This window comes from Acinonyx jubatus, chromosome E4 (assembly GCF_027475565.1).
Source record: "Acinonyx jubatus isolate Ajub_Pintada_27869175 chromosome E4, VMU_Ajub_asm_v1.0, whole genome shotgun sequence".
NCBI classification, from domain to species: domain Eukaryota; kingdom Metazoa; phylum Chordata; class Mammalia; order Carnivora; family Felidae; genus Acinonyx; species Acinonyx jubatus.
In genome coordinates this window covers 67,196,733-67,337,602 of record NC_069395.1, presented here as the reverse complement: position 1 = coordinate 67,337,602, position 140,870 = coordinate 67,196,733, and the positions used below count along the sequence as shown (strand labels likewise).

Here is a 140,870-nt window from a genome sequence, read left to right as displayed (position 1 = left end):
TTTTTTAGTTTATCTTTTTTATTTTGAGAGAGAGAGACAGACAGCGCAAGCAGGGGAGGGGTAGAGAGAGAGGGAGAGAGAACCCCCGCAGGCTCCTTACTGTCAGCGTAGAGCCCGATGTGGGGCTCGAACCCACAAACCGTGACCTGAGCTGAAACCAAGAGTCGGATGCTTCACCAGCTGAGCCCCCACAGGCGCCCGGGATTTAAGAATTTTAGATCTTCGGTCTGCCTAGAGATGTCACCTTGATTCTACAAACGAACGATCATTGAAAATACCACCGTTGGAACACCCGAGCAGCAAGTCCGCGCGGGCTCAGAACAGAGGTTCCTTCTGCGTTGAAGTCTTCGAGAGGAGCCGTAACTGACTCCGGAAAAGCAAACCTGGAAAAAGCCAGCGGTCAGACCAGCGTGACCGTGCCCACGTCTTCTACTGCAACGGCGTCCCTTACGGCCTCCACGATCGCACGTCGTCACCACACACGGCGCCTCCGCCCGAGCCTCCAAAGTCTCGCGCGGACCTGGCCTTTTCTACGGCGTCGTGACAGAGGCCGGTGCTCTCGCTCACGGGCACGTCCAGGCTGGTTCCTGCCGACTGAGCGGCGGCGGGTGCGGGTGCCGTGCTGGCGGGTCCTCGTCAACGGGCACAAGAGGAGAAGGCCGCGTGGGGGCCCAAGCCCCACGGTGCGGTCCAGCGAATGTCAGGACGGCCAGCAAGCACCAGGAGAGGTGAGGGTGGGTGCTCCCCTCCCTTGAGGGAGCACAGCCCCGCCATCCATCGCCTCGATTTCACACCTGTGGGGGAGCCCTGCTGGCCGAGGCCGCCAGCCTGTGGTGTGGACGGCGACCCCGGGCGACGAGGACCTCGTTCCTTCATCCCAGGTTAGCTGTCTGAAGCTTCATGTCCTCGTGTCCTCTGCTCCGTCAGCACATTAGCCGTTGCAACTATTAACAGTCGTTGGGGCTTGAGGGCTGCTGCTGAGCTTGTTCTGGAAAGGGACCGTGTCGGCAGGTGACCCTCAAATGTGGTGGCTGAGGACAGTTAAACGAGGGGACATGCAAAGGTGTGGGTGGGGGAGGGCCTAACGGGCGGTGAGGGGTGAGTCCCACCACAGGGTGACAGAGGGTGCCGGGACAGGCAGGGCGGGGGCGGTGCCCACGAGGTGCCTGCGTGCCAGGACCTGGGCCTGCCATGGACGCGCGTGGCCACCGTCACCTTCAGAGCGGCAGGGGGCGGGGGGCACGTTTCCGATCGTCTGCTTCATCTATCCTCGGATGCCTGTTGGCCTCTCCCGACCAGAAGCTGGAGGCCAGGGAGGCCACGGCCACCATCTGCGAGGCTGGCCTCCCTGGATGCAGAGTGAGGTCCCGGGACACGGGGCGTGGGCAGTGTGTGCGGCTGGGGCCTGTGCAGCGAGGGCCAGCAGTTGGCAGCCTGCCCCAGCCACCTCTGGTCTGGCTGTCCCGGGTGTGCCCGGTTGGGACAGCCCCCTTTCAAGCCTGTTTGCATTTTGATGGCACTTTTTTTTAGGTGGGAAGTGGATGTTTCTTAATGCCAAGTTGTCATGTAGGTTCTCTGATGGCTCAAGGGTGAGGGGGCAGAGACGGAGGGAGGGCCACCTAAAATTAGGACAAGTCATGGGGGAAGGGCTGCCAGCGGAGAATACTGACTCGGGTAGAGGCGAGGATCACCGGCCACATGTGAGCTGGGTGCCACGCGGCGGAGAGGACAAGCTGCAGAAGGTTCCGGAACGATGACGCAGACTCAGCCCTGAGACAGAGGGGCCAGGGGTTTCTGAGTGTGTGAATCAGAGGGAGCAAAATAGCGTCCTCCTTGTGGGCTGGTGGGGCAGCGTAAGTGCGTCCACGCGCGGAGAAGCACTCGTTGGCCAAAGCGCTGTGTCGATATGCGGCAGCTGCCGGGCCTTCAGGGAGACACCTGGCCAACGTCAGTGGACCCAGTGGGCTGTGAGCCACCGCCTGCTCACAGTCAGCGTCGCCCCCAACACACGACTCCATTCCCTCCACCGGCAGCACGGGACCCGGGGCAGGAAGGGCAGATTGAAGAATAGGAATCGGACGCACCGATCGAGGGGGAAAGGGTGCAACCTGGGCTTTGCCAAACTGCCGACTTTGTTCAGTGCTGGAACTGTCCCCTGAGAGTCTCACGGACCTGGTAGTTTTCTGCCGAGAGGAGGCGTGTGTCCTGAATATTCATGAGCAGGTGTGTGGGGGAGGGCCAGGGCCTTGAACCACCCCCAAGGCCAGGTCCGGTTTGATCGTTCCACTCTGGTTTTAGCCAAGACAGGTAGCAAATTCAAAGAGCTTTGGTTCGGGGGGATTGTCTTTCCTTTTTTTTTAAATTAAAAAAAATTTTTTTTAAGTGTATTTATTTATTTTGAGAGACAGAGCACGCAGGAGGGACAGAGAGAGAGAGAGAATCCCAAGCAGGCTCCGCACTGTCAGCACAGAGCCCGATGCGGGGTTTGAAGTCAGGAACCGTGAGATTGTGACCTGCGCGGAAATCAAGAGGTGGGTGTTCAATCGACTGAGCCCCCCGGCGCCTCTGGTTTGGGGGTATTTTCAAACCCCATGACCCCGTTTCCCTTCGTGAGCGCTGGGAACATTCCTCTGGCTCTCGCTGTATCTTGGGCCGTGTCTTCTCTGTGATTGTTCCCGGTCCCCTCTCTGCTTACGGCTTAACTTCACAACTTAAATGCAGCTTTCCTCCAAGTTCTATCTTCCCATCTTTTATCTTCTTTTCCAGGCTCCCTTCCTGCAGGGTCTGAGCTATGACCGTTTTTCTGACGCTTTCCTGGATGTCCTCATGCACATCTCTCATCAGTGACGAAAACTGGCCGCATTGAAACAACACCCACTTTCCACCTCGCTGCTCCGTTTGCCGTGTTTACCTACGTGGCTGCTGGGGGCCCCTACCCTGGCCAGATGCCCCGCCAGCTTCCAGCCCTTGCCCTCCATTCTCTCTGGACTCCGGTGCCTCTCGACGTCCGAATGATCGATTGCCAGCCCTGTGCTTTCTTCCTGTGAACCTCTCATCCCAGGGCCGTGGCTCTGCTCTAACTTCCACCCTGATTAACTCTACTCTGGGTATTTCAGGAGCTTCTGGGTGGGTCAGGTTTCCAGCCCATTTTCCCCGTTGTCACGCGGGTGTTCTTCTATGACACGGGTCAGATAGTGTCTGGTTCAAGCCCTGGTTGTGGCCTCAGGCCCTGGAGGATGTGGCCCCGACCTGCCTTTCCGGCCCCCTCGCCCACCGCGTCTGTCTCCTCCAGCTCCCCGCGCCGCCCCACCTGCCTTTCCTGCCTCCATGTCCTTGCTCTGCCGTCTGAGGGACCCTCCTCGCTTCCACTCAGAGCCTCCTCCCCTGGAAGCTTTCCCTCCGCCACCTGGTTGGAAGGCGTCGGTCCCCGCTTTGCCCTTCCGCATGGTTTTGCTTCCTCTTCTCCTAGGGAACCTCTTTCCTGTCTGCTTTGTATTATAGCCACTCGCTTTGTCTCCAGATCGGGAGCTGCGGGAGGAGGGCCACGGAATCTTCCTCACTTCTGTGGTCCCGTGGCTCCATCCACGGGACCGTGCGTGAAGCCCGGTGGGTTCTCCTCACCTGTCAGCTGGTGCACGACCACTGCCGAAGTCACACGCTGTGGGTAATCGTGGCCTTCAAGGCTGGCCTTGAAGATCGCAGCTTCAGAACCCCTGCCCTCTCGTCGCCGGGGACAGAGGCGCAGAAGAAGAAAATCCGGTTCCTGGAGGCGCAGTGCAAATGCAGCTGTGTTTCCGTTCCACGTGGCTCCCGTGGCTTTTGTCTCATGGCCTCGACTTGAAATTTCCTTTGGAAGCTTGAAATGCAACCCAAACCGTTCCTTCCATGTCGCTTGGTAATATGGCTCTCTGAGCCCTTAGCTCCCGCTCGGGCATGTGCCCCGAGAAAAAGGAACAGTGCTGCCGAATGGGGCTAATTCCACTCTACCGGCCCTGCAGGTGTCGTCGTGAGGAGGCCTTTAACCGGGGCACTTGTAGACTCTCCGATATGTCAACAAGCTAAGCGTTGCGTTCATTTAAAACATGTGAATAAATGCAGCTGCATCTGGCCGTACGAACAATCAAAGGGAGACTGCGGTGCTAAACCAGGTGAGAAGAGGCTCTAAATCGAGAGAGACACCCAGCTTCGAGGATAATTTAAGGAGTATTAATAAATATATGTAGAAAACTCAGGCAGCAGAATTCATACCTCCAGCTTGTCTTTTTGTCGCCCTGCGAGCCAGCAAAACTCGTAACGACAGCTTTAGAACAACAAAGAGAGAACTGGCAGGTTACCGGAACCAATTAAGTGGCGAGAAAGGAAGTCACATGCGTTCGACACGCATGTTGGAATTCTCCACTACTATACTTAAAATAATTATATAACTTCGTATGTCTCATGAGAATTTTTTTTTATTAAGAGTTAAGCTGTGTTCAGCTTCCAAAACCTGCGTTTCCAGCAGTCACCTTGGAAGTGTTTGTTTGAAGGCCTAACACACTTTCTCCTAAAAATACATGGGGCGCCTGGGTGGCGCAGTCGGTTGAGCCTCCGACTTCAGCTCGGGTCACGATCTCGCGGTCCGTGAGTTCGAGCCCCGCGTCGGGCTCTGGGCGGACGGCTCGGAGCCTGGAGTCTGTTTCCAATTCTGTGTCTCCCTCTCTCTCTCTGCCCCTCCCCCATTTATGCTCTGTCTCTCTCTGTCTCAAAAATAAATAAACGTTAAAAATAAATAAATAAATAAAATAAAAATACAACTGGGTGCCCAGGCTGGCCCACTAACACCATTTAAACTTATAATATTGGGGCGCCTGGGTGGCTCAGTCGGTTGAGCATCCGACTTAGGCTCAGGTCACGATCTCACGGCTTGTGAGTTCGAGCCCCGCGTCGGGCTCTGTGCTGACAGCTCGGAACCTGGAACCTGCTTCAGATTCTGTGTTTCCCTCTCTCTCTGCCCCTCCCCCCCTCACACTCTGTCTCTTTCAAAAATAAATAAACATTGAAAAATTAAAAAAAATAAATTAAAAACTGATAGTATCAGTCGGTGCCAGGTTGTATGTCTGCAAGAAAAATTTGTAGCAAAATCCTTCTCCGTTGCAACATTAGCATTTAGGTAAGTGATTTAATCTGTCATCCCTGAAACTGATTATGGAAGGTTTTCATTTTTACTAAACAGTGACACCTATGGGGACATAGGGCTAGTTAAGGAAGGATGATGGTATAGATCGGTGCTGGCGGTCCGCAGGGAAATGTGTGTCCTTAGACATTCCGGGAGGTGATGGGATCTTCAGGACATGAGACCTGGCTTCCTAGTGTCAGGCCTACCTTCCTCCTCGAGAGGGCGTGTCGCTGGCACTATTGTGCACTAACCACGCTGGGCTCGCTTTTCCTCGGCTCGCACATGGAAGAAACTGGAGGACTGGGGCGCCTGGGTGGCTCAGTTGGTTAAGCGGCCGACTTCGGCTCAGGTCATGATCTCGTGGTCCGTGAGTTCGAGCCCCGTGTCGGGCTCTGTGCTGACAGCTCAGAGCCTGGAGCCCGTTTCAGATTCTGTGGCTCCCTCTCTCTGACCCTCCCTTGTTCATGCTCTGTCTCTCCCTGTCTCAAAAATAAGTAAATGTTAAAAAATAAAAATAAAAAATAAAAAAAAAAAGAAGAACCTGGAGGACAGAGGGAGTTTCCCTGAGGGAATTGAGGACAAGTTGCACGAGAGGAAAGCGGGAGACGAGGCTCTTGAATAGGGTGCGTGTGCGTACGAGAAATAAATTTGCCTGATTGGGAAAATGGGGCTGAGTCAGCAAAACCGCCCCATTTCCCCTTCAAGGAGAAGCAGCCGTTCATCAGATTTGAGCGTCTGGGCCGTGAGCAGGCGGGGCCGTGGCCTCTTGACCTCGGGAAGAAGCAGAAAGGACGCGGCGAGGAACTGACTGTTCTTTATGGGACGTTCTTCATAACTCGGTGCCTACTGTTCTCCCTCATACACAACTTTGGCTTTCACGATGGTGATTTGTTTCTCTTCCATCCTCCATGCAGAGGGAACATCCGTATCCTGTCTCGACACTGTTTGTCTCTCTCCGTCTCCACCACCGTCACCTCTGATCCAGCCTGGTGCCACCATGCAGACGAAACTTCCGTCACACCTGTCTCCAGCCAAAGGTTTGGTGGTTTCCCGTCTCGTTGTAGGCGGGAGCTTTGTGCCGAGCGTTCGAGGCCCCCGCCGCATTCTAGGCTCCTATTTCTAGGCCATAGGAGCCTAGGAAGATGTGCCACGCTTAGGGCTCTTGTTGGAAAAGTACAGAAGCCATTCCCGGTGAACCTGGGCAGAAACACGTTGTTGCGAGGGCATTTTGTAGCTCCCAGAATGACCGGGAAGGCTACGGAACCAGGCTTGGACATGGACAGGACCAAGGGCACTAGGTGTCTGCCCGGGGGCCATCTTGTGGGAACGCCACCATAGATGCCTGCTGTCCACCCCTCCACATAGCAGCTGCGATCGACGATCTTTGTAAAACTTAACTCTGACTGGGAAACTCTCCTGCTGTTACGTCGTCAGGAATTTCTTTGGTCTCTGTCCCAGGTTCCTAGCGTGGAGCTGCTAAAACCCACCGGATTTCCCAAGTGATAGAGAGCCACTGTTTCGTGGTGGTTCTTGGCGGCTTATGCTGACGAGATAGCCCACCCCAGAAACACCAAGCCTGCGGTCAGTCGGGCCGTGAGCACGTGGTGCCAGCCTGCCCTCGGGGGAGGAGAGGCTGTTGAAGGTGCAGTCCAGGGGCGCCTGGGTGGCTCAGTCAGTTGACCGTCCGACTTCGGCTCAGGTCACGATCTCGTGCTCCGTGAGTTCGAGCCCCGCATCGGGCTCTGGGGCTGACGGCTCAGAGCCTGGAGCCTGTTTCGGATTCTGTGTCTCCCCCTCTCTGACCCTCCCCGTTCATGCTCTGTCTCTCTCTGTCTCAAAAATAAATAAACGTTAAAAAAATTAAAAAAAAAAAAAAAAAGGTGCAGTCCAACCTCGTGGCCCATGATTCAGCCCGCCAGTCTCTCCGTGGTGACCAAACCCCACAGATACTCTGGGCACTGAGGCCGGAGGGAGCTGCCCCGGTTGGTGACACACCCTGGGTCCCTGGAGGTCCCCGGGGGAGGATATGGAGGCTCTGCCTTTGGGCCTCCCCTAGACCTGGCTTTATGTGTCTCTCTATCTGGCCAGTCCTGATTCGAATCCAGCTCTAACCACAGGCACCGCGCTTCCCTGGGGGCTGTGAGTCACCCTAGTGAGGAGGCCATAGCAACCCCTGCATTTTTAGCCACTTGGTCAGACGTGTGGGCGGCCTCAGGACCCTGAGCTCATAGCTGGCATTGAAGCAGTGACTGCCTTCTTGGGGGCTGTGCCCTTGAACCAGGGGGCTCTGCGCTGACTCTGGGTGGTCAGTGTCAGAACCCCAGGAAACCGCCTGCTTTTCGCCTTCAACTGGATTTTATTAAACCAGAAGAAAATGAGTTCTCATCCTGGCTGGGCCAGACGTGACCCCGCTGTCTCTCCGGCACCACGTCCCTCTGAGCTCCTCCTCGTTTGCCAGGCTCCAGACACGCCGGCCTTTCCCCGTCCCTCACGCTCGCCATGCTGGCTCCCTTTCTGGGCCTCGCACCTGCCGTTCCCTCTGTCTGGAATGCCTTTCCTCAGATCTGTGCCTGGACCTTCCTGGGGCTGGAAGGGCCATTGGTCCTGTGTGCCACGTGTGTCCTGTGCACCTCCAGACTCACAACCTAGAGGCGAGCTGGGTTGCTTGCTTGGTTATAGATCACAGGACAGGACTCAAAAGAGACGCGGTGGGTCTGTTACTGATAATTCTGCAGTCTGCCCCATCAGGTGTGAGGTCTGACCTCTAGTAGGTGGCTCTGGGGCTGTGAGAGACAAGAGGTTCTCTTTCACGGTCGCCGAAGCTTTATGGGTCTCGAGCCTTGCAGCCGCTAGCGTCCCTAACGGTGACCCATCCAGACGCCCATGTTTGAGTCTGGTTGTGGGGCTGTGTCAGGAGCTGAGCGTTAGTGCTGTCGGGGAGCAAAAGTTCCTCTAGGGTTTTAAACAGAGGCAATTTAATGCAGGAATTTGGTAATGGAGGTCTCGCAAGAGTGGCCGAGCAGAAAGGGGAAGGCGAACGACTCAAAGACCGGCTGCTTTAGGAAGCCCGGCCGCCTCCGGGGGCTGGATGCACAGAAGAGAGCGTGGTGTTGCCCTGAGCCCACGGCCGCCACAGCAGCAGCGACCGCATCTCCCTGCCTCCCACTTCCCACCTCCCCGTGCAGAACCCACTGGCAAGGGAGTCTGGGAAACGCAGTGTTCAATCTTCCAGCCCTGGGGTGGGGAGGGGGCGGAACTGTGGGCACTGCCCTTTCCCCCCCTTCCCCCCAGGCAAGCCTTCCCTGCCCTCCCAGACCAGAGCAGATCACACTGCGCTCCCTCTTAGAACTTTCTGGACCTAGACCCTCACAGATCTTCCCGCAGCTTGTTCCAGGTATTACGTTTATATGCACACACAACGTGCACGTATATGTATACACTACACATGTATTTATATCAGTTTCTGTTTTCCCTGCTAGAAGTTTCTAGAAGGCAGGGCCTGGGTGGGTTTTGCTCTTCGGTGTCCGCGGCACCTGCACAGAGCGGACACTCACAAACGTTTGTGGAACGAACGTGGAGCTGCGAGCATCCCACTTACTTCACCAGGCCTCGCCTCTGGTCTGGACTCAGGTGCCTTTCCCCTAACTCTCAGGAAACCTTGGGGTCAGCAGAAGCCTTAGCTCTGACAAATAAATGTGTTTGAGTCCGTGACACTGTCTCATTGTCTGCCGGTGATCCTCACGGGGCATCTTTCCTAAAGAGATGGTGATGGGGCACGTTTGACGCAGGGCTCTGGATGGAGACATGTTTTTTTAGCAACAAGGACTGTGACAATCATAAGCCAGAACTAAGACATTCAGCCCCTTAACTGGACCATTGAAGGATAATCGATGACCACAGGATGGGTGAGTACCCAGGGGCTACCTGTGTTCACACTTTTGAGGTTGTCTCCATACTGGAGGCCGAATGAACAAAAGGATGTCAAAATTCAAAACAGTGATATTTCCTAACAATTGGAGATATTTCAGCTTCTCTGGCAATTCGATAAATGACCAGGGAGGAACAGAGAGGGCCCCCGACTCTGAATTGGTCTGGAAACAGTGCCGGAGTTTTCAATGTGAAGAAATTCTCTTTTTGCCCTTCTCTTTCCTCGGCTTTGCCTGGTAACTACACCATAAATATCCCAAAGGAGGCAGTGCTGAGAGTGACATAGACACCTGTCACCCACCGGGCTCCAGGGCCTGGAGGGCAGAGCGTCTCGTCTCCTCTGGCCCCTCTGACTGATGTTGATACTGACCGAAGTGTATTAGAACTTACATTAGTGTTTCATGGTCATAATGTATTTGGTTAATGATTGTTCATTTTAGTTGTCACTTTACAGATTTATCATTAATTGCTGAGAAGTCAGAAGTCCCCAAAGAATTGCTTTTCCTTTCCCTGTTATTTGTATAGTGTTCTTATTAAAGGAAAACTTTTGGTTAGGAAATGTCAATGTTTCTCAGCTATTTCTCAGGCTAACCAGGTGGGGTTCTGGAGAACTCCTCCCCTCCCAGCAGCTGTCTACCTACGCACCGTCCATTCACCAAACCTGTATTGGACACCTGTATTGATCACCCTCCACCCAACTGGCAGCGAGATGCCCGTCCCTGATGCGGCGAGCATGGGTTGCCCCTGGCATGCTCTACTGATGCAGCCATCCCAACTTTTGCTGGGGCCAACTGGAATGCAACACCAGTGGGAATGAATGCACTGGCCACGGTGGTATGTCAGGCATTTGCCAATTTAGGAGGAAGCAGTAATTTAGAAGCTAGAACTGGAAGGTCATAGACAGGGGCAATCGGTGCATTGAAGAAAGATAGTCAAGGCTAATGGTAATCAATCACCAAATAAGGCCAAATGGGAAGGCTGTGCCAAATGGCCCAAGACATATGGAAGAGTACAAGTGTCTCTGAGAGGGTTGAACTGTCATTCTGTCAAGCCTGCTATGCCGAGGTCATGGCCCTGAGTTGGGAAGAATAGAATCCTGAGACCACAGTGGGGACATCTAGGTCAGTAAAATCTTGAATCTCTAGATCCCTCTGAACCTTCTGGGCCCACAGAAGTGATGTGTTTCTCACTGTTAAAGGCTAGCCCTCCCTCTTTTTTAAGATGATGCCACCAGGCCAATAAGTAGGGTTGAGCCCTTCCATAGCCTGGCTGGAGAAGTGATGGGCCTGTGAAGGGAGGAAAGGGACCATAGTCTGAGGCAGCTCCAAGACCTCGACACCATGCTCTGGCACAAGCTGGGAGAGTATATGTGGGGGAGGATCCTGAGGGTTCTGGATCAGTGCACATGGGAAAGGATGCTGCGGGTTCTAGATCAGTTCATGGGGGGGGATCCTGAGGGTTCTAGACCAGTGTATGTGGGGGAAGATTCTGAGAGAGGGTGCGGGACTGGATCAGTAGATCCTGAGGATCCTGAGGGTTCCAGATCCGTGTAGATCCTGAGGATCCTGAGGGTTCCAGATCCGTGTACATGGGGGGAGGATTCTGAGGGTTCTAGACCAGTGTATGTGGGGAAAGATTCTGAGAGAGGGTGCTGGACTGGATCAGTAGATCCTGAGGATCCTGAGGGTTCCAGATCCGTGTAGATCCTGAGGATCCTGAGGGTTCCAGATCCGTGTACATGGGGGGAGGATTCTGAGGGTTCTGGATCAGTGTATGTGGGGGAAGATTCTGAGGGCTCTGGGATTGTAGATCAGTGTATGTGGGAAAGCGTTCTGAGGATTCTAGATCAGGAGAGGACGTAAAGTTGGATGATGGAAGCATATCAATATGGGACTACGCTTTCATGATACAGGATTTAATATCCTTGCAAAGATCCTGGGAGATGGTGCTAATATACTGCAAAGATGGCTCTTAGAAGCCTGGAAAAAAACAATGGTTCATGCTAACGGAGGTAGAAATGTCAAATGCTGTGGCAGTGAAAGAAGGAATCATAAGTCTCAGAGAAGTGGGTATGCTAGAGTGGAAATCTTATCTAAAGGTTTTCCGGAAAGCTCACCAATGACTGTGTTTGGTGGTCAGGTCTGACAACACTCTGTTTTCCAAAGTAATAAGGTACATGCTGGAGAAAGGAGCCCCAGCATCCTTGGGAAGCTCAGCGGTGACTCCTCTACAGGCCAGGGCTGCTCTCGGGAGACACTGTGACAGAACCAGGTTCTCTTACAGAAGTGGAAATTAGATTCCCCAAAGAATTAAGGCCAGGTGGTGGCACATATGTGTCAGAAGCAAAATGGAGCATGATTATTATTATAGCGAGAGGCAAGGTCAGAGTGATAGCCATAGGACCAGGCTCTCGGGGACCTATGGGGATGGTCAGAACACGGTCAGAACACGGTATCCCTAGGGGCCGTGAGGGATAAGTGCCATGGGTATTGCTCAGATATGCACTCAAAACTTTTGCAAGGCAAAACTCCATCAAGGATGGAGGACCAGGAGGCTGAGGGCAAATGTCACAATTTAAAAAGTAATAATTTTTTAGGGGCGCCTGGGTGGCGCAGCTGGTTAAGCGTCCGACTTCAGCCAGGTCACGATCTCGCGGTCCGTGAGTTCGAGCCCCGCGTCGGGCTCTGGGCTGATGGCTCAGAGCCTGGAGCCTGTTTCCGATTCTGTGTCTCCCTCTCTCTCTGCCCCTCCCCCGTTCATGCTCTGTCTCTCTCTGTCCCAAAAATAAATAAACGTTGAAAAAAAAAATTTAAAAAGTAATAATTTTTTGACTACTTTCCAGACACGAGACAGTTTTCAGACCCAAAACCGACTACAGAAGTGGCCAAGTCTCCATGGTCTCTGCCATAGAAGGACCCCACAGCTCCACGGCAAGGGGGTATGATAACCATTCCCCCCATCCCTATTGTCATTTACTTGGGTAGCTGGGTTTACTGACGAAAAGGGAATGTTCTGACATTTCAGTGAACGCTCTATATGGGGTCAGAGTTGAAATCGATTTCCAAAGTGTTATCAGGGCTTTCTGTAAGATTAGGGAGGCAAATGGAAGCCAGGTAATAAATGTCATCCTGGATTCGGTATGGTTTACAGCATCTACGACAGAAATGCACCAATCAACCAATTAGGCAGAATGGCTTGACCAGTGATGTAGGCTAGCCTCTCTCACTGGTCACTCTGGTGCTAGTGAGACAGCTGCATGGATGGAGTAGTCTTGTTGGCGGGGGAGGCTACGTGGACACAGCAGTGGGGACTCTGACTCGACAAGGCTGCTACATACACTGCTGCTGCTGAACGCCCATCTTCTGGTAATAGGGATCAGTGCTAAGCTCCCGATATGTCATCATCTCTTGAGAAGACGGACCAACCACTTGGTGTCAAGTTGATCGCACTAAACCTGTTCCCCTTGGAAGGCAGAGTGATTCATCTTACCTGCAGTAGACATGTATTACAGGTATGAGTTTGTCTTTCCTGACTTTAGGGTCTCAGCCAGCACCGCCAACTGAGGGACTCAGTGTTTGACCCACCAACATGGGATCCCATGTAACATCTCAGTGCGTCAAGTAACCTATGGAACAGCACACGAGATGGAACAGTGGGGATGTGATTATGGGGTCCACTTGACCCATCACACTCTCCATCACTCAGAAGGTGCCGGACAGAGGGAGAAATGGAGTCCTCTTTTGAAGGCAAAACTGAGGCATCAGATTGGAGACGGTGCCCTGAGGGGTGGGACGCCTTCTCCAGAAGGCGGCATACACCTTAAAGGAATAGCCATTGTATGTCATGTCTCTAGTAGGTACCATGTATTATATGGGCCTGGACACCAAGGAGTGAAGGCAGGACTGGCTCCACCTTCCATCACTTTCCAAGATGTACTGTTTAAACCATTTGCAGATAATGTGATTATAAATACAGTTGGCTTTAAATCTATCATCTTGTCTTCTGTTTGCTCCATCTGTGTTTTATCCCTCCTTTCCTCTTTTTTCTGCATTTTTGGAGACCAACTGAGTACTATTTATGATTCCATTCTATTTACTTTGTTGGCTTATTGGCTTTAACACTTGGTCTTTTATTTTAGTGTTTGCTTTTGGGTTATAGTCTACATCTTCAACTTGTCACAGGTAATATCATGCCAGTCAGATATCACAAACAACTTATAATAGTATATTTCCAACCTGCCCTCATCCTTTGTGTGATCTTGTTGTTACATATTTTATTTGTATATGTGCTATAAACATCAGAATACATTATTACTATTGCTTTAAATAGCTCGCTCATAAAAAGATTTAAATAATAAGTAGAACATTTTATATTTACTGTGGGAAGCAGGATTCACACAAGGTCTCCAGGAGTCATGCCCTAGTGCACATTATGCTTTGTAATATTCTCTTCCCCTTGAGTGTGGGTGAGGTTTGTGAATATGATGAGATCTCTCTGTGATGAGGTTACTAATGAGTTGGCCTTGAGTTAACCAAGACAGATTATCCTGGTAGGTCTAACCTAATCAGGCGAGCCCTTTGAAAGACGGTTTGGAGGTCAGAGGCTCAAAGTGGGAAGTGCGGGAGATTTTCCTGCTGACCTGGAAAGGGCATACAACCATGTCGTGAATTGTCTGTGGAGGGGCCACAGGGCCAGGACCCACGGGCAGCCGCTTGGAGCTGCAAGCGATCTTCAGCTGACAGCCAGAAAGAAAAAGGGACTTCAGGTTTACAACCTTGATTTTAGTCTAGTGAGACCATGAGTAGAGGACCCTGCTAACCTGAACCCAGACTCCTGACATATGGGAGCTGTGAGATAATAAATAGGTGTTGTTTTAAGCCACTAAATTTGTGGTAACTTGTTATGTGACAAGAGACAAGCAGTACATTTACCTGCATGGTTACCACGCTGGTTCTTTTCATTCTGCTGTGTAGATATACACCTCCACCTGTTATAGTTTTCCTTCTGCCTGAAGGACTTCCTTTAACATTTCTTGAGGGGTTTGCTGATGATGAATTCATTCACATCCCTGAGATAGAATCGAAGGGTCTGACCAGTTTTGTGCTGTTGACTTTGGGGCTTACCCTAGGGGGATGAATTTGTCAACCTTTGTAGGTATGCATAAGTCTTTATTTCATGCTCATTTTTGGAAATGTATTTTGGTTGGGTATAGAAGTCAGGGTTAATGTGTTTTCCGGTACTGAAAACGTTTTGCTCCACTGTCTTCTAGCTTCTGTTGTTTCCAGAGAGAAGTCTGCTGCCATTCTCTCTTCTGATGTGTGTTGTGTGTTTTCCTCCTCTGGCTGCTTTTAAGACTTTATCACTGGTTATGAGCCAGTGATGTATTGTTGATGTATCTGTGTAGTTTTCTTTATGTTTCGTCTGCTTGGTGTTCATTGGGTTTCTTGCATCTGTGGGGTTTATAAAGTTTTAAACAAATTGGGGAAAATTTCTTTAGGGGTGCCTGGGTGGCTCAGTCGGTTGAGATCCAACTTTGGCTCAGGTCATGATCTCACAGTTCATGAGTTCGAGCCTCGCGTCGGGCTCTGTGCTGACAGCTCGGAGCCTGGAGCCTGCTTTGGATTCTGTGTCTCCCTCTCTCTCTGCCCCTCCCCTGCTTGTGCTCTGTCTCTCTCTCAAAAATAAATAAACATTAACAAATAAAATAAAATAAAATAAAATAAAATAAAATAAAATACTTTTTCTGTGCCTTGCTCTCCTCTCTTTTTGGATTCCAATTGTTTGGCTGCTCGAAGTTATAGTACAGGTACTATTGCTATGTATTTATGTTCACAAATCTTTTCCTCTGCAATTTCTACCTACTGTAAGTCCATCCAGGATACTTTTAATCTTAGACATTGTAGTTTTCATTTATAGACCTTCAGTTAGAATCTTTTTAATATCTTCTGTATTTGTACTTAATATATGCAATATTTCTGCTAGCTTTTTCATCATATGAAATACAGTTAGAACAACTGTTTTTCTAGCCATGCCCACGAATTCTATCATTTTTGTGATTACTGGATCAGTTTCAGTTGATAGATTTTTTTTCTCCATGTTATAGATTATATTTTCCTCCTTTCTGCATACCCTGTATTTTTTGATCGGATGCCAGACAGTTAATTTTACCTTGTTTGGTCCTGGGTGCTCTTGTATTTCCTCTAAATATTATTGAACTTCATTTGGGGATGTACTTAAGTTACTAGTTTGATATGTTTCCATCTTGTTTTTAATATTTGTTAGGTGAGAGCAGAGCAGCAGTTAATCTGTGGATAACTTCCCCCAAGTACTGGCACAGACCTTCTGTATATTCTGCTGAGTTTCTGTGAATTATGAGAGTTGTCACTCTGCCTAGTAAGAAAAGGAACTCTTTCTGTCATTGTGAAACCCCCAGGAATTGTTCTTTCTAAGACTTTCTTGTGATTCTTTCCCCAGCCTTAGTTTCCTCACACGTACAAGCTGGTCAGCATTTGGCTGACAAATAGAGGAGGAATTTCTGTAGATCTCTTAAGTTCTTTCTGTGAACAGCTCTCTCTTCTTTGGTACTTTGTCCTGGGAACACTAGCTGTCTTGGCCCTCCTGTGTTCCCGTATCTGTGTCCTCAATTCAGGGAGACCACGGGGCTCTGCCTGGGTCCCCCTTCCTCCTCTCTGACCCATGGCCTAGAAACTCTCTCAAGACAGTAAGGGGGCCAATGTCGGACTCACGTTTGTTTGTGTTCTGCCTCTCAGAGATCACCATCCTTCATTGCTGCCTTCCATCCTGTGTCTTGAAAACCATAGTTTTATATATAGTTTGTCTGTTTTCTTAGTTGGTTCAAGCAGGAGGTAAATCTGGGCTCTGTTTCTCCATTTTACCTAGAAGTCAGCCTATAGTTTCCATTTTTTCTTTAATGTTTATTTTGTTTTATTTTTAAGAGAGAGAGAGAGAGAGAGAGAGGCAGAGAGAGGGAGACACAGAATCCAAAGCAGGCTCGGACTCCGAGCCATTAGCACAGACCCTGAGCCATTAGCACAGACCCTGTTGTGGGGCTCGAACTCATAGACCAGGAGATCATGACCTGAGCCGAAGTCAGATGCTTAACCCACTGAGCCACCCAGGCACCCCTCATTTTTTCTTTAAATAATATATTAAACTTACATTTCCTAATACATCAATTTTCATAAATAAATCCGTGTCTTGACTCTCCCTGTGAATTGTGGAAAGAAATACAACAGCACCTCCCTTTTCAATCTCCTGGTTTTGGCAAGATGTGAAAATTTCCCCCAATATATTATCATCAAATTATTATTATTATAAAACTGATTTAACTCTTCTTCCACGATTTATAATGATTTTATCATGTATGGTAACTGTAGTTACTACTTATTAGGATTTATTGCTATGTTTAACTGAATTCAAATCACCATTAGTTTTTTTTTTTTTTTAATACCTTGGCTTCTCCACGCATGAATTCATTATTTCAATTCTTCTTTTCATTGTGGAGTCCACTGTTGAAGGCAGAGTGCTTGTGCTGTGCACCTTGGTGACTTTGCATTGATTTGTAATCTCAGCTTTCTTAGGCTCACCCAGAATGGACCAGTCTCTCCAGGGAGGGTTCGTTTTGTCCAATTTCACAAGCGATTTGTAAGGAATATAATATGCTATGTTGTTCCTTTATAACGAAAAATGAAAAGACCAAGATACTTGTGTTCTTTGGTCAGTGTATTGTGTCTCAGTAGGAAACTTACGCAGCAGGTCAAAGTGCAAAGCTTCTGTGCACCTTTCATAGCAAGGTGGTTGTGGGGAGTGAATTGTACCTCTTTTTTTTTTTTTTACTATTTTTTAAAACTCAAGTACAATTCACATACAGTGTTATATTACTTTCAGGGGTACAAAATACTGATTCAATAATTATTTTTTTAAAAAATGTTTTATTTAGGGGTGCCTGGGTGGGTCAGCCGGTTAAGTGTCTGACTTTGGCTCAGGTCATGATCTCGCAGTTTGTGAGTTTGAGCCCTCCATCGGGCTCTGTGCTGACAGCTGGGAGCCCAGGGCCTGCTTCAGATTCTGTGTCTCCCTCTCTCTGCCCCTCCCCTGCTTGTGCTCTCTCTCTGTCTCAAAAATAAAATTTAAAAAAACATTTTAAAAATTAAATTTTTTGGAATATTTTTATTTATTTATTTTGAGTGAGAGAGCGAGAGAGCGAGCATGAGTGGCGGGAAGGGCAGAGGGAGAGGGAGAGAGAGAATCCCAAGCAGGCTTCATGCTCAACGTGGAGCCCAAAGTGGGGCTTGATCTCACATGACCACGAGATCATGACCTGAGCCGAAGTCACGAGTCAGACGCTTAGCTTACCAAGCCCCTCAGGCACCCGTGATTCACCAATTCTATACATCACCCGATGCTCATCCAGATAAGTGTACTCTTAATCCCTTTCACCTATTTCACCCACCTGTCCTCTTCCCCTCCCCTCTGGTGACCATCAATTGTCTGTATTTAAGACTCTGGGTTTTTGTCTCTTTTTTTCTTTGTTTTATTTCTTAATTCCACATATGAGTGAAATCATATGGTATCTGTCTTCCTCTGACTGACTTATTTCACTTAGCATTGTACCGTCTAGCTCCATCCACCTTGTCGCAGATGGCAAGATTTAAATCTTTTTCGTGGCTGAATAATATTCCATTGTGTATACGTACCACATCTTCTTTATGCATTCATCACTTGATGGACATTTGGTTTGCTTCCGTCATTTGGCTATTGTAAATAATGCCACAGTAAACATAGGGACATACATATCTTTTTGGATTGGCGTTTTCATATTCTCTAGGTAAGTACCCAGTAGTGGAATTACTGGATCGTATGGTAATTCTATTTTTAATTTGGGGGGGGGGACCTCTATGCTGTTCTCTAAGACGGCTGCACCCATTTGCATTCTCACCAATCGTGCACGAGGGTTTCTTTTTCTCCACTCCTCGCTGACACTCGTTATTATACTTTAAAAATATTTGAAGACCTCAGGGTCAGAACACCCACCCGCAAGGTGGAGACGTCCCTACTGTGCGCACTCCGGATCTGTGGACAGAGTCGTCTCTGTTTGCAGGTATCTTGAGTGGATGTTTGGCAGCAGCCGCCCCCAACTGCCGTTGATTCTGTCTATGTGCTAACGGGATCCCTACTGCGCCTGCATCATCTTCTCTGCCTCATCTTTGGGTCTCTGACAATGCAGCAGGAATTTGCTCAATTATCCAGTGTTTGGCCCTGGAAATGCTTTATCTTTAAGGTAATTTTTGTACATGTAGGATCTTTTGGGGGAACTTTGCAGGTGCCTCTCTGATGGTGATCTTTTCCTTCTCTGAATGCCTACCTGTCACTCATTATTCGTTCCTGCCTCATTCTGCTTGTCCCCTTTTCTAACATTGGTCCTATCACATCTGACTGTCAGTATCTTGAGGGAGGTCCTTTGTGTATTTGCATACATTACTATTTAGCTCAACGTCTTATACAGAGAAGATGTTCAATAGATACTTGTCAGGTGGAATACAAAGATTCCCTGGCCTCCTTCTTTTCTTTGGCACCTGAATGCCCAGTTCTAGACTCATGTCCCATGTGTCTTTTTAAAAAAGGAGATTTAGGGGAGCCTTGGTGGCTCAGTCGGTTGAGTGTCTGGCTTTCGGTTTCGGCTCAGGTCATGATCCCACAGTTTCATGAGTTCGAGCCCCATGTAGGGCTCTGTGTTGGTGGTGTGGAGCCTGCTTGGGGTTTTTTCTCTCTCTCTCTCTGTTCCTCCCCCACCTTGTGCTGTCTCTGTCTCTCTCAAAATAAAGAAAGAAACATTTTTTAAAAAGGAGATTTGGGGACACCTGGGTGGCTTGGCCGGTTAAGCATCTGACTCTTGATCTCGGCTTAGGTCATGATCTCATGGTTCGTGAGATCGAGCCCTGCATCCGGCTCTGTGCTGACAGCTCAGATCCTGGAACCTGCTTGGATCCTCTCTCCCCTTCTCTCTCTGTCCCTCTCCCACTCATTCATGCTCTCTCTCTCTCTTTCTCAAAATAAATAATAAAAGTAAAAAACTTAAAAAAAAAAGAGATTTGGGGGGTGACTGGCTGGCTCAGTTGGTGGAGCATGTAACTTTTGATCTTGGGGTTGTGAGTTCGAGCCCCACATTAGGCATGGAGCCTGCTTTTAAAAACTTAGAAATAGGGACACCTAGGTGGCTCAGTCAGTTAAGCATCCGACTTTGCCTCAGGTCATGATCTTGTAGTTCATGAGTTCAAGCCCCACATTGGGCTCTGTGCTGACAGCTTGGAGCTCAGAGCCCAGAGCCTGCTTCAGATTCTGTGTCTCCCTCTTTCTCTGCCCCTCCCCCACTCATGCTCTGTCTCTGTCTCTCTCTCTCTCTTTCAAGAAATAAACATTTAAAAAAGTTTTTTTAAACTTAAAAATAGGGGCACCTGGGTGGCTCAGTCGGTTAAGTGTCCAACTTCGGCTCAGATCATGATCTCATTGTTGCTGAGTTCGAGCCCCACGTCGGGCTCTGTGCTGACAGCTCTGAGCCTGGAGCCTGCTTCAGATTCTGTGTCTCCCTCTCTCTCTGCCTCTCCCCTGCTCGCTCTCTGCCTCTCTCTCTCTCAAAAATAAACATTAAAGTTTTTTTTTAAATAAAAAACCTTGAATATAAAAAAGGAGATTTGGAAACTGATTTGAATCTGCTCAATATTACGAGGCATGGTTGACCCAAGGGCGGAGACTCATGAGTGGTGGGGGGAAGGGAGCTGTTCAAGAAGGAAAATACGTATTAAAACGCCATGGCAAGTGTATTGAGCATAAAGTTGCAGCGTCCCGAGTGGACTAAGTATGATCACTGCTCACAGCGTGCCCAAGCAGCTTTACTGGGTTATTGAGCATTCGAAACGAAGCGTCTCCGACCACAGGACTGGTGTATCTCAGCTCCAGCTTCTTGGGGGAGAGGGGGTAACAGCTTCTATTAGGGATCTAATCATTGTCGCTCACGGTCCTGTATGTGCTTAGAGAAACTCAAACAATTCAGCGGGGGGAGGCCCGGACCACATGTGGCACAGAGACCGTGGTCCGGCAGTCGGCAGTGAGGTTTGGCGTCAGGAGTGTTAGCAGCAGGGGACATTGGGGTGTGGACAGTCATCTCCATCGTCCACATCAGCGCTGGCCCTTCTCCAGGGCTCTGTCCAGGGGCGATCCCCTCCTGACGGCTGCTTCCTGGGCTTGTAGCCCTAAGCCCACTGAACCGTGGCCGCCTGGCCGCTTGTTTGTCTCTCCCAGGGGCTGTACCGTGTCCTCTGCAGCTTCGAGTACGGTGCTCAGTGCGCCGTGGTGGTGAGTGAGCCTTCGAGGCGCGTCTGCAGGAGGGGCCGTGGGGTTAGCAGAGGGGTGGGCGGGGTTGCGATCCTGGCCGACCTGCCACCCAGGTGTCACACACGCACCTGGACTGCCGGGGACCTGGAGTGCAGACCGCCTGAGCGTGGCGTCATCTCACGCGCTCAGTCAGACACACGTGCGAAGGTGCACTTGCTCCACGGGGACTCTCGTGGGCTCGCGTGGCCCATCTGGCCAGCTGGGCATCTAGCCGGTTGGCGGGTTTCCTGCCTTCGTCGCCTGGTGTTGGCGCTCAGCCTGTAGGAGGCACATCGGGTGTCTTCTCCTCTGGCAAGAATCCCTTTCTGTTCACCTCCACAAGCACATCTGGGTTGTGGCACCCCCAGGGGGGCGTGGACGTGTGAGTTCAGCTTGAGGTTCAGGCGACGCAGCTGATTCAGCCACCGAATTTTGCTCTTTTTACACCGGGGGCATCTCCACGGGGTACTGGTGCCCCCCACTCCCCATTGGTCCCCTACCACAGCCCCCACACAACATCTCCCCTGTCGGAGGTGGGGCTCCGAAAACACCTGTGTACCCCTCAGCCTGTTTCCTACAGATTTATACCCAAACATGTACCGAAGTGGAGTCTGGGTTTCTTTCACATAGGAGTTCACACTACAAATTTTTTGATGGTACGTTTTCTTCCCTTCCTTCTTTCCTTCCTTCTTTTCTCCACCCTTTCTCCCTTCCCTTCCCTTCGCCTTCCCTCTTCCCTTCCCTTCCCTTCCCTTCCCTTCCCTTCCCTTCCCTTCCTTTCCCTTCCCTCCTCTTCCCTCCTCCCTTCCCTTCCCTTCCCTTCCCTCCCCTTCCCTCCCCTTCCCTCCCTTTTCTCCTCCCTTCCCTTCCCTAGCCTTCCCTCCCCTTCCCTTCCCTTCCCTCCTCTTCCCTCCTCCCTTCCCTTCCCTCCTCTTCCCTCCTCCCTTCCCTTCCCTCCCTTCCTTCCTCCCGTCCCCTCCCTTCCCTTCCCTTCCCCTCCCTTCCCTCCCTTCCTTTCTGCCTTCCCCTCCCTTCCCTCTCTTCCCTCTTCCCTTCCTTTCCCTTCCTTTCCCTTCCTTTCCCTTCCTTTCCCTTCCTTTCCCTTCCCTTCCCTTCCCTTCCCTTCCCTTCCCTTCCCTTCTTCCCTTCCCCTCTCTTCCCTCCCTCCCTTCCTCCCTCCATCCTTTTCTCCCTCTTCCTCCCTTCCTTTCCCTCCTAACAAACAAAATGGACGCTTATAAAGAATTACCTTGACCTTTTAAGGGCCTATAAAACACCAAGTTGGCATTCAAGTAATTGATTCCTCTGTAGGAAATATCTATTTGCTGCAGATCAACCACTCGGTTGTTGATTAATTAATCATGTAGTTTTGCAAAAATTCTCCTTTTTATCTCTACAGGCATAAATAATCCGCCACGGGGAGGCTGGAAACTATTTGAGAGCCAACAGCGTGAGGGGCTCCATTGGGAGAATCATGTCTGTGCTCCAGATTTCTAGCTCTCTGCTCAGCTCCCACCTGGGGTCTGCCTGAGTGACATGCCCTCGCCTTGTCCCGAGAACCCTGGTCGAAGAAGCGTCTCTGTCTGCTCTGGCACTCACTCACTTTGGAAAGATGTGATAATGATTGTGGGTTCGCGTTCCCACAGCGGAGCCACATTTCCACGAGCAACACACTCAGTCGACACTTACTATGTGCCGGGCACGGTTATGAGCACTTTACATGTATTAGCTCCGTTAATTCTCCCAACCTTTTGAAGTGGGTCCTTATTGGGCTCCCGATGTTACACGTGAGGAAAATGAGACTCAGAGAGGTTGATCCACTTGCCTTAGGACGCACAGTGAGGTCCGGGAGCAATGGTTTGCACTGGGGCAGTCTGACTGTGGGCCCTACACTCACGATCACAGAGGCGTGACCTCCAAATGCAGTTAGGATTTATTTGTTTACTTATCTTGAAGAATTCTGAGGTTGGTTTTTATATAAAATCATGCTATCGAAATTTCTTTCTTTTCATAGTTCAAAAGCATCTTTATTCAAGGAACTTACATCGTTAAAGTATCAGAGAAATCCACAACCAAATATAATAAACTGTTAGCTCTTTGAAAGTAGTCACCCATTTTATTTTTCTTTTGTTATTCAGGATCCCAATAGATGGTCTGGATGCATTTAATTATGCATTCAACAACCATGAATTTGTGACTATTATATGCTATTCCAGGGCTTGGAGATAAATAAATATCACAGTTCCCTTTTTATGATGAGCTACGTAGAAAAAGCTGTGGGACAATGTAGGATAGTCCCTTTGTCTAACCTGGTGAATGACAAAAGATTTCCCAGAAGAGAGGATTCCTGAGCTGAGCTTTGAAAGGGGGTAGGAATATGGGATGCACAGGAGAGGGAAAAGTCAAGGGTCAAGGGAAGAAATAGTGCTTAGAGAAGGAAAAGAGGTAAGAGAAGAGGAATGCCTTGGAGGTTAGGATGATGTCACACAATAACATGATAAATAAAATATTCTCAAACAACATTGCATTGCCTTTTTCTTTTGGTAGCCCATACCTTTCTTTTTATCTATCATCTATGTATCTATCTATCTATCTATCTATCATCTACCTATTTTAATTCACATCCAAATTAGTTAGCATGTCGTGCAACAATGATTTCAGGAGTAGATTCCTTAAGTCCCTTGCCCATTTAGCCCATCCTCCTCCCACAGCCCCTCCAGCAACCCTCTGTTTGTTCTCTATATTTAAGAGTCTCTTCTGTTTTGTCCCTCCTCCTGTTTTTATATTGTTTTTGTTTCCCTTCCCTTATGTTCATCTGTTTTGTCTCTTAAAGTCCTCATACGAGTGAAGTCATATGATTTTTGTCTTTCTCTGACTGACTAATTTCACTTAGCGTAATACCCTCCAGTTCCATCCACATAGTTGCAGATGGCGAGATTTCATTCTTTGTGATTGCCGAGTAATACTCCATTGTAAATATACATACCACATCTTCTTTATCCACTCATCCATCGATGGCCATTTGGGCTCTTTCCATACTTTGGCTATTGTCCATAGTGCTGCTATAAACATGGGGGTGCATGTGTCCCTTCAAAACAGCACACCTGTATCCCTTGGATAAATACCTTAGTAGTGCAATTGCTGGGTCATAGGGTAGTTCTATTTTTAGTTTTTTGAGGAACCTCCACACTGTTTTCCAGAGTGGCTGCACCAGTTTGCATTCCCACCAGCAGTGCAAAAGAGATCTTCTCTTTCCGCATCCTCGCCAACATCTGTTGTTGCCTGAGTTGTTCATGTGAGCCATTCTGACAGGTGTGAGGTGGTATCTCATTGTGGTTTTGATCTATATTTCCCTGATGGTGACTCATGTTGAGCATTTTTTCATGTGTCGGTTGGCCATCAGGATGTCTTCTTTGGAGAAGTGTCTATTCATGTCTTTTGCCCATTTCTTCACTGGATTATTTGTTTTTTGGGTGTTGAGTTTGATAAGTTCTTTATAAATTTTGGATACTAACCCTTTATCTGATATGTCATTTGCAAATATCTTCTCCCATTCTGTCAGTTGCGTTTTAGTTTTGCTAGTTGTTTCCTTCTCTGTGAAGATGCTTTTTATTTTGATGAGGTCCCAATAGTTCATTTTTGCTTTTGTTTCCCTTGCTTCTGGAGACGTGTTGAGTAAGAAGTTGCTGTGGCCCAGATCAAAGAGATTTTTGCCTGCTTTCTCCTTGAGGATTTTGATGGCATCCTGTCTTGGTTTAGGTCTTTCATCCATTTTGAGTTTATTTTTGTGTCTGGTGTAAGAAAGTGTCCAGCTTCATTTTTCTGCATGTCGCTGTCCAGTTTTCCCAGCACCATTTGCTGAAGAGACGGTCTTTATTCCATTGGATATTCTTTCCTGCTTTGTCAAAGATTAGTTGGCCATATGTTTGTGGGTCCATTTCTGGGTTCTCTATTCTGTTCCATTGATCTGAGTGTTTGTTCTTGTGCCAGTACCATACTGTCTTGATGATTACAGCTTTGGGATACATCTTGAAGTCTGGGATTGTGATGCCTCCTGCTTTGGTTTTCTTTTTCAAGATCGCTTTGGCTATTCGGGGTCTTTTCTGGTTCCATACAAATTTTAGGATTGTTTGTTCTAGCTCTGTGAAGAATGCTGGTGTTATTTTGATAGGGAGCTATCGAAATTTCAAATAATGGATAGGACTGTTCAGAAGAGTCATCACTAAGAAAGCTGGACTGTTTGGTATCAGTTAGTTCCCTGGGTTCCCTAGACCCTTGGATAGAAAAGCCTCCAAAAAATCTTTTTTTAGGTCTACTTTTTTTTTTTTAATTTAAATTTCAGTAAGTTAACAAACAATGGAGTACTCGTTTCAGAAGTAGAACCCGGTGGTTCATCATCTACATATGACACCCAGTGCTTGTCCCAACAAGTGCCCTCCTTAGTACCTATCCCCCATCTAGCCCACCCCCCCACCTCCCTCCAGCTGCCCTCAGCTTGTTCTTTGTCATTAGGAGTCTCTTGTGGTTTGTTTCCCTCTCTCTCTCTCTCTTTTCCCTCCCATATGTTCATCTGTTTTGTTTCCTAAATTCCACATGTGAGTGAAGTCATATGGTAATTGTCTTTCTCTGACTGACTTGTTTGACTTAACATAATACCCTCTACTTCCATCCACATCATTGCAAATGGCAGAATTCCATCCTTTTTGTTGACTGAGTAGTATTCCATTGTATCTGTACACCAAGTCTTCTTTCCCCACTCACCCATTGATGGAAATGTGGGTTCTTTCCATATTTTGGCTATTGTTGGTAGTGCTGCTATAAACATGGGGGTGCATGCGCCCCTTTGAATCTGTAGTTTTGCATCCTTTGGGTAAATACCCAATAGTGCCATTGCTGGCTTCTAGGGTAGTTCTACCGTCAGCTTCTTTTTTAATGTTTATTTATTTATTTTGAGGTGGGGGAAGGGGCAGGGAGGGAGGGAGAGAGAGAGGGAGAGAATCCCAAGCAGTTTATGTGCTGTCAACTCGGAGCCTGACTTGGGGCTCAATCTCACAAATCATGAGATCACGACCCAAGCTGAAATCAAGATTTGGACACTTAACCAGCTGAGCCACCCAGGCGCCCCTATTTTTAGTTTCTTGAGGAACCTCCATTTTCTAGAGTGGCTGCACCAGTTTGCATTCCCACCAACAGGAGGGAAGACGGTACTCCTTTCTCCACATCCTCACCAATACCTGCTGTTTGCTGAGTTGTTAATGTTAGTCATTCCAACAGGTGTGAGCTGGTATCTCATCGTGGTTTGGATCTGTATTTCCCTGATGATGGGTGATGTTGAACATCTTTTCATGTGTCGGTTGGCCATCTGGATGTCTTCTTTGGAGAAATGGCTATTCGTGTCTTTTGCCCGTTTCTTCACTGGGTTATTTGTTTTTTGGGTGTGGAGTTTGGTAAGTTCTTTATAGATTTTGGATGCTAACCCTTTATCCGATACGTCGTTTGCAAATATCTTCTCCCATTCCGTCGGTTGCCTTTTAGTTTTGCTGATTGTTTCCTTCTCCGTGCAGAAGCTTTTTATTTTGATGAGGTCCCAATAGTTCATTTTTGCTTTTGTTTCCCTTGCCTTCGGCGATATGCCGCGGCTATAATTACGATTTAATGGAGACCAACAACATTTCCGTCATGGTGCAAAGAATTGGATTTATTGATGGCTTTGATGGCCCTTCTTGGTGGATTCAGGACGACACTGGCCAGGCCTGTTTAAAGACCTGACGAAGTCTTTCTGAGGCCTAGTCCTACAACATTAAGAAAAAATAAAATGCTACATTAAATATACATTTTTGCTATAAATACTTGGAAGATGTCCTGAAAGTAATTTGCCTTTGAAGTAATCTGGCTGTGAACAATTTGCTTAATTCATGATTGGCTGCGATGTCTGATTCACACTTGGAATTCTTGTGGTTGTTTCCAAATGTAATGACATTGTTATGAATATTAATTGAGCAAATGAGGTTGACATAATATTATTACATCTCGCAGACGTATAACGAAACGTTTAGCGATTGTGGTTTGCAATGTTCTTTTCAGAGTTTTGAGCCAATAGTTTCCCTTCCTCAGTGTTGAACCTTCTCTTGCCCTTGGATGGACTCTGGGCGCCGCTCCTCGTCTGCTCGTCCCCTGCCGCCGACCCTGAGCCGGGAGGCCTCGAGGCTGACCCCACGGTGGGTTGGCTGCCGGGCCCCTCCTCCAGCTGCTGGGGGGGTCACAGGGACTCCGCCAGGGCTGATGAGCAAGGGTGGCTGGTGCCCCATGGTGGACACAGCACATGACGTCTTTACCACATACTCCTTCTCTCTCTCTTGTCATTTTCTGCCCGAGGGCGCGGGGTATCGGCTCTCTGTCCGGGGCCCTGAAGGGAGAGGCGGGCATGCCCAGCGGCCTGGTTTCCTGTCCTGCATCACCTGCCCTTGACTTTGGGATGGTGCCTGCCTGCCTCAGCATGCGCTCTCCCAGGTGGTGGGGAAGAGGCCTGGCTCTGGGATTCGGACCCACGGAGGACGTCATGCCAGCACCGACCCCTCCTGGGCGACCCTGGGCTAGTGCTCACCCTCTCCAGGCATCCGTGTGGACGGCACTGTCCACGCTGGCTGGCTCTGCACTGGACCTGGCAGCCGGTTCACCCTGCCGGACCTCCACGCAGCGGGTCCCCCGAGTGGTTTGCCACTCGCTGCCTCTCCGTTCCCGCTTCCCGGTGTCTGTGCCACACGGCCGCTCTCCAGAGTGACCCTCCTGGGCAGGGTTTAACATGGCTCCTGGTGGTGGCCCTTCTCCCTCTCGTGGGTCCTGCACCCTTCCCGCTGCTTTCAGAGGGGATGGGCCTTATGTCCCAGGCAGCGCCCCTCACAGGCTTGGAGAGAGAGGATGTACTGTCAGCCTCCCAGCTTTCAAGGACCCTCACCCCTGGTTCCCCCCAAGAGACCTCGTCACAGGACAGTCTGTACTCCAGTGAGGGGCAGTCGAGGGTCAGGAGTCCTCGCCGGCTCCCGACTGTGTGCCTCGGGAGCTGTCCACGGGGCGTGTTCATACCCACTTTGGTGTCCCAGCACTGTGACACCTCTGTCCCCCACCATCCTAGTGCTTCCCCGACCGCCCGTGGAAGGCGTATCACTATCTCTGTTCTGCAGAGAAGGAAGGAGACTTGGAATTCACGGTCACACCGCGAAGGGGTGAGGACGGGCACGCCCCGTGGACAGCCCCGTGGCTCCCAGGTGTGAGGTCCCCGCGGGCTGGGCCACAGCCGTCTGACGGCTGGGCGCCGGGAGGAGGCCTCACGCACCTGCTGGCTGTCTCGTGCCTGCTGGCCTCTCTCTGCTCGTGAGGACAGTCCCTTCTTCCGGGAGGCCGGGCAGGGCTTCCCGACACAGTGGCCTGGGGTCCCAGGACACAAAATCTGCAGAGCCCTTGAGGTCCGGGCTCCGAAGCTCCGGTGTCACAATCGCCACATTTATTGGCCAAAACACGTCACAAGGCCCATGCGGATTACGAGCTGGCCTGCTTTTTACTGACCTCGTGCTGGCTGGCAAGGCTGCACGAGGTGCTGCTCCCGCTGGAACCAACCGCTGTCCCAAGCAGCCCCTGGTGGGAGTGGTGACGAAGTCGCAGGAGGGGGGTACCTGCCCAGGGCTGGGCGGGATTACAGTGGCGCACGTGGGCCAGCAGCCGGGGGTGGGGGGGCGGGGGGGACGAGAGAGATGGAGAAATGAGGCTGTGGGCCAAGGACGGCCCGTCCTGCCTCACGGTCCACGCACACCCCGTGCCGTGACTTCTGCACGACGACCCAGTCATTTCCAGCTGTTCAAGTCAGTTAGTTCTATCGCCGTGAGCTAGCAAAATCCTAATAAATGTTAACATTTGCATGTTGTTTTCATTAAGAAATAAATGTCATCGAAGGACAAAGGGGCTTGAAGGTACCCTGTGATTGCCAGAGGACTGACACCTGGGTGCGGCCGGCTGCCAGGCATCCCCCAGGAGGAGGTGGCCCCGGGGCCGGGACCAGAGGCGTGTCCCCCAGACTCTGTGCTGCTGGGCGGCCAGCTCTGCTTCCAAGGACGTTTCTACTGATGATATTTCCTATTTCCTCCTTTTGTTTAAGAAAGAGAGGGTTGGCGACGCTTCATCCTATCAGGACATTAACTTGCGGTTGGTCCTAACGCCCCACCTTCTGGCAGAATCTTCACCTCCTACCCGTCAGACAACGTGTGCAAGTTCAGAGGCAGGGGCCAGGTGTGTCTGCACGGCAGGCCTGGCGTGGAGGCTGGAGGCCAGGTGCAGAGGCTGGAGGCCAGGTGCTGGCTGACACAAAGCGGGGGCGGGGTGGGCCCGGGACGTGCACTGACCCGGGGGGCGCACCGGGATTGCGACTCGCTGGAGGAGGTCACGGAGAGGACGCGGCCGCTAGTCAAGCCAAGAGCTGGCCTGGACAGTGGGGGGCTCCTGGCCCCTCGCCTGTCCTCAGGTGCCCCTTCCACTCACCGTTCCCGCAGTGGAGGCTCGGGAGACCAAGGTGGTGTTGGAAGCACCTGGAGGGTTTACGTGGCTGAACCCAGTTAAGGCCACTGCACAAACCTTTAAGAAGTGGCAAGCAGGTGCGCGGGGATCCAGGCGATCTCGCTGTACCTCGCGTGACCCCGCCACCACCCCTACACAGTGTCTACGTCTTTCCTCCGTCCCTCCCCATCCTCGTGCTCAGGGGTGACAGATAAATTGTATCAGCATCACAGAAGGGGACGCAGGCACGGTGTGAAGCGGGGAGGCCCACGTCCGTGAGAAGGAGAGACAATCGTGGCCGGGTTGACAGAAGGACGAGAATACCGGACATTTCACACGGGGGTGCGTGTGCACGAGTGTGTTTTGTGAACACAGGCAGGGTAGTCAGAAGAGAATTGGGTGGAGGGAAGAGAGGGCGGAAGGCGTGTTGGAATCACAGGGGTCCCAGAGAATTCGATTGGCCACCACCCTCTAGGATTGGCCGCCACCCTCTTGGTTGGTCGGTCCTGCGGCTGCGAGGCTCCAGATGGTGACGGTGTGGACTCATGTCCGGGAGGGAACTAGACTCTGAGGTTCCTCTCCAAGCGAGGGTTGGACAGATGGTTCAAGGGAGTTTCTAACTTTATACTGTTGGGTACCAGGTTTCAAACTAAATTTGGCCAACAGCTTTTCTGTTGGCCCTGGACTGAGAATAGCCTCTCATGTCCCAGCCATCTGGTCTCTCCTGGTCTCTCCTGCCGGGTGGCGTCTCCTGATATCTTCCCATGGAGAGGACAGAATTTCAGACGAAATCTATATGGTGAATGACGTTTTTCCAACCGGTGATCCCCCAGTGGGATTCTGGAGAGGCATAGGTCCCCACACTAAAGGGGTCTGTGGGGTGTGGGTCGTGTTTATGTTTGATCTGATGGAGTGGGCTCCCGGGGAGAGCCACGTTGGGGTGGGCCCTCGATGGGAGAGTCCCTGCAAGAGTTTCTGGATCTCTGGTTTCTGGAAGCTTCCTTTTCTGAACAAGCAGGCTCCGGTGCCGCCCCTCCATCATCTAGCCTCTGTGGGTATGTATAAACACCTGCTACCTGCGGGTCCAAACTGGTGGAAGGAACAGTCACTGCTGGTTTGGAACGTGTCTGGTTTTCTAAGACAACGCAACTAGTTAGGTCTAACCATTATCATTTAAAAAATGTTTTTTTAACGTTTTATTTTTCGAAGGACAGAGAGACAGAGCGTGAGTGGGGGAGGGGCAGAGAGCGGGAGGGAGATGTGAGCACAGAGCCCGACTCGGGGCTCAAACCCACAAACCGAGATCGTGAAGTCAGACACTTAACCGACTGAGCCACCCAGGCGCCTCTTAACCGTTATTTTAAAAGAAAGAATCCGGTATTATGTCCGCCAGGACTGTCTGTGCACCAAAGACCGGTACCCGGGTTTGTGGAGACCTCAAGACAGATCGCACGCTGAGCTTTCTCCCCCTCGAACCCTCAACCCCTACCTCTGGCAACCGGCATTTTTATCCCGGTGAGGTCAGGTCAAAAGGAACGTCGAGGGCTGGTTGAAAGAGGGTCAGTCACAAAATGAGCCCACGTGACCCGAGGGGCGGAACAGAAGTGGAGGGAGGTGTCACCACTTGGTCAGCTCTGGGAAGTCTGGGGGCTCTGGCCCCCACCTCCCGCACCTCGCCCTCTCTGTCCCACGTCGCAAATGCCCCCAGCTGATCTGATTCATCAGTTTCTCAGTGACAACAAGCAGGCCGCTACAGAACAGGTACTTAGGCCAAATAAACTTTGCGAGGCTCAGAGGCCCCCGTTCGTCTGTACGGGGGGTGGGGGCGGGGTGCCCCTACAAGTAGGGGACCTAAAGGTGCCTGTGGGGGGGGGGCTCACTGCAAATGTTTTCTTCTTGCAAACATTGCAGGCAAGGCTTGTAACGGTGGTTTAGGTTTCTTCTGTCCGGCGGTGCACCTCGGGTCGCTGTCCTGGCCCAGCCACACCTCTCGCCCGCACGTGCCTGCAGTCAGGCATGTTCTCGTCGCAAAAGTGCGAAGCACGGTAGAAAATCGAGGTAGGGTTTGTGAGCGCTGACGCTCCCTTCTCAGGGGAGAAGACTGCACATTTCCTGGGCTTGTCCGGCAGGCCTTCAGCCCTGGGGAGCTTGGACCTGCACCCCTGTTTGCTCCAGGCCCTTTGGTCTGCGTGGCTGCCTTGTGCCCTGTGCAGGCTCCCTGCCCTTGGCCGGTTGGGGGCTTTCTCCCCTGGCTTCCTGGGCCTGCCCCACACCTCTGCGTCAGGCCACTGGCCACTCCTCTGTGGTTTGTTTCTGTGTCCCTCCTGGATGCCGCTTCCCTGAAGTCCGTCCCGGCGAAGGGATAGAACTTTGTATGTGTTAGTTGCTTGGACGTTTTTCTTTTTTTTTTTAATTTTTTTTTCAACGTTTATTTATTTTTTGGGGGACAGAGAGAGACAGAGCATGAACGGAGGAGGGGCAGAGAGAGAGGGAGACACAGAATCGGAAGCAGGCTCCAGGCTCTGAGCCATCAGCCCAGAGCCCGACGCGGGGCTCGAACTCCCGGACCGCGAGATCGTGAGCTGGCTGAAGTCGGACGCTTAACCGACTGCGCCACCCAGGCGCCCCAACTTGGACGTTTTTCCAATTGCGTCGTGGTCATGAAAGAAAACTGTGGGGAGAAGATCAGTGTCAGAGCCTTTACTTATGAAAATGTCAACACGGCCCGCAACTCCCCTTGGTTTGACAGGTGTTTTCAGACTGACTCAGAGAGTCACAACATTTGGGCTAGAAGGTGATTGAAAAGCGGGCACCGAGCAGGGGGTTCTCTTCGGTCCTTTCCTGTCCGTTACGGAGCCCGAGCTGACTCTGACCGCTGGCCGAGACAGGTGCAGCTGGCAGGCAACCAGGCCGCCACGATTTCATTTCTCCCCCCATCGGACCTCCGCTTCTCTCATCCTGGCCTCACGAAGGAGACCTTTCTAGTCAGAACCGTGGCCGGGGGAGGGGGGCTGAAACACCTGCGGGCGGTTATTTGTAGTAACATGGGCACAATGGCCAGGCTGGGGGGTGGTAAGAGCCGGGGACGAGTGGGGAAGCCTTGCTCTCCATGACTCTGAGCAGACCCTGTGTGTTCCCCCATCTACCAGCCGATTGGGGTTGTAAGGAAGCCACCGTTTGGTGTGAACTCAAGTTTGTTCTCAAGTACGTACAGCGAGAGAAGAAGGGGAGGACGAGGCGCCCAGCACACGCCAGCCCTGCGCTCCGCGTCACGCACTTATCACGTCACTTAACCTTTTCATTAAATACTAGTAGCCTCCAAAGGACACTCGTGAGGCGTGTGCAATGTACGACGGATGGTGGGAGTGCGCACCTGTGTGCGGCTTCCTGTTGAAACCCTCCTCCCCCCACCGCTTCTCCGGGAGCCTCCTTCCAGACACAGCCCTTCTCCTGAATGTGTTTATGATTCGCTTTCCTTTTATTTATTGATTGATTTTTTTTTTTTTTTGCTTTCTTTCACTTTTACCTTCTCCCTTTTCTTTCTATCCCCAAACAATCTCCTTTGTCGTTTTTGCGTGTTTCTGGACTTCGTCAACGCGGAATCGTGCTGTATGTATTTTCTGCAACTTTCCTTTTCCACGGAAGTGTTCGATTGTGAGACCCATCCGTGCTGTCGGCTGGACGTCTGGACTGCCTCCCACTGCTTTCGTGCACATGGACAGGAGGTCCAGGGCGTTACCTTGGACACCGGACCACAGGCACTCGCGTCTCCACACGCGCGGGTGATTCCAGGTGGCTCTCCAGGTGCTCGTCCCATTTATACTCCTGCCAGCACCGTGCAAGCGTCCGGTGGTTTTTCTCCATCATGGCCAACGCTTGATTTTTGTCAGACCTTTTACCTCTTACCAGTCCCTTGGTGTGAAACGGTGCCTTGCTGTGGCTTAATTTTGCTTTCGCTGATTATACTTGGGGTTGAACGTATTTCATTTGGACATAGCTGTCTGTATTTCTTCTTATGCAGAGAGCTAGTTCAAGTCCTTTGCTAACCATTTTCTATTGGGATGTGTTTTTTTTTTTTTTCTTCTAGACTTCTCTCAGCACAGCCCCCGAGCCTCATGTCCTCTGCCCAGTTTTGAATTGGGCTGTTTGTTTTGTTGTTGTTGAGTTGGAAGGGTTCTTTACATGTTCTATTTTTAATCCCTTATCAGATATGTGATTTGCAAATATGTTCTCCCACTTAATGGGTTTTGTTTCACTCTCCTGTAGTGTCTGTTGATGGGCAATAGTCTTTAATTTCGATGAAGTCCTGTTTATTTTTACTTTTGTTGCCTGTGTCTTGGGTGTGATATCCAAGAAATCACTGTAGTCATGAAGACTGTCCTCTGCATTTTCTTCCAGCTCTGTAGTTAGAAAACATTTTTTTTAACATTTATTCATTTTTGAGAAACAGAGCACAAGTGGGGGTGGGGCAGAGAGAGGGGGAGACACAGAATCCGAAGCAGGCTCCAGGCTCCGAGCTGTCAGCACAGAGCCCAACACGGGGCTCAAACTCGTGATCCGTGAGACAGTAACCTGAGCCGAAGCCAGATGCTCAACTGACTGAGCCACCCAGGTGCCCCTAAATTCTGTAGTTTTAACACTTACATTTAGCTCTTTGATCTTTTTGGATTAATTTTTATATATGATGTAAGGTAAAGGTCCAAATTCCTTCTTTTGCATGTGGATATCCACTTTTTCCAGAACCTTCTGTTGACAAGATTGTTTTCTCTCCATGGAATGCTCTTGGCACCCTCGTTGAAAATCAATTGACCGTTATTCCAGGGCTTGACCTCACCACATGTCTCCTTCGTGTTTCTGTTGGTTTTGAGGGAACAGATACTCGTGAGTGTGTTTAGTCTGCGACCTGAATTGGAGCCCTAAGATTTCTGGAAATAAAAGAGGCATCGTCGTGGGGAAAGCCCTGGAAGTCCGCCCGTGGGTAGGAAGGAGCCCCACTGGACTTTAGCGAAGGAAAAGTTATTACAGGTGGAAATCATGAGCAAAGAATGCATCGTTTGGGGCAAGGGCGCCTTCCTGAGGGGGATGGAAGAGGTCCGCTGGGCGGGTGGCCCCCTGGTGCGGGCAGGCTATTCCACCATGACTCATTCGAGTTGCTGGGGCTGGGCAAGCAGACACTTTACAGAGCAAAGGCATTAGAAAAACATTCTCAAGTTTCTGTTGCAGGGAGGCACATGCAATCCCCATAAATACCGCACATCTAATTTGTCCTTAAATCTCAGAATAACGGGAGATTCACAGACAGCATTATACCTGGTGTTATATCAGACAGCGAGGTTCTGCTTGATCTGGAACAAATTGGATGTAAGTCTGGTCTGTGCGCTAGAAGAAAATTAACTGGTTCTATCACAAACCCTTAATGCCAGAGCAGACAACGGAAAGGCAGAGAAAGAGTGCCGACGTAGACCCTTCCTTCTGTCATGGAGCAAAGGGCGGTAAAAATATCCACCTTGCCGTCATCAGGACGGCAGAACTTGAATGTGATGAACAAGCATCGTTATCATTTGACACGGTATTTTGGCTCCACGATTCAGCATTGTGAGCCTTCGTGTGAGACGAGGACATGGGAGTCTCAGAAATGTCCATGCGGGTTGGCCAGCGTTAAGTCTGTGACGTTAGGACCGAGGGGTGTGTTTGGGAATGCGGAGGACCCAGCTGCTGCTGGTGTTGAGGGGGAAAATTTTTCCTCTTCCCTTCAAAGCTCCCCCGGCTGGTCTAAGAACGACATTGACACAATGAGACAGACTAACAGGAACAAATGGAATTTAATCTCGTACCTCCCGGAACCCCACACACGAGAGGTTCAAAGACAGAAAAGGTAGGGTGAGACATTTGCCATCTGGTGCTAAGGCATGGGTGGGGGCCTGGGGCCTCAGGGCGGAGGACAGTGTTGGGTAAGGAGATGTTTGCCCTGCCACACAGGCGGGCCACTCGGATATAATGTCTCTCTGGTCATAACTCTTCATTCTGGGTAGGAGCCCCAATTTTCATTCTAGGACGTTAAGGCAGGGGCACAAGTGTCTCTTGAGTCGGCTACACCTTCATGGCCTTCACCTCAAATAGGCCTCGTGCCAGAGGGGCACTTTCTGAGGAGACTTGCTCTGAACCCCTTCACTGGCTTCCCCAGGAATCTGTTACAGGCCAGTAAGACATTCGTGCATGTGAACGACCCTGGAAACACCTTCTGTTCTCAGCCTACACGGCTTCTCTCCGTTTCCTTCCCTTGAAAATCCCAAGCCTGGGGCACACCCCTGGAGCCTGAGTCCCGCGGTGTGGGCCACAGTTTAGCCCTCCAACCCCATCTCTCACCTCTCGGGGCACCCTGGGATCCTCCGGGCCAGGAGATGCCCTCTCTATCATGCTTCCACGACTTTGGTCTTTTGCCCTTTGATTATAATGCCTTTCCTGCCCGTTTTCCTCAATCCAAATCCTACTCACTTATTTTTCAAGGCCTGACTCAACGTCCCCTCCATCGTGAAGCCTTCCAGCCCCCACAGTCATTCAACACACATGTAACAAGCATCCTGCCTATGCCCGGCCCGGTGCTGATGTGAATAAAGGTGGGGATGGTCCCTCCAGGGGGTCACATATGTGCCTCCTTAGCCTACGAGGGGATGTGCAAGGTACTGGTGCGATTGAATCAAAGTGTGGTTCTTTCATTCGCGAAAGTCCCTGCCCCTGGTCGTCCTGAGCTCTGCACGTGATGAATCCGCGTCTCCGCGGAGAGTGAGACGGAAACATTCAGGTCCCAGTTTCGTGTTTGAAGTTGTTTTTGAATCTGCAGTCGGGCAACTGTCTCGAAAGGCAGACTTTGTTGAAAGAGAAAAGGGCTTTCTAGAGATACAAGTCGTCCCCTCTCATGGCGAGAACTGACTGGGCCTGTGCAGGTAGGTCATGGGCTCTTCCCTGAGCGTAGGAGGAAGTGCAGATCTGATGTGGGGAAGTTCTCACCGCACAGGAAAAGGACTCACAGAGGGCTTACAGGCTCAAGCCCTAGAGCACACCCACGTGCGCCCCACACTTCTGCGTTCGGGATCTTTCCGGACTCACCCTACACGCTTCTTCGTCCAGCTGCGCCCTCACCGTAAGCTGGTAGTCCCACAAGGACACTGGCTGCCCCGAGTTCCGTGAGCTGCTGGTCCGGCAAATGAATGGAACCCACATGGGAACTGCCCATTTACAGTGTTAGAAGGAAACCACAGGCCCCAAATGGAATCACTCATGCCAGGCCGCGTCACCGAACTGGGGCTTAACACCTAACCTGACTGCAGTTTCAACCTCCCCGCAGAAATGTCGTCTGAGCGGGCCAGGACTGCTCTGGTCGGCACGGTGAGGCACTCTGTCCTGAGGGCCTGTCCGTCCGAGGAAGGTGAGGTGATCCACCTGATAAGATCCCTGCCTTTTCCCCCAAGGGAAGGCCACCTGGCCTGAAGCAGTCTTGTCTTTGCTTGCCTCACCCTCCAGCCTATAGAACCTTCCATGTTGTAAACTCCCCAGAGCTCCCCTCTACTTGCTGGACGGGGTGCCGCCTGATTCCTGAGTCGATTAATAAAGCGGATCAGATCTTCACATTTACTCGGTCCAATTTTGATTTGTAACAATGGGTCGGAAGCCCGGTAGAGACCTGCACTTGCGTTTGGCCTCTGAAGCAGGGGATGGTCTCGGGGGTCCGACGCCCTCTCCCGGGTGGGCAGGGTCTGAATTGGTGAAATGGTAGGTCACCCAGCTGGTGTCAGGAATCGCGTGATGTAGGGGAGTCCTCCCATCAGGGGACGGAAGCTGACTGGTGAACCATCTGGTTCTCCCAGCGGCATCAGCATCTGGAACCGCTCAGGGGTGACGCGTCGTGACCTGGGGACTCTGGGGACGTGAGGGCAAATTCTCTGCTTCCCTGGGACACCGCCAGCCCCTTAGAGAAAGTCTGGCTTTGATGCGACTGTCGCGGCATGGTGTGTAGAGCGGGTCGAATGGGTAGCCCCCAAATCTGGGTTCGCCTGGAGCCTCAGAATGAGACCTGATTTGGAAATAGTTTGCAGATGGGATCCGTTAAGGCTCTCTAGAAGAAATCCTCCTCGATTTACAGCGGGGCCTACATCCAGCGACTGGACTGGTGCCCTTATAAGGCGGGTGAGGACAGAACCCGGGGAGAGACGGGGAGGACGCAGGCGGAGACGGGGCGATGCGGCCACGGGTCCAGGAGCGCCAAGGGCCACCAGAGGCTGGAAGAGGCGTGCGAGGGTCCTGGAGAGACCATAGGGGGGCGTGGCCCTGCTGACATCTGGGCTTCAGACTTCCGGCCCCCAGCACCGTGAGAAAATCAATTTCTGTACTGTAAGCCCTCCAGGTTGCAGGACTTGGTTCGGGAAGCCACGGGAGAGGGTACCGTGTGCCCCGGTGGGTGGTGCTGGTGCTCTGGGTCATGTTCTTGTTGCCCGTGCCCAGCGTGCTGCCATGGGCCCCGCAGTCTGCTGGGCTGGTGGGGGTGTGGACCTGCCCGAGGAGCCGCTGAGGGAGAGGAGGCCAGACACCCAGGACCTCAGCCTGGGATGCTGGGAGACACCGGTCACAACCCAGGAGAGGTCAGGGGACAGCAGGTGGACTGCAGGCCTGTGCGGGATGCCGTAAGGTAGGAAGATTCCTCCTGCACCTGGTGCCATCAGAGAAGGAAGCAGGTATGTGGCCAGCGCCCCTTTGGAAACAGGAAGCAGATCTGATAGGGAACTCGCACTTGGAAAGTCAGTGCACATATACGGGAAAGAAATGTTCCCAGTCTACAAGAGCCTGAGCTATTTTTTTATCGGAAAATCTGTGTGTTGTCAGTGGGGACTGAGCACAAGGAAAGACTAGTTATAGAAAATCTATTTATAGTTTTTGCATGTTTGAGTTTTAGTATATAAATTCCCCGGCATCCCTAAATATTTACCATAAGCTGTGTTTTTTCCCTCCTGTGTTTGCTTCCAAAACTAAACTGTGAACTCTCTGTGGGTAGACATGATGTTGTGCCTCTTCGGGTATCTGTCCCCAAGACTTAATGGGACAACCCAGACACATACTATGGTGTCATTGAGTATCCGTTGAATGAATGACAATATTCAAAATGTGTAAGCAGCATTTTCTTTTATTTTTCCTCAATAGCTTTCTTTCAAGTTTTTTTTAAATTTAGTATTTACTTTTATTTTTTTCCAGTCTTTTTGGGATCTGTCGTATAGAGCTATACGAGCCCAAGCTGCACAGCATAAGGTGCTATATGCGTACATATTGTGAAATGCTCCCCAGGAGAAGGTTAGTGAACGCCAGTCATATTTACAATGAGCCACACTTTTACAATTTTTCTTCTTGGGATGAGAACTTTCAAGATGTCTTAGCAGCTTCCAAATGTAGGGCACCGTGCTCCCCACCGTGGTCACGATGCTTGTGTCCCCAGGACTCACTCGTCTTATACCTGGAGATTTGTACCTTTCGTCCCCTGTCACTCATTCTTTGCTAGTTTTTTAAAAAATTTTTTTAATGTTTATTCATTTTTGAGAGAGAGAGAGAGAGAGAGAGAGAGCGCGCGCGGGGGAGGGGCAGAGAGAGAGGGAGACACAGAACCCCAAGCAGGCTCCAGGCTCAGAGCTGTCAGCCCAGAGCCCGACGTGGGGCTCGAACTCACAGGCTGTGAGATTATGACCTGAGCCGAAGTCAGATGCTCATCTGACTGAGCGACCCAGGCTCCCCTCTTTTCAAGTTTTAAAGAGTGTGCAAACTTTCTCAGGGGCTTTGCCTTGGACCTGCACTCTGCAAGAGCCTGAGGACCAGGGCGCAGGCTCAGGGTCCGGGAGGGGCCAGGAGGCGGCGGTGGCTCCAGGTAGGATGTCTGTCCCTGCTTGGGACCTCTGCTAGCACAGCAGTCCTGGCCCTGGGCCCCCGACTCCATCAGAGATGGAGGAGGGGGATTTTTCAGAAACAGCATAGTTTCTGGTGGGACCTTTGCAGCTGCTTTAACAAGAAACGTATTTAAAACACCCACAGTGTAACCTGGGCTCTGAGATGAGAGGCTGGACTGAAATCGTTGCTGCTCAGAAAACCTGTCTGGGTCTGCAGTCGCCCGGCCTTTGCTGGACGTCAGAGCAAGAGAGCAGTTGAATATTCATGGGCACGAGCTCCACGCACCTGCTCGCACCGTGGGGGCCCGGCTACCCCGTGCTCCCACCCGCCCTCACTCTTGTGAGTCCACATTCGAACCAGAAGAACGGTTTGGTCTTCTCTGGTGAGACGGAGCGTCCGGGGTAAATGACAAGCGACATTACTTCCTATGCACGGGCGAAACTGGTTCTGTGCCGGGTGAGGGCAGACCGTGGCCCTTTTTCAGAGCAGACTCTTGGAGGGTTTGGTGGGGTCTGCTGTTTGCACAAAGTGTTCATTGACACTTGGACACATAGCTCTGATGGCTGCTCCGTATAGTGTAAGACTTTGCCCCAAACTCAAGTTTTGGGGAGGAGAAGAATTATTTTTAAGTTAATTTACTTTGAGAGAGAGAGAGCAAGTGAGGAAGGGGAAGGGAGAGACAGAATCCCAAGCCAGCTCTGAGCTGTCAGCAGAGCCCGACTCAGGGCTCAAACCCATGAACCCTGAGATCTTGACCTGAACCGAAACCAAGAGTCGGACATTTAACCGACTGAGCCCCCCAGGTGACCCAGCATATTTGCTTCTAATGGCAGCACCATACCTGGCACGCGGCAGACCTTAACTTCACTTGAAGTTGTTTTTATTTCCTCCGGGTCGGCATTCGAGGCCGCCATACTACTTTTCTGGTGATGCTGTGTCTCTCCCTGTTAACTCAGTCGGACGGGCCTGTTAGTAGTCGACGAGGGCACCTGCACCCCTTTACTTCCCTGGATCCTACCTGTGCTCCTGGGTGTGGTTGAACGGTCACGTCTTCCCTACAGGTACCCCTCAAATCCCAAGTCACTTACAATACACAGGACTCGGGCCGTTAGCCCAGGCCCTCTGGGAGGCTCGGGGTTTCCGGATCTGTGTGGGCAGATTGCCTGGGTTTGAATCCTGGCCCCTCCGCCTACTGGCTGTGTGTTCCTGGCAAAGTTCCCTGACTTCTCTGTACCGCTGGGCGTCGCCAGTGGCATGGGGGGAGGGGCTCGGTCTCACTGCGGAGACGGGTTTCCTGGAGGCCCATTTCAAAGGATCAGGAGAGACCACAGACTAATCGGGCCCAACCGTCTTGCCATCTGCCCCTTGCCCCGCACACCAGACGTACTCGGGCCTTGGTTTGCGGGTCCCAGATAGCGAGCTGCACGATGGCCCATTTTGTGCGCGCACACACGTAGCTGCTAAGTTTCTTGGCTCTCTGTCCCGGAAGCCAGCATCCCTAGGCTTCGCCGTCTTAGCGGTCAGGCTCCTGCGTCGCGCATGAATCCTGGCTGAGCCTGCAGTTTCCCCTGTGACCTGATGCAAGCGCTGACCCTCTCTGCATCTCCGTTTTCACACGGGTGTCTCGGAGATGCTGAGACACACGTGGCAGTGCGTGAGGATCGGGGGAGACCGGGTTTGGCACGCGCTGGGGGGTCGGGTGCCCCCCAGTTTACAGAGGGAGATGGAGATTCAGCACGTAGAGGGGTGACGTGTCAGGGCGGCGTTCCGCGGATATGAGGTACCCAGAACGGTCAGGTGCGCAGAGGTCGGACGTGAGACGGTGGGAGCCAGGGGCTGGGGGAGGGGAGAATGGAGAGTTGTGGTTTCAGTTGGAGAAGGGGAACGTTTTCTGGAGACCCTCGAGTGGGGGTGATGGTTGCACAACTCTGGGAATGTCCTTCATGTCACAGAACGGAATGTGTAAAAACCGGTTAAAAAGCTAAGTTTCATGTATGTGTTACCACACCCTGCGCCCCCCCCCCCCCCAAATGAGGTGGAAATAAGGACTCGGCCTCTGGAGGACACCTGACCCTGGAGCCCACGCCTAGCCAGGGTGTCCTGGACGTGTCACCTGCCCCAGACCCCAGAGGATTTGTGCCCCGTTTGTCAGGAGGGGACTTGGGGGGCTGCGGGGATCAGAGCAAACGGAGTGAAGGGATCTGCAGGCAGGCCTCATCGGAGCTGCGGGAGAGCTTCCTTTCTGGATGCTTCCCCTTCCGGAAGCCGTGAGCTCTGTGCATGGTGGGTTACACGTTGGGAAGGTCGCTTGGCGAATAAAGGACGTTTGCAGGCCGCGGTCGCCGCACCACCAAGGCTTGAAACTGGCAGCTTTTCTTTATCTGCTGGTGACTCAGCTCTGGGCTGGGTTCCACGTGGTGCTGGCCGCACTTACAAAGGGCCTGGGGCAGGAATAGCCAGGAAGGCCTTCCCCAGGGCGTCACCTCAGCCTCGCGACTGGGGAGAGCGGGGACCCGCGGGGCCTCTCTGTCCTCACAGAACGTATTTCATGAGTTGGATGGATTTTTGTTAATTTTTGGTCACCCTCGTTCCGTGGAGCTTTGCAAACCTCGTTTGGTGAAGTCACAGCATTTAACAGACAGGAAAGGAAATTCATTCTGCTTCTTACCTGTGTCATCGCTTTATGTAATTTACTAGATAATCGAATAGCTTTCTTGGGATTCATAATTGGCTTTGTTTCAAGTGATACATGGTATTTCTGTCTCCCTGTAGTTTCTCTGACTTATCCTTAGCTTAATTACTTTTGCTGAGTGGCGTTGAATGAAGTCGGTTTAACAGAAACACTTATTTCTTGTAAAGTCACACGGAGCAAAAACAACAGAGGGTTGTTTTCTAAGGCTTATTCTTTAAATTCTTTTTCCATTTTAATGTTTATTTATTTTTGAGAGAGAGAGAGAGCAGAGACAGAGCGCAAGCAGGGGAGGGGCAGAGAGTGAGGAAGACCCAGAATCCGAAGCGGGCTCCAGGCTGCGAGCTGGCAGCACAGAGCCGGATGCGGGGCTCGAACTCACAAACTGCGAGATCATGACCTGAGATGAAGTCGGACGCTTAACCGACTGAGCCACCCAGGCGCCCCTCGAATATTCTTTTAATTCTTTTTTCTTTTTTTTAATTAAAAAAAAAATTTTTTTTTTTAACGTTTATTTATTTTTGGGACAGAGAGAGACAGAGCATGAACGGGGGAGGGGCAGAGAGAGAGGGAGACACAGAACCGGAAGCAGCTCCAGGCTCTGAGCCATCAGCCCAGAGCCCGACGCGGGGCTCGAACTCACGGACCGTGAGATCGTGACCTGAGCCAAAGTCGGACGCTTAACCGACTGAGCCACCCAGGCGCCCCTATTCTTTTAATTCTTGATCTCAATCCCCAGATTATCACATGATTTAATTCTTTCTGTTTATTTGATGTGTGGTTCTTGTTGTGGACCCGACTGTGTCCCCGCCAAATGCATAAGTCACAGCTCTAGGCCCCAGTATGGCTGCATTTGGAGATGGGGACCATACAGAGCTGATAAAGGTTAAGTGGGGTCAGAGTGGGGGCCTTGATCCCATAGCACTGGTGTCCTTGTAAGAAGGGGAAGAGACCACAGATGCCTCTTCCCCCCCCCTCGCCCCCCCGACCTCGACGCGTGCGCAGAAGAAAGGCTCGTGAGGACACAGGGAAGACAGCCGGGGCAGGCCAGGTAGAGGGGCTGTCATCAGAAACAATATTCCCGGCACCGTGACCTTGGACGTCCAGCCTCCAGAACTGTGAGAAAGTAAACTTCTCTTGTATGAGCCATCCAGTCTGTGACATTCTGTTATGGCGGCCAGAGCAGGCTAATGTGATTGATTGAATTTACATCTTTGATTGCATCACCCAGGGATAATCGGATACAGTGACTTAGTGCCAAATTTAAGGCGTTTAGACACGTTTCTAAAATTTTGTCTGAAATGCCAGAATTTCTCCCCTAACATATAGGTACTAGGCCCTGTATGGACAAGATTTCCACAATAATATTTCCCACTGATCCCATTTTTCTCAAGCATTGACAACAAAGTTTGGGCTTTTATTTCAGATGTTGTTCCTTATGACGTCACAAGACCAACAAGATTAGATTTAAATTTCTCATTAAAAATTTTTTTTTAACGTTTATTTATTTTTGAGACAGAGAGAGACAGAGCATGAACAGGGGATGGTGAGAGAGAGAGGGAGACACAGAATCGGAAACAGGCTCCAGGCTCCGAGCTGTCAGCACAGAGCCCGACGCGGGGCTCGAACTCACGGACTGCGAGATCGTGACCTGAGCCGAAGTCGGACGCCCAACCGACTGAGCCACCCAGGCACCCTTAAATTTCTCATTTTAAAATAAATTGTTGATACGCTTTGATGCAAAACACAGATGTGTCATAGAAAATGAGTATTTTACTGTCTTGATTTATAACTTTTCAATTAAATTGTTTTCTCATTTCATTGGATGTATGTTTTCTAACAAGTGGGACCACGAATCTAGAATGCAATGTAGGCTCAAATAGATATTATTCTTGTTTAAAAAGCTCCTGAATATTTCATGTTTGGAAATGCTCGAGCATGTTTAAGCACATGCTGGCTACTGTTAGCATTTTTTTAAAAATTTTTTAAATGTTTATTTATTTTTGAGACAGGGAGAGACAGAGCATGAACGGGGGAGGGTCAGAGAGAGGGAGACACAGAATCCGAAACAGGCTCCAGGCTCTGAGCTGTCAGCACAGAGCCCGACGCAGGGCTTGAACTCATGGACTGAGAGATCATGACCTGAGCCAAAGTTGGACGCTCAACTGACTGAGCCACCCAGGCGCCCCTACTGTTAGCATTTTTAAGGGTATTTTCCTGATATTTTAAATCATTTTATCGACATTTTAAACATTTAAATTTAGGGGCGCCTGGGTGGATCAGTCGGTTGAATGTCTGACTTGGGCTCAGGTCATGATCTCGCGGTTTGTGGGTTTGAGCCCTGCGTCGGCTCTGTGCTGACAGCTTGGAGCCTGGAGCCTGCTTCGGATTCTGTCTCCCTTTCTCTGTCCCTCCCCCGTTCATATTCTCTCTCTCTCTCTCTAAGATAAGTATTTAAAAAAAAAAAACTTAAATTGCTTAAAGTAGCAGGGAAAATGAATGCTAGTGCAAATTGTGTTGATTTTTGTAGAGATGCTAACTATAAATAGTATCACAGGTATGTTTTGGAGAGTTTTTGATACCTGTCTTTATCACAGACAGATGGATTTATATTCAAAGTCCCTCCTTTGTGGGGCACCTGGGTGGCTCAGTTAAGTGTCCGACTCCAGCTCAGATCATGACCATTCCAGATCACTCCAGGTCAGATCATGACCTCCCGGTTCGTGGGTTCGAGCCCCACATAGGGCTCTGGGCTGACAGCTGGGAGCCTGGAGCCGGCTTCGGATTCTGTGTCTCCCTCTCTCTCTGCCCCTCCCCTGCTCATGCTCTCTCTCTCTCTCTCTCTGTCAAAAATAAATAAACATTAAAAAAAATTAAAAAAAATAATCGAACTATGATGGAGTGTGGAGTATTGAGAAGTATCGTGTTACTTTGTACTAATTCTCGCGAGTGTGGAAGGTGTTTGGGTGGTTGGGACGCGCTGCAGTGACAGAAAGGTTCCCCGCAGACTCAGAAGACTGAGCTGCATGATACTTAGGTGAACGGTAACAAATGGATCCTTGCTCAGTTTCCTTTCTTTTGTGAGCTCGTTGTTAATACTTTCCATACAAATTCTTAAACCTATGAGCATGGAAACACTGCGTTTACCGCTTACACAGAATTCCGACGCGCCCATGTGACCAGAGCGATGACTGTTCAGGGCCACCACACGGTTTCCGTCCGGTGAGAAACCAGGGTGCCGATCGCATGGGGAGCCTTGTGCTGGATGAGCAGGTCGGGGCCCGTTCATCAACGGTCCTTGTGACATCCTGTGACAATTAGCTGGAATGAATGGGTTTAATTTAGAATTTAGTCACGTGTTAATTTTCCCGTTCGCTACAACAGCCATCGTGATGTTTACCAGTCAGAACAGAAAACTTTTCGATATTGTCGTAATCACAGCAGTTACGCTAACGAATATTGGCTGGATAAACCGGGAGGTGGAAAGTTAAAGAGCTTTGACGTCAAAGGTTCCTTCCGGCTCTGGAGAGATTCTGGAAGATTCTGGGAGATGTCCCTCTGGGGGAGAGAGCCACGGGGAGACTGGCTTTGCCAACAGCTGGACGGAGGCAGGAAGCGATCCCCTGCAGACCGGAAAGACGCTGAAGCTGGGGTTCGGGAGGGGGACCCATACCTACACTGTTTCACGCCCCCGGCTCTTGGAGCAGGCGAGACCTCAGAGACGGGGCTGTGGGTGCCCGGGGTGGGCAGAACTAGGCATCGGGGCTCCCCAGCACTCCATCTGGGAGGGAGCAGAAGGCCAGAGGTGCGGGCACCCGGGACCGGTCCAGCTGGGATGTCGGCAGGAACCAGCGTGGGCAGATGACCAACCGATGGCAGTGGGAGGAGCTGCCCGGTGTTTGGTGCGTGTGAGGCCCCCAGACCCCCTGGGCAGCCCCAGCCAAGGCTGATACCGAGTTTCCTGCCGGTCAAGCGGGAAGGGGACTCAGAGTTAGATTTCAGTTGTTTTCGGGAAAATGAAGAGCAGGTACGTCGAGCAGGCGTGAGTCAGTAATCCGAGGCTGGCTTCTCCACGCGCATGTATGTGACACGCGAGTTATGTGAACACAGTCCTGAGTCAGACAGCGCCAGCTTAGATACACACGCACGCGGGCTCCCACCGGGCACGGTCGCTGAGCTCGGCACGCTGCCGTCAGCAGCAGACGTTCAACCCCAAAATAATTATCGTTGGGTAAATTACCCACGAGAAGGTTAAAAAGCCCTGGGGGCGAGAGGTGTGGAGGGAACATCTTTAGATTCTGGTTTGAACAAACCGGCTGTAAAATGCAATTTGGGAAAACCAGGAGCGTGTGTGTGCAAGGGAGGGAGGGGCAGAGAGAGAGGGAGAGAGGGAGAGAGAGAGACAGAGAGAGAGAATCCCAAGAAGGGGCTGAGCTGTCAGCGCACAGCCCGACGTGGGGCTCGATCCCACGAACTGTGAGATTGTGACCTGAGCCGAAACCAGGAGTTGGTCGTTCCACCGACGGAGCCACCCAGGTGCCCCCCACCCCCCAAAGTCAGAAGTTTTATTGTCTCAGTCTATAAGAAGCCAGGGAATTGGAAGTTCAGGCCTGGTTTGGTGGCTCTATTATGATGTCAACAGTTCTTACTCTTTTAGCTTTCCGTTCTTAATGTGTTGATTGCTTCCTCATTATTGCCAGATGGCTGCTGTACCTCCAGGAATCACATCTGCATTCCAGCCCAAAGGGGTACATATCTCATAAGCTCCAAGACTGTCACGTGGCCACTTGGGGCTGCATGGCGGCTCGGAAAAAAAAATAAAACAGTTGCCCTTTCAATGTCTACGGTAGATGAATCCATGTAGGTTGGTCACTCAAAATCCATTCCTCATTACTTTCTCTCTTGCCTTCCTCAGGCAGTAAGTGTTACAGGCAATTCTTCCTTCTTCCTTCTTGTCTTTCTTCTAACTCCCATGTGAAGGGGTTATTTACAACCTCACCACTTAGGCTGGGAATCCTGTGGGTCCCTGACACGTGCCCACCACCACTAGAGAACATTTGTTGAATTAATACACTATAACTGCCTGCAGCTCTCACTTTCTGAAATTCTAGTCCTGTAGACAATTCTGCAGCAGGGCTGGGGAAAGGTCAAGAAAAACAGAGGCTGAGATAGGTATGGAGCCTTGGAAGTCAGAGTGGTGGGATGCGGGATTCAATTTTTGTTTGACATTAGATTTCGACGTGGACACTCCTGATTCTGATAATGCTGGGCCGGATCATTCAGACCAACCCTCCCACCACACACAGTTTAAAGAGCTGAATAAAATCTCTAAACAGCTTCTTAAAAGCATCAAAGACTTGCCCTGAGAGCAAGGACTTCTGGGGACAAGTTCGGAGAGGGGTCAGGATCCGGAGAGGTCAGCCCAGCAGTGGGGGCCAGTTTTGCCCTTTGGGGCATTTGCCGATCTGGAGGAGGGGTGAGGCTGGGTTGGGCTTTTAGTGCTTTGTAGGGCTTGGGGAAAAGCCAGAGTCCAAGGACCACCAGGGCTTAGGACGTGATAAAAACCTGCTTCGGCTCAGGATCTGAAAGGACAGCTCCTTGTGAATGAGGGTGAAGTGGAAAAAACCCGCCTCGGGCAGACCACGGTCATCTGGTTACCCCCGAAAATCTCAAACCGCGAATTTGGAGTAGGGCAATTCTAGAGTGCTCGTGTCCCCCAGACACCCGGCAAAAGATGTAGAAAATCCTCCTTGGAGAACGATAACATCATCTCAGTCCTTGAACTTCTGCAAATAACTTTTTTTTTTTAATACAATTTATTGTCGAGTTAGTAACATAACTGTGCACAGTGTGCTCTTGGTAGATGCCCATGATTCAACGCTTACAACACCCAGTGCCCATCACCCACTTTCCCCTCTCCCCCATCCCCCACCCACCCTCAGTTAGTTCTCTGTATTTAAAAGTCTTTTATGGTTTGCCTCCCTGTTTGTAACTGTATATTTTTTTCTTTCCCTTCCCCCATGGGCTTCCGTTAAGTTTCTCAACTTCCACATATGAGTGAAATCCATATGATATCTGTCTTTCTCTAATTTCACTTAGCCTAATTACCCTCCAGTTCTATCCACGTTGGTGCACATGGCAAGATTTCATTTTTCATCGCCGAGTCGTATTCCATTGTATAAATAAACCACATCTTCTTTATCCATTCATCAGTCGATGGACATTTGGGCTCTTCCCAAATTTGGCTACTGTTGAAATGCTGCTATAAACACTGGGGTACATGTGCTCCTATGAATCAGCACTACTGCATCCCTTGGGTAAATTCCTAGCAGTGCTATTGCTGGGACGTGGGGTGATTCAATCTGCAAAGAAATTTTTCTAAAAAGTTTGATGTACAATGAAAAGTTACCGGACACATGAGGAGCTAGGACACCATAAGCAAGAACCAGCAGAAATAAAAGACAGTAGATCAGACCCGGAAGGAACTCAAAATATTTGAACGATGGCATTTCCCTTTGATATTTTCTTACTGTTTTGGGGCCACAGAATTTATATAGCATAATTACCACCGTTAAAAGAAATGATTGGTGGGGCACTTGGGTGGCTCAGTCAGTTAAGCGTCCGACTTCGGCTCAGGTCATGATCTCACAGCTCGTGGGTTCGAGCCCCGCATCGGGCTCTGTGCTGACAGCTAGGAGCCTGGAGCCTGTTCGGATTCTGTGTCTCCCTCTCTCTCTGCCCCTCCCCTGATCACACACTCTGTCTCCCTCTTTCTTTCTCTCTCTTGAAAATAAATAAACATTAACACATTTCTTAAAAAGGAGAAATGATTGGTATAACATCGAAAGCAGAAAACAGAGCTGGGAAGGAGCACACCACTATTCTGTTGCTGGTTTCTGAGATCAGCCAACTCTGGTGTTTGTCTCCTCTTTTCCATTTCCATATTTTCCAAATTTTCTTTAACGAGAATTGATACTGGGAGACACACGAGTGAAAGAGAACGTGATAAAATGTATAACCCAGAGCACGGCTGGATTCACAGTGCACAACCTCCACAGCTGTCCAGGGTCCTGGGCTCAGAAGGACCTTGTGCTTGGTTTAATGCTCTGCTGCTTCGGTCTTGAAATTCTTCGTTGTTGTTGTTGTTGTTGTTTTTAATGTTTATTTATTTTGAGAGAGAGAGAATGGAGGAGGGACACAGAGAGAGGGAGACACAGAATCTGAAGCAGGCTCCAGACTCCCAGCACAGAGCCCCACGCTAGGGCTCGAACCCGTGAACCCCTAGATGATGACCCAAGCCAAAGTCGGACGCTCAACCGACCGAGTCACCCAGGCGCCCCTGTCTTGAAATTCTTAATAACTTTTTAACAAGGAGTCCTGTTTTCATTTTGTCCTTGGCCTCCCCAGTCCTGCGTAGCCAGTCCTGACCCAGAGGCAATCAAATGCTGATCGGATGACCCCGTGTCAACACTACGACTCGCCCTAGTAGGTGCACTTCGCCGTTGAAAGGCGTCTAGTTTCCAAGTTGCAGGTGTGGCCAGGCAGCTGCAGGACATGTCGAGGTACGGAGCAAAGACCCCAGGGCCAGGAGCGTGCAGAGCCCGTCCTAGTCTAGGACTAGCTCTCCGTAAGCCATCCCTTCCAGCTCTCCAGCCGTGGGAATCGCAACCGTGAGCGGCACAGTTAGCGCGCCAGGGTCCGAGCGGATCAACGCCGATGGATTTGTTTCGCGCGCACCCTGCAAGGTACCCGGTGCTCTGAGATCTGCTCCAAACCGTGATGCGCTTCCAGCGCCCCCACCGGGATTTGCCGGTCACGTTCCAGGACGTGTGCGCTTGCTTACTGGACGCGCTGACTTCTCTGGAATTTCTTTCACTGCCCTGTCAGACAGCCCCACACAGGAGGCACGGTGAGTTTCCCAGGCGCCGGGCCAGAGGCGTCAAGTGTGCACGTGACAACCCCGCGGTTTACTGAACGTGTAGCAACTTCCCGGCCCCTGCTAGGCTCTTACTTTAACCCCTTGAAACGGATTGGTAGTACTCTTACCCCCGCAATTATTTCAGATCAGGAAACCGAGGTTTAAGAAGGTTAAGAAAGTCGCCCGAAGAGGTCTGGCTCCAAAAGCACGTGCCCTTGACAAGTGCACTGGACCAACGCCAACAACAGAGTCCCGCTCGGGGTCTGGCTGCCCCGACCCCAAAGTCAGATGGCGGGGGGGGGGGGGCGGGAGGTGGAAGCTGCGAGGGAAAAACGCCACTGGGGGCTTTTGCAGGGGCTGGGGCGTGAAGGGCACGACAGTTTGGGAAAACCCACCCTAGCAATCCTGGCCCCGCCCCGGCCCCGCCCCGCGGCCGCACGCCCGCCCACCCCCCACCCCCGCGCCGCCGCGGGCACCTGCGGGCGGCAGCAGCGCGCGCACACACCGCCCCCTCGCGCAGCGCCCACCTCTCCCCGCGCACGTGTTCCGAGGCCCCGCCCCCGCTCCCGCCCCCGCCGCAGGTGTCCGGGGAGAGGCGGGCCGGGAGGGCGCGCTCGCGGGGCCGGGTCCCGGGCGTCCCCGCCGCGCCGCGCGGTCCTCGCCGAGGCAGAGGCGGCGGCGGCAGCAGGTGGAGCGGGTTCCCGGTCCGGCCCGGGGCTCCGGGGAGGTCGGGTCGCCGCGCGGGGCACCGGCCCCTCCGCCTCCCACCCCCGTGCTCCCGGAAGGGAGCCGCCGGCTGCTCCGGGGTCCGCGGGGGGGGAGCTCGCCGGGCGGCGCGGGCGGGGCCCCGGTGGCGCGCCCGCCTCCCCCTCCGGCTCGCGCGCGGGAAGCGGCGGCTCTTCCCCGGGACTCCGGGCGCTCCTCGCGCGGCCCTCAACGGCTTTGCCTCGGGGGCCCTCTAGCCTTGTCCGCCGGAGTTCTCCACCGACCGCTTGGGGACACTTCCCGCCGGCGACGCCCGAGCGCCCCCTGAGGGTCCGGCCGCCGGAGCTGCGGGGTCCCGGCCCTGCTCGCCGCCCCCGACCCTCGAGGCTCTCCCGCCGGCCTGCCTCCTCCCAGCCTCCGGCCTCGACGCGGGGGTGCGGACCTGGTCCCGTCTGCGCCCCCCAACACCCCCGGAAGGAGTGCGGTCCTCCGAGGCCCCGCCGCCGGCCATGGCCTTCACTTTCGCCGCTTTCTGCTACATGCTGTCCCTGGTGCTGTGCGCCGCGCTCATCTTCTTCGCCATCTGGCACGTGAGTAACCCGCCGCGGCTTCTAACTCTTGCCGTGCGCCCCTTCCCGGCTTCTCTGAAGTGCACCTGAGGCACGGGACAGGTGGCGGCACCCCGAGCCGGCGGCCCCGCGCTCCCTCGGAGCCCGGCTGCTGGCGGGGGGAGCGCAGGTTCCCGGGCGAGCCCCCCACCAGCCCCGGTGCGGGGCCCGGGGCGCGCGGCTGCAACCCCCCGCCCAGCCGGCTCCTCCCTATCCGCAGTTGCGGGCCCGGCGGTTAGTCTAGTAACTATAACAACTAACCCGGAGCGTGTCAGCGTCTGGCCGAGGCACGTTTGGAGACAAAGTGGGAGAGGGCGCGCGGCGAGCCGGGCCCGGAGGGCAGGGGGCCGGAGGTGGAGGTCGCCTGTCCCGCGGCGAGTCTCCCCGTCCTCCGCTGCCACCAGCCCCTGCAAGACCCCAGCAGGTGGCAGACTGTCGGCGCCGGCGTCCCGCCGCCCTCCCCGGACTACGCGGGCTGGAGGCCGTGGAGGTGGGCCGCGGGTCTGCAGGCGCGCTGTGGGTCCCGGGCGTGGAGCGCTTCTGCGTGGGGGCCGGGGGAGGCCGCAGCGCGGAGACCAAGGGGCGCTTGGCAAGCCCACCGCCCTCAAGGCCCCCTGCCCTCCCCCCGCGGGGGGCCGGTGGGGAGGGGAATGGTGAGGTCGCCAGTTCCGGACGGAGCCCGCGGCGCGCAGCCTCCCGGCCCAGCGAGCCCGGAGGCGGGGAGGGACCCTGGGATGGATTCCCGGAGGCTCGTCTCTGGCGAGCCCTGCGGAGCGCGCCTGCAGGGGCACGGAGGGCGCCTGCAGGGGCAGGTGCCGGGGAAGCAGACCAGAAGGGTTGCGGGGTGGGTGGGATGCTGGTGTTTCGTAGGAGAGGTTTCTAGAGCGTGAGACTAGGCTAGCGCAGCCCCTGGTACAGGCTCTCTGAGAGCGAGGACAGAGACCGGGCGGCAGGGAAGATGCTTGCTGGGCTTCCTTCCACAGCCCCAAAGTGAGAGTTGACCTGGGTGGTCCCCAGGCCTCCCCTTGCGTCTGGATGGTGCAAGTCTGTGCATCAGTCGGTTTAGGAATCTAGGGGGAGTTGGGGGTGAGGTGGGGTGGGGGGAGAAGGAATTCGGACACAGGAATTTCAGGGCGGATCAAAAATCCTGCGGTGGGAAGTGATGGCATTTTGTGGCCTCTCCTCTGCCCCAGGATCCCAGGTCTAATCCTCGCTACAGCATTGAGTCTAGAAGTTGTGGACGGTTATTAGGGGAGAATGAAACTTTACCTAATTTAGAACGAAAAGGGGTGCAGGGCAGATCACGCCCCAACAGGGCAGCACATGCACGCTCATGTCTTCAAGGGAGTTTTCTCTGCTTCCTTGGATTTGGGGAGCTTCCTTGCATTTCAGAAGGCTCATGATTCCCTTTTTTCAGACACTTCACTTGCTGTTTCTTCGTGTCTTTGCCTTGGCCAGAGGGTGGCAGGAACCAGGGACTCCATCAAAGTGCCAGGATGGGAGTTGTCTGAACAAGCCTCTGAAGCAGAGCGGGTAACCAGCAAGAATAATTTGCTGTCACTCAGGGGAAGATAATAAATAATTCAAGAGCAGGTTAATTAAATGGATGGTGGGTGCCGCTCGTTGACTAACAGATGTGTGAATCAAAGCCAGGGGTGCCATGATCCCCCATCGGCCCCGCCAGCCGGGTCCCCAGCGCCCACCCCCTTGGCCAGGGGTAGTTGAATGCTGTCAGGTCCCGACCAGATTCCCAGTGGGAGTGCTGAGATTCCAGTTTCTAATAATGAAAGGAATCTGTGCTGTTTGAATCCACATTAGAGGAAGCTTTCCTGAGTCTCTAGCCTCTTGTTTCTTTCGTCTGTTCCTTCTCCCTTCCTGCGGATCAAACAGCCCAGAGCCTCCCCTCATTGATCGGGTTGCTGAACACTGAAAGGGGAAATCGATGCACATGTTGCATGTGTGGGTGTTGCTTATACGGTGGTAATTACTTCAAGGGAAATTTAGGAGAGCGAGTTCTGGGTTGGGCGGTGGTTTGCTTTCTTTCTGGCTTCTTCCTCAGATATTTTTTGATCTGATACGGCGTATCGATCGCTTAGCCTATGTGAACATCCCCAGGAAGGAATTGGGCACTTAACATACACCGCAGCTGGGGACATGCCCCGTTGCCGGGTCTAGGCCGTAAGTCACGAAGACGGCACTTTCTTCTTGTCAATGGTACACACCTGCTTAGGGGTCATGATGGTAGCTACTGGCATTGAGTGTGGACAGCAGGCCGGTTCTAGGCACCGACTGTTTACTTCCCACCGGAGGCCTGGGAGAAAGGGTGGCTGTGGCCATAAGCATATCGCTTTCAAGTCTCATGTTTCACTTTGAAAATTTATTTGCGTTTGTTTTCAAATGAAAATATTTTGAGTTACCGGTTAATTTTACATCAGCCGCTATTTGCCACATTTGGAATGTACAGAATGTGAGGGTTTGTTTTCCGGCGTGTTTGTGTGTGTGTGGCTTTGCATGCCTGTGGGCACATGGGCTCTTTCTGCCCCGGAAGCCCTTTACTCCTCACAGCGGACATCTTATGGGCCAGGGAACTGTGGATCAGAGAGGTTATGAAACTTGCACAGCTGCTGTGTGTCAGAACTGGGGCTGCAGCTGAGTCCGAGCCTGGTGTGCCCGTGTCTTTTTTCCAGCTGTGGTTATTATCTTGGGCGTGTTTAACTTTGATAATAGTGGATCACGCTCTTACCCAGAGGATTACGTTTCTCTGCATAAATAAGATATCTGGAGCTGGAACTTCTGGTTGGAATCATAATCACAGCGACACCTAACATGCGTCCCTTTTAAGAGGAGGAGATTCCGTTTCGTTTTGTTAAAAAAAAAAAAAAAAAAATCAGTGTTTCTGCTCATAAAACGATACAGGCTCCTTGTGGAAAATTTCAGAAATACAGGGACATCTATAGAACAAGATCACCGTTAACCTTATTCTCCAGAAAAGATTCGGGTGTTTCTTCTTTCAAACATTGTGTGTTTTAAAAAATTGCCTCTGGATGTTTAGAAGGAAGAAGAGGTGGTGTGAAGGGTTTCGGATGTGGACTGATGTCCGCTTCCAGCCAGAATAAAATGAGCAGCGTTTACTGGCACCAGGCCTCTCAGCACCAGCTTGGTTGGGCCTTTTGCCGACCGTCACGTTTGTATAAAGACAGATGAAATCAGTCTTCGAAAAGATCAAAGTTTCATTTTCGGGGTTGTGGCTTTTAAAGGTGTTTTTTTTTTTTTTTTAATGTTTATTTATTTTTGACAGAGAGAGAGCGCGTGAGCCAGTGAGTGGGGGAGGGGCAGAGACAGATGGAAACACAGACCCCGAAGCAGGCTCCGGGCTCCAAGCTGTCAGCACAGAGCCCGACGCGGGGCTCGAACCCACAAGCTGTGAGATCGCCACCTGAGCCGAAGTTGGACACTTAACCGACTGAGCCCCCCAGGCACCCTTACAATTTTTTAGTACCTAGAGTCACTTTTAAGAACACTTGAGTTTTGACAGTGTAGGAATAAAATTGACGCCCGATGATACTTGCTCCGGTTCCGGGCAGTGTGTGCCTCGGGAGAGGTTTCACACCCTGACAAAGGATCACAGCACGTGTTCACCAAGAGGCGGCGTTGCGGGCAGAACGTCCTTGCGCCTGGGCCTTTCAGCCACTTCCAGCCTTGTCACAGGCCCAGCCCTGGGGACCGAGTAAGCCTCTCAGGGTTTCCAGGCGTCCATCTGGAAACGTGAAGTGGCTTATGTGAGATGATAGGGCGCCGGGGGCTACACAGCCTGTCTTTTTGAGACCCTGCTTTGGTCTGCTTGGGTAAGGGTGCCTGTTCCGTCTGGGACAGCTCATCCCCTCTCGCGGCCGAGGTCCCTAGCCAGCGGTGTGGATGCCTCTCCAGCCCCCGCCTGGAGGAAGGAAGCTCCGTGAGCACCTGTTCTGGGTCACCGGGTTTCTCCAGAGCCGGGATGTTGCTCGGCAAGTACGAGGGCTCAGCGAACACCCGCAGGATAGCTTCTCCTTCTCCTTGGGCTCCACACGCCTCCGGCCGATGGAGCTCGTTTCTCACGCGGCTTCTGCCCCCGGGTGGTTTGGGCACGTGTGTTTTCTGCCATCCCAGCACCTGGAAACTTGGGAACCTGTTGTGTTCCAGAAGACTGTCCATCGCCGGCGGTGCAGGGCGCGGGGTGGGGACGGGTGCTGGCTGTTCCCAGAGAGAGTGTCTTCCATCGGGTGTGATGACTGGGCTGGCTGCCCCTGCAGGGGACAGCCTACAGCGTCATCGTGGTGGGTCCCCCACCGTCAGGTGGCAGGAGCAGAAGGAGGGGCATGGGCCCCCAGCCTGACTGCTCGATGAGGTTCCCGGCCCGGCTGGGGTGGGATGTTGTGGGTCCACCGTGACGTCTGACTGTGACGTTCGAGTTGCTGAACAAGCAGCAAAGGCAGATACGGTTGTGATCGGAGCATCCTCCTGTCCTGGCCCTGCAGCCGTGCTGGGCCCAGTCCCCTCCTGCACCGCAAGGCCCGTCACCTGGCTTGACTCCTGTCCGGCACCCCCACCCCTGCCCACGGCCTGCATGGGGTTCTCCGCTGCTGTTCTCCCTCCGGGCAGGTCTGCAGACTGGCTCCCTCCCCACCCCACGCCCGCTGCCCTGTGGATGTCCGGTCTCCTGTGCCCTGTCGGCCATGCCCTCAGGGGTCCCCGCAGGACCTGGCATCTGTCACAGTCTCGTGCCCTCTCCACGGCCCCTGCTTTTCTTGGGGGGGGAGGGGGTTGGGCAGGGCTCTCTTGCATGCACTCTGCTGCCCTGGTCGTGGCCCCATGTGACTGGGACCATTTCCTGTGCCCCACCCTGTGCCACTGGCCCTCACCCACCTCCAGCCAGCTCTCACCACTGCTCTCGGCCCCTTGTGCTCACGGTCTCCGAGGGACCCGCCAGGGACTCCCCGTCTGCCGTCTGCCCATGCCCAGGGCTGCCGGAGTGGGGTCGTGTGTGGCTCACCTTCACCTCCTGGCCCTCCGGTCAGGTGATCCTGGCTGGTTCTTTCGGCTCCTGCGATGCTGGTCCAGATCCGTGGTGTTTTCCCAGAGCCCCTGAAGGCCCAGCCGTCTCCTTGCAGAAGATCTCCCTTGGGGCTGACGGAGAGGGCACAGTCACTGACAGGGACACCTGGATGCCTGCCTGTCCCTGAACTAATGCCTCTGCTGCCACATTTCTCCTTCCTTCCCAGACTCGGAGCCTCTCCTGCCGGAGGCTCCGTCTTCCCCTGCTGGTGCCCGGGGATGTTGCCTGCCTCCTGTCCCCAGCTCCCGCACCCTCGACCACCGGTCCATCCCCCGGAGTCTCTGAGCCTGCGGATGAGCCATTCGTCCGGGCCCTCCTGACTCGGGGGCCGGAGTCGCCTCACCTCGTCCTGCCTCCCCGCTCCCTCTTTCTGTTCTTGTAGCAAGTGCACAGAAAAGCAGAGGCCGAGAAGCCTCCTGGTCGCGTCATCTGGAATCAGCAGACGTTAGCTTTGTTGCTTTGATTTCTTGTCCACACTATTTCAGGCATTTATTTCCTCTGGCCGCTGCCTTGCGCCCACCTCTTCTCCGGTGGCTGTGGCCTGTCTGTGGCCTTGACGCTCTGGCCCGCATCCTCCTCGTGGCTGCTCTCATGGCCTCTGTGTTCCTCCTTGTCTCCTCTTCTCTCCTGCCTCCACTGACCTGTGGCTGCCCAGTGCCCGTGTGCCGGTGCCCCCGACCCTGCAGACTGTGTGTCGGGCCGCCTGCCCCACACCCTCGGCCGTGCCTTCCCCCTCCCCACGGTGACCGCCCACGGTGGCCCGGTCTCCCTGTCGGCATGTATCCCCGCCCCCCCCCCGCCCTCGGCCCAGGCCCTCGCTCTCAGAGCGTGCCCTTCCAGACCAGCACCCTTGGTTAAATGTCACCGGGATGACCCCCACCCCCCAGCCCCAGCCGCCGGGAGTGACCATCGTTCCCGTAATAGGACCTGTCCGTGTTACCTTCTTACCACTTTCGTGGCGGCCCAGTTAACAGTTCGACCTCATTCCTGGTCTTCCGTGTTCTGGACGTTCTCACCTTCCTGCAGGTACCTGCTCGGGCTGTCCCCCCGGGGCACTCTGCCCACACCTGTGTTCACCTGCACTCCGCCCCAGCCTCTGTCCTCGGCCCCCTGGTCTGAGCACTGCCGCCGAATCAGCGGTCCCTTTTGTCTCTGCACGTGGACTGTAAGCTCTTCTGGGGCGGGAGCTGCCCCCCTCATTTGTAACCTGCGTCCTCTGCACACGTCCCTGTGGTCGGATCTGGGTAACTTACTGCCCCGACCCAGGCTGACAAACTCCCGCTCAGCGGACGGTCTCCCAGACCCTCCTGGTTACAGCAGCAATCCAGGTGCTTGTTAAAAATGCACGTTCCTGGGCCCCACTGGAGGCCCGCCCGGGAGGTGGGAGCCCAGAATCCCCGAGTTGGGGGAGACGCTCGATGCGGCGTGTCAGCCTGGGTGCTGGGGAGGAGGGCCACGCTGGTCTGTGGTTCCGAACGGCAGATGTCGGGACGAGTCGCCGTCACACGGTCTGACAGGATGATGTTGGGGCCGCGCCGATTAATGCTTTGCGATGGCGGGCGCACGGCGTCCCGCGGCACCTGTGTTTGACCGTGGGTGATCGTGATATACACCATTCTTCTGTCCCTTGAGGGCTGGGTGTGGACAGTCCCCTGTGGCTCAGATAAGGCAGATACTAAGTGCCAGCCTGATGTCTTTGCCATTTGGATTTCTTCTGACTTGCTTCCTCTTCTGGGAGAGGGAGGACCCTTAGCAAAAGGCTGCGGACTGTGTTAGCTTAGAGAAGAGAGTCACCACGTCCTGGCATGGCACGGTGGCTGGGCACACGAGGTACACACCCAGATCCGTGGGGCTGGAGGTGGAGGCGGGATCTTTCTTAGCCGGGACCTCTGTGTGTCAACACAGGTGACTGAGACTTGCAGGAACTTCTTTTAATGCCTCTTGGAACGTGATTAATTCCTGTAAAGGTTGCCGAAAATCCCAAGTGCACAATTAAATCCTGAATTGGTCTCTGAGTACCAACCCAGAACCCAGCGATGAGGCTGGCAGATATTTTTAATTTGACATAGAAGGAGAGGCAGGCATGAGACGTTCTCACACACGCTGAAATAAAGCCCAAACACAAAACACTGAAGAAGGTACAGAAATCAAGAGTAAGCTGCGAGGCTGTCACGGAGCCACCGACGTTCCCGCGTGCTCAGCGTCCGGGGTGTGAGGACGGCACAGCCTTGGTTGGGGGCTCCCTGCCACGGGCATGCTCCCGGCATCGTGGCCGCGTGGCTCGGCCGCTGGAGGCTGTTACAGTGTCGTGTGCCTGCCTCTGCGGGTCCGCATCCGTCTCACGCCCTGGCGCCACAGCACGCCCGGGTTTGTGTTTACTCCTCCCTCTTGGACCTAAGTTCTGCACGTTCTTCCACGTGTGACCACGTGTCTTGCCGCGGTCAAGCCTGCTTGGGCTCAGCAGCGATCCCTGGGAAAGCTGCAGATTGTTGAACCCTGTCCACAGGCGACCCAGGGTCAACGTGCAAGTGACCCGGGGTTAGTGCACACACAGGACCTGGGTTTAGTGCACACACACACGACCCAGTGTTGGTGCACACACGTGACCCGGGGTCAGTGTATGCATGTGACCTGGGGTTAGTGCACACATGTGACCTGGGTTTAGTGCGCACGCATGACTCGATGTTAGTGTGCACGTGACCAGGGTTAGTTAGTGCACGCACACGACCTGGGGTTAGTGTGCACCCGCGACCTTGGGGTAGCACACGTGTGACCTGGGGTTAGCATGCACACGTGACCTCGGGGGTAGCACGCACACGTGACCTGGGGTTAACGCGTGCCTCAGGCTGCATGTCTGCTGTCTGTGAGATAGAATTGATGGAGGGCAGGCTCTGCCGTCCCTGTTATGCATTCGTGGCCACGATGAACAGGTGTGGAGCGTGGCTGTGGTTGGTGGCTCTGACTGGTTGTGAGGGGAATGGCAGTCACCTCTTTGTAGCCTGGTTTGTGTTGTGAATCCAGAAGCCTCCTTGAAGAAGAGGGAGCCAGTGGCTTTGGGGACAGTGATGGTCACCCCCGGGGAGTGCCCGGCTGTCCAGCGAGCGCGTGGGTGCCTTGCACCCAGGCCGAGCCCGTCTGCTCTGAGACGAGTGGACGCAGCAGTCCCAAGGGGACTGTCAGAGGACCGGCTCGCCCCCCAGGACTCGGCGCCGCAGGCCTCGGCACCCCTGTGTGACGGGGCTCTGAGAACGGACCACCCGTCACCACCTGGCCCCCATGCTGGCCTCTCGCTGAAGGGTTTGTGGGCGCCTCTGTGACCGGCAGGCAGAGGAGCTTGCCTGCTCTCACCGCCTTCTTAGCCCAGCTGGTGCCGATCAGGGCTGTGGAGCCGGACGGGCACACCTATCCGGTGCCCCTCATTTCACCGTCTGGTCCAGGTCCAGACTTGGGCAGCCTCGTCAAGACCCCGGGTTTGTCTGCTTCTGGCCTTGGCTGGCCTTTCTCTGAGTCTGCCTGGCTACCTGCCTGGGACGGGGACCTCACGCGGCCTGGCGGTTTCTACCTTGGGCTCTGTCTGGCTCCCCTGATCTCTTTTATTTATTTATTTTACGGTAGTGAAATACATGTAACATAAAACTTACTGTTTTCACCCAGTTTTAAGTGCTTGCTTCAGTGGCATCGAGCACATTCCCACTGTCATGCAGCACCCCCCCGCCCCCCCCTCAGAACCTTCTCCTCCCAAACTGAAACTCTGTCCCCACCAAACGCCGACCCTCACTGCCCACCCAGCCCTGGTACCACTGCCCTCCTACCTCCTGCTTCCCATCTCTGTGTGCGTGTGTAAGCCTCTGTCTGGGCACAAGTTCTGTGTGCGTGTGCAAGCCTGCATCTGGGTGCGAGTTCCATGTGCGTGCGCGAGCCTGTGTCCGGGTGCAAGTTCCATGTGCGTGTGTAAGCCTGCGTCTGGGTACAAGTTCTTTGTGTGTGTGTGTAAGCCTGTATGCATGTGTAAGCCTGTGTCTGAGCACAAGTTCCACGTGTGTGTGTAAGCCTGTGTCTGAGCATATCTGTATGCATGTGTAAGCCTGCGCCTGAGCACATAGAACTTGTTCTATGTGCGTGTGCAAGCGTCTGTCCGAGCACATCCGTGTGCGTGTGTAAGCCTCTGTCCATGCACAGTTCCGTGTGCGTGTACAAGCCTGTGTCCGAGCAGGATGCCCTGGAGATTCCTCCGTGTTGAGGCACATGTCAGATTACATCTGTTGTGTGTGTTCCATGGTGTGAATATCCATCCTCTGCTGGGGCCACCTCGGGAGGGGGGGCGGTTATGTGCCCGTGCTGCTGGGAACATGGGCGTGCACATATCTCTGGTGCCCCAAAGTGGAAACACAGGATGGAGTGGAAATTCTGTGTTCTTTCCAGGCAGAGACTCTGGTCCTGTCTGTGTCTGGACGTCTGACCCCTGGGGCTGGCCTCTCTCCGCCTTCCTCCTGGACGGGGCGGACCAACAGCACAGCAGCACTCGCCCTGCGTCCGCTCATGGGCTTGGGTATCTGGTCCGTGTGGCTGCGTTCCTCGGGAGTCCTCAGGTCTTGTGGGAGAACAAAGTAGTTACAGAATATTTTGTCAAGTTTCCGCTTTGGGTCCTGGGTGTACAGGTTTTATGGGATGCGGCTCTTGGCTTTGCCGGGGAAAACGCCCCTTGGCGCAGTCATTTCTTCCTAGGGATTTCCTCTGGCAGAGAACAGCGTTTTCTCCCCGATTTTAGGCCTGAGAACTGAGGAATGCACCTGAGTGAGGAACGGAGAACTCAGGGATCTTGTGAAAATGTTGTTGTTCGTTAAAGCCTTATTTGCGTTTCCGCTCTCACAGTGTAGGAGGCCCGGAGGCCCAGCTCTGCGGAGGCGTAGGCGGCCGCCAGGGGGAGGACCAGGCAGCTCACCTGGGCAGGGAGGAGCTGGGAGAAGGCGGCTGTCAGCTCATGGGGCCCATTAGGAGGATGGCTTCATTTTCTAGTCCCTTTAAGTTGCCTTGAGTCACAAAAGTGGCTTAAAAAAACCAAGTAGGCTTGTAAAAATGTAATTTCCCTCAGTTTGTCTGTCCCTGTCTCTCACACACAGTTACCAGCACAACAAAATACTCCGTACCAGTGAAAACCCCACCCTTTCCTGGCCGTACGTTTTGGGAGGATGCCTTTGCTTTCCTCTGTCCCCCCACCCCTGGGTGAGGGTTGGTGGGCCGGTGTGGGAGGCAGGGAGTGCCCGCGTGCCCATGGTTTGGGCTGAATCCCTCCATGGGGGCAGTTGACCAGACACATTCACCCAGCCCTGGTCTGCCTGGGGGTGGTCAGACCCTGGAACTGCCCGTTTTGGGGGTTGGCTTGACGCCCTCTGGCCAGAATGGAGTTGTAAGTGGTCCTTTGCAGTGTCTGTAAAAACCCTAGATGCGCTCAGGACACGTTTCGGACTGAATGACACCCTGATCTCTTTTCTGTCTACCACGTAAGGAACCGCAGGCCAGGATACCGCGAACCCACGTTATGTCCCCTCTCCGTCCCTTGGCTTCCCATGCCCAGATTTCTCAGGATGTGGCCGCACGGCGCCCCACCGCCCCCTGCGGCTCCTCCCGCTGACCAGCTGCTGGGAGTCTGCGGTGGGTGGGGAGGCCTGGAGTCAGGGGCGCCGGGGCCTCAACCACTCTCTGTCTCCTTCCTCTGTCCTCTCTTGCTTTGACCTCCTTTTGTTCCTTCTTGCTGGCGTAGATCCTGGACCTGCCAGAGGCTGCACAGTATTACTGAGCCCAGCCGGGGGGCCCCAGGGCCAGGTGGGTGGCTGGCGGCGCCCCCTCCCCCAGAGCGAGGAGAGCTCTGGGCTGACATTTCCAGAGCAGCCTTGGGCGTCTTTGCTGGTTTCGCCTTCACACGGTCCATTTTGGCGCTGGGATACGGCTCTCCTGCTGGGGAAAAATGCAGGGGAGGAACGCAGAATCTTGGAGCCGACTTCCTTGTTTTTTTCTTATTGGCAACTGATTCACGAACCCTAAAAAAAGAATTGATGGCAACACAGCCAGCTAGCCATAGCAGCCCAGATGGTCCTCTATATAATAGAGACATTTGTCTCTTGGATAAAAAAATATTTAAATGTGTTCTGTGAGCTGATTGAGAAAAGGAATCAGCAAGTGCAGGGCTTGTGGGCATGGAAGAAGCCCAGTGATTCCAGCCCCCAGAGTGCGAAGATTAGGAAGTGGGAATTGGCGGTAGAGAGGGCGGATGCGAGGGGGGCCCTGTGGGAGAGATGGCTCCAGGGTGCCCCCCCACCCTAACCCCCGGCCTGCAGGCTGGACGTAACCCACCGTGGGGTGTGCCGCGGGCACGGGGGCTGGGACGTGTGTGCACATAGACACGGAGCTCCACGTAACCCACCGTGGGGTGGGCCGCGGGCACGGGGCGTGGGGACCAGACCTGTGTGCACGTGGACGTGGAGGGGCTGCCAGCTGGGGTGGGTTCACAGCAGCTGTGGGGAGACCAGGGCCAAAGAGAACACGTTTGTGCCAACCGTTTCCAGCTCCCACACTGAACAGAGAGGCAGACGATCCTGCTCCCCTCCCCTTCTCGCTGGAAATGGCGCAGGCCCGGTTGCCACGTGTCCTGGGCAGGCCGTTGCATGGGGATCCTCGGACGATCGGGGGCATCAGGCTGTCGCTGGCCGCTTTGTGAGCAGGGAGGGGTGGGTGACCGCCAGGGGCGGAAGTGGGGAGAGGCGGCGGGCAGAGACGCGGGATCGTCATCTGGAGCTGGGGATCGAGCCAGGTGTGCAGAGCATCAAGCCCCTTCCTCGTTACTGGAGCGTGACTCATCCCAGGATGGTTTTTCTTGGAGGTTCTGAGGGCGATGAGGGAATTGAGCCGAGGCCAACAGAGCATATGTGCTGAGTGCAGAGAAACGAATGGAGAGAAATGTGTTTCGTCTCGACACCCTTTTCCCTCATTGGCTGGCATTGGCAGTTTTAGAACTAAAAGTCATGCCCTGGCAAGGGGCTGGCAGCTACCTGGGCAGGTGCTGATGCCGAACGGTGTTCTCCCACACCCGCTGTGTGGATGTGCAGTCCCTGAACCTCCTGGTGCGTGTGCACGTGCGTGCATGTGAGCGCACATGTGCCCGTGTGCATGTGTGCGAGCATGTGTGCAGGTGCATGTGAGCATGTGTGAAGGTGAGTGTGCAGATGTGTGTATGTGTGGGCATGTGTGCAGGTGCATGTATATGTGTGAGCATGTGTGCAGGTGTAAGCGCACATGTTCCCGTGTGCATGGGTGTGAGCATGTGTGCAGGTGTAAGCGCACATGTTCCCGTGTGCATGGGTGTGAGCATGTGTGCAGGTGTGTGTGTATGTGTAAGCATGTGTGCAGATGTATGCAGGTGCATGTGCATGTGTGAGCATGTTTGCAGGTGCATGTGAGCGTGCATGTGTGCGGGTGTGTGTGTGTGAGCATGTGTGCAGGTGTGTGTGAGTGTGCAGGTTCATGTGAGCATGTGTGCAGGTGTGTGTAAGTGCATATGAGCAGGTGTGCAGGTGCATGTGTGTATGAGCAGATGTGCAGGTGAGTGAGCGCAGGTGCATGTGTGTGCATGTGTGTGAGCATGTGTATAGGTGCATGTGTGTGTGTATGTGAGCATGTGTGCAGGTGACTGCAGGTGCCTGTGAGTGTGTATGAGCACTGTGTGGGTGTGTGAACATGTGTGCAGGTGTATGGGTGTGTGAGCATGTGTGCAGGTATGTGCGTGTGTGAGCATGTGTGCAGGTGCGTGTGTGCGTGCATGTGAGCATGTGTGCAGGTGACTGCAGGTGCCTGTGAGTGTGTATGAGCACTGTGTGGGTGTGTGAGCATGTGTGCAGGTGAGTGTGAATGTGTGCAGGTGCGTGTGTGCGTGCATGTGTGTGTGGGTGTGCATGTGTGTGCGTGCGTGTGTGTGAAGTGAAGGCCCTGGACAAAGCGGTCTCCGAGGTCCCCATCCAGCTCTGGAATCCTGTGGTTCTTTTGTGCTCCCTACATGCATCTCGTTCTCTTCCTGTTCTCCGTGTGTGGCTTTCTTTCCCACGGCCTTGCCGAGCACTTGGGGTCAGATTCCCGAGCAGGGCTGTATCAGCTGAGGTTCTTCGGGGTCGATTCTGGCCACCTTACTCACAGGGGTTTTTGGGAAGGGGGGTGGAGTGCACATACGATGCGTGACAGCTCTGGGACACAGACCTGACACACGGAATAACGTGGGTTAGGTCACTGGTCTTCTTCCTCCTGTCCTTGAATCGCTGCTTCTGAGGATGGAGAATCTTCTGGGCTTGTGCCCCTGTTGGCACGTGTTGCACTGAGGGGTGAGTAGAAGTGTCGGGTCTCCAGGCACCTGGATTCACCATCCCACGGGGAACTGCACTCAGAGGGGGGAGGTGGTTCTCCGGACAAAGTCGGACCAGTGTGGAAGGGGCCGTAGATGCTGGGGACCAAGACACAACAGGTGTTCAGGACCCGAGCTCTGCAGCTTAGCCATCACCTCCCCGGTGTTCAGAGAGAGCTTCCTGGTGCCCAGACCGTGTGCCGGGTTATCCCAGGGAAGCTGCTAGAAGTTTAGGCAGCCTCGCGCAGGGCTGCTGTGCCCTGGCCAGGAGGCTGGATGTGCTGGACTCGCCCATTCGAGTGATGACCGTCCGCTGCCCCAGAGTAGAGGCTCCACCTTCTCTTCCTTAAAGTGGTCCACGGGGGCCACGTGACACGCTTCCATGGCACGGCACACATCTTGCCTTCTGAGCCCACAGCTTTTACGCAGTCCGTTTGGTGGAGAACTTTGCAGGAATTTAGCGGAGCACTTGCTCACCAGGAAGGACTGAGCAGCAGGCGTGCGAATCAGGAATAAGAAAAACGCGTCTTGCGAGCTCGCAGTCTCCCACACTGCTTGGCCCCAGATTCTGGAGGATAAATGGGAAACTGAACCCCGGCTCTTCCCTCTCCTCTTGGAAGAGCAACCCCCTGGCCCAGATTCCCACCTCTGCCTGGGAAACGCCCCCTCTCCCTGTCGGCACACGTGTGACAGTGCTGAGCTGAGCCTCAGTTCCCTGCTTCGCGCACAGCTGAGGGCAGGAGGCCCCGTCTGTCCAAGGAAGGTGCCCCCTCTGTGTTCCCGCCAGGAGCCGGGAAGGGTGGGAAGGCCTTTCTCAAAAATAATAAAGTTAAAAAATTTAAAAAAAAAAAAAAAAGGTTCTTTATTGGGCTCCTGGGGGGTTCAGTTGGCTGTGTCCGACTCTTGATTTTGGCTCAGGTCATGATCTCAGCATTTGTGGGTTCGAGCCCTGCATCGGGTTCTGTGCTGTCTGCACAGAGCCTGCTTTGGATCTTCTGCCCCTCTTTCTCTCTGCCCCTCCCCCACGTGTTCTCTCTCTTCCTCTCTCTCTCTCTCTCTCTCTCTCTCCCTCCCTCCCTCCCTCTCTCCCTACCCCAATAATAATGAAAAAAAAAAAGGCCCTGTCTTTGCAAAGGGTGTTGGTGTCCACTTTGGGGAAGTCACCTGTGCCCTTGGTGGTTCAGACTCTCGGGGCCCATCCACTGATGCTCTGAATAATTTATTTACCCCCCACCATCACCGCTGCCTCTCAAGCTACTCCCTGCTCACTGGTGTCCCTGCTCAGGCGGGCAGTGGCCAGAGGGGCAGGTGAAATGGAAATCCTTTCCGGGCCCACCCTGTTGGGCAGGGCCTCTGCTGGACTCCCGAACCTATTTTGGGCACTGGCGCATTTCTCCCGGGAAGCAGGCTGACTGTCAGAGGTTACGGACCTCTGCCCGCAGTGCACCTCTGTTCTTCTCTGCCATGTTCTAGCATCTCTCACAGGACCGGACACTGGCCTGTCTCTACCCCTGGGGACTCCTGGGATACTGGCCCGTCTCCATGCCTGGGGATTCCCGGGACACTAGCCTGTCCCCATCCCCGGGGACTCCCAGGACACTGGCCTGTCCCCACCCCCCCCAGGGACTCCTGGGATATGGCTGTTCCCCCCACCCTGGGGGATCCCAGGGACACTGTCCCCACTCTCAGGGAATCCCTGGACACTGGCCCCTCCCCACCCCCAAGGATTCCTGGGACACTGGCCTGTCCCCACCCCCCCCAGGGACTCCTGGGATATGGCTGTTCCCCCCACCCTGGGGGATCCCAGGGACACTGTCCCCACTCTCAGGGAATCCCTGGACACTGGCCCCTCCCCACCCCCAAGGATTCCTGGGACACTGGCCTGTCCCCACCCCCCCCAGGGACTCCTGGGATATGGCTGTTCCCCCCACCCTGGGGGATCCCAGGGACACTGTCCCCACTCTCAGGGAATCCCTGGACACTGGCCCCTCCCCACCCCCAAGGATTCCTGGGACGCTGGCCTGTCCCCACCCCCAGGGACTCCTGGGACACTGGCTGTCCTCCCCCCACCCCCAGGGATTCTGGAGACACTGCCGGTCCCCACCCTCAGGGACTCCTGGGACACGCCTGTCCCCACCCCCAAGGATTCCTGGGACGCTGGCCTGTCCCCACCCCCAGGGACTCACGGGACACGGGCCCGTCCCCACTTTCCTTTTCCCTCAGTAGTTCACGGAGGACAGATGGGTTGTCAGCTGTGGTACCCCCGGGCAGGGTTGTCTGATTGGTCAGGAAAGCTAAAGCGAGTCCCGTCTACACCACCACCAGTGAGGCCCGTGGCCGCCGTCTGCCTGCCACGGCTCTGCCCCCTGCTCTGCCCTCTTCCCTGACGGCGCGCTTGACGGGAGGTAGGACGCGGGCCTGTTCGTGGAGCCTGTGAGGCTGCAGGCACGGATGCTCCCACACACTTGGCCGCCGGAGGTGTCTGTTCCTTTCAGGGCGTCTAGAGCACGGCGGGCCACACACTTCGGGGTGCGTGCGAGGCAGTGGGACTGTCGTGAAATTCCGGCAGTTCCTGCTCGTGGGGATGTACGAGGGCTGGGTGTGTGTTCGGACACGGGTGTGTTAGCGATATTTACCTGCCCTCCTGTTTTGTGCGGGGGCGTGGGGGTTGGGCATCGTGGTAAAGTCGCTGGTGCCGTGTGCCCGCTCCTCCGGGCGCTGGCGTGTCCGTGGGGACGGCATTCTGTTGCGAAGAGCCTACGAGTGTCCGTCTCAGGTGAGCAGCGGAGGCACGGAGGTGTGGCCGTGGGCACAGGTGGCGTGTGGCTGAGCCAGGACCGCTCCCTGGCCGCCCGGCCCCCGCGCGGCTCCCGGCCTCCGCGCCACCACACGTGTCTGCTGTGTGACGCCTTTTAGGAACCGTTTCAAGCTCTCTGTGCTCTGTAGAGATTTGTTTGTTTGTAAAGAGAACGATCGGTCTTCTCGATTCCACGCGTCTTAAAATTGCACGGATGTGAGCGGGTCTGGTGGGGAGCCCGTCATCCCGGCACGGAAGGCCTGACCCTCCGGGAGAGGCTCCGGGTCGGGTGGGGGAAGGGTGGGGCGTTGGGAATGGGTGCTGCTCTGGGCTGTGAACCCCGAGGGCCCCGACGGGACACGTGTCAGTGCCGCCGAACGTGAAAATCAGGATACGATCTCTTCCACAGCCTCCCGCACGGTCTTGGGTGTGGGTCCCCAGACATGTCTGCGGGCCGTCTGTGGTCTTGCTGGTAGCTGGAGAGTGCGTTTGCCGAGTGTGCGCTTTGGTTTTGGCTCTTACGTTCCTGTCCTCAGATGCATTTCCTTGTTACACAATTATCGCACGCATTCCAAGGAACAGAGCAGGGCCCGCCCTGGAGCAGGCAGCCGCGTGCGGGAGAAAATGCACGCGGTCAGCGCACGTGCTTGCTGTGTCTGCAGACCGTCTTAGGTGCGCTGCCTTTAGGACCTTGGTTCTAGCTACATCTGCGTGGAGGCTCGTTTGCAGTGAGCAAACCGGAGAAAATGCAGCAAGATGTTAAGTATACCTGGTCCTGCCTGAGCCCTGCGGGCCGGTCATCTGGACTGGAGTGACCCAGGCAGGACGGTGGGTCGTGGAAGCAAGACGGGGAGGCGGGGGCGGGGGGGGGTGGTGAGGCAGGTGCAGTGGGGGAGGGGAGGGCAGCCTCCCCACTGGGGCTGGAGGCTCAGGGCCCGTGGTCAAGAGCTGGTCAGAGCGTGGACGGAGCGCGGTCAAGCCTGGCGGGTGGTGTAGGTACAGCCATGGGCACCTAGTGCGGTGTGTGAGTTGTGGCAGAGCCCATGACCCCGGGGACCTCTTTGACGGAAAGCCCCAGCGAGGCGGGACCCGGGTGTGCCTTGATTTGCCCGTTGCCCCAGCTCCCAAGCTGCACGCGGCTCCGACCCCGTGGAGGAGACTGAATACACCTCCCGGATGATCTCGGTCCCACATGGGGGCTGTGGAGCTGGACCCGAGGACCTTGGAGAGGGCGCATGCGGCACATGATGTCCGAGGGCCTCGCGGCCCCGACACCCGCCTGGACGCATTTGTTGAATTCAGGCAAGCTACAGATCTTGCGGGGGGAAGGCATCCTGACGCCCTGCCCATCTGTCTTTGCTCTGTCCACTCTCCGTGAGGTTTGTCTGGCTGCACGAGGGCAGGCCACTGTCCTGGGGACGCCTGACCCTCCTCAGCAGCCTCGTGGTCAGCTTGGGACCTGGTGTTTTCCTGCCAGGCCGCAGTGTCACCTGCCACCACTAGAGAGTGGAGGCTTCGGGGACAGGGGAGACGGGGCCATGGGGAGGGGGCAGGGAGGGGGGCGTGGGGAGGGTGGCCAGCAGGCCTGTGTGGGCAGGGGCAGGGAGGGTGGCGGGGAGGCGGGCAGCAGGGAGGGTGGCGGTGGTGCAGCACCTCGTGGGCAGACCTGTGCTCTCCGCTCTCCAGCGCTGGCCTTCCTTGCTTTGGAGGAGCACACTTGCTCAGAAGGGTGTGGTCTACACCGGGGAAAGCTCGCGGCTCCCCGTGTCCCCTGGCCCCCTGCCCGCCCGCCTCTCCTCTGCCTCTTGCTCCCCTGCTCCTCTTTCTGCTGCATCCCTGGGCCGCCCGGTGCTCGATGCTCCTGTGGGTGCCAGGCCCCCACAGACAGCCGGCCTGGCTGCAGGACAGAAATCCAGGTAGAAGGGACAAGGACGCTTGGTGTGGCCTTGTCCCCTTGCCCCTTCCTCAGCTCTGCGCTGGGCATGTCTGTTCCAGAGCTTGCCATGGGGGGTGGAGATGTGGAGCACTTCCCGCCTGCTCTCAAGTCCGGGCCATGTGACACGGCCTCCGTGCTCCTGACGCGCCTCTTTGCAAAGTGTGGCGGGCGGTGAGGCCCCATGGAGGGTCCTGACACCCGGGCCGGCCCAGCCCGGGAGGTGGACTGGACCCCTTGTGGCCTGTCACCGCCCAGACATCTGAGGAGGACAAGCATACCCAAACCCGCTCACGTTCACCCCTCCCGCTGCCCCCGACCCCAAATGGAGGAATCCACGTTGCAGTGAGCTCTCTTTTCCCGGCCACCTGTCCCTGCAGGAGTTAATAAGGACCGAAATGGCCGAGTGGCCGGAAGCGGAGGGCCATGTTTAATTCATAAATCAGATAATCTCTCGCCCTTGGCAACGCACAGGGTGTTTTCAGCCCTGAGCAGGGAGTCCTTAGGCAAACCCATGTGTTTAAGGTTATTCTTTAGTGAGTCCCTGTTTGTCAGTCGCTGTGTTTGGACTTACAGGGCACAGGGGTCCTGCCTCTCAGGTAGTGAGTATAACCTAACGGGTCTGGGACGGAGGCTCACGTCAAGTCCCGTCTGGGGACGTCGCAGAGAGGTGGCATTTGTATGGGCCTGAGCGTCGTGACAGGTGCACAGAAGGATGGAGGGGTCGGTCCCGAGGGTCCGGATGCATCCGGAAGAACTCGAGAGGAGTCTGGCTTGGCTTGTCCGTGGAGCGTGATCTCTGAGTTGGGACTGCTGAGGCGAACGGGAGTGCGTGACGCCCCCTTGCCTGGGCCGGGGCCGTGTGGCGGCTGGTGGGGACCTGGTTCTGTGTGGCCAGGGCTGTAGCAGGAAGTTCCCACCCAGGTTGAAGGTCAGGACAGGACCCAGTGAGCTGGCTCGGGGCCCCCAGGAGAAGGCGGTGCTCAGACACTGGGCAGAACGTAGAACAAACAGGCTACGAAGCCCCCGAAACACACAGCACCTCGGATCGCTGGTTGCTCGGTGGAAGATGCCGGTCTGAAGAGGCTCCGTCCCGTGCGATCCCAACTCCAGGACGTTCTGGAAAGGGCAAAGCTCTGGGGACAGTAAAAGATCAGGAGTGGCCGGGTGCTGGGGGAGGGAGGCGTGAACAGGCAGAGCGCAGAGCATTTCGAGGGCAGAGAGAATACTCTGAGTGCTACTGTCCCGGCGGACCCCTGTCACTGTCCGCGTGTCCAGACCCACAGCACGCACGCCACCAGGAGTCACCCTGATGTCAGCGCTGGGCTTCGGGTGGCCGCGGCGTGTCGGTTGAACAAACGTCCCGCCTGGTGTGGGATGCTGGTGACGGGGAGGCCGTGTGTGTGTGGTCACAGGGACTCTGAAAAACCTGTGTTCTCCACTCAGTTGCCGTGAACCTGCAACTGCGCTAAAAAACACGTTCTGTTTCAGAAACAACTTGGGGGAATGTGGTCTGACCTCAATCCTGGAGAATACCGAGGCTGGCGTGGGGCCGAGACCCCTGGGCTGGGTGGCAGAGTGGCGGAAGAGAAAGCAGGTGGGAAGCCAGCCAGCGGCGGGGAGATGGTCGGAGTGCCAGCCGCTGCTCCGGGATCGGCACGACCAGCAGGTGCGGGGTCTGGGCGGCTCGGGCTGGCTCAGGGCATCAGGGGCCGGTGGCTAAGAAAAGAGGTAAAGATCACTGAAGCCTGAGCCCCTCTGGGAGGTGCCCGCGGGCAGGGGGTGTGGGGAACGATGTGGATGAGCCCTCGTGTGGACGTGCTGACCTTGAGGAGTGGAGGAAGATGGGGGGAGCCTTGTGCCTGGAGCAGGGGAGCAAGCGAGGCTGTGCAGCGGGAGGTGGGAGTCTAGAGGTGCTGGTGGAACCGGGGGGAGGGGTGACCTCAGCAAAGGAAAGGTGGTAGAGACGGTCTTCCCCTCAGCGACGCGTTCGTCACGTGTCTGTTGGCACCAGGTCCCGTCACAGGCGATCCTCGTCCTCCGGAGCCGTTTTGGGGCAAAGAGCACTATTGGGGTTGGGGAGAGGTTTGCTCGTTGTACGGGGGTTCGAGCTAGTGATGCATTTCCCGTCCCCTCACCCTGGGATGGTCTGCAGGAGACACAGACGGAAGGGTCGGAGCGGCACGCGGTCAGGGTCAGGACTCACTCCGCTGCGCCGGAGCCCGGGGCTCGCGGTCAGCCTGCACGGGAGTCTCTGCGTCCTCTAAGCTCAGGTGCAGACTTTGGGACGGGCTTGCCCCCACGCTGCAGGGTGTCAGAGCCGAGGAAGGTGGCAGCACTCAGCTCGGCAGCAGGGCGGCATGCAGGGCGTCCTGAATGTCCAGTGCACGGCCCTGCTGCCTGCTGGCAGGACCACGTCCCGGGGTGAGAGGAGCGGGAGGTGCTCAGCTGCTGTGTGAGCGAGGGGCAAGGCAGGCCCGGCCTGGCGGCTGTCGTTTGTCCCGCGTGTGAACCGTCCGCCGTCCCTTGTTCCTTGAGTTTCTTCCTTCCTGAGTCCCCGGCCTGCACAGCCAGCCCTTAGTGGTGCGGCCTCCTGGGGTACTGTGCTCCCCAGGTGTAGGAAGCAGGATGAGGGCCCCCAGCGATGCCCACACCTCAGTCCCTGGGACCCGCTGCTGCGATACCTGATGTAGCCAAAGGGGCTTTGCGTTTGTGGTTAAATTAAGGATGCCCAGATGGGGAAGGGGTTGTCTGCTGGGCCCGACGTGACCGCAGAGGTCCTTTGGCAAAGGGGGCGGGAGGGCCAGAGTGATGTGGTAAGGAGACAGATTCTTGCCCGAGCCTCCAGAAGGGACACAGCCTCGTCGGTACTTGATTTCAGCCCCTAGGGGACCCGTTTCAGAATTCTGACCTTCGTTGTGAGCCGTTAGGATTGTGGCAATTTGATACGGCAGCTGTAGGAGACGAATACACCCTCCTCTCCCTGTTTCCGCGTGTACCTGGAATCTTGGTACATAAGAAGATGCCCGGTGTCACTTCATGGCTGAACAAGTCCCACGTTTGCCACCACTCGAAGCCGCGTTCTCTCTGGCGCCGTTTGAGATCTGCCTGGCTCCATTTGGATACACAGACGCTCGGGGGGAACTTGGTCCGGGCGGGGAAATCCCCAGGGCCCCTCCATCAACTCCCGGGTGCAGAGCACGGGTGCAGGTCTGCTGGGTAGGGTCTGCAGCGGTGCCAGCCGAGTCGTCCTCCTCCCCGCCTTTGTTCTCTCTCATTGCGAATTCACGTAGGGGGTGCTCCTGGCAGGTCTGCACACGCCGTGCTCGACGACCTCCTAGAGGTCTTTGCCTTGGTGGAAATTTCCAGTAAGCGGTGTGGCCCCTGCGCTGGAGTCGTTCACACAGGCTGCAGGCATGACCGGGCAGCACGAACAGAACGGTCGTCCCGAGAAGAACAGGTCAGAATGGGTCAGCACATGCAGAAACGCTCCGTGGCGGCGCAGGGAGCCACGTGCAGGGAGACCGCCGAGGCGAGTGTCCGGACCGAGAAGGATCCTCCGCCCTAGGCGGCGGCCACACTGGACGCACCTGCAGCAGCTCCTGAGGCCGGAGGAACCCTTGTGGGCTGTACGGGACCATCTGTCAAGGACGCCGTGTCTTGGGGGCGGCCGGGGCTCCCCCCGCCCGAGCGGTGCTTTTCCGCAGCCGGAAGTGACCCTGGACCCGGGACTGTGCAGGGGGTGCTGACCGGCCACGTGCTGCTGAGAAGTTCCACAGAACAACCAGTCTGGTTCTAAGCACTCGGAATTCGGCCTTGCGAGGCTCGCATGTGAATTTGTGTAAAACCACCCGCAGGTGAGCCCGGAGCCCGGCGGCCCCGCCCCGCTCCCTCGGCCCCTGCTGCCTCTGCACGTGGTGGGCTCTGAGACCCCCGGTTGGGTGGGCACAGCGTGGGGTGGGCGGGCGGGAGGACTGTCCCAACGGAAGCTTCCACATGGCAAACGTCATAGAGCAAGTCGGTGCCGGCTCCTAAACGGTTTTCCATTCCCGTAAGCTATCGTCCGGGGAATCCGAGGAAAACATTGGTCAGAACCCGACTCCCGAGGTCACGATTGAGGAGACTCCTTGGCTCTGTGGGGTGGGGCCACACTGCTGCCGCCGGGACTCAGCGTGGCCTTCCCACCGCGAGCCAGCTCAGGGTCTGGGCTCCTGGGGCAAAGCAAGGCAGTGGGTGTGGAGCCCACGCGTTCAGTATAGATGCTGGCTTGATGGGGTCTTCTGGTCCTCACTTTTCCATGTGCTTGTGCAGATGGTGGTGGGCTGGAGCGAGAGGGAGAGAGGAGAGGGAGACGTCAGACACGCGCACACAGGCAGGCACACACACGTGCACACACACACGCACGTGCACATGGTTGCACACAACTCAAAACTAATGAACGGTGAGCCCAGTGCAGTTGGCAGCTGCTGACTGTGGTTTATTTGGTTGGAAGCAGTGCGTTTGAAGTGACAATAGGGTCGGAAAAGCAGGGGAACGAAAAAACCTGGTGAGACAGCTTTACTGGGTACTTTCCCAATTGCGTGAATAATTTATGCTTATCGTAAAAATGCAAACGTCACAGAATGGTGAGGGGACCGCCCGGCGATCACCCCGTCAGCGTTCTGGTGACCGCACTGTCACGTATCTTTCAGTGGACGCACGTGTGCACAATCACACGTGAAGGAAGTTGTAGGAAGTACGTCATGCACTCCGGGGTTTTGTTTTGTTTTTTTCACCACGACTTAAGTGGTGGCTTTTGTTGCTGTTCCCGCCTCACCGTCCCCTCCACCCGCAACGCCCGCCACAGCCCCCTCTCATACCCAGGGCACCCGTGGTAACAGTCTGGTCTCTGTCCTTCATAGATTTCCTCGCGCTCATATACAAACGCGAACACTTTCTAGGGTGTTTCTTGATGCTGGTTTTGCATTTTCCTGCATTTTGCTTTTCTCACAGAGCAGCGCCAGGAGGCCCCTCCGGGTCGGGATCGCCGGTAACTCCGACCCAAGGAACCGCCGAGCCGCTGCCCGTTCTGCCCCCCTCCTATGATGGGCACTTATTTACCGTGTCTCCGGTGTTTTGCCCATTTTTCGCTCAGACGTCTCTTCTTACACACCGGTGCCTTTATGTCAATGAGCCGGATCCCCAGAAGGGGGGTTGTGGGACGCAGGCATGTATTTTCACCAACGATAGGTATCATCTAAAGGCCATATCGGTTCATGTTTTCACCGGCATCGGGTGGCGTTCCTTTGTCCCTGCCTCCCCAACAGCAGTTTACTTAGCGCAGTTAAGTTTCTCTTGCGATCCGTAGGTATGAAGTAATATCTCGTTGTTACCTAGGTTTGCGCTCTCAGCCTATCAGTGAGGTGGAGCAACGTTCGTGAGATTGCTGATCCCTTGGCTGTTCTTGCGAAGCAGGAGTGTTGTGGCCTGGAGGTCTGACCTGTAATTTCTGGGTTTGGGAAGTAGCAGATACCTGGCCCGTGACCTTCCCCAGACCTTCTTTCCCAGTCTGCTGCCGAAGGCCAGAGGCTTGAGCAGACGGGGTCTGTACTGATGTAGACCGGCAAGCCTGGGGACAGCTTTGGTACAGACTGGAATTCGGGCAGCCGGAGGTGGTGTGGCTCCAGGCCCCGAGGGCTGCTGGCCGGCTGTGCACAAGTCCCAGCAGGCTTGATAACTTAGCAGGGAGGTTGGCCCTTCACGGTCAGCGGGGTTCCGGCCCGTTGTCTGGTGCGGGAGGAGAAGGGTGTGAGAGGCACAGGCTCAGGGCCCAGGGGTGACGGTAGACGAGGGCTGAGCAGTGTTGCCTGACAGCTACTTCTGCTCACAGCGAGCAGGTCTTCTATGGGGCAGGGAAGCTGAGGAAGGATCCTGGTCATACAAACCACGTCGATGCAGAGGGAGCAGGACAGAGGGCTCCCCACGGGGGATCCTCTCAGGACTTCCAGAATCCAAACCCAGGGAAGAAGGATGAGCCCAGCCTGCGCCTGCTGGTGGGGTCGGGACACTGATGTCCTGTCCCTGCTGGGGGCTGCAGGACTCCTGGGCCACCGTCCTCCCAGGCCCACTGGGCAGGGCCTCCCGGGTCTACCCCTGCGGGGCTGACAGGGCAGAGGCGGTGCGCAAGGGGCAGAAGCGGGACTCGCCAGAGATTTCCTCACTCTTGCAGGGGGAAGGCTGGCTCTCGGGAAGGGAAGCCTTCCGTGTCAGCAGCCGGGCCATCAGCCACGCGTTGGCCACTAAAGAATTACCGATCAGGTTACAATTCGCGCCTAAAGCACTGTGTGGTCAGTTGCGTTTCAAACGGAAGAGCCTCACCATTAAACAGATTGTACTTGATTAGACATTTTCAGGGCATTCTGTGGTTTTCTTCCTTACGTTGGTGGGCCTGCCGTTCTCAGGTCAGTATTTTATGTGGGGAGCAAGTGGAGTGTAGGTATTCCTACATCTTTACAGGTCACGTGTACACACGTCTCATTGGGGGCCCCTGTCGCGATCCCTCTGTATCCTCCCCTTTGGACGGGAGGCCACATGAGCCCCATGTGAACTCTCGGGTACTGTTGCTTTTTGCTGTGCACGAGGGTGGCCTCCTGCGGGCCTTGTGTCCAGCTTGAACAGAGTAAGGCAGCTGTGTGCCAGCCCCTCTTCCGTTTTTAACCTAAGCTCAAAGGCTGAGTTCCTTTTGGATAATCTCGATGCCTGCCTCCTTGCTCTGGAGTTTGTTGTTGTTGTTTTTATTTTTATTTTTTCAGTTTTCGTTATCATTTCTTCATTCACTCTTTAAGTAGGCTTTGTGCCCGGCATGGAGCCCAATGCAGGGCTTGAACTCATGACTCTGAGATCAAGACCTGAGCCAAGACCAAGGCTCGGACACTTAACCGACTGAGCCACCCAGGCACCCCTGTTGTTGTTTTTATGTGGTTTTTTTTTTTTAATGTTTGTATATTTTTGAGAGAGAGAGTAGGGGAGGGGCAGAGAGAGGGGGACAGAGGATCTGAAGTGGGCTCTATGCTGTCAGCACAGAGCCCAATGTGGGGCTCGAACCCATGAACCGTGAGCTCATGACCTGAGTGGAAGTCAGACATTCAACCGACTGAACCACCCAGGCGTACCTGTTGTTGTTGTTTAATGTTTTTATTTTTGAGAGAGAGAGAGAGAGAGAGAGAGAGAGAGAGAGAGAGAGAGATACAGAGTTTGAAGAGGGAGGGGGCAGAGAGAAAGGGAGACACAGAATCCAAAGCAGGCTCCAGGCTCTGAGCTGTCAGCACAGAGCCCGATCCGGGGCTCGAATCCATGAACCGCAAGATCGTGAGCTGAAGTTGGATGCACAACCGACTGAGCCACCCAGACGCCCTTCAGAGAGATTATCCAAATGTAAAAATCTTCCCGTAAGGAGGGTAACTATCAACCATTTGCCATGTGGGCAGTGAAACTTACCAAACACCCTTTCTCCTCCTCCTCTTCCTCTTCCTCCTCCTCCTCCTCCTCCTCCTCCTCCTTCTTTTTTTTATGTGTGTGTTTATTTTTGAGAGAGAGAGAGAGAGCATGAGCAGGGGAGGGGCAGAAAGCGAGGGAGACACAGAATCTGAAGCAGGCTGTCAGCACAGAGCTGACAGTACAGAGCCCGACGTGGGGCTCGAACCCACAAACCATGAGATCGTGACCTGAGCCATAGTCGGATGCTGAACCGACTGAGCCCCCCAGGCGCCCTTTTGTGGTTTCAAATAAAGAGCACAGGTTTCTTCTTTTCCTCCTTGGTCATAAGCGAGGAGTGACCTGAATAAACACTGATTTCAACCATTGTCTAGAGCCTCATTCTAAACCCAGACTCAGCCGACGTCCTACAATATTTAATTGTATATATCCAATAATTCCAGCTATTTAGGGACTCGCTTTATAAATAATTCAGCCTGGAGAATTCACTGGGCAGCCGACTTGTTCACAGCAGCACGCCTGAGATTTAAACAAACAAACAGAACCGTCTGCTGAGCAACTGTAGAGCGGCCAGTCACCAGCCGTACTCGCTTTGGAAGCTTTTGGCTAAAATAATCCCATCCTCCACGGAACAGGACGCGGAGGCTGTGATCAGTCGTGTGTTCACGTGCTGGAAGGCATCCAGAGTTACTCGGTTTTTAGGAAAGGCAAGTTGGCCTGCCCTTCAGGGCTCTGGGCTCCTGCCTCAATTAGGGCCCCAGAAAAAGGCAGAAAATTACCCCGGAGTGGGGTGATTGAGGAGAGCTCATTTACAGAGCGGGGCAGGGTTCACACAGCAGGTGTGGCCCAGATGTGGGGAACGGCTGCCACCCCAGGTCTGAAGGGACGAGGGGAGTGGGCCCTCACTCATGAGAGTTGTGGGGTGTCCCCGACAGGAGGAACAGAGACCCCAAGCCACTGTACTGCAGGAAGGGAACAGGGAGTAGGAACCGCCCCCCCCCCCCCCCCAGGACCCTGCCACCTCCCACGGGCGCCTCCTGCTGGAAGGGAACAGGAAATAGGAACCCCCCCCTCCCGGACCCTGCCACCTCCCACAGGCGCCTCCTACTGGCCTAAGGTGAGAGAAGCCAGCAGGTGAGGAGGGCCAGGAGGCGCACTCTGGAGAGCAGGTGGAGGAGGGCAAAGAGGCATCTGGAGACTCCGCTTTGGGTGGAAAGAGAATGGGTCAGGGCGGGAGAGAGAAGCCTGTTCGACCCCTCCGTTCTCCCAAGTCGCTGTCAGTGTGTGGGGCCACACAGGTCACCTGCAGGCAGATCTCTGCTGGGGACCCCGACCTCTTCCCCTTTGGCCCTGGTTGTGCCAGCACCCGCCTGGGAGGTGGGGGGGGGAGGGTTATTTGAAGCACGTGGACACCCAGGCCGCATTGTCTTGCCTCCCCCATAAATGCTCCCGCTGTGCCACACGGCTGTGCTGTTCGCAACTGTCACTGACGCCCGCGGTAAAAAGTCTGGTGCCTGTGGCTGTCGTGCGTGTCCTCTGCTGTCGTTAAAGTACGTGTGGGAAGCTGAGGTACAGGTGTCCAGCGTTGTGGGGTCCCAGGGTCTTCGTGCGTCTGTATGTGTTTCCCCCTCTCAGCTTTTACGTTCTATTCAGGTTTGAAGTCGTTTCTGGACCTGACTTTCATTCTCAATTATTTTTCACTCTCTTATATGGTTCTGATGAGCCACCTGACATAATTATTTTATAAGGTGGCGTGTCCTTACACAGTTCTGACTGTGGGAGGATCACTGGGTCATTGGTGGGTCTGCACAGAGGCTCTGAATCCCGGGCCCCGTCTCCTGGGGGACGGACAGGGGACAGTCCCCAGCGGACAGCCCTCCCGGACATAGGATTTCCCCTGGGCTCCAGTTTGGGTGCAGAGGAAACTTGTCCTCCAGCATGCACATACCCACCTGGGGAGATGGTGCGGGGTAGCGGGGCATCCCCTCGTTTGTCTGCAAGAACGGGGTGGGTGGGTGCAATGTGCTAATGAAGTATTTATGAAGGTATTTTGGGAGGTGTAAAAACCCCTCGCGTTTGTTCCTGCACTGATTCGCCAGTTATTGCAAACACGAGGCCAAGGATACAAAGGTGGGTAAACCCATTCGTTCGCTCTCTCCGTGGGCGCTTACCAAGCACCTGCTGTGCGCCTGGCCCCGATCTGGGTGTGGGGCATCCGGCCGTATGAGGAAAAGCTTCATTTCTTCCCCCCGTTGGGTGTCCTCCTGCTCATACAGAACACTTCACTCCGGTCACCTGACGGGAGGGGGTTTCCCTGCACTGAGCAGTTCTCTGTGACATGGGCTGCGTGTCCTACAACTTAACTCGGTCCTGACCCTGTTTACCTGGAGACAGCGCGGACCCCGCTGGTTAAGGGTTCAGTCCCATGAGACTGCCCCCCACGCCAGATGCCAACGGCAGGTAGTAACTCCCCAGGTGACCCACGACCTCTGCCCAACTTGGCTACAAGCCGGAAGTTTGTTGGGCACCTCTTGAATCTGACTGATCTGCTAGAACAGCTCACGGAGCTCAGGGAGATGCTCGGCTACATTTCCCAGTTCATTAAAGGAGGCGATAAAGGGTACAGGGGAGCACCCAGGTGCAGAGACACACAGGGCGAGGTCTGGGGGCTCCCGGCCACGGGTGCTTCCGTCCCCGTGATGCTGGGGTGCGTCATCCTCTCGGTGTGGATGTGCTCCCCAACCTGGAAGCTTCTGGAACCCTGTGCTGCCGGGGTTTTATGGAGGCTCCCCACAGAGACACGGCCAACTACTCACTCACTCCCACCCTAATCCCTTTCTGGAGGGTGTGGTGGGGTTGACAATGCCGAGCTCCTAATCGTGGCTGGGTCCATCTGGCAACCGGCCCCCATCCAGAAGACCACCCAGAACAAAAAGATGCTCCGTTAGACCCAAGATGCTCACAGCTCTTACCACTAAGGAAACGAGGATTTTAGAAGCCCCGTGCTGCCGACCGGGGCACAGGCCAGTGTCTGCATCTTCTCTTGTCTCACAGCAGCAAGGAACGAAGCCTTGTCCCCTCTCAGCGCACCAGGTCCCGTAGTCCTGAGGCACTTGTACCCCAGCGGGACTCTGTACCTGTGTCCTCCGTGTTCTTCGCATACGTGGCCTGTGCCGGGACTCACTTTTCAGATCAAAGCTATGTTTTTGAATTAGGGCTTATAGATGTAGGCGACTAGGTTAAAGACGTTTGTATTTGCAGAGGTTTTATTTATTCACTTATTTATTATTATTTTTTTTTAAGTTCACTTATTTATTTTTAAGAGACAGACAGAGCAAGTAGGGGAGGGGCAGAGAAAGAGGGGAGAGAATCCCAAGCAGGCTCTGCACCATGAGCACAGAGCCTGACGCAGGGCTCGAACCCATAATCCATGAGATCACGACCTGAGCCGAAACCGACCAAGCCACCCGAGCACCCCTGCGTGTGCTGTGGGGGCAGGGTGACCTGCAGGGGTTTAAAGGTCCCTGCAGGGGTGACCTTTGCAAAGGTTTAAAATAGTATCTCCATGAAATGGCATCCATAGGTAGGAGTCAGAGACTGAGCGTCAACCTGTGACTTGGGTCTATAGTTCCCCAAGAGGCTGGTATGTGGGCTTTTATTGTGTGAGGGTTGCTGCAGGCGGCTTGGCGTGATCACATCCTCCGAGATGCTTCTAGAGCTGGATGGAGGGTCGTTCTCACTGGCCCTGGCGATGCTGTCCAGTTTTGATTTAGCAGATCCAGGGCGGGGCCCATGCCCCCTTGTGGTTTGACAACTTCCCCAAGAAATCTGAAGTGCTTACCGTCCAGAAATGGTGTTTAGCAATGCTGATGTAAGCCAGTGGGCTAATTTTGCACATGAGGAAACTGAGGCACAGGGGGCAACGGCGCACGGTCAAGAGCAAAGCCAGGACCCAGACTCAAGTTCCTGACTGGCACACAATGCCCTTTCCGTGAGTGCAGGCACCACACTGTTTGTGAGCATACAGGTGGTGAGGAGCGTGAGGCGGGCTGGTGACGCGCACTTGCCGTGAGATCGTCCATCCACCTGGGCCCTGCTCCGGGAACCCATGGCCTGGGCATCCTTCTGTGGGGCCCCCACGGCTCAGGGACTCCCCGCTCATAATGAGGGCCTGCTGCCACTCCTGGGATGTGATGAGCCCCCTGCGTGTGCTGTGGGGGCAGGGTGACCTGCAGGTCCTTTTTTCTTTTCTGGTCGTTAGGGTCCCCATCCCTAAACGGATCACACACAGTTCCCAAGTTACAGTAGGGCAGGCTCCTTCCTAAAATGAGCTCACTGACAGATACCAAATTTCACGAGGGATCTACGGGGGCCGTGACTCTGTCCTGCTGGTCTAGCCGAGCCCGCTGGCCAGGCCCAGCACTGCCCAGAGCCTGCGACAGCCCCAGCTACTGGAGGTTTGGGTGGTTAATTTTACATCAGCTTGATGCGGCCGTGGTGCCCAGATATGTGGTCAGCATTTTTCTGAGTGTTCCTGTGAGGGTGTTTGTGGATGAGATTAACATTTGAATCAGGGACTTTGAGGGGCTTCCATAGGGAAGATGGTCAAGTAGGATGGGCTCATCTCGTCCCACGGATGCAACGAGCCAACTCACATCAGCGTAAATGACCCAAAGACCGGCAGGACAGACTCTTCACAGCTAAATAGAGATAAAAGGCCACAGTGAAGGGTGTAGGAAGGGCAGAGATGTAGTTGGGAACCGAACCGACTGAGACTGTCCAAGGAGGGAGGGACCCGAGGCGTGGAGAGGGAAGAGGAGCAGACCCCACCCCAGGCACGGGGACCCTCACAGGGAAGACAAATCCCCGTGGTATTTGGCTTTGAAAACCAGAGGGGCCTAACTTCGCCATTCTTAACAATCAGTGAGGCTTAACACCTGGAGCCTTAAAAGTCATTAGTTCGGCTCTGGGAGAGCCAGGAGGGCGGGAGGAAACTGAGTTCCTGTCCTTAAAGAGACCGAACAGCAAACAGCCCCACAGAGCTTCAGTGTAGAAGCAGCAGTTTGAAAAACTCCTGTGGAACAGGGGAGGGAGGTTGATTTACCAATCTGAGAATGGGTGCTGGAAGGGCAGGGGTCTTCGGGAGGCTTCTCCAAGAACAAAAGAGCTGGCAGGTGCCGTTTCTCTCTCCCGCCTGCAGCCTGGACACAGGACACCTGTGGGAACCAGGCCACCCCCCCCCCCCCCCCAACACTCCACCCAGCTTGCTTGCGGCAGAACCTGCCCCTTTTGCTCCAGCCTCAGCAGGAGTTTTCCTGGGTGGCTGCATTGTCCCTCCCACAGCGGACCAGCACAGGCCTTGCTGGCACCTTGTGCCCTGCCCCTGCATTCTCCTGTGGACCTTCCCTGCTCTAATACACCTCTGTGGGGTCCATCCAGAGCAGTGCCCGAAGCCTGGCAGAGTGCAAGAAGTGAGTCCTGCCCTGGGGAGAAAGGAGGATAACCATACACACCAGTCTGACTATGGCCCCAGCAGTGGGCTGGGGACAGACATCAGGTCTGACTGTAGCCTGTCCACCAATGAAAGCTTCTCAGAGGACAGCACAGGGAAAATGCCCTGCAACTGGGAGCTACCACATCTCTGGCAAACTCCTGGTCTGACCCAACTCAAGCCCAGGGAGACCCCAGACTGACCCACTAACAACACCTGACCCTGACACTAACAGAGACCAGACCCTGCCCACAACAGGCAAAGAGAGCCACTGCAGATGACTGGACGGAAGGCAAGCAGAGCTCAGCCACAACAGGGCACATGCATCATACACAGGAGACACCCCGAAGAGCCACATTCTGGTGAACAGGGGACACTGCACCATGGGACACTACTGGACCTCTTCTTCATAAGGCCATAACTTTCAAGGGCAGGAGATGCTGCCAACAGAGAAACAGACACAGAGGGTTAGACAAAATAAGGAGACGGAGGAATATGTCCCAAATGAAAGAATAGAACAAGATCACAGCAGGAGACCTGAATGAAATGAAGATAAATAATATGCCTGTTAGAGAATTTAAAGTAATGGTTATAAAGATGACCAGTGGACTTGAGAAAGGAGTGGAGGACTTCAGTGAGACCCTCAACAAAGAGACAGAGAACATAAAAAAGAACCAATCAGTGGTGAAGAACACAATAACCGAAATTAGAAATGCAGGAGGGAATAAATAGTAGACTGGAGGAAGCAGAAGAATGGATCAGTGACCTGGAGGACAGAGCAATGGAAAGCAATCAAGCTGAACAGGAGAGAGAAAAGGAATTATGCAAAATGAGAATACATATAGGGAGCTCAGCAAAACTATCAAGTATAACAATCGCATTATAGGAGTCCCAGAAGGAGAAGAGAGAGAAAAGGGGACAGAACATTTATTTGAAGAAATAATAGGTGAAAACTTCCTGAATCTGAGGAAGGAAACGGAAATCCAGACCCAGGAGACACAGAGAGACCCCAACAAAATCACCCAAGGAGGTCCACACCAAGGCACATAAGGAATTTAAATGGCAAGAAGCATGGATCAAGAGAGAGTTTTAAAAACAGCCAGAGGAAAGAAAACAGTTACATACAAGGGAAACCCCATAAGGCTATCGTCTGATTTTTCAGCAGCAACTTTGTATGCCAGAGGGAGGGGCATGATATATTCAAAGTGCTAAAAGGGAAATTCCTGCAACCAAGAACACTCTATCCAGCAAGGCTGTCATTCACAACAGAGGAAGCGATAAAGAGGTTTCCAGACAAACCAAAGGTAAAGGAATTCATCACCACTGAAATAGCCCTGCAATAAATGTTAAAGGGACTCTTTGAGTGGAAAGGAAAGACTCTAGGTAGGAGTTAGAGCAGGAGGAAGCATAAAGCAGTATAAATAAGTATATCTATAAAAATCAGTCAAGGGATTCACAAAATAAAAGGATGTGAAGTCCGACACCATATACCTAAAGTGTGGGTGGGGGGCAGGTGGGGAAAAGGAGTAAAGAGTGAGTTCAAACGTAAACTATTGTCAGCGTAATATAGACTGCCAGATGCATAACATGTTATATACAAAGCTAAGCCACAAATCACAAACTGGTAATGCATATGCAAAAAATAAGGAGAAAGGAATCCAAGAATGTAACTAAAGAAAGCCAGCAAGCCATGAGAGAAGGGAGCAAAAGAAGAAAGGAACAGAGAAGAACTACAAAAACAACCAATAAGGCAAATGGTGATAGGTACATACCTATCCGTGATTACTTTGAATGTAAATGGACAAAACATTCCAATCGAAAGACATAGGTTGATGGAGTGGATGAAGAAAAACCCAGACCCATCTATATGCTGCCTACAGGAGACTCATTTCAGATCTAAAGACATGTGCAGATTGAAAGTGAGGGGATGGAGAACCATCTATCATGCAAATGGATGTCAAAAGAAAGCTGGAGTAGCAATATGTGTATTGGACAAAATAGATTTTAAAACAAAGACTGTAATGAGAGACAAAGAAGGACACTATATAATCATAAAGGTAACAAACAAAAAGATTTAACAATTGTAAATATTTATTCACCCAACATGGAAACACCCAAACACATAAAGCAGCTAATGACAATAAAGGAAGTAATTGATAATAACACAACAATACTGGGGGATTTTAACACCCCACTTACTTAAATAGATAGATTGAAAATCAACAAGGAAACAGTGGCTTTGAATGACTCATTGGACCAGATGGATCTAACAGATATATTCAGAACATTCCATCCTAAAACAGCAGAAAGCACACTTTCAAATGCACATGGAACATTCTCCAGAATAGATCATGTATTAGGCCACAAAAGAAGTCCCAACAAATTGAAAAAGACCAAAGTCATACCATGCACCTTTTCTTTTTCTTTTTCTTTTTCAATATTTATTTATTTTTGAGAGAGTGCACATGAGTGGGGGAGGAGCAGAGAGAGAGGAAGACAGAGGCTTGGAAGCAGGCACCACAGAGCCCAACCTGGGGCTCAAACTCATGAACTGTGAGATCATGACCTGAGCCAAAATCAGATGTTTGACTGAGCCACCCAGGCGCCCCTCCATGCATCTTTTCTGACCACAACTCTATGCAACCACAAGAAGAAAAATCTGAAAAGAACACAAATACATGGAGGTTAAATACATGCTATTAAACAATGAATGGGTCAACCAGGAAATTGAGGAGGCAACTAAAAAATACATGGAGACAAATGAAAAGTGAAAACACAATGATCCAAAATCTTTGGGATGCAGCACAAGTGGTTCTAGGAGGGAAGTTTATAGCTATACAGGCCTACCTCAAAGAGCAAGAATAATCTCAAATAAACAATCTAATCTGACATATAAAGGAGCTAAAGTAAAACAAAACCCAACACCAGTAGAGTGAAGGAAATAATAAAGATCAGATCAGAAATAAACAAAACAGAAGTGAAAGAAAGAAAGAAAGAAAGAAAGAAAGAAAGAAAGAAAGAACAGATCAATGAAACCAGGAGCTGGTTCTTTGAAAAGATCAACAAAATTGATAAGCCTTTAGCCAGACTCACAAAAAAAGGAGGGGTGACTCAAAATCAGAAATAAACACCACAGAAATACAAAGGATTATAAGAGAATATTATGAAAAAATTATGTGCCAACAAATTGGACAACCTAGAAGAAATGGATACATTCCTAGAAACATACAACCTCCCAAAACTGAACCAGGAAGAAATAGAAAATTTGAGCAGACTGGATGCCAGCAATGAAATTGAATCAGTAATAAAAAAAAAAAACAAAAAAAAAAACAACAACAAAAAACCTCCCAGCAAACAAAAGTCCAGGACCAGATGCTTTCATAGGGAAATTCTACCAAACACTTAAGAGTTGATACCTATTCTTCTCAAACTATTCAAAAGAATAGAAGAGGAAGAAAAGCTTCCAAATTCATTCTATGAAGCTAGCATTACCCTGATACCAAAAAGATAAAGACATCACAAAACAAAAAAAGAGAGAGAGAAAAGAGAACTACAGGCCAATATCCCTGATGAACACAGGTGCAAAAATTCTCAAGAAAATATTAGCAAATGGAATCCAGCAACATATTAAAAAAATTATTCACCATGATCAAGTGGGATTCATTCCTGGGATGCAAAGAAGGTTCAATGCTTGCAAATCAGTCAACATGATACATCACATCAACAAGAGAAAGGATAAAAACCGTAATGATCCTTTCAGTAGATGCAGGAAAAGCATTTGACAAAGTATAACATTCATTCATGATAAAAACCGTCAACAAAGTAGGTTTAGAGGGAACATACCTCAACATAAGGGCCACATATGAAACACCCACGGTAAACATCATTTCTAATGGGGAAAACAGAACTTTTCTCCTAAGGTCAGGAACAAGACAAGGATGTCCACTCTCACCACTTTTATTTTTAATTTTTTTTTCAATTTTTATTTATTTTTGAGAGAGAGAGCATGAGTGGGAGAGGGGCAGAGAGAGAGGGAGACACAAAATCTGAAGCAGGCTCCAGGCTCTGAGCTGTCAGCACAGAGCCTGATGTGGGGCTCAAACTCATGAACTGCAAGATCATAACCTTAGCCAAAGTCAGACACTTAACCAACTAAGCCACCCAGGTACCCCTCCACTCTCACCACTTTTATTCAACAAGGTACTAGAAGAACTAGACACAGCAATCAGATAAGAAAAAGGAATAAAAGGCATCCAAATTGGTAAGTAAGAAGTAAAACTTTCACTACTTGCAGATGACATGATACTACATATATAAAACCCTAAAGACTCCACCAAAAAGTTACTAGAACTGATAAATGAATTCAGTAACGTCACCAAAAATTGCACCAAAAATAACAAAATACCTAGGAATAAACCTAACCAAAAAGATGAAAGACCTGTACTCTGAAAACTGTAAAACACTGAGGAAAGAAAGTGAAGATGACACAAAGAAATAGAGAAACATTCCATGCTTCTTGGTTGGAAGAACAAGTATTGTTAAAATTTCTGTACTTCCCGAAGCAATCCACACTTTAAATGCAATCCCTATCAAAATACCTACAGTATTTTTCACAGAACTAGAAAACACAATCCTAAAATTTGTATGGAACCACAAAAGGCCCTGAGTACCCAAAGCAATCTTGAAAAAGAAGAGCAAAGCTTCTTTGTGAGGCATCACAATAACAGATTTCAAGTTATAGTACAAAGCTGTAGTAATTAAAATACTACGGGACTGGCACGGAAATAGACACATAGGTCAATATAAAAGTATACAGAGCCCAGAAGTAAATACACGATGATATGGTCAATTGACCTTCAAGAATGAGGCAAGAATATACAATGGGGGAAAGACAGTCTCTTCAAGAAATGATGCTAGTAAAACTGGGCAGCTACATGCAAAAGAATGAAGCTTGACCACTTTCTCACACCACATACAAAACTAAACTCAAGTTGGATTGAAGACAGGGGTGCCTGGGTGGCTCAGTCGGTTAAGCGTCTGACTTCGGCCCAAGTCATGATCTCACAGTTTGTGAGTCTGAGCCCCGCGTCGGGCTCTGTGCTAACAGCTTGGAGCCTGGAGCCTGCTTCAGATTCTGTGTCTCCCTCTCTCTCTGCTCCTCCCCAGCTCATGCTCGCACTCTGTCTCTGTCGAAAATAAATAAACTTAAAAAGAAATTAAAAAAAAATTGGATTGAAGACAAATGTGAGACCAGAAACCGTAGAAATCCTAGAAGAGAGCACAGTCTCTCTGACATCAGCCATAGCCAGTTTTCTAGATATGTCTCCTAAGGGAAATAAATGCAAAAAAAAAAAAAAAAAGTGATTATATCAAAATGCTTCTGCACAGTGAAGGAACAATTAACAAAACTAAAAGGGAACCTATGGAATGAGAGAAGATATTTGCACATGATGTAAAGGGCTAGTATCCAAAATATATGAAGAACTTACACAACTCAACATCCAAAAAAAAAAAAAAAACAAATAATCCGATTAAAAAATAGAAGACATAGTCCAAAGAAGACATCCAGATGGTAAACAGACACATGAAAAGATTTTCAACATCACTGATCATCAGAGAAATGCAAATCAAAACCACAATGAGATATCACCTCACACCAGTCAGAATGGCCAGAATCAACAACACAGGAAACAACAGGTGCTGGGGAGGATGTGGAGAAAAGGGACCCCTCGTGCACTGTTGGCGGGAATGCAAACTGGTACAGCCACTGTGGGAAACAGTGTGGGGGGTTCCTCAGGAAATTAAAATTACCATATGATCAATAATTCCTCTGCTGAGTATTTACCCAAAGAATATGAAAACACTGACTCGAAAGCATACACGCACCCCTGTGTTTACAGCAGCATTATTTACAATCGCCAAGCTGTGGAAGCAGCCTGAGAGTCCATGGACTGATGATGAAAAAGAACGGAATATTAGCCATAAAAAGGAATGAAATCTTGCCATTTGCGATAACGTGGATTGCTCGTAGAGGGTACAATGTTAAGTGAAATAAGTCCGAGAAAGACAAAGACCATACAATCTCACCCATATGAGGAATTTAAGAAACAAAACAAAGAAACAGACTAACCAAGAAACAGACTCTCAACTCTGGAGAGCAAGCTGATGGTCCCCAGAGCGGAGGGTGGGGGAGTGATGGGTGAACTAGGTGAAAGGGATTAAGACTACACTTCTCATGATGAGCACTGAGTCGTGCACAGAAGTGTTCGACATAACACTGTACGTTAACTGTACTGGATTTTAAAAAGATAACTAAAAAATAAAATGGAAACGAATCAGTGACTTTGAGCACAAGCAGGTTGTCCTTCCTAATGTGGGTGGGCCTCATCTAATCAGCCAAAGCCCCGAATAGAAGAGAAGACTGGCCTCCCGCGAGCCAGAGGGAATTCTGCAGCAGGTGGCTTTCAGACTGCTCCTGCAGCATCGACCTTGCCTGTGTCTCCGGGCTGCCGGCCCGCCCCGCAGGTTTGGGACTTGCCAGCCTTTGGAACTGCATGAGCCAGTTCTCTCCAGAACGCTGACTGATACGGAGGTGAAATCGGGGTGAGGTTAGGGGGAGACTCAGACGCCCTGTGCCGGTCTGAAATAGTTTTCTTTTCTAAGCTCTTGGCCGGGTAGGGTTAAGCAATTTCCTTGATTGGGAGTCCTTAGAAGACAGGGCTGTCGGTGCTAAGCCCGTTGTGTCCTGCCCAGTATGGCACCCTGTACCGGTGGGGGCTTAGTAAACATTTCTCACTCCCCCAGGAAGAGCGGTAAGGCTGTGCGGCCCCGTGCAAACAGCACAAGGAGGAGCATCGGAGGGAGGGACGGTTTTAGTCCCCCTTCTGCTGGGTGACCTCGGGCATTCCTGATGACCCATCATTCTCCTCGATTGTTCACTGGGAAAGCGGACGGCACCCCAATTTGGGATGTTATGGAAAACGAACACAAAATAAAACACGTGAAAATACTTAGGGAAGTTTAAAGCACCCGTGACCTGTGGGCCTTGCACGGTTTTAGGAAAGGAGGCGGGCAGTAAATTGCGTGTCAGAGACCCTGGGTCTCTGTATGCGGCGCGGTGACAGGAGCTGAGGCAGGACCCGAAGGAGCGGCTGGTGTCCGTGAGTGTGGAGCTTTCTTCCGAGGGGCTGAGAGGTGGCTTAGCAACCCCTGGCCTGGAGCGGGTTAGGGTCAGGGAACAGAGATGTTAGGACTCATGGCCGCACCAGGGTCAGACATAGAACCGGGACCAAATGTCACGCCACACATGGGTCCCCAGCAGTAAACTTGTTCCCATCAGCCGTCCCTCTCCCGTCCCAGAGCGGGCTTGGGCTGCGTGTTGTGTGGGAATGGTGTGATAGGGAATAGGGAAAAGACATGGTGAGGTCATAAAAACCCCGTTCTTTCTAAATTACAAGTGCCTTATTATTTTTTTAATATTTATTTATTTTGGGGAGAGCGCGAGCGGGGGAGGGGCAGAGAGAGAGGGACAGAGGATCTGAAGCGGACTCTGCACTGACAGGCCGTCAGCACAGAGCCTGATGTGGGGCTCGAACTCAAGAACTGTGAGATCATGACCTGAGCCGAAGTCGGACGCTGAACTGAGCCACCCAGGCGCCCCTACAAGTGCATCCTGAGTGTGGCTTTGGAGGACTTACGGGAAGGCTCAGGGTGCAGGTAAAAGCCTGCTTCCCCGGGGGCGGGGGTATTTATTTTGGTCCAGAAATGCTCCTGTTTGTCACCAGAGCCATGTCTTCCCGCAGATGTCTCAGGTCCCAGCAGTGGCAATTTCAGACACTCTGTGAATGGAGTGTATTGGTTTTCCCATGACTGCCTTCACAGGCCACCACTGACTAGGTGGCTTGAAATCACAGGTGTTTTTCCCTCCCACGTCTGTAGGCCGAAGTCCGCAGTCGAGACTGCTCTCTCGGGAGGCCCTGGGGAGGCTCCTGGCTTGCGGTGGCTGCTGACGATCCGTGGTTCTCCTGGTTTGTAGCCACAGCACTGCAGTCTCCCGTGTCCTTTTCTCTACGGGGACGCTGTCACTGGATTTCGGGTCTGTAGTGTCATTTTGAGTGATTATATCTGCAGAGACCCTACTTCCAAATAGGGTCACGTTCTGAGGTTCTGGGAGGATGAGAACCCGGGGACGTTATTCGGCCCACGACACGGAGAAACAAGGAGAGGGGTTGGCCCCACTGGACTCCGTGTGGGAGTCTGAGCACAGACCCGGGTGAGGGAGCCGTGCCTCTCCAGGTGGGCCCGGAGGCAGAGATTCCGGGCTCAGGCCACGAGCCCCCCCATTAGAAAACGACGGACTGCTTTTCCCAACGCCCAGCTGCCACCTGGCTTCCCCGGTCCGATGTGCCAGGATGCCCCTCCTTCTGTCCCCCACTCTCTGGGCACTGATTTTCCGCTGGGTGAACTCGCGGCCTCGCTGAAAGACCTGATCTGCTCGCCAGCACCTCCCCGGCGTATGCGGTCGGCGCTGGGGTCACGAGCACCGGTGTGTCGCCGATGGCCACTCGGTCACGTCCAGGCGGTTGGTTCCCTTTGTCAGATTGCGAGCAGCCGATGTGCTCAGCTCTTCAAGCCCCCTGGAGGCCACAGCGCCCGGGACCACAGAGGCCTAGCTGGTGGAGCATGGCCACGGGAGCCCTGCACGGGTGGGGTTCTGGCCGGTCCCTGCTCCCGGCCTCGTCTCCCGTGGTGTCTCCATCGGGGGGCTTCGGCCTCTGTGGCCCTTCTGCATCTCCCTCCTTCAGACCTTGCTTCCCCTTCGGGGCCTCTGCAGCCTAACTTCCTTCTGGAACTTTCCATGTCTGGCTCCTGGTCATTCAGGTCTCTCAGGTGAGGGGGCACCTCCCCAGAGACCTCTCAGACCTCCCCCCAATTCTGTTTCTTCATATCACCCCCACCCAGTCCCTGTGGTAAACTCTGTGACGACAGGGCCGTGTCTTCCCGCTCACCGTTGTGTCCCGAAGCTACGAACAGGGTGGGGAGTCTTCCGGTGTCTTTAGTAACTCTGCACTTTCTTTCTGCCCTTTCGATCCCAGAGAAGCGACACTGTGTTGCAAGGCACACAGCTGATCCTGGATTCCGGACCTGGGGCACGGTGCTCGCTGTCCGAGCCCGGAGACCCCGTCATCCGAGCACGGTGCCTGGGGCTCGGCTCCCCGAACCGGACGCCAGGCAGGCGCCCCACCCAGTGCGCCCAGTGCGCGAGCAGTAAGATCACGCGATGCAGACTCGAGATCGTGAGGGCTCACCCAGCGAGGAGCTTGCGGAAGCCAGAGGGCACTGCTGGGAGAGAACATTCCAGAGAAAAGAGGCGTCTCCTAAATGCTCAGCCCTCAGTGAGGCAGCCCTGGGGACTCATTACCTATAGCGGGTTGAGATTTCAGCCACTTCTCACCCTTCCAGGAAGGGTTTGCTGCAGTGCAGCGCTATTATTTTTAGCAAAATAACTGTTTTAGACAAGCAAGGTGATTTTTAATCCCCTGATTATAAATGCTGTTGGCCTAAAGAAGGAGAGCTCCTTGAGATACAACTCCCTGCTTCTTGAGGTGGGTCCAGGCTGCCTGAGAGTCTGCTGATGTTGCTGTGGGGAGGGGGCATCGCTAGCCCTGGTGGGGCCCCTCGTGGGGACTCCATCTGGCCAGTGAGTCGTTGCTCTGTGACCCTGTGGCGGTTGGGGCCGGGGAGAGGCTGGAGAGTCTGGGGCAGGACCTCTGTGATGAGTTAGCTTCGGCTTAGTGGTGGCACAGACAGGGCTCAAGTTCACAGACACAGCTTCACACATGGGGGCCCCCGGGGGGCTCTGTCGGTCAAGCGTCCGACTCTTGATCTTGGCTCAGGTCATGATCTCGTGGTTCGTGAAATGAAGCCCCGTGTAGGGCTCTGTGCTGACGGTGTGGAGCCTGCTTGAGGGTCTCTCTGTCCCTCTCTCTCTCTGCCCTTCTCCTGCTTGTGCACGCTCTCTCTCTCCTCTCTCAAAATAAACAGACTTAAAAAAAAAAGTGTTGCTGGCTCATATAAAAGGGGGGAACCTTGAAAAGTACTTTGACGTGGGGCTTCTGGATGGCTTAGTTGGTTAAGCGTCCGACTTCGGCTCAGGTCATGACCTCGCAGTTCGTGAGATCAAGCCCCACGTCAGGCTCTGTGCTGTCAGCACACAGACCTCTCTGGATCCTCTGTCCACATCTCTTTGCCCCTCCCCTGCTAGTGTGCTCACTCTCTCTTGCTTCTCTCTCAAAATAAATAAATAAATTTGAAAAAAGAAACAGCTTCCCACTGAGTTCTTCTTCCTTCCTGACTTCTTTGCAGACCCCCCTGGCCTGGCCCTGCCTCTCCTGACCCGCCAGCTCTGTGCACCTGAGGCCCTGGCCTCTGACCTCCTCTAGGGCTAGTTTGTGAGTGAGTTTAGCTTTGAGAGGATGGTTCTGTCGTCTGTCCTCACTAGGCTGCGTATGAGGTCTGTGGGCCTTATTTGTCTACCAGTCACAAGGATGAGGCCTTATGCAGCACCTGGCCTGTTCCTAATTGGGGGACTTTTAAGCGGACGCAGAAGATGACACAGGAGCCCAGTCAGCCCCAGGCGTCTGTCGCCAGCTCTGACCGCCACCGACTCCAGCCAGCCTCCTGTCCTTGACCTCCCCGGCCCCTGTATCATTTGCAGCAGATCTACAGGGAGCCTGTGGCCTGGTGCATTGGCTCACGCTTGCACTAACATCTCGATTCTGCGTATTCGTTTCAGATAATTGCCTTCGATGAGTTAAGGACAGATTTTAAGAGCCCCATAGACCAGTGCAACCCTGTTCACGCGGTAAGTGGTGGGAGCTGGTGGCGGGCAGGGTTCAGGAGGGCAGCGGGGTGGAGGGCAGGGTGGTGGAGGGCAGGGGCGTGGTGGAGGGCAGGGTGATGGGGGGCCGGGGGGCAGAGGGCAGGGGGGTGGTGGGTAGGGTGGCAGAGGGCAGGGGGGCAGTGGGCAGGGTGGCGGAGGGCAGGGTGGTGACGGGCCTGTGGAGGAGGGAGGTTCTGATACGGGTGGGGCGGGTGAAGGACATACCAGCCCTGAGTGCCTGGCTCCGGGCTGTTGAGGACACATCTTGCGCCCGAGGTCGGACGTCTCCACTTAACTCACAAGTATGAGCACCCCAGTCACCCAGGTGGGGGGGGGGGGTCTGCCGTGCTGAGGCCTCGTGCTGTCTTGTGGTTATTCGTCATTGAACCAGCATGTTGTGGGGGACGGGAGCCTCCTTAGTGGTTGTTCGTGCTCGGCACTGGCCAGCGTCTCAGTGGGACACGTGCAGAGTGGGTGTTCGGGGCCCCTGACCCCACACCGCCGCCCAGGAGACGCCCACCTTGAGAGGTTCCGTGGGCCCAGGCCGACTCACTTTCCGCTGGGGAACCCGACGCGGTCTGGTCGTCGGTGTGGTGACAGCCCCTCTGCCCCAGGTCGCCGCTCCGGCTCCTACCCCTCCCTCTCAGTTGTCAGCTGCTCCCATATGGAGGTGGGCGTGGAGAGCGGCCTTGGTGCAGGAGGGGGATGGGGGCGCTCGTAGGGAAGGGGTGGGTGGGGTCTCTGCTTCTCGGGTCAGTGCAGCCTACTTCCCGGAGCCGGGGACCGGCCACGCACGCGGACAGGGCCTTGTCCACACTCATTCCAGACCAGCACTGCTGGGCTCAGAGGATGGGGTGCACGCGGGTCACTCAGGGGGCATCTCTCCATCTGAACTCATGGGGCCCAAGCACCGATGAAGGTCCTCCCAGGCCCTTCCAGCATGGAAGCAAGTGTTGGTTTGAGTAGCTCTGTTGATACTTGTTTTAAAAAATTTTTTAGTGTTTATTTTTGAGAGTGGGGGGGGACAGAGAGACCGAGAATGTAACCAGGAGAGGGGCAGAGAGAGAGGGAGACACAGAACCTGAAGCAGGCTCCAGGCTCCGGGCTGTCAGGACAGAGCCCGACGTGGGGCTCGATCACGCAAACCACGAGATCATGACCTGAGCTGAACTCAGGAGTCACACGCTCAACTGACTGAGCCACTCAGGCGCCCTGATGATAGTTTTATTTAGAGGCTGTAGACTGACCAGCAGGATTTACTAGTGTGACGCTGTCTTAACCTGGAAGGCTCGCGGCATCACTCTCTAGTGACAGGGACACAGGGGTCCGTTCTTGGAGAAAGTTAAGCTCCCTGGAGGAACCACAAGACCAGGGGACTAGGCTTCAGGGTCGCCTCCGTGAAGTGCAGGGTTTTTACTGGAGTTGCAGGGTTTTTACTGGAGTCGCCGGGTTTTGGTAGTCTTTTCCGCCTGCGGGAACCTCGTGTGTGTAACGTAGGATCCTCTCCCACACCGGCATCGTTTACCGCGAGTACAGACCTGCGCAGGGGCCCACGGCTCGCAGGCGGCGAGGTCAGGATTCGAGGTGTGCCGTCTGTGTTCTGACCTCCTCCTCTGTGTTGTCTCTTTCGGAGATCTGATTTCCTAAAGCCTGATTTCAGAATCCCTTTGGCACCCATGCTTTGGTTCCATGGTGTAGAGCCAAACCCTTTCAAAGTCGACTGTGGGAAGCAGAATTTTGTTACAAGTTGAAAGACTCCCTCAGAGGCACTTGGAAACTCCTTAGTTTTATGAAACTTGCGTTAAAATCCATCTGGTTTCCATCGGCCAGTGTTCCCCCCACCCCGGCTAACCTGGCTCCACAGGGCCTGAAAGGCCTCACTTCTTTCTGGATGTTTCGTTTGTTTGGCAGTGGCTCGTCTGCACCCGCCAAGGGCACAGAGCTGCTCAGCTCGAGAGGGCGCGTCCCGGGGGGTCAGCTGCCTGCGCTGCGTCCTCCTAGCTGTCCGGGCTCAAATCAGGACGCAGCTCACTTAGAACACCCAGGGCTTTCTGAAATGACCCCAGGGTCACGCGACTGCAGAAATGTGTCCTCCACTCAGCTCCGTCCTGCAAATCCGACCCACAGACAAACGTCACGGAGCAGGCAGTTTTCTTAGTTCAGATGGGACGGAGGAAACAGGACCCACACGGGGGCCGAGGCGGCCTCTGCTGAGGGTCGGAGCAAGAACGGAGCCTGCATACAGTAGGAGCTCAACTGTTGTTGATGAAAGTGAATCCTGCAGGGTGAGGTGAGCCTGGAGGCTGGGCCTCAGCTCTTTACTCCTGTCATTAGAGCCACGCTTCCAACAGGTTGTGATGTAATTAAGGAGCCTGGACCCTGCTGGCCAAACGTGTAGACAGACTGAAGGCCCAGGGAAAGGAGTCTTGTCTGGGATTTTGAAAGTTTATTTATTTTGAGAAAGAGGGAGCGAGCATGGGAAGGACATGGGGGAGGAGCAGAGAGAAAGAGAGAGCGAGCGCGTGAGCGAGCATGAGTGGGGCAGGGGCAGAGAGCGAGGGAGACACAGAATCGGAAGCAGGCTTCAGGCTCTGAGCTGTCAGTACAGAGCCCGACTCGGGGCTCAGACTCACGAACTATGAGATCATGACCTGAGCCGAACTCGGATGCTCAACCGACTGAGCCCCCCAGGCGTCCCTCTTATCTGGGATTTAAAAAAAAAAAAATCTGTTAAAACCCTACATGGAAGAATATTAGGCACATTTTCTTGGTTCTTAGGATTTACTCCCTGGCAGGAAGTTAAGCGCTTTAGATGCCTCATTAACTGTGTTGGAGTGACCTCGGCCTCCGTGGAGGCAGCTCAGCCTCAGGAGGCTCGGAACAGTTGCCCCCCTGGGCCGTGACGCCAGCCCCGGGTGGACTCAGCTTATAAGCAATTGCTCTAGGAAGATCCCCTAAAGCACAGACTTGCTGGGCCCTCGGGGCAGACCCCCTTCCAGGAGGAGGAAGGGGCCCCCGTGTTACTCTAGCATCTCATTTAGCCCTTCCCTTCCTTTTCCCAGTGGGGCCTTCACTGTCGCCACGGAGCGAGGGAGCTGTTGACCCCTGAGGACCAGCCCGTGTGTCCCACGGCACCCTCTCTGTGCCTGGTTCTGCACACCTTTCCTTCTTCTGCACGTAGGCAGCCTCGATGCCCAGCTGCATGGGGGTTTGTGTGGGCGCACACGTGCGTGTGTGGGCACGCACACGCATGGTCTGCCTTCCTTGCCACGTGGGCGCTAATCTGTCCTGATGTGGGCTCTTAAAGGGCGCCCAGGAATCACTGGATGAGTCAGTTAGGGAAATAGAAGTGTCCCAGCCACCTGTCTCCTCCAGATCCCCGAGGAATTTCATTACTGTCACATCCACGGCCACCACATTGCCTCGGTAACAGAGCGCCGGCAGATGCCGCAGCCGTGCTCACAGTGGCTCCAGAAAACAAGAAAGTCATTGCGGGAAAGGGGAGGTAACACACGGTGTGTGACGTGACCGTCATCACCTGCCCAGCCATTAGGCACCTGTCCCCAGCAGTGAGCCGGACTCCAGACAGGGACCTCGACATTTGCAGAAGTCTTAGTCTGGGGGCATAGTGGGATGATGACTTCCCCTAAATATACTCACTTTAGACAAATAAAACCAATGGCGGGGATCCACCCTACCTTGGACACAAATCAGGACACCCGTGCTCCAGGGACCCAAGTGGGCCCAAGCGGTCTTCCCAGGAGGGCTGATTGTGGGCGCCAGGAAGGATGTCCCTGGTACTTGTCTTATAACCACAAGTTTGTGCCTTTTCACCCCTCCCCCACTCCTGTCTCTGATGACCACACTTCTGATCTCCTTTTCTAGGAGTTTGCTTTGTTGTTGTTGTACGTTTGTAGATTCCACAAACATAAGTGAGATCGCACGGGATTTGTCTTTCTCTGTCTGGCTTACCTCACTCGGCATAATGCCCTCTCCTCCGTCCACGTTGTTACAAACGGCAGGGGGTTCCTTCTTTTTTATGGCTGAGTAATATTCCAGTGTTTGTGTGTGTTGTGTGTGCGTGTGTACATGTATCATGCTATGTAATAGTATGCTGTATATATGCTGTGTGTATATATGTGTACGTATCTCATACTGTATAACATACTATATGCATACTGTGTATGTGTATGTGTGTATATCATACTATATAATAGTATGTATATGCTGTGTGTGTGTGTGTGTGTGTGTGTGTATGACATTTTCTTCTTCCATTCATCTATCCAGGGACACTTAGGTAGACTCTGTGTTGTGGCTATTGGAAATACTACTGACGCTGCAGTGAGGACAGAGGTGCAGATACCTTTCCCAGGCAGTGATTCGTTTCTTCCAGGCAGATATTCAGAAGTAGAATTATTGGATTGTAGGGTAGTTCTATTTTTAACTTTTTGAGGACCCCCCCCATACTGTTCTCCACAGTGTCTGCACCAGTTTGCATTCCCGCCAGCAGTGCACGAGGGTTCTCCTCTCTCCGCACCATCCTCGCTGACACTGTGGTTTCCTGTGTTGTTGATTTGGGCCATCCTGACAGGTGTGAGGCGGTACCCCACCGTGGCTTTGATTTGCATTTCCCTGATGATGGGCGATGAGCACCTTTTCGCATACCCATTGGCCGTCTGTATGTCTTCTTTGGGAAAATATCTATTCAGATCCTCTGCCCATTTACAATTGGATGATTTGTTTTTTCGCTAGCGAGTTCTATGAGCAGAAACTCTCGTTAGGAGGTGCTGGGTGGGAGCATGCAGGCCACGTGGCCGGGAGGGGTCTCTGGTGGGTTCTGCCTCCTGTACTGGGGGCTGAATGTGGGGGCTTCTCAGGTTCTCGCAGCAGAACATCTAACCTCCAACCTCCCCTCTTTTCCTCTCTTTTGCGTCCTGAAGAGGGAACGGCTGAGGAACATTGAACGCATCTGCTTCCTCCTGAGAAAGGTCAGTGCAGGAACGCCACACCGAGGGTGGACGGCCACGGGGTCGTGGCCGGTCACACGGTAAAAGGGGCCAGCGAGGCTCATGCCTGCTCCAGCCCCGTCTCCCCCGAAGGCAAATGGCAGGGGCGGGGGAGGTGGGAGCGTGTGGAAACCTCCAGAGATGAAAGGAGCCGATTAGAGTGGCGGCCATCACCAGAGTGGTGGCGCTGTGTCCTTGCGGGTGCCTCTGGTTGGATCGGGAGGTCCTCTATCTTTGCGTGATGATGGATGGCATTTGCACCTGATGCTGCCCCTGTGGCTTTTGTTCCTGGCTGGCGCTGGGGATGCACCTGCCCGGCTCCAGGAAGCTTTGAACTAGCTGCTGGCTTTCCTTTGAGGTTTCAACTGCCACTCAGCCTCGCAGATTGATTGACAGCGTCACGGGGAGCGTGTCAGGGCTGGGACAGGAAGCGTGATGAAGGGGAGCCTGCGTTCGGAGAGTTGTTCTGAATGGACGGGCAGAGGTCACAGCCGCCGGGCGCCTCCGGAACACACGTGTGCATGCACATTCATGGGTGCGCGTGCTCTCCGAGACATAGCTGGGGAAGCCCGATGGCAGAGGGACGTCACCGTCCAGCAGGAAAGTGTGTGCAGAGAGCAGCGAAGTGTAGAGACCAGTAACCTGCAGGTAGAGGAAGCGGTACCCACAGCCGAGAGCCAGAGGACATCCCCATCTCTGTTCAGAGCGGATGGGATACAGGACACCGTAAAGCCACCTGTCAACCCGAAAGGAGTGTTTGAGCCTCCTGTGAGTAGGAGAGAAACAGATACCTTGCCAGCATCGACAGAAGGAAAATCATCGTGCAAGCTTTTGAAACTTTTCTAGATTTCAATAATGATGCCTTCCATTGGAAGAGCGAGCTTAATCAAAAGTTAATTATTTTTCCTGCCAATTACTTGCCCGTTGATGTTTTCTCAGACACTCAGTGTGTTAGAGTTTCACGTCTTGGATGAGGCAGCAGGGAAGTATGGGCAGATGATGAGAAGCATATGAAAACACTAGTGATCCAAGAGTAAAGAAGGACTTAAGAGAACGGCACGTGTCATTTGGTATTAAGGGCAGTTCATGAATCTGTGAGTTACTTTCCCAGGTAATATCTTGGGCACCAGTGATGCCTTCGGCTGTGACTTCTGGTCTTTGGCTGGTGCTTTACGACTGACAGCTAAGTGTCTGTCTCATCCCTTTCCCCCATCCTGAATGTACCGCAGCCCCCCACCCCAGACTCTCTGGCAAGGCAGTAATCCACATCCTTCACATCAGGCTTGCTCACCTTTCTGACTGCTTGACCACTGACTCTGGTGGGACAGGGACCAGTGGCCTGGCCGTGTCTGCCAGAGTCCTGCCTTACAGCCTGAAGGTCAAAGCCAAGGGTGTGAAAGAAAAGGGGCTGAGCAAGAATTAGCTTTACCATTTGCAAATTTGCATAGAGTTTGCATACAGTTTCTAGAACTGTATGCAGTAGATGAGGCGTTTTGCTCCAGGAAACATATTCCAAGGGGCTTTTTCTGTTTTTTTCTTTTTCATGGGCTCCGTCCCCTCATCTCCCCCCCAAAACCCCACCTTGCTGCAGCCTCCACTGCTCCCATGAAGGCATGTTTCGTTCAATGTTAGCAGGCGACACCAGGGGGGAAAGTTCCAGTAGACACAGGGGACAGCAAGGAGAGTTCCAGTGGACAGCAGAGGACAGGGCACACTGACTTCAAGTCTGCAGGTGTGAGAGCCGTGCTCCATCACTGATCACTCATCCTGCAGCCTCACGGCCTCGGCCCCGCCACCGGCCGGGCGAGAACCTAGCCGGGAACGTGTCTCTCTTACTACACTTACTACTTACATCAGATGTGTACTTTCATATCACATGTAATTCTGTCGTGCTCGCCGTCTACACAGAAGGCCCCTAGCGGACAGGAGGTAACGTATGCAGGCTTCTGCTGCTTCCCCGTCCTGCCCCCTGCCCCGGTGATCCACAAGGCCCTCAGTGCGACTCTAACCCCGGCGCAGTGAGCACAACCCCTCCCCTGGGAGGCTGCTGGGGAATTAGCGGGGAGGACAGAGGTGTGCGCAGCTCAGAACGGCTGACACCGTCACACGTTACTGCTGTCGTCCTGACCCTCGGTGGCTGCCAAAACCCCCGTGAACGCCCCCGGGGCATGCCTTCCGTGCTGAGGTGGGTGCAGGTGCGGTGGCCCATGGCCGGCAGCCTCCCCCAGGCTCCAGCTCTGGTCCTCCTGCCAGAGTCTGAGCCCGTGCCGGGCACAGGGGGAGGCTGAGTGGGTCTGGTTAACACCACCACCTTCTGGGAACTGTACCTTCCAAGAAATTCCTTGGAACTTGTCTCCTAACACCCAGAATGTGATGCATTTCAGCAGCTGATTGTTGTTAAACCACCTCCTCAGCTTTCTCGGGAGGAAGGAAGGGATTTTCAAGTGGATCCATTTCAAGCTCTGTAATTATCAGGAAATGTGTTCTTTGGGTAATTGTCTGAACTGCAGGGTTCTTGTGTTGACGTGTGCGTATGATTCACGTTCTAGGGCAGGACCACTCTGTGAGCCGCTCTCCCACTGGAGCAGGATGTCGGCTCCGTGGGTCACGGAGAAGGGCGGGGTGGGAGCAGGAAGCGTCTGACGAGGGGCCCCTGCTGCCTCTCCAAGTTCAGGAAAGGAAGTTCAGTGAGAGCCCAGGGTCGGCATGAGCTCGGGGAGAAGGTTCCTGGCGAGCTGTGGTCGTCGCACCCTGGATTTGGTTGTCCTGGGACGTGTCAAGTGTCACTTCCCTTGGGCCAAGTTGGTCGTGTGTCACTGATGGTCTCGCGTTCGCCGGAGCCTGCGTGGGTGGCAGGACCCAGGGCGCCGTGTGGCTTGACGGAGCTGCGGCCCTCCTTTTTCCCCAACTTCCGCAAGCTTGTGTCCAGTCTCACTGTCGGTTTTCTGACCTCTGTGGCTGCAGAGAGCCCCGGGGGATGGATGATTTTCCCTCCCTCCAGGGCTGTGGAAGAGGAGGACGGGCGGGGGGTGTTGCGTCCTTTGGGGCTGTGTAACCAGGTGGGAGGCGGCAGGTGCACCAGGTTTTATTCTGGGAAGAACGGGGTGGTGATAAGGCCACAGGAGTTACCACCCTGACCGCCTGTGCCCCTCCCCCTTCGTGCTTACCCGAGCCACACCTGCTTCGGGGGAGGGGTCAAGGCGGGAAGTACAGCTGAACGGTGTGAAACCGGCACCCGCCGCAGACACTCCACGATGTGATCCCGCAGGCAGAGCTGGCGGAGGTGGGCAGTGGTCGAGTAGGAAGACCACACCGCTGTTCCCGATTCTGCACCCTCCGCTGTATCCGTGGGGTCACGTCCCTGAAGCCATGACCTCCCCGAAGCCAGCGGTTGCGGGGACCCTCTCCTCTGCACGCACACTGGGCTCTGCCAGGCCTTCCGAGTTCTGGGAGTGCCTGCTCGCCTGACCTGACGTCACTGGGGCCAACCCACTGCAAGGAGCCCGGGGGCACGGGGTGCAGACCCCAGCCCAGCTGTAGCTCAGAACCAAGCCCGCTAGATCCAGTGACCCCTCCCCCCCAGTCCACCTTCAGCTGTGCGAGCAAGTATAAATGATTATTGTTGCGAGGCGCTGAATGCTGGAGGGATTTGTTATGCAGCGTTGTTATAGCGGTGGCTGACCGATGCTGCAAGCTTGTGCTGCTTACATAAGGGGGAGTCTTTTTTTTTAAAAACCCGATTGTATCCTGTGCCACACATCAGCTGTTTGCTGACTCTGTACATTTATAAATAGGCCGTTTCAAACTCTGTCCCAATTTCTTTGACCTCAGAGGAGGCTGCCAAATGCATTCCTGTACCAGAGCCCAGAGAAAGACCCACATCACTTTGGATCACGTCATTTGTCCGGCATTAGCTACCGGAAGAACAGTGAAGACGGTGCCTTTCCCATAATTCCCCGCACTCCTGCCACAATGAACTGGCTTGATCGCCAGTCTTTTTAGCCGCTGGCACTGTTCTTCCTTTGGGCTCTGGAGAGAACGGTGTGTTTAATTGAGGGACACGATACAGTTGAAAAGGGACACATAAACTCAGAGGCAGTTGCGTGGAATGCCTTAGAGAGCGACCATCCTTGGCTCAGGAACTTTCCAGAATGGAAGTCTGTGTTGGCTGGCGGGTTCCTAAAATGTGCTGGGGACAGGAGCTGTTTCTGTTTTCAGAGTGACCACTGCCTGCCTTTAAAAGAATTAGCTCTTTTGGGGCGCCTGGGTGGCTCAGTCGGTTGAGCGTCCAGCTTCGGCTCATGTCGTAATCTCACGGTTCGTGAGTTCGAGCCCCACGCTGGGCTCTGTGCTGACAGCTTGGAGCCTGGAGCCTGTTTAGGATTTTGCGTCTCCTTCTCTGTCTGCTCCTCCCCCACTCATGCTCTGTCTCTCTCTCGCTCTCTCTCTCAAAAATAAATAAACGTTAACAATTTTTTTAAAGAATTAGCTCTTTTATATATATATTTTAATGTTTATTCATTTTTGAGAGACAGAGCACGAGCGGGGGAGGGGCAGAGAGAGAAGGAGACACAGAATCCGAAGCAGGCTCCGGGCTCCGAGCTGTCAGCACAGAGCCCGACACGGGGCTCGAACCCACGAACCATGAGATCATGACCTGAGCCCAAGTTGGACACTTTATCGACCGAGCCACTCAGGCACCCCTAGAAGAATTAACTCTTAATCCTCATAACGACACTGTGAAGCACTAATGATTAATAGATGAGGAAGTCGGGGGCGTAGAGAGATTTACTGTTCTGGGGTCTCATGTTTCTCAAGTCAGTGGATCTGAAGTCAACATTTTTAATCACAAAATAGGGGAAGTTGTTGCTTCTCTGACACCTGCTGTTTACCGACCACCACGACGGTAATATCGCTCAGCTATTTAAAGGGAAGGCAGGAATCCCCAAAGCCACAGGGACCCTGTAATATGCTTGGCTCACCATGATGGGGCCGAGTGGATTCCTTTAAGGCTCTTTTCTATTTCCGTTTAACTCCTTGGTAGGATAGTTCACCCCTCGAGGGAATGTTTGAAGAAAAGTAAAAATATCCTAGAACAACGCTTGCAACTAGTTCAGAAACTGTGTCTCATGTATAATGTATTTTCCATCGCTTTCTGCGGCAAAGTCCTCGTTAGAGGGAAGGACGGAACATTTTGCTCGCCGTGTGAGTAGCGGTGCTGTCCCAGGGTTGCTGGTTGCTGAACCGGAAGCCGGGTGGTGGGGGCAACGGGGGCTCTGTCCTCACCTCGCTTGCCCCCAAGGCCGCGGCAGGACAGGCAGCGGACCCTACAACAGCTCTGGCTCCCCATTGCCTGTGGCTGCTTGGCCGGATCCTCCCTGCTTCTTCATCACCACCATCATAGAGGGTCAGGCCAGTCAGCAACAGCTACGACGTCTATTTCTCGTGGGTCCACGGGTCACTGGTTGGTCCCCTGACCCTGGCTGGGCTTACAGGGAGAAGGGGTGTCACTTGCTCTTGCCTGAGGCTCACGCGTGTCTCTGGACACAGGCCATTAGCTGGACTGGGACGGCCTCCACGGGGGCAGTTGGACCCGCTCCGCATCTCGTCCTCCAGCGACTCGCCCAGGCTCTGCTCACTGCGTCACAGAGAAGCCGGAGAACAAGTGGAAACACGCGGGCGCTTTTTCAAGCTTTGGTTTGCATCAGACCTCCTAGTGCCCTGTGGGCTGACGCGAGTGACACGGCCGAGCCCAGGGTGTGGGTTCAGAAGCTCCCCAGGTTTGTGCAGGGGGCAGGCCGTGCCAGGTGGCAGGTGGGTAAGTCAGGGAGCCTACGCAGGAGGCTTGTCTCGGGCAACCACAGGGCGGGTAGATTTCTGCACCCCTCCCCACCTGTTTTAGAAGCTTATAGGGAGGCCTTCGTGGGGTTCAGCCACATCTGTTCACGTGGTCCCAACACCACGTCACCATCTCAGGCCTGTCCTGGGGGCAGGTCCCGGGAGCGGGGAGGGCAGGTGGAACCCGCATCCCAAAGGTAGGAGAGTGGGTGAGGAGCTCTGGGCACCAGGGTCCACCTCACCGGCCACCCATTGGTCGCGTCTCCTTGGTGACCTCCGCCAACACGGAGTAGGACTGGGAGGGACTACAGAGTCACAGGCAAAGGTGTGGCTATGGCGAGGCCATTTGCGGGTACCATAAGTGCCGGCCATCTACCACGTCAGTAGGAAGGGGATTAAGATTCAGGGATCGGGACAATGAGACACCACCTTACTCCTGTTAGAACAGGCATCAGGAAGACAAGAGATAGCAAAGTTGGGTGAGCATGTGGAGAAAAGGGACCCTCGTGCCCTGCCGGTGAGAACGCAAGTTGGTGCGGCCACTACTGAAAACAGTATGGCGGAGCCTCGAAAGTTAACAGTAGAACTACTCTGTGACCCAGCAGTTCTGCCTCTGGTTATCGATCCAGAGGAAATGAAAACACCAAGCCGAAGAGACGTGCCACCCCCGTGTACCCAGTGGCCTTATTTATAGTAAGCGAGACGTAGAGACAACCCAAGCGTCCGTCGGTGGATGAGTGGACAAAGAAGATGTGGTGTGGACACCGGTGTCTTGGCCTTCCTTGAGTCCCCAGACTTTAGCACGATGTGGGACCCAGTCCTGATGGTCAGCATGTGACCAGGAGATGAAATGCTAAATCTGGACCTTACGGGTCATCTGATCGGACCCCTCATTTTCAGATGGGGAAACTGAGACCTGAGGGCTCAGTGGTGAGATGACATCACAGCCAGTGTGTCTGGGCCGCTCGGCTGCGTGGAGCGTCTGAGGTCACTGAAGCTGGACAGAACCGGACCGATCTGTGAGCTCTCTGGGGCGGGGACCACACCTTGCCTGCTCACAAGGGCATCCCCAGAGCCGAGCTCAGAGCGCAGGAATCAGTAAGTGATGAAATGGCTGGCATCCCTACGCCGTGTCAGTGGCCATTTCACCGTGTGTAGCGTTTTGTCTACAAGAATTTTGTCTTCCCCCCAGGGTACAACCACTCACCAACATGGCACAGATAGACCTAAGAAGGAGGCGACGTGCTGTTATATCCTTGGCAAAAGGCGTGGAAAAGACCCTTGGTTATTTCAAAATAAGCTCTTCTCCGGTGAAAAGTGGTCTTTCCGTGTAGATCCAGGGACCCACAGGTGCAAGGAGAGCAGCACAGAAGCGTCTACATATTCTTCCCGTCGTGACGACCGTGTGGAGATCTCAGCCCGCTTCCATCAAAGGGGTGGCCTCGTTAGAACCACGGGGGTTCAAGGACTTCTCCTTCCCCGTTCCGTTTGGGAGCAGCCCTGAAGGTCAGCCACGTGCAGAATCGGCAATAGATGCTGGGGCAATAGATCCGAAGCACAAATCTGAGTCCTACACCTTCTAGGCCAGGGGCGCAAACGTGTCACTTAGCTAGTGAATGAGCCCAGCCAGTGCCCAGCACCGTCCCAGCGCTGCATCACAGCTTTGCTCTTCTCTGCTCGGTATCCAACAGCCGGGAATTTCAGAAGTGCATGCAGGAGGCACTTAGCACTCGCCGTGAAACCTCGCTGCCCGTGTTGTGCAAAATCGTGTGCGAGAAGCGATAAATGGTAGAGTCCACTGCTTTGTTGTGTTTGTCATTAGTGGAGCTGGTGGGTCCTGACCATTTTGCAGATCAGAATCCCCCCTGGAGATCTAACGTGCATCTTGGGAGGGGCTGGCTTTTGTTGTTGTTGCTTCTAATTATGATCGGGATTGTTTACATCAGGCTTCATTTTTGAGCATGCAGCTCTGACTTTTAATATCTACTCGTATATTCAAGTTAAAAGATGTTTCCACCATTTGGTATTGGCATAGACACAGACGTACAGATCATTGAAACATGATAGGACCTACCTATAAAATACCTATAAAAATATTCCCCCACGTATCTGGATGATTAGTTTTTGGGGGGTTGTTGTTGTTGTTGTTGTTTCCTGCTGCAAAAAGCTTTCCTGTTTCCATTTGGTCCGTGGCTTGGGAGCAGGCTCCGGGGTGTTGCAAAGCTGCCTGGTGGCCACAGAGAGAGGCTCGGGCACCAGCCCTGGCATCCGGGGGCTGCCGGAGGGGCCCCTCACGGGCTGCTGGGCTCCAGAGACCCCGAGTCATGCTGGGGGGTGAGCCTTTCCAAGAGATGCCGGCCTCGCCCAGCCTGGGGAGGGGGGCAGCCGGCCTGCGGAGGTGAGTCAGGGGGTCGCCCGTCTTCCTGATGAGCTTCACCTCCGTCTAGGAAGTGCTTCTCCTGGAAGTCACGGCGCTGGGGGTCTGCGCGGGCCAGACCCAGGGCGTGTAGATCCAAACGGGCCTGGTCCAGACCAGGGCGGCTTCCGTGGCATCCAGGCTTTCACCCCCTCATCCCGGCACCTCTTCTGCACGTCTCGGAAGAGGGCGCGGCTGCTGTGCTGGTTTCGCACCTTCAAGAGACGCTCAGCACCCTCCCGCTTCTCCTTAGCCAACTCGTGGGAGAAGCGGTCCACACCCTCCAGAGCCACATCCTCCCGGTGGAAATAGGAGCCCAGAGAGAGGGAGGGGTAGGCGGCCTACGGGTGCGCGTGGACCAGGACGTTGACGGCGGCCTCCACCTCGGTGGGATAATTCTGACGAACCTGGCAGCTCGTGGTTGATCGGTAACGAGGAGCTGAGTTCAGAATAGGGTGTTGTCCGGTCCCGGAGGCAGAGGGTGGCCGAGAAGACGGCTCCAAAGGTCATGGCTGGAAAAGCAGTTAAAAGTGGTCGCAGGCTGGTGGAAGGGTGTCCCTGGGTCCGTTCTGTCCCAACACTGTTGAAGCAGGAGACAGGTCTGCGGGGCCGCCGGGCGCACTGCTCGGGAAGGTCCGGTTACCTGTATTTGAAGATGCCCTGTGTGCGTCTCACGGGCGGCCACGACGGAGGAACCCAGTGAGCGGTATTCGGTGATTTGGCGGGTGTCCTGGTGATTCGCAGGCAGCTTCCCGGTGGCTGCCCGGGGTCTGGAGAGTTGTCTCGGCTGCGGGAGGTGGGGGAGGGGCAGGAGGCGGGCAGCACAGGCTTGAGGAGCGTCCGTCGTGTGCCGTGTCCCTGCTGCGTGCCGAGGGAACGCCTTCCCGCTCCGTATCGTGAGGAAGACCGGTTCCCCCTCACAAAGGAAGTCCAGGAACCCTCGTGGAGATGAAGGGAGAAACCCTGGAGCCACCAGTGACCTTGGGGTGGGTCCCCGAGAGTGGTCCCCAAAGCTGGCTGTGCCTCACATCACACTTGGAGAGGTTATTGAAGATACGGATTCCTGAATGGCCACCCCCTGTGGTGGTTAATTTTATAGGTCAACATGGCTGGGCCGCGGTGCCCAGACATGTGGTCAGACATTACTCTCGATGTCTCTGGGAGGGTATTTTGGGGTGAGATTAATATTGAGATTGGTGGACTTTGAATAAAGCAGATTGCCCTCCCTAATATGGGTGGGCCTCATCCAATCAGTTGAAGGTCTCAGAGAACGAACACTGACCTCCCCAAGTAAGAGGCGGTTCTGCAGCAGACGCCTTCAGACTTCAGCTGCAGCATCGGGCCTTCCTGGATCTCCAGTCTGGCGACCCACGCTGCAGAATTGGGACTTCCCAAACCACTGCAAGTACATGAGCCAGCCCCTCAAAATCTTTCTCTCTCTCTCTGTATGTACCATATATGTGCGTGCGACCAAGCCATGTTGCGATGAGGGAGTGGGCAGCTGATTAGGCTCACACACATGCGCACACACCATGCACACTCACACGTGCACACATGTGCTCTTACATCACACGTGTGCACGTACACCACCCCTCACACACACCACGCACACTCACATGCACACGCCCTGTCGGCTCTGCTTCTCTGGAGAACTCTCACCGACACCCCCGTCCTGGGAAGTTCAGGCTCCGGGGGGTTTGTGGAGGGGCCCTGGGGTGGGGGTGTGGCTGAGCATCCCGTGAGGTGGCGGAGCGATGGCCTCCGGCAGACGGTAGGCCCCTTGCTCGAGGTCACCTGCTCCCGGGTCTGTGGCCCTGGAGCCCACGCTCACTCTCTTTCTTACTGTTGCCATGTGCTTCCGTCTGTGCGAGATGCTGACTTTCCATGCCGTTCCCCGGGGGCCTGTGTCTGCAGGCCACCAACCGAGAGTGACGACACTTGGTTTCCCCTGTGGTCTCCACAGAGCACATGGACCAGAAAAGGAGGCCAGTTGACTCACTGCATTCGTCAGCAAAGCGCGTTCTCACAGCTGACCTTCTAGGTGGGTTTGTGGACTCAGTGGGAAGTCCCCAGACCACTGGCCATTGTCATAGAAATGATCTTTTCTGTAACCCTTTCTTCTCTCGTGAGTGTGGAAAGAGATTCTGGGTGCTGCGGGTTTGGGAGGCGGGAAGGGGTGATGAGGTGGGTTCCGCTGCCGGGGACGGACGCAGGGAGCCCATCCGGAATGGGGTGTGGTCAGGAGGACGGTGCCCCCGGGGCCACCTGGGGACCCGCACACACTCCTGCCCAGTCCACAGCCTACAGGTGTCATACCACGACACCCCAGGGTGTCAATCCCAGGGGGGAGGGGGAAGAGGGAGAGGGTGGTTTCTGCGGGGACGTGTCCCCGAAGGTGCACAGTCCTCTTCCCCTTAACTCATTGGCCGGATCTTAGGCAGATGGGCACAGCTGGTGTTATTTTGGGGGCTGTATGCTCAGCCAAAGATGAGGGATTTTATTCCGGAGAGAAGGGGGCAGTGAACACTGGGGGATGGGGCAGATCGCAGCCTCAGGGAGGAATCGGTCTTCAGAGCCGCCCCACGGGGCACATGGCCACGGCTGTGCACCTGGGACTCCACGGGCCGCGTGGTGGGGGGCAGACCAGGCGTCAGAGGTCGCGGTGGGGCTTGGCGGTACCTGGAGAAACCTGGGCATCGTGGGGCTGGGCAGGGGAGCCAGGACATCCTGGACACTGGCCTCGGTGGGTTTGGGTGGGCACCGGCCTGAGTTGATTCGGTCATTTGAGTGGAATTCATTTCGCTGTGCACATTTTGCTGTATCGGGTGCTGACGGGGATGTGTGTGTGAGCGTGCGTGTGTGTGTGTGTGTGTGTGTGTGTGTGTGTGTGTGTGTGCGTGCGCGCGCTGTGAAGACGGGCTCAGTCCAGCTAAAAGGGATCTTATTTTTTTCCCCCTGAATCCCTGCCTCACAGTCTCTCAGAGCCCCCGCTACACGACACCTTATGTTATAGTCGCTCGTACACATACCTTACACGTTGGTATTTTTTGAAGGGATTTTGCCCTCCTGATTTTTGTACCCACCGCACTGCCTGACGAGGTGTCTGCTTTGCGTTAATTAGCTAAATGGACTAGGGAACGTGAGCCTGGCAGCCACCGTTATTTCCAGGCTGTGCGTGGCAGAGTTCTCCTGCCGAGTGATTATGGCAAGGGAGGTGACCAAGGAGAGGCCAGTGGCAGGTGCGACGTGCTTTGTGTCATCAGAGCGTCCCTCCCTGCCCGGCGGGTGAGCGAGGTCACGGACGGGCTTAGAGCCCGTCTCAACCTCACGGCACGTTGGCGTTGCCTGGGGGGGCCTAGAGCATGCTGCTCCGGGGGTCCCACCCCAGAGACCCTGCGGGACGTGGCCTGGACGTCGGGGTTTGGGGAGCGCCCCTCCCCCCGGGCGGGGTGCAGATCCCGGAGCCAGCCTTTGGCAGAGCAGGCGGAGGTGGCTCAGTCTCAGCCCCGGGGGATGATTTAGAGAGCCATCATTTCCTAAATGGCACCAGGGTAAAAGCAGTAATCTGCCAGTGGGCGCCCAAGCGGACCGAAGGAGTGAGTGCCTGACTTCCCATTTCTGAGGACAGGGTGGACCCGGGGGGAGGACTCTGCCCGTGATCTGCAGAAACCTTGTTTTTCCTGGTCCAGCTTTTCTTCCAGAAGCTCCCTTTTCCACAACGTGATGAAGAGTAAAGACTTGTGTTTTTCAATCAATCCCCTCCCCCCCCCCCCCCCCCCGCCCACTTCCAGGGCCCACCCTTCCAGATATCCATTCCTGCCCTTTTCCTCATTGCTCGAAAAGCAAGAAACATTTCTGGGTCGTGTTTCTAGGCCACAAGATGTGCCAGATTCTAATGGCCTCTCGTTAGGGCTGTAGGGCTCCCTAGTCTCTGCCTCCTTGAAGTTCACCTCTGGCACCGGCCTGTACTGACCCCCATGGCTCGGCTGGGCCTCCCCGGGGTTCCCTGCTGGACCCGCGCACACGCTCCGGATGCATCTTCTCCCCACGGTTAGCTGCCACGTTGTCATGCCGGATCCATTTGCTGCTTATGTGGGATTTGTTACTCTTGAGGCGGTCTGGGGCGCCGGTCCTCGTCCAGCACCGTCTCACTGGCTCTGATCCCTGAGCGGTCTCTATGGCACAGTTAGAAACACATGGAGTTTTGTTTCATCAGGGTAAGACGAGGCAGTCGACAAGGAAACGCAGTGAATGCGGCAAGTGCCCTATACAAATGCAAAGTGCCTTTGTTGTAAAGGGACAGAGACGTCCTGTTCCCTCTTTGTATCTGCCAAAGGGTTGTGGCTATGATGAAATCCTGGAGGACAACCCCGGCCACCGATTACAGCCCAGGAGGTGGGCAGGGACTCACGGTGGAAGCGGCTCTGGCACCGTGGCCTTTGAGCGCTGACATCACCGCCCCTCGCGGCTCAAGGCGCCGGGACCCGGGTGTCCTGGTAGGAAGCAGATAAAGGCTCCACTTAGCAAGGTTCCTGCCCTCGGGGGATGTGCTCAGATTACCTCAGTGGGACCCGTGATGACAGAGGGGCCGTGTCCCCTCCCTGGGTGAGCTAGACTGTCACACACGCCACACCGCGCCATCGTGCTTTGTGATAGTGGTGATGCCCGCTGCCACATGGACGTTGGTTTGTTTGACGTTATCGATCAGGTATTTCAAGCGCAGACAGTCGGGACTTTAAGAGGAGGGCTGCGTCGGGGGGACAGGGACAGTCAGAGTTGAGGTGCTTCCCGAAGTGTGGGCTTTCTTCCCTGAGCTGCTGGGGGGTGCGGGCGGGTCTGGGTGCCCATTCTCCCTGGAGTGGTGCGCAGCCCGGAGCGCTTTGCTGGCGGCCTCGGGGCCCCTCCTCTGTCCCTGTCCCTGGGGCGGCCGGTGTGGGGTCACACCCGTCTCTGACTCCCAGCCTCCTGCCCTCCAGAAGTCCTCGTGTTTCCGCATCCACGTTTCCCAGGACGGCCCCATGCCTCTGTGGTTAGCAGAGATGCCCGGAGGCCAGCCGTGACATTCACCCCTGCGCTCGGGGTGGGGGAGCAGCCATGACATCCACCCCCGTGCTCGGGGCTCCTCTGGTCTGATGGCCCTTCTCAGCTCGTTCTCGGCCTCCACGTCAAGGGCGGTCTGGGCCCTTTGGACCAAAGGCATCTTCCCAGCGTCAGGACGCTGTTGGGGACGGCTTGGCCTGCAGGAGAGGACTGCAGTGGGGACTGTGCTGGCAGCTCCAGGTGTTTTCCCGCAGCCGGCAGCCTCAGCTCCCTGGCCAGGTTCTGCAGAAGCACTTGGCTAGTCAGACCCCACGTCAGCCTTTGTTTGCCCAAGGCCCCTGGCTGGCTTTCAGAGCCTTGAGGACCCTGCAGGACCCCACTGCCCTTGAGAGAACCTTCCCTCCCAGCCCGTTTGCAGCACGCTTTCCAGGGGAGAAGAGGGTGTGCACGCAGGTCCTATTTCACGACCAGGAACGCGTGGGAGTTCCAGTGGGTTCCTGCTGCTGCACGGGCGATGCCGCTTAGATCTTCCGGTTGGTGTCCCCCAGCCCCATCCCTCCCCGTCCCTGCAGCGTGCGCTCGTGTGATGCACACAGCTCCCTCGAATGGCAGCCCTCTCAACTGTACGCCAAAGGGTCAAGTCCTGGTCTCCTCCGTGACACCGTGGGTGCCCTGTGGTTCATTGCCATCCAGCCGCACCCGTCAGAGTGGCAGGAAGCCTACGGACCAGCAGCAATGCAGGTGTTGTTCTTTGCAGCAGGTGTGTGTGAGCGTGTGCGCCTGTGCGAGTGTGCCTGCGCATGCACGTGTGTGCGTGTGTGTGTGCGTGTGTTGGGGTGGAGGAGGTATGCAGGTGCTCCCTCATTCCGCCTGGATACTGCCGTGTGCCGCGCTGCCCCAGCCGGTGGCTGGGGGGAGACCTCGCAGAGTCCTGCAGAATCAGGAAGTGTTGCAGGTGCAGAAAAATACAGCAACGTTTATGCTTCGTGGGAGTAGATGAGCTCCTGTCTTTCAAGAAACAAGTCGCATCAGAACCTCTATTCTCGGGCCGCCTCGGGGACTCAGTCGGTTAAGTGTCCGACTTCCGCTCAGGTCATGATCTCACGGTGTGTGGGTTCGAGCCCCGGGTCGGGCTCTGCGCTGACAGCTCGGAGCCTGGAGCCTGCTTCGGATTCCGTGTCTCCCTCTCTCTCTGCCCCCCGCCCCCCTACTCATGCTCTGTCTCTGTTTCTCAAAAATAAACATGAAAAAAAAAGAACCTTTATTTTTAGCTCAAGAACTGACTTAGGGATACTTGAAAGAGGTATCTGGGCAGGTGAAGACCCCAACGACAGCAGAAATCAGTAGCTGGCCACGGTCCTCGCCCGGCCCACATAGTTACTGACTGTGGTAACTAACGCGTGCAGAGTGCTCCTCGGGGCACTGTGTTTCACACTCAGCTGCACGTCGGAATCCCTTGGGAGGTTTTAGGACATATCATTCGATCCCCAGAGATTCTGACTTAATTGGTTTGGAATAAATCCTGGGCATCAGGACTTTTAAAACTTCCCCGGGGTAATTCTGACGTGCAGCCTGGTTGGAGACCCTTTGCTAAGCAGGCTCCATCATTCAGGTTCTCTGACGCATTTCAGCCGCCTTGGTGGCCCGGCTGCCGGGGCTCGGCTGGTCTGGCGGCCGGTCCACCATGGCCCTGCCCTTCCTGCCCAGGGCAGGACTGCGTGGGGCACGAGGGCTCCCATTGTTAGCTCTCTGAATCTCCTGGTACCTCCAGCAGGCAGAAGAAGCTTTTGCCGGCCCCCCAGGACAGGTAGCGTTTCAGAGCCAGAGGTCGAGGAACAGGAAGTGGTCTTCTCTCCTACCTGCACGGTGGGGCCCCGGCGGCGGGTTCCTGAAACGCTGCGGCTCTGGCCCCACCCTCTGAGTTTCTTGGCAGGGAAGGACGGCAGAGGTCAGCGTGCTGAATTGACTCCTCGTGGCCTCGTCTGCCCCTCCCTCCCCGGCGCCGGGAGCACACGCTTGTTTTGTGGGACCGTTTGGTCGCACGCGTTACGGTTCTTCACCCCAAATGCATTCGCCAGCATGACCGCAACGCGCGGCCACACCAAGGACGCTGTCATGACAACGACATCTTCACGGTCATCTCCCGTCTCCCTGTTAAAGTGCTTTATGGGTTGGTTTTGTTTTGTTCTTTGGGAAAAGAATTCGGGATCCAGCCAAGTTTGACACATTCTATTCAGTTGTCATGTTTCGCACAATCTCTTTCAGTCTAGCACAGTCTTCGTTAGCGCTTTGCTCAGGACACTGGCCTTTCTGCGGAATCCCTGATTTGGGTGGTTTTGCAGTGTCCCCACGCGTGTGAAGAGCAGGCCTGAGGACCTCACATCCTGTGTCCCGTGTGAATGTTTCTGTGCAGACGGGAAGCGGGCCGGGCTGCCCCGTCCTGAGTACGTCTAGCACTGGCCTCTGACGGCCCTGCAGCCCCCGCGGCCCCATCGTTCGCCCCCCCTACTTCCTGCGCAGTTTGCCAGCGGTGACCCCCTGTGCTCGTGAGTAAGTGGGGCGCTGGGCTCCCTGTCTTTGTCCTGCTCTGCCCGGCGCCCTCCTGTCTCTGTCCTGTCTCAGGCCCCTCCCAGCCCGAGACCTCCTCTCGCCCCGCGCGGCTCACCTCCCCTAGTACAGGGGCTGCTGTCTTCACTGCCCTCACAGCGGCCCCCGAACCGTCCCTGGTCTCCTGCTCGCTCTCTCGAATTCCAGGCAAGCTGTTGCACCGTTACCTGTTCTTGTTGAACCTCAAGCTCAGAATTGGGGTCAGACGTGCCGAACACCCGCACTCGGCCACTTCTCTGGGTCTCAGCCCGTTGAGAACAGACGCAAGAGTCTAGATGAGGATTAAAATACCGTGTCTGGTCCGGCCAGCTGTGTGGACAGTCGTGGTGGGACTCCGGTACCTCCAGGTCTGAGAGAGAGAGACAAACAGACACAGACACACAGAGACAGAGAGGGGCAGAGACAGAGAATTGGAGACAGAGACATATAGACGCACACAGAGGCAGACACACACAGTCAGTGAGACAGACACAGAGATAGATATACACAGAGACAGAGAGACATACACAGAGACAGAGACACTCACAGAGAGACACAGAAATGGAGAGACAGACACACACACACACAGATGGACAGACACAGGCACAAAGAGAGAGAGAGAGAGACAGAGACATACAGAGACAGAGACACAGGGACAGACAGACACACAGCAGGTGCCAGAGAGGGGAGGGCTGCAGGCTTGTGCTGCCGCGGAGGCAGGCTTTAGACCCTGACCTGGGCACCTGCCGCGAGCTTGCAGGAGTGGGGAGAGACTGCATGCAGTTCAGGGACAGGCAGGTCCCAGAGCACGAGAAGCCAGGCCGCAGGCCTCCTCCCTAACGCTTCCCCACGGTGTGGAAGTGGCTGGTGGGGGTTCCCATTTTATCGGTTGAAGCAGGAACACAGAGCGCGACCTTGTGGGGCTAGGAGGTCTCCCTTCGGCCCACCACAGACACGTCGCTTACTCACACCTGCTCTTTCAGGTGACCCGTCTCGGTTACTTGGGTCACCGTCTTCCGCGTCACTCAGGTTTTATTTAATTTTTTTTTAACGTTTATTTATTTTTGAGACAGAGAGACACAGAGCATGAACAGGGGAGGGTCAGAGAGAGGGAGACACAGAACCTGAAACAGGCTCCGGGCTCTGAGCTGTCAGCACAGAGCCCGATGCGGGGCTCGAACTCACGGACCGCGAGATCGTGACCTGAGCCGAAGTCGGACGCTTAACCGACTGAGCCACCCAGGCGCCCCTTATTTAATTTTTTTTAATGTTTATTTTGGAGAGAGAAACAGCATGAGCGGGGGAGGGGCAGAGAGAGAGGGAGACACAGAATCGGAAGCAGGCTCCAGGCTCCGAGTGGTCAGCACAGAGCCCGACGCAGGGCTCGCGACCTGAGTCGAAGTCGGACGCCCAACCGACTGAGCCACCCAGGCACCCCCCACCTCACTCAGGTTTAACACCACGTCCGTCCTTGGTCTGTGGGTTCCGTTTCCCACGTGCCTCGTGAATTGCAGCCCTCCTCCCCCAAGTCACTTCTGTCAGAGCTCAGACTCTCTTCTTTTGCCTGGACCATTGCAGTAGCTTACTAGCCGGGCTCCTCCTGGCCTTTGGTCTGTTTTCCAGTCCTCCCGGGTTCACCCTGCGTGACACTGTTGGAGTGACTGAAGCAGACCTTGATCTTATAAAACTGCCTTACCCCAGAGCAAACTGGGTCCCAGATTTGCAGCACAAATGACTAAATATTCCATGCTGCTTCTAAGGCTCTCTCTGATTTCTCACCACCCTGTTAGAATCTGCTTCCTTCCAAACACTTATTTGCTCTCCCAGCACTTATTGAGTGCCTACTGTGTGCCAGGACTGTGCCAAATACTGTTAACAGAGGTGTGTGAGGCTGCTCTGTGATTTCCTTTCTTTGTGCCTTTTCGTACGCTATTTTATTTGCCTGGAATGTTCTCTTACGGCTAAACTATTATCCTGTAGTCCCAGTTCAGATGTTGTGCCTTCCGCGAAGATTTCTCTCTCTCGTCCACAAGGCGAGAAATTCTCTGTGCCTTCCCTGTCCTGCTGGGTTGTCAGGTGGCCCGATGGTGAAGCCTGGTGCACGCACTTGACTTCCGGACCCGGCTGGTCTTGGGACCCGCGTGTCCCGCTGTGCCGTCCTCGTACACGGGGCACTCTGCTGATGAGTGGTTAGAAAATGGCTTTTTCTCCAAAGTAGGAAATGGAACAAAGCCAGAGGAAAGTGTTTAAAACCACGAATAAGGTACACATGATCCTAGGTATTGCTAAATATAGCCGTGCAGAAACAAACATGTCACGATTAATTAACACATTTGTGAGCCGCCCACAATCCATTCTGAAATAAAGCCGCGTATAAAAATGTTAAATAGCGTCTCTTCATCTCTTGCTTTTCCTTCCCGCTGTGACTTAGGGTTTTATGTCTTTCCTCTTGAGGACCAGAGGCGTGCTTAGCGATCACTCTGAAACCGGATGCCGACAGGTGCTGACCCAGCATCGTGACCCCGCTGAGCCATTTCTGCCGACGCCGCTGTGCATCCCGGGACGCGTGTCCTGTCGCCTGGGGCACCAGGTCTCGTGTCCTCTGCCCGCCTTCCCGGCCACCGCCCCCCCACCCCCCCCCCGCCCAGGGGCCTGTCCCAGGTGTGTGAGTCCTGCTTCTCCCAGGACAGCCAGGTAGCGCTCCCACGTTTTGGAGCCACGATTTCCCCAGACTCCACGGGCTCCACACAGCCGCCTCTGACACTTGTACCTGTCCCATCACCTGGGCCAGCTCTTCCTCCCTCACCCGGTTCGTCATCAGAATCATGAGCACAGCATTTGAACTAGAGATCATGGGCCCCCGCCCTCTGGAAATTCTGACGTGGTGCTTGGAAATTTACATTTTATTTATTTACTTATTTTAAAGTTTATTTTGAGAGTGATGGGGGGAGCAGAGAGAGAAGGAGAGAGAGAGAATCCCAAGCAGGCTCTGTACTGTCAGCACAGAGTCCGGCGTTGGGCTCGATCTCATGAACCATAAGATCATGACTTGAGCCAAAACCAAGAGTCGGAGGTTAACCGACTGAACCACCCAGGCGCCCCCAAATCTGCATGTTACTAAAGATCTACCCAAGGATTCTGATGCACAGCAGTTTTGGGAACAAGCGACTTTGGGGACCCTCGGGTCAGGATGGGATCTCCCACTGCCTTGGGTTGCGAGTGTGTATCTGTCTTCCTTCTGGATCATTCTCTTCCCGAAGGCAGAACAGCGTCCTCAAGTCGTCCAGCCTTCGGAGCACCGGGCAGGACACGGCTCACATTTATGTGACAGTCACTGCACAAGAGCGTGTTGCATGCACGCGGGTGTGTGTGGGGGGGGTTCTTCAAGGAGGTGAGGGGTGGGGGGAACGTGTGACGTTCCCAGGACTTGAGAGCAGACCAAGGTGAGAGAGATACCACTATTCTGTGCAAAACGCAGGCGGTAATCAGGCCTCTGGGGAGTCACTTTGAAATCTGTTTTCTTCCAGGGTCAAAATATTCCTCCTAGAGTGAATTATTTCCAGGCGCGAGAAAAGCTCCCCTTTATCAGGCTTTCCGACGTGTACCTTATTATTTGGTTGTTTCCCTTCTGGCGTTCTGATGATCAACTGGGTATTTTTAAAATAGAACGTTTCAGCTCTTCCAGAATGTGGTTGCTCTGGCAACAACCTTGAAAACTCCGGAAAACTTCGTCCCGTCTCCAGACTCCTTGCGATTTCCAGCTGCCGCCCCGCTTCGTGGCCGGACCTTGGCGGAGAGGCGACCGCCGACAGGTCCTCAGTGAGCGCCGAGCTCTCCTGCTTGCCTGCAGGGCGCTGCCTTCCAGCACCATCCGTGGCGCCGCGCTCCAGCCCGAGCCGCGTCTCCAGCAGCCTGTGGGCCAGCGAGACACATGCCTTCCTCTGCAGCCGGGAGCTTACGAGGAACCTAATCACTGCGCGGTGGCTTCCAGAACGTATCTCTGCTTTTACCAAAAAGCCAAACACAGGACGGACCGCGTCGCTGCGGGAGGCACGTGTGCTGCTGCTGATCACAAGCCAGTCTTGGGCCGGGTCCGCGGTGCCACTGAGGTCCCGGCTCCCGCCTCGTCCTGCTGGCGCCGGGCGCAGTTCTGGGGGTGGGGGTGGGGAGGGTCGCAGCTGCTGGGGTCAGAGGGCAGGGCTGCAGCCCCCTGACTCTCTGAGGGGCTGTTTGGAGCCGGGGGCCGGTCACTGGTGCCTCTCTGACCTTCACCTCCTCCTCGGCAGAAATTCCCGTCATCCCACGTGGACATGTGCGGCCGGGCCTTCCGGAAGGAAGGGGTGAAGTTTGCTCCCACGATGAAATCTGCTGTGTGGGGTCTGACCCGAGCTTGCACCTCCCCTTCCAGCGTGACTTTTAGTTGGTCTGCAGCACACAGCGTTCACGTCGTGTAGCTTCCCAGCAGCGTCTGCGAGGCTGGGCTCCTCAAAGTCACGGCCGTGTCCGGAAACCAGCTTGGGGGGCAGGCGGGACAGCACCGGGAGCCTTGCCGTTCTGTCGAGCTCTTCCGGGATGTTCCATCACAAGCGCTCCACGAGAGCGTGTACCTCTGACCCCCACTCCCGAGTCGCCTTGTGTGGCAGACTCCCATGGGCCCCCGGGGATAACAGGAAGGTTCTGGGGCAGGAGGCGTGTGCTGCTGGCGTCCCGTTCTCCAAGCACCCTCGCCTCGCGGGAGGGTGACGGTGGCGTGATGGAGCGAGGGGGCCGCACCCCCGGGCCACTTGGGCCCCCACAGTCCCGGGGGAGTAGCCGCACTGTGCTACTGGGGGAGGGCCGCGAACCGTGTCCCCTGGACATGTGGATAGAGAGGGGCGCTGGCCGTGGGGAGGTGATGACCCGACCTCAGGGCATCTCGCCCACACTGGGGGGGACTAGTTACCATCCATGCCGACTCAGGGTCACCTGACACACCACCCCCCGAGAGCACGGGTTGTCTGCATTCTGAAGATCCAGCTGGAAGGCCACGGCTGGCGCCCAGTCCCGCCAGTCCAGAGTCACGTCACCTGGTGTGGGGGGTGGCAGGGTCACCGTGGCCGCAGAACCAGTCTGTCACCGCGTCGGCCTGCGCCTCACAAAACCCGGAGAAGAGCCCCTTGTCCTTGCGCCTTCCAAGGTCTGCCCATCACAGACACACTGTCTCAGCAGCCGGGGACGTGGTGGGACGTGGCAGGGATGTCAGTGCCCCAGGCCAGCGGCCGTTCCTCCCCACAACGTCGCCTCCCTCTTCTGCGTGCCGCTGCCGTCTCTCCCGTCTTTAACGTGCCTGTCCCGACACCAGCCTCCGCCGCCTCCTGCCTCGTGTGCCCTTTCTCAGCGTCCTGGGCCCTTCCTTCTCTCCTCGTCCCGGCGTGTTGGGGACCCAGGACCTGGTACTCGACTTTGTACATCTTGTCTGCTCGCACCCTCCCGCCAGGTGGTCTCTCTGAATTTCGTTCACCATTCGTGTTTCCTCGGCCCCCCCCGTCCGTCCCTCTTGTGAGGACTGACCCTGCCCCCAGCCATCCTACAGACACTGCTGTCTCCCCAGAAGGCCCCCTCTTCCAGCACTCTCCTCTCCCTGGGCCCTCGCCAGCCATGCAGGTGCTGAGTGACCTTGGCAGCCGGGCAGAGAGGCCATTGTCCCGTGTCCTTCTGAGGGCACTCATCCCATCATGGGGCTCCAGCCTCGTGACCTGACCACCCAGGGGCCGCACCTCCAAACACCACCGGGCTGGTGACCTCGCTTCAGTGTGTGACTCTGGGGGACACAGACGTCCCGTCCATAGCACCGCACGTGTTAGCGAGGGGCAGTGATGGCTAAGCGGCCTCCTTCCTCCTTCCTGCCCGCTGGGCTCGCACTCCTGTTCTCCCCGTGTGGGATTAATGGTCCCCAGTGTGCCCCACTCACCTCTCCAGGTCTCTCGCTGTGCCTCCTTGCCGGACCCACTGCCCTGGACGCTCCGAGCTCAGGTCGTTGAGCCTCCTTTACTCAAGCCCTGGGGGAGCAGTGGCGGACGTCGTGAGGGACCCGGCCGGGGCTGGGGCTCCCATCCATGGTTGGGGGGCCAGACCAGTGACCCCGGGCTCACCAGCTTATTGCTGAGTCCGCACCCTGCTTTAGCCCGCGACGGCCGTTTGCGTTTCTCATACCGAGGAATTCGCTCTGGGATGGTGATTGTGACATTTACAGGCACACACGACACAAGGTGGCACCGCGTTCCGGCCACTGTTCCGGGCCCCGCGGGTGCAGCTGTGAGCATTCATTGTGGGTGTGGGACACAGGCTATAAATGAGCAAACAGATGTGTGATGTTTTCAGGTCATGATGATAAGTGTCCACTTTGAGCAAATAGAATGGAACATGAGGGAGTCTGGGGAGGGGCTCCCTGGTCAGGGGTGATGGCACGTGCCAAGGCCCTGAGGTGGCGACAGACAGGCTGGGGTTGAGGAAGAGCAGTGGCTGAGTGGGAGCGACCTGGGGTGCAGGGTCAGGAGGGCCTGGAGGTCATTGTAAGGAGTCGGGTCTTGTTCTAGAAGCCACAGGGAGGCGGTGCAGGGTAGGGCAGAGACGTGACATGTTCCCTGTGGCTGCTGGTGAAGGCAGGCCAGGAGCAGGGCTGGGGCAGGAGATGGCCCGTGGTCAGGAGGCTGCCATCATTCCCGTGACGGGTGACAGAGGCCAGCGCCGGTCACAGTGTTTCCCGTGGCTGCCTGCTGGGGGGCGCGCCTGCCTCGGTTTCCCCACTGCCTGTTCAGCCAGGGTCCCTCCCGCCAGCCTGGGGGGCAGCAGCGGCACGGTGCTCACGGATCGGCACCTCCAGGGCCCGTCACGGCATCTGGCGCCTCACGGGAGGCTCTGCGCGTGAATAAACGGCGGGTTCGCTCACACTTGTAGGCGCTGTATGGAGAGAGACCCACAAAGACACACGGACAAACGGACGGTGCAGACGCGTGCATGGCTCAGGAGGACCGTGGGAGCTCCCGCGGTTAGCATTGACACAAAGTGCTCGGACACCCCAGAGCACATGGCATTTCTGGGGACAGAAGTGAAGGGTGGGAGGGGACTTTGAAAATTTGCAAGTGCTAGATATAGACTGGGGAGGGGAAAGGGAAGATACATCAGTTTAACTCTCAAGAGAGCTTAAGTGCTGCTTTTCCCACAGTATGTGAGCCGACACGGGCAGGGACCATCGGAGCACGTGGCTCAGATGTCATCTGTGCGGTCTCACTATGAGCCAGACATGATTTTAAGAGCTTCTCACCTATTAACACTCATTACAGCCCTGTGAAGTGGATATCATTATATCCCCATTTTAGAGATGAAGAAAACAGCCCATTGGGATTACGCAGCGCATCTGGCGCTCGACAGGCAGGTCTGGAGCCCGGGTCTCTTGCTCCCTAATCTAAAACTGTTTTCACCGGGACACCGCCCCTCCAGCCCTTCCTGAAAGCAAAAGTTGCAATATTATATTGCTTTTCCCCCAGAATGTAGCTTGTACAGTCAAATTCCTGGTAAAGCGTGGCACAGTCCCTCTAATAGTCGCCTTTGCCCGACTCTGGAAAGCACACTCGTGTGCCTAGTCGACCCTTGAACAACGCAGGGGGTTGGGGCGCCAACCCTCCCCGCAGTTGAAATCCGTCAGATTGTATCCTGTGTTCTTGCGGTAAAGTGAGTGGAGAAAACCTCCAGCCTGTGCCGTCGAATGTGCGCGTGTAAGGGTGCCTGTGCCGTTCCGCCCCCGGTTTGCAGGGGTCACATGCGCCGGGGGCGCTCTAGACGGGGTCCGCTGCTCTTGGCTTTGCTGTAGGCTCGGGGCCGGGGCAGTTAGCCCACCGTCCGCCGTCCATCCGTCCGTCTGTCCGTGTACCTGCCCGTGGGCTCTGAACAAATGCTAACTGAAGGTGGTGCTGACGACTTGCTCTCCTCCCCCAGGTGCTGAGACTCCTCTCGCCTTCCATTCACCCTCTTAAGCTCTTTTGGAGCAAAAAGTCTCCAACGAGCTGCAGGTAATGGGTAATTAACACCACTTAATGGCTGTGAAGTAGGGTAATCCTGTTTTTAACCTGGGAAAGGCTCTCCTTTGGGAGCTCATGCTCAAGACCCAGGCTGCTCCGAGCCTCGCTCTATTAACCAACTGCCTGTGGGGCTATATGTGAGATGGTGTGTGTGGGGGGGGGGGGGTCCCTGCTCCATAAAAGGTGTAGCAACAGAGCCTTGTGGAGAGGACGGGACCCCAGAAGGTGCGCCCTCAGTGGTCCCAACGGGAGCTGGGCCTCCCAGCCTTCACACTGGACCTGGAGGGCGGCGGGGAGGACCGAGTGCAGAGGCCCCGAGAGTCACCGTCCCCACCATGCGCACGGATTTCCGCCCCGGCCGTGGGCAGAGTGAAGGCGGAAGCTTCCTTGCTGTCCTGTGGCTTCTGTGGTCCGGAGAAATCTCCACGGATGCTCCCTGGAGTCTCGACGCTTTAAGAAGCTGGTACCAAGGATCTGGGGGCTCCAGGTCACTTCTGTGGGAGATCTGTTAAGTCGTGTCATTCCAGGCCAGGGAGGAAAACGTGACTGTGTCAAACCACGCCCGATGCCCCTCGGGGACGCCCTGCGCCCGGACACTCCGTCCGCTGGACCTCAGCCGGGTTCCCTCTGAGGAACGTGCCTTCATTCCCTCATTCAGACGAGCGTTTCTGTCTTCACTCTTCCCTTGCGCGCTGGGTCTTGCGCGCTGCCCTCCGCACTTCAGTGCCAGTTGCTTGGCGAGACAGACTCCACACGTCGCGTGTGCACTTGCACCGCGGCCTCCGCTCTCCAGACTGCTGGGCGCTCCCGGCACCCACCTGCCGAGTGCGAACGTGGGCTCTCCGGCCCCAGCAGGCAGGATTGTGAAACCCACACCCCTCTGCCCTTCTCCTTCTAGAACGTTCCCTCCTGTTCATCCCTCTGCCCCTAGACCGTCTGAGCAGTTGGCTAATCACTCCCTGCATCCTGACCACGGTTCCTACCCCCAGCACCCCCACCTTAAAGGGAAGGAGGAAGAGAGTGGGTAGCTACAAGTGTAACTTAAGATCTCTCTGGGTTCCCGCGAGTCGTAAGAGAATTCTGTTCCTTTGAAAATATGGCATTATTGTCACCTCCTCCCCAACGGGCCCCCTAGGTTGTTGGTGATAGTGTGAGGAATTCAAGCTGCACGAGAACAGGGACAAAGGCAGGTTGGGAGGCGTGGGCCGGGCAGAGCTGGAACCCAAAAGTTTGGTCCTAAAAGGAACCGCCCACCGCCCAGATCTAGAAAGCCCCCTGGGACAGGAGGAGGGAGCCGGTGAGGGGGGGAGAGTTAGCCTACTGAGAGCAGGCAGAGTGGGTGGGACGGGAGGCTCGTGGCTCAGGGGGTGAAGGATGCTGGGGGACATGGCTCCGCCCAGAAGAGTTCATGGCCAAGCCTCTGGGTTCTTCTGCAGGCGTTCTCCCGCGTGGTGGCGGCTGGGGAGCAGGCCACGCTGCTCTTAACCCATAGAGGCTACCTGCGCACAGGACGGTCATAGCCCCGCTGGGGGTTGGGGTTGAGGACTGAGACTCAGGGTCTTCAGAAAGGAAGCCTCTGCTCTGTGTTCTCTTCAAGCCCTTGGTCTACGAATCTTAGCTAAGATGCTTCATAAAATCATTTGGGATGCTTCTGAAAGATACAGATTACCAGCCTGTGGAGTCTATCTTGGTAGACAGGTGTAGAACACAGATATCTGCAAAAAAAATTTTTTTATGTTTATTTTTGAGAGAGAGAGAGAGAGAGAGAGAGAGAGCGATCGCAGGGGAGAGGCAGAGAGGGAGACACAGAATCCGAAGCAGGCTCTAGGCTCTGAGCTGTCAGCGCAGAGCCCGACGGGGGGGCTCGAACTCACAGACCGTGAGATCGTGATCTGAGCCGAAGTCAGAAGCTCGACCGCCTGAGCCCCCCCCCCCCCCCCCCACGCCTCCAGAAATCTGCACTTTAGCATAGGTGCCCCAGGCAACCCTGTTGCAGCTGGCTGGTGGACCCTATTTTGGGAATCACTGCTGAGCAGTCATTTCGAAGACTTGCTTGTAAGTCCCCCGGGGATCTTGTTAACCTGCAGGTTCTGACTCAGCAGGTCTGGAGTGGAGCCAAGGTTCCCATTTCTCTCAAGCTCCCAGGTGATGCTGCTGACGCCGGTCCCGGGACCACGGTTTGAGGAGTGCTGTTCTCGGTGGGTTCCTGGTAACTGGTTGGGAAAGGCCCACGCACACCTACACAGTCTGGGGGTGGGCCCCGGCCGTCTGTGTGTTAGCAGCACCCCCATTGGATTCGGGAGTGCCATGAGGCTCAAGACGCACCGCTAGATTACCGTGAGGCTGAAGGAAGCCGGCTGGGGGAGGAGGCGGGTAGAGTGTGGGGGAAGTAGAGCTCACGGCAAAGCCCATTCTGTTCCCTCTGTCCCCAGTTTCCCCTCCCCCAGAGACAGAGCTGAGGCCCCTCGGACTTCGGATGGAAGAAACCTTCCTCCCTGTGGGTGTTGGGCATGAAGGCGTTTCCTCCTGGATCAAGGCGGGGGGGGGGGGGGGCGGTCCCCAGTCGGCTGGTGTCCCCAGCACAAGGTGCAGGCAGTGGTGAGGGTCCCTGGGCAGTGGCGGTGGGGCCGGAGGGCGTCAGTGAGGCTGGGAGCTGGTCCCGAGGAGCGGTCAGGGCAGGGAGGAGCAGGCGGCTCTGGGGGCTCGGGGCAGGGTGTGGGGGAGCCAGAGTGCCAGTGTCCGGGGCACGTGTGACAGGTGGCACGGATTTGTCAGTGCACAGCCAGGTCCCGGCTGGGGCCTCTGGGCTGAGCTGCGACTGGGCCGTTCACATGCTGGGTGCCCAGGAGCGGTGGGTAGAGGGGTGTGGGTTCACTCCCCACCTTCTCCCTGGGCCTCTGCTATAGAGAAGTGAGTCCACACGGCTGGAAAGCAGCAGAAAGTCCCCAGGTTTGGATTAAATGTGCTCAGGGAGGGAGGGTGAAGGAGAGGGTGGGTGGAAACCAGAGGGCCCCACGGGGCTGGGAAGTGGGGGCTGGAGACCACACTCCTCAGCTCCAGGCCCCACCTCTGTGCTCTGCCCCCCCCCCCCCACGACCCCCCAGGTGTCCTCACGTGCTGCTGGGACCCAAGCAGGGAACTCCTCTTGCTGTCTCCCTCCGATGCCCCCCCCCGGGCTCCTCGTGTACGATGGGAACTGGCCCACAGGGAAAGCGATAGGGGACTGGCTTTTCTTGAGGCCTGGCCTGGTCCCTGGGATCAGCCGTGTGGGTCTGACCCTGACCCTGACCCAAGGTGGCCACACTTGGCCCAAGTGCCCAGCACAGCTGCTGGCCGCACAGGCTTCGGAGCCAGGCCCGCGTTTCCAGGGACACAAATCCACACACGTCAGACCGATTTGTGGTGGATTTTCACGTTACACCCAGTGATTACGACCCAGAGTCTCCCGCTCACCCCTGGGAGTATCTGGCGAACATCCGTGCGAATTCCGCTAGGGCGGAACATTAACTGGCCGGCACTCAGGTCAGCCTGGCCCCAAGCCTAGCTGTCGGGATCTCCCTGAGAATCACGGCCCCTGAGGCTGGGGCGCCCGTCTCCAGCACGAGGGGATCACGGGCCTGGGAGCCCAGGCCCTGCCCCCGCCCCAGCTGCTGTGGGCTCCTGCCAGGCTGCCCTCCGGGATTGCTCTGTTCAGAGCGACCCCAGAGAAAATGGCCTCTTCTGGGCAAAGGGACTCAGAAGGTTTCCTGCCCGCGCTGGGTTTTCCCCGCAGCCTTCCAGCCCAGCGGTCCCAGGTTCCCTGCCTCCGAACCTGCCTGCCTCCTTCCCGCTGCCCCTTATGCACCTGTTCACCCAGAGACAGGCAGAGACGGTGGTACCTCCACTCTGGATGCTTCTGAGAAAATTGCCTCCACCCCGCCCAGCCCGCGAGGGCCCCTGTTTTAGGACCTGTTTAGCTCCGGCTGGGGAATCGGATGCAAGGACATCATCCTTTTCTTTCACTCCCAGGGGCCCGCGGGCATATAGACGAGGGGGGCTGGATGTCCGTCTGCTCCAAGAACAGTCAAGGCCTGGGTTTTCACGGTTGGAGAGGCAGGCTTGTCTCACGCCCTTGTCTTACATCCTTGGGTTTCTCTCCCCGCTTGGGGGAGCTGGGGGCTCAGTGTAGATAGGGCGGGTGCAGGTCAGAGGAGACTCAGGAAACCCCAGTTGGCTCTGGGCCATTTGGCAGAGGTTCTGGGCAAGAGTGACGAGTTCCCTGCTTGGGGACTGGCTGGTACGCGATTGTTAGCGATAATAACAGGGACAGCGCCTCTTCCTTTACGATGCTCCTTCACCCGAGAGCGGCCTCATCCGCGGGACAGGCTGTGTCCTCACCGCGGCCCCATCGGTAGGTCGTAACTGCTGGCGTTTACAGGTGAGGGAAATAGACACTGCCTGGTTAGCCGCGTTCTCGGTGCCACACGGGATCATTATGTAAGTGTCGGGACTTACGTAACACTTTGAGACAGCGGGCTAATATTTTTAGCCCGATGTGGTCACGGCTGAAAACATGATGTGAGTCCACGGAGACTGGGTCTCACCCACGCGCCCTGCAAGCTGCACCCGGCCCTGGGACCTTCCTGGTGGCGTGGTGTGGCTCTCAGTATGTTCGGTCCCGGGACATGTGGTGGGAGACGGGGCGGGTCTGCAGGTGGGGGCTCCTTCTCACCACCTTCCCCTCCCCCAGTCCCAGGGGATCCCATCCTTCCGCTCCTTCACACCCCCTCCGTGGGGGCTGGGAGAGCGTCCGCGCCCTGCAGCCCCCCCCCATCCCTCAGCGGTGACCTAGGTGCCGCCTCACTACCCGCTCCTGTAACGAGTCAGGTTACCAGTCGGCAGACCACGGGTGGGCTACGGCCGGGGGTGCGTGGATACACCAAGGAGAGGGGCGGTGCAGAAATGCAGTCAAACCACCCTAGTGGCGGGGGGCGGGGGGTGGCAAGTGTGGAAGGAAGGAAAGTTCTTGCCTGGTCTGGGGGCAGGTGCGGGGGCCAGACCGGTAGAGGCAGGAGAAAGAAGGGAAGAGTGGCCACAAGCGGCCGTGGAGGAGAAATGGCAGGATTTGGAAGCTGGCTGAGCCTGAGCGGGCGAGGGCCCTGGGTGGGGTGGGGTGAGGGGTCCAGGCGGTGAGGGGCCCGGGGGGTTGGTGAGGGGTCCAGGCGGTGAGGGGCCCGGGGTGGGGATGGTGAGGGACCCGGGCAGGTGAGGTTCACCCACCGAGTCCCCTACTCTGGAAAGTGGCCCTTTGAGCTCGACCCCAGGGCTCCCGGGTGTGGGCCGGTGGACGTGTGAGTCAGGGACACGCCACGTGGGTACAAAGTGCGTTTCTTACACGCGTGCCTGGCACGTGTCTCCTCTGCATTGTCACGTGGGGCGGTTAACACCTTGGCCCGAGGGGAGGGGCCCGCAGGTGAGTCCCGTACCTGGATGGGGTGGCCGGAGGCGGTTTGTTTCCTGCCCAGAGGAAGCCTGGTGGGTGACCGTGGGCTGTGTCCCCAGCGCCAGGCGGCCATGCTGCAGACACGTGTGCTTGTTCGGTCCCTACTGAGTCCCAATAGCACCTGCGAACAGATGAGCAAAGACAGCGCTGGTGGGGGGGGCAGGTGCATGTGTGTTGGGGGCCGGAGAGGGGTGCCGACGCTGTGGGCCTGGGGCTGCAGGGTGGCGCGGGGTGAGGAGGGGTGGGCTGGGCGAGGCTTCTGTTAGGAAGCGGCATTCGTGGTGAGCCTTCCGGCCGGGGTGGTGGGGAGGAGTGTCCCAGGGCCCCGAGGCGCTCGTGCCCCACTGAGGCACCAAGGCACAGCACGCGCTCCTACGTGACGGGGATGGAGACCCACTTTCTCCCGTGCCGTCACTTTGGTTACCGTCCCAACTTTGACTTCCGCTAAGATGTACACATGCTGGGGAGTTTATAAACCTTGTGGCATTTACACCCGCGTGGGCACGCTGGGGCCGGGGAGCTTGGCCTTCTGCTGGTCCCAGCATCGGACCCTTCTTGGTCCGGGCTGGCCTCCATCTTGCGGAGGCTGGCCTCCCTGCCTTCATCGTCACTACATGTTCTTTCTCTCGGGCTCCCCCTGGTCCAGCCGCCACCAGGAAAAATGCCGTTCCTCAGGGTTTTCCCAGCCCTCCCAGGTTGGACATAAATACGCGTGTTTACGCGGCGTACGGGTTCGCACGGGAGGGCGCACAGGGCTCGGAGAGCAGGAGCCGGGCGGTTGCAGATTCACTGGAACCTGTATCGGCGCGTCTCTTCCCGGGCCCTCCTTCCGCCTCCCGTGACCCCTGGCGGCAAGCGCTCTCGCCTGGTACGTAGGGCGCCGAGAGCCCGGGTCCACCAGGCGTGGGTGGGAAGCATGGCTCTGGGACCGCTGAGAGGAAAGCGTAGCAGAAACGGAGCGTAGCCTTGGGGCGGTGACTGGGTCATGAGCACGCTGGCGGCCCGTCGGGCAGCAGTGACTTCCCTCCGTCTAACGCGGGCCTGTGCCTCTGCTCCCCCTTCAGCTGGTGCTGCCCGAATACTCCATCCACAGCCTCTTCTGTATCATGTTCCTGTGTGCGCAGGAGTGGCTCACCCTGGGGCTGAACGTCCCCCTGCTTTTCTATCACTTCTGGAGGTAAGTCTGCCGGGGACGGGTGTGTGCTTCCTCTTCTCTGCCTGGACGGCCTGCCCTCCAGAGACCGTGGCCCCGGAGGCCCTAGCCACCTCATGCCTTCCTCTCTTCCATCTGGGGACCCGTTCTCCGCAGCCTTCTTGTGGAGCTCCTCCCGCACGGCAGCCTCGTAAGGGAAGGCCCTTCTTCCCTGGTCGGCTCACCGCGGCCTCGAACCTCACACATCCCCATTACAAGCAGCTGCAGCGTTTTCACAGAAGTCGCAAAGTGGAGAGAACCACTTTGCGTGGATTAACGGATACACAAAAGTCGGCACGTCCTTGCAATGGCGTGTTACTTGGCGGTAAAAGGCGGTGATGCAGTGATACGCGCTGTAACATGGCCGGACCTCGAAAATGCAGGTCAAAGAAGCGAGTCATTGAAGGCCATTTCTGTGAAACGTCCAGAACAGGCAGCTCTGAAGAGAAGGGAGGAGGGTTGGGGGCTGGGACAGACGGCGGGGATAGGTATAGGGCTTTCTCCTTCGGGCGTGGGTGTCCTGAAATTCGATCCTGGTGACAGCTGGGCCACTCGCTGAACATGCTAAACATCCCTGAACCGTATATTTTAAAAAGGTGAAGTTTTTGGTATATGATTTATGTCTTTTTTTTTCAAATTTTTAAAAAATATTTACCCTCATTTTTGAGAGCAAAAGACAGAGCATTAGTAGGGCAGGGGCAGAGAGAGAGAGGGAGACACAGATACTGATGCAGGCTCCAGGCTCCGAGCTGTCAGCACAGAGCCGGACGCAGAGCTCGAACCCACGAGCCATGAGATCATGACCTGAGTCAAAGTTGGCCGCTTAACTGACAGACCCCCGGGCGCCCCTGTGAATCATGCTAATAAAAGACGAGCATCTGTCAGATGGGCTGGATTTTCTGGGACCCCGCCCAGAGTTGCCCAGGGTCTGTTCAGCCCCGCCTCTGCGCGGGTCACAGTCTATATCCTTGTCACCTGTGCTGCTCCTTGTGAAGTCCTCTGCCTGTAAGAGGAATCACCCTGAGACCCTTGCAGTAATGAGGTGTCTCTCCAGGCGCCAAAGTCATTGTGGACTCACAAAGTCGTATCCTCAGGGCTGTCGCTCCTCCCAAAGCGGGAGGCTGAGCCAGAGAAGGGGTCCTCGACGGCCCCCAGGCCCGGGGCCAGGACGTTCTCCTGAGCTCAGCCCCTCCCGTGCTCGCTCTCAGAGCGCTTTACCGAAAGCGGCCTCAGCACCTGCATCTGCCACCTGCTTGCAGGCTGTTGTGTCCAGTGTCCCCCACGGTGGTTCCAGGGGCCCATGGACATAGGCTATTGTGTCCAGCATCCCCCATGGTGGTCCCAGTACCCCGTGGATGCAGGCTGCGTGTCCAGTGTCCTCCACGGTGGTCCCAGGAGCCCGTGGAGTGGGCACTTTTGCCCCCATTTTACACATGACAAAGCTGAGGCTCAGAGAGGTCAGTGGCCGGCTGGAGGAAGGTCGGTCTGGTGACCTGTGAGCCCCAGAGCCTGGCTCTCCCCACTGAGCCATCCTGCGTCCACTGGGTGAGGTCGCCTAGAACATTCTCCGCCAAGGTCCATAGGTTTTGGATCTGCCCCCAGGGAGGCAAGGAGCGCAGCCTGTGGCGTCCTCCCCGCACACGGTGGTGACTGACACCGTCACTGTCCTCTGATGGGGGTGAGGAGGGGCTGGAACCCCAGCCCCCACAGTGCTGGTTAGAAGGTGTTCTTCTGAGCCCCTCTCCCCGCCTGGACACACAGCATCTGCCTGAGAGGCCAGAGGTCGGCCCCCCCCCCCCCCCGGTGGCCCCCACCCCCCACCCAGCCTCCAGCACCGGAGTCCCCACCTCCCCTGAACGAGGCCGGTGGTGTTTCCACGTAGACAAAGTTAGCTTTAACACTCCCCCCCCACCCCCGCCCCATCTATTCCCTGTGCTTTCCCTTCCCTGGTTCCCGGCTCCCTCACTGCTCTCCCCCCACCATGGCCAGTGTTCTCTGGCTGCTCTGGGTCCTTCCAGCAAGAAGACAAGTGATGTGAACCATTCCCACTCCAGTGAGGACATGACATCCCTCCTGTAGTGTTCAGGATTCTATTTTATTGTTTTCTTAAAGTTTTTATTTATTTATTTCGAGGGGGGGTGGAGAGCGAGAATCCCAGGCAGGCTCTGTGCTGTCAGCACAGGGCCCGACGCGGGGCTCGAACCCACGAACCGTGAGCTCGTGACCTGAGCCAGAGTCGGGTGCTTAACCGACGGACCCACCCAGGCGCCCCCGGAATTCAGGATTTTGAAAGAGGGTCTAGGGGGAGGACGGTGTGAAAACAGCCAGTGGTAGTTAAGCGAGTGTGGTCGGTGGCATTGCGGCTCTCTCTGTGCGTAGCACCCCATACCTGTGTGGATGCCCATGTGGGTGTGCACTGTGGACCCCCCCACACCCCTGTGCTGTGGACCACCCCCCACACACGTGTGCTGTGGACCCCCCACACCTGGAGGAAGGAGACTCTTCTCGCTGTCTCCAGGCACCAGGTGACGCGTCCTCCTTCTGTTGTGTAAGTGGGTGGAATCCCCGTGATGCCGGGGGACCTCGGCGTCCGGGAGCAGCCACGGGCCGGGCCGGGCGGTGACTCCAGTCGGCGAAGGCAGACGCCCGCTCGGCGGAGACCCCCGGACACAGTCCTGCGTCAGGGGGGCTTCCCCGGACGCCCTCACATCCCTGCCCAGCCTCGGGGCCAAGGATGCCGTGTCCTCTTCTCCGCAGGTACTTTCACTGTCCGGCAGACAGTTCCGAGCTGGCCTACGACCCGCCCGCGGTCATGAACGCAGACACCCTGAGTTACTGTCAGAAGGAGGCCTGGTGCAAGCTGGCGTTCTACCTGCTGTCCTTCTTCTATTACCTCTACTGGTGAGTTTCTGCCCCTCCTGACGCTTTCACTCCTGCAGCAAAGGAGGCAGGTTTTTTGGGGGGGGGGGGCCGTGAGCGTGGGGGTCACAGCCTGGCGGGTATGACGCCAGCCACCTCACTCTGGGTCGGGGGCGAGGGCTCGTGCCCAAAGGCAGAGGTCCTCGCCTGCAGGCGGGCGCGTCCTTAGGGCCACACGGTGCACCTCTGAGGAGGCGGTTGGGGACGTGTGGCCGCCACTCCTTCCCCACAGGGCTCCCTCCACAGCTCGGCCATTCGGGCCCAGCCTTGTGGCCCCTAGTCCACATGTAAGCATCCGGGGAACCAGAACGGAGACTCTGCATGGCAGTCACGCTCCCAGAAGGGGCACCCTGGGTCATTACATGCGCGTGCTCACAATTCTCCTGATGGTCTGTAACCTCGTGCTAATCAGGTAAAACTGACTTTGCTGACTTGGCGATTGTTCAGGAGCCTCCCCCCGCCTTGGGTAGAGTGTCCTACCCAACAGATGGCGTCAACAGGATGCCTTTGGTGGGGGGTGGTGCCTTTTCTTAAAGCATCCCTCTCTGGTTCCTCTTTGGGCTCGTCTCTGGGGACCTCACCTGTCACCTTGCCACCTTGCGGTTACCTGCGGCCACGAAACCGCCAGCATCCCAGTGCTGCCTCCAAACTGGTCTGTGGACGGTAGCCGGGTGAGGAAGAGGAGGGAGGGGGTGTTAACAAGGCCGCCTCAGGCAGGGCGCAGGCTGGGCCGGCCGCGGGGCGGCCACACTTATCCACACTTACACACGAGCCCTGCTTCGAGCCAAGAGCTTGGTATACGTCGCTCAGTCTGGGGGGCACATGCCGTCACTGCCCACACGTTAGCAGTGAGACCACGTCCCCAGACGTCACATGTTTTCCCGTGGTCACAGCTGCAGGTGCATCTCAAGTCTGGTCCCAAACACGGAGCTCCCAACTGCTGGCTGTCGTAGGAAAGCTCTAGAAAAGTCTTGACGAAGTCTGGTCTTTCTTTCCCATCAGAATCAGGGTGAGGAGGGTGTGTTTCTTAAAGATGCAGATTCCTGGGTTTGGATCTGCTGACTCATGATTTCGGGGCCGGGCGTCCCCCCAGGGGTAAGACCTGCCTGTCTCCCCAGAACGTCCCAGAGTCCAGAAGACCCAGAGGTCCTTGGGGTATAACTTCCTCTGGGGTAAATCAGCCCGGGGGGGCGGGGGATTCAGAGTTATTCTACCACATTCTTCTTGGGGTGGAGGGTCGGTCCAGGCTCAGGGTGACCCCTCTCCCCTCCATCCGTACAGAGGGTCCTGGGTCATTGCCTGCTTCAATGTAAGGAGCCCTAGGGTCTCTGAAATGTCCCTGGAGAGTCCCAGGGTGCTTGGCAGATTTGCCTGGGTCTGACTCCAAATCAGAACTTTCTAGCGACTAAAGTTTGTTCAGGCTAGTTCCTGCCTTGGGAAGCTTCACAGGCTTAACGGCTCGACAGTGGGGGGCTAGCATGAGTGAGGCTGCTCACTGGCGTGTGCCCAGCCTCTCCTGTTGTGGGGCTCCGGGTGCCCCTGCCACAGAGTCGGGGGTCCCGTGAGAAGCGGATCGCTCAGGGCCCCAGAGCCACGGAGGTCAAGGCGAGGAGGCACATCCCTCTGCCAAAGCCCGCGCCCTCTCTGTGATGACAGCAAGTGACGTCACAGACACCCTTCACCTGCCCTCCTCGCTCTCGGTCACTCACTCACGCGGCATTTATTGAGCACCTCCTACATGCCGGGCACCCTTCTCGGGAGACCGTGCTGAGCGTGCGGCTTGACGCCTGCCCTCGGGGGGCACAGGGTCAGAGCAAGGAGCGCGCGAGTCCTACTGTGCGCACTGTAGACACGCAGGCCAGCGAGTCAGACAGGGTGTCTGCCGTCGGGTCAGCCGTGGGGGGAGGGGTGTCTGCCGTCAGGTAAGCTGTGGGAGGGAGGGGTGTCTACCATCGGGCTGTGGGGGGAGGGCGGTGTCTGCCATCAGGCCAGCAGTAAAGGGAGGGGTGAACAGAGGGAGGCCGCATGACCCAGGGTAACCGGGCAGGAGGCTGTACGGCCTCAGCTCTCTTGGCTTGAGAAGACGGCCATGTGGCATCCGCTCGGACGCGTCCCAGGAACCTGCAAATGTCTCCTGGCCCCAAGGCCACCCGAGAGGGGGTGCTGGGGTGGTCAGCACGCACTGCTGAGAGGATCCCAGGCTCTGGGCCAGACACTCGGCCGCCAGCTAGGGCCTCGGACACATGTCTTAACGTCTGTGAGGTCCTCGGGAACGAGGTGCCAGCCCCGGCTTTACTGGGGTCCCAGCGGCTGTCACTTCAGTCTGTCACTGTGCTCAGCTTGGACGCAGCTCTCTGCGTGCACGTGGACCCCCTTCCCCCCTGAGAGTGGCCGGGGCTGACGGTCCTGTGTGCCCCTCGAGGCCTGGATCGAAGGGGCTGGGGGTTCTGGGGCCGGAGGGACGGGGTCTCTGAGGAGCTCTCAAAGCAGTGAGGCACCAGGTTCGACGGGGAAGGGATGCCCAGGGTGCCGGCCAGGCAGAGCGGTGGTTCCAATTTTGTTCTAGAAACAAAGAAATTAGCGAATGCAGCGTGGAGGCAGAGACAAACTGAAGGACAGACAGGCAGTGTCTGGAACACCACCATTTGCAGGCACTGAGGGGAGGCGTGCTGTCGCCCTGCTGGCTTCCAGGAGGGGCAGGGCGGCCTCTGGGCACAGGCCCGCGACTGCGGCAGGGGTGCCCAGAGCCCCGTGACGGAAGAAGCTGAGCACCCGCCAGCGAGCGGCCTCACCCCTGAAGCCCCTGCTGTCGAGTCGTTAAGCCTGTGAGGTTTCCCAGGGCAGGGGTGCAGTGGGCCCTCCAGCTGGGGCCCGGCCAGGGATGCTCTGTGCCCACGAGGTGTACCAGCCGTCCCGAGGCGTTCCTGAGCTTCGATCCTGGATAGGGATTGAAGTAAAACACTGCGGTTTCTTTCATGTGGTTTTCTTCCTTAGATTATCCATTTTTCTCCCTATAATGTGAAAAAATGGTCGCTTTTCTTGGTGCCGTCTATTTTGGTATACGTGTAGATACGTGTATGTGGTGTATTTTGGTGTGGAACGTTCCTCGGTCTTGCAGAATTAGCCTGCAGCCCTTTCTAAAAGCACAGGGTTCCTTACCCCCTCGCTGGCAGGGTGGGGGCACCACCTTAGCACACGTGCTCTTTTTCTTTTTTTTTTTTTTTAATTTTTTTTTTCAACGTTTTTTATTTTATTTTTGGGACAGAGAGAGACAGAGCATGAACGGGGGAGGGGCAGAGAGAGAGGGAGACACAGAACCGGAAACAGGCTCCAGGCTCTGAGCCGTCAGCCCAGAGCCCGACGCGGGGCTCGAACTCCCGGACCGCGAGATCGTGAGCTGGCTGAAGTCGGACGCTTAACCGACTGCGCCACCCAGGCGCCCCAGCACACGTGCTCTTAATGCACATTTAATGTCTGGATTCTGTTAGAAACAGAAGGGCCAGGGAGATACCCCGTAAGAGATCACGTAGTTTGTGTGCCCCTCGGACCTCGGAAGAGTGATGATGGTCATTGTGGTGGTGATGCTGAGATGTGATGCGGCATAATATGGGAGCCCCGGACGCAGCCATCACGTCAGCACGAGGCAGCTGCTGGGAAAGAATCCGCTGCACCCCTACCCCGGGGACCGCCTTACAGTCTCAGGAAAGGGGACGGCCGCCATCATAGCCGTGCGGGTGAGAATAACAGGCGCGCAGCGATCCCGTCTCTCAGCAGGGGACACAATGCACGCTCACAGCGGGTGTTTGGTCCGACGTGGTGGGAAATGATGTGGACCGTGGGGGGACCTGGCTCCGGTGCCAGGACGGGAAGGGAGCCAAAGGCTCCGGCTTCAGGAAGGACCCTGTTGTGAGGGTCTGAGTCCTTCCTGGGCTCCCACTCACTCCTTCTCTTCCTCTTCTTTCTGCATTCAGCATGATCTACACTCTAGTGAGCTCTTAACCCGGGCCGCACAGGTCATCAGAGACGGGGACGGGAGAGGCTCGAGGCGGAGTCCTCGCGACTGGCTGGCGGTTGGAGAAGGGCCCGGACTGGGGTGCGTGAGAGACACCTGCGGACGGCGGATTCCTGCGGCAGCGGGGACCGAGGTCACGGAGCGTGGGGGTCGCTGCCCAGCCCGCACCCAGGTGGCGATCCCGTCTGGGCCACGGGACCTCTCCTGAGCAAGGACTGTTGCTGCCTGAGTGACCCCTGCCCCTCTGAGCACCCCGTGTGGTCCACAGTGAGCCCGGGACCGCGGGCGGGGGGGGGGGCACGACTGGCAGGCCACAAACTGCCTGCCCAGGAACAGAATGACCCAGGACCTGCTGAGGCCTCCAGGGTGTCGCGGGCTACCCGAGCCCTCTGTGTGTCCTCGGAGCCCCGCCGCGCCCTGCGCTTCCGCGGGAGGGTCTGCGGGGGCGCGGATTCGCCATTGGCTCCCACCGGCCCCGAGCCCGCGGGCGGCCTGTTTTCGCGCTCCGCTTTGTGGGAGTCGGCCCGGCGACACTGGGAGCTGGGGCTCGGGCTGCTGGCCATGAATTATGTCCAAAGTCAGAGGGGAGGCGGGAATCGGAGGGAAGAATGATTTTTTAAAGCATTTTCACGTTCAAAGTGTTCTTTGCCACCACAAACTGTGTTCTCCCGCTGTCGGTCCAAAACCGTCGCAGAATCAACGAAGGCAAATCGACCGGTCGACGTCGTCAACGCCTGTCTTCTCTTAAGGACCCCAAACAGCGGCGCCCAGGAAACGCCCTGCACCTGCTCTGTGCTGTGTGCATCGGGCGGCCAGGAGGCGAGACGGCGCAATTACAGCCTCCTTTTGTGATGCTACGTCATTCGTTCTGTTAGTGCCACTCGAGGACTTTGGCTTATTTAGAATTTTCCCTCTGACGTCCTCTCCTGTTTGGGTAGGAGGTGTCGTTGGGGTTGTAAATAATGACAAGGCTGAGGTTTTTATGTTTAAATTGGGCACGATGATTTCTACCTTATTCCCCACACTTCCCTCTCTTCTGTGTGACACACACACAGGCTATTTATACACGTGCGCGGCCCCCGTTGGAACCGGTGACTCAGGTTTGTGAATGGTGTCTGTGCCGCGCGTCGTGAGCTATGTTTAAAACGCAGTGACAGCTTGTGCGCCACACCTACCCGGCCGCCTCATTTAAACCCCTTGCAGGCTGGCTGCCTCTCCGTACGGGCGGTAAACTGGTAGGTAGGGAGGAAAAGTTTCAAAAAGCTGTTGTGTTTCTAAAAATTCTGTAGGGAACAAAACTCAGGCTTCCGCTCTGAGGCTGAAGGTATAAAACCGGAGGATTCCAGGGGGCATTTTGGGGAGCAGACTCCCCTCTGTCCAGGGCGCACCGTGCCGGCTGCGTAACGGAGGCCGGGGGAGAGCGGCCTTCGGGGCTGCTGGGCCTCGCCTCTGAGGTGGCCTGAGAAGGCCACCTGCACGTGACCCTCGCCCCCACATGTCTCTCCCTGGAGCTGTCTCCTTCGTTTTTGTACTTTGCCTCCTTCCCAAAAGGTGACAAGTGGCTCGTGATGGCAGACACAGGGACACAGAGACCGCTAGAGGGGTCTAGGGAGGGGATTCACACACACGCCTTCCCTGAGGTTCTGCTTCCCGCAGTTGAGCATTTCTTCGCAGCAAATCGTGGCGGCTCACGTTTGCCTGGGGCTTCATCGTCCACAGATTGATTTCGTTCCTTTGATCCCCTCGCCCTCCTGTGGGGTTGACACGATCCTTTTCCCCATTTTCTTTCTTTTTTTATTTTTAAAATGTTTTTATTTTTTGAGAAACCGAACACAAGTGGGGGAGGGACACAGAAAGAGGCAGACACAGACTCGGAAGCCGGCTCCAGGCTCTGAGCTGTCAGCACAGAGCCCGACGTGGGGCTCGAACCCATGCACTGAGATCATGACCTGAGCCGAAGTTGGGCACTTAACCTGGGACACCCAGGTGTCCCCCATTTCCCCCATTTCCCAAGTGAGGAAGGGAAGGCTCAGAGAGGGTAAGTGACTTACCTGTAGTCACGCAGCAGCCACAGACCTGTCTTTAAACCCAGATCGTCTGACTTCGAAAACCCCATGTCTTTTCCATCACCTGAAAGCCAGCAAAGTAGCTTGGGCTCCCGATAAGGTTCAGTTAGCATAAATTCTGAGAAAAGGAGATTTAAAGACAGAGCGGGAGAAAAAGTGGCTGCTTTTCTTTTCCTTGGGCCCCAGCCTCAGACCTGCTTTACTGTGTCAGGTTCTTCCCGAAGGGGGTCCCTTGAAAGCTTTAAAAGCTGCCAGCACGCCCTGGGAGCGTCTTATGCTTCTGAAAGAGGGACATCCGAGTACTTCCCTCCCCTGAGCTGTGGCTGGGACCCAAGTCCACCGGTCTGTCCGGAGCTTGAGCCGATTTTCAGTTCCTGGGAGAAGCGGATGGTGACCACAGGGCTGAGAGCAGTGGGCACCCTGTTGGAGCCGTGCTGGGTGCCGGGCTCTGGGCCACGACCCCTGACACACGGCGACCCCACGTTACCCACCAGGAAGCCAGGGAGGCTCTGGCCAGTGCGGCTGCCCCAGTGAAGGAGCCAGCAGACAGGTCTCGGTGCTGTGCCCGGTGACCAGCTAAGAACCACACTTGTTGGGCGGGCACAGCTGCCCGCTGGGTACCTTCACCATCACTGTTCATCCCACAGAAGTGACCTAAGGAGGGAGGAGAGTGGGGCAGGGGCAGTGCTCTGGGTGAATCCCAAAGTGGCTGATGGATGGTGCTCCCTCCCCGGCCCGGGCCTGGGCACCCAAGAGAGAGCTTCTCAGGGACACAGACATTGGGAGGGCGCTGTTGTGACTGGCTCCTGCCTCCTCAGAGAGGCAGCGCTGCAGGCCTGATGGCCGCGCCCGAAGGGGGAGCGCAGGCCCCAAGGGTGGGGGGGGGTCACTTCAGCTTCCTTTTCACGGTGGTGAGTGAAGTTTGTAACAGCACCCGCCGCACTCACTTGTTACAAAGATCCGACGTGGTCAGGGCCCTGCGTGCGGTAAGTTTGGTAAGAGGCCCCCACTCCACAGGAGGCGGTGTCCTCACTGTGCCCTGTGCCCTGTGCCCTGCGCCCAGGCAGGGCAGGGGCCCCACCTGGACCAGCTGTCCTCCTGGTGCCTCGTTCCGGAGGCACCACCTCGGGGAGGGCCACGGCTAGAGGAGGGAGAACGGGAGTGGCTGTCCCAGGAGGGTGGCTCCTGGCATACCTCCTGTCTGCTCAGCGTAAATGACTTCATGATCGGTCTTGGGCAAGCTTCCTGGCCTCCCTGCGGCTCAGCCTTCTCATCTGTAAAGTGGGGCAGTCATACATCCCTGGCTGGCGTGCTTGTGACAACCAGGGGCCCTGTCTTGTAACGAGCCCTCCACAAACCGTGGTCCTCCACGCTCAGCTCCCCTCCGCGCCCCCGCAGACTTGAAAGGAGTCTTTACTAGAACAACAGAGCACTTCCCCTCGTGGGCCACGCCCACGGCTAGTGAACCTTAGCTGCCTTCCTCCCGCCCATCCTGGGCCTGCTGTCCCAGGCACACGACCCGGGTAACCGCCCAACCCTCTCAACAGGATCTTCCCCTTGCTTCCTGTTTTCAGGTGTGGGAATCGCAATAAAGTTGTCGCTGTTAAGACAGTTTTGTTCTCCCGCGTAAGAGATGAGTACAGCCAGCACATGCTTCAAGGACGATCACTCGTGCTCACGCTGTGTCCCTGCACACACCCTCGTCTCCACCTTTCCCTTCCTGGGACGTGGGCTTGCTCCTTTCCAAACTGGGCGCTGGGGAGAGCAGTCCGGATGTCAGGGCGGGCTGTGCAAGCTGGACGTGCCGGGCCACCCCAGCCCCGAGGCTTGGGCAGAGGGCTGCGGCCACCCTGGGTGCTGGACGAGGCCCCCTCGGCGTTCCCTGGATTGCGTTCCCGCTGTCCCTGTGCCCGGGAGCCGTGCAGGGTGACAGGCCACGAAGCAGAGCCTCCCGGGTCTCCCCCACGTGGCCAAGTCCTATCTGCTCCCGTTAAGCTCCTGGGTGCCCAGGAGTGTCTTCGTGTGCTGAACTTGACCCCTTGGACACCACGTGATGCCCGCACGTTCCTCCTTCCCAGCTGGCCGAGTGCTAGGCTTGTGCGAGCCGGTTGATACATTTTGTCGGGAGTTTGCTAATCTGCCGTCCGTGCACGGCCCTTACTAAAACTGCTTATGTGAGCTTACAACTAAATAAATTATATTCAAAACAAAGGTGGCGTGTAGTGACAACTCCCCATCTCCTGATTATTTCAGTACGTTTTCCTGTTATCTGTGCTCCTGAGGGCGCGACTGTGGTGCCCATGCGGAAATGTTACGCGGCCTCACCCTATCCAGGGCCGCTGGTGCCTTGCGACGGGCCGTGGCAGGAGTGTTTGCGACACAGACATTGGCAAAGCTGCGGATCACGTCCCCTGCTCCCCCCTACACCCCTCGCGCTCGCCGTCAGACGTTTACTAGCGCGGGGCCCACGTTTACCCACAGACGGTAAGTCCGGCTCCAGGACACCGATGGGGACGCGGGGGCCCTGAGCACTGGAACCCAGTGTCCAAGACCCTCAGGGCCGGACCTGCACCCTCCCCAGCATTGGCACCAGTGGCTGTCACTCCATGTGCTCTGTGTCCCCGAGAGATGACAGGAAAGGAGACTTTTCACTGGCGTGTCATGAGGGCCTGGGCTTGGGCGTGACCTAAGTGAAATACTCTGCTGAGCGCGAGCATGGTTTTGTGCTTGGACCCTGACCCCACACCCTTGAGTTCCCTTGGGGACCACTGTCCTGTGAGGGGGGCGTCCCTTCCCAGGGGCTCCCACGTCCTCCCACAGCTGGACCCACCCATCTTAGGTGGGTGCTGGGGTGAGGACCGACCGTACTCGGCCACATTATCCACCCCGTGGGCGGTCTCACGAGGGGCCCCAGGTGTCTCGGGGGCTTGGCTGAGCTTTGCACACAGAAACGGCTCGGTGGGCACAGCTCCTTCCTTGCCGGGCAATGCAGCCTGTTGAGTGCGGGCGTCCTGCTGTTCCGGCATGCACCTGTCCCCCGGGAAAGCCAGGCTCCTCCCTGGACCAGGCACCCCAGGGGCAAACACACAGCTTTTGGTTTAGAGATGCACCAGCACCAGGAGGCTGTTTGGCTCCTAGAGGGTGACTTACCTACCACCACGGCATTTCCGTCCCAAACGCCGTGATGGGGCTCTGAGCGGCAAACCCTGTCTCTTTCAGAGACACCTGGTACCTCAGAGAAACAGCACCACCTTCCCCGTAGGAATATATTCCTCACTTGAGGGCAGGGGAGGTAGGGAAAATGAGAGCTGGATAAACACCAGTCCCCGTGTGAAGTTATG

At 55.1% G+C, this 140,870-nt stretch overlaps 1 protein-coding gene across 7 annotated transcripts; it reads left to right on the top strand.

The window, feature by feature from the left end:
- Nucleotides 1-50,328: 50,328 nt before the first annotated feature.
- On the top strand, nucleotides 50,329-139,740 carry CNIH3 (cornichon family AMPA receptor auxiliary protein 3). 7 transcript variants are annotated; one of them, XR_008293216.1, is made up of 7 exons: nucleotides 50,330-50,843; nucleotides 92,829-92,897; nucleotides 97,856-97,903; nucleotides 128,405-128,517; nucleotides 131,290-131,433; nucleotides 134,940-135,185; nucleotides 135,423-136,454. XR_008293216.1 is itself a non-coding variant. In XM_053209431.1 (6 exons), the coding sequence occupies exons 1-6, from the start codon at nucleotides 50,763-50,765 to the stop codon at nucleotides 131,865-131,867; spliced, it is 639 nt and encodes a 212-aa protein (XP_053065406.1). In that variant the 5' UTR covers nucleotides 50,329-50,762; the 3' UTR covers nucleotides 131,868-132,222. The 7 variants fall into 7 exon arrangements, 6 of the variants coding, with proteins under 6 accessions (XP_053065406.1, XP_053065403.1, XP_026902218.1 ...); XM_053209431.1 differs by lacking the exons at nucleotides 134,940-135,185; nucleotides 135,423-136,454 and adding an exon at nucleotides 131,684-132,222 and having other exon boundaries at nucleotides 50,329-50,843; XM_053209428.1 differs by lacking the exons at nucleotides 97,856-97,903; nucleotides 134,940-135,185; nucleotides 135,423-136,454 and adding exons at nucleotides 131,684-131,863; nucleotides 139,104-139,740.
- The last annotated feature ends 1,130 nt before the right edge of the window (nucleotides 139,741-140,870 follow it).

Bases quoted from the DNA above. Each gene is read 5' to 3' on its own strand.
- CNIH3 (XM_053209428.1), top strand. From the start codon at position 50,763: ATGGCCTTCACTTTCGCCGCTTTCTGCTACATGCTGTCCCTGGTGCTG. The intron at 50,844-92,828 runs GTGAGTAACCCG...TATTCGTTTCAG, and splicing joins TCTTCTTCGCCATCTGGCAC to ATAATTGCCTTCGATGAGTT. The intron at 92,898-128,404 runs GTAAGTGGTGGG...CTCCCCCTTCAG, and splicing joins AGTGCAACCCTGTTCACGCG to CTGGTGCTGCCCGAATACTC.